The following is a 140027-nucleotide window of genomic DNA, read 5'->3' on the forward strand; positions in this document are numbered from 1 at the left end:
CTTGGAATTTTTCTTGTGACTTGAGCTTTCACCACTTTTCTTGGGCTTGTGGATGGCGGAGAGAGCTTGGGCTCTTGACTTGTTCTTTTTCTTCGCCATCTTCTCTATCCCAACCGCACTCCCTTTAATGAGTGTTTTGTACCCAAGCTCATAGAGCTCATGTACATGCTTGGCAATCTTGCGGTTGTGGTATAGCACGGCCCTTGGGTATTCTTCATCACTTGAACTTGATTCATCATCACTATCTTCGTCATCCTCTTCTTCTTGTTCACTTTCACTTGAGCTTGATGAGTCTTGTCGCCTTGGTTGATGCTTGCATGAGTGTTTGGCGGCGAGACTCTTTTTGCTTGAAGGAGAGGTGGACTCTTGCTCTTTCTTCTTTGTCATCCCCATACTATACTCATGGGCGATGATTTGATTGATGACTTGGTTTGGTGTAAGCTTGACCAAGTCTTCCTTTTGCAAGATCGTGTTGATGATGTTGTAGTCGGGCTTGCGAAGGCTTCGGAGAATCTTGCGGTTAATTTCCCCATCATCAACTTGATTGAGACCTAAGGCATTAATTTCATTGACAAGAGTATTTAATCGTGAGTACATGTCATGAGCATTTTCATTTGGAAGTTTCTTAAAGCTACTTAGCTCCTCGCCGAGAATATGGTATTTTTGATTGGCAACATCCTTTGTGCCCTCATGATTCTCGACAATTTGCTTCCATAGCTTATGAGCATTTTCATTAGCAAATACACGATTAAACACACTATCACATAGAGATGACAATAGAATTGATTTTGCAATGGCATCATATTGTCTCTCGGCCTTATTCTCATTTTTCTTGCCCTCTTCGGTGACACGCCAAACATCAAGCCCCCGGGCTTGAAGATGTGCTTGCATAAGCACTTTCCAACGTGGAAAACCCGTGCCATCGAAAAATGGAGCCCTATCGGCACTCATCCCTTCCCCGGACATATACTCACTCGACGGTTAAGTCGACGGGTCTCCTACGAGCTTTCTCACAAATTTACCAATAGAATTGGCTAATCCTCGTAAGAGGTGTGAGACCAAGCTCTGATACCAATTGTAAGGATCACCGGGGTGTCCGACCCTAGAGGGGGAGGGGGTGAATAGGGTCGCTAATCGCTTTTCTATCCTAGGGCTCAATCTAATTGCATAAGATAAACCTAACACGTCCTACACATGCTAGTTATGACTAAGGTTTATCTATGCTACCCTCTACTTACCCCAAAAGACTTGCAACCTAGCCAATCCTAATCAAACTAACTAGGAAAGTAAAGGTAAGTAAGAAAGAGTAAATGCGGAAACGTAATGCGGTAAGTAAAGCGGTAAGGGAGAGGATATGCAAACTCCCGTGAAGACACCAAGACACACGATTTAACGTGGTTCGGTTAGGACACCAAAGTCCCTCCCTACGTCCACGGCCACTTGCTCACAAAGAACAAGTGGGATGCCGAGTCTCTTCGCTTGATCACCGTCTTGCCACGCCTCCAAGGCTCCCGACAAGCAAAGGCTAAGTGACGCCAAGTCACAAAGACGAGGTCACCGCCACCGTCTATCTCGAAGCGTCACCACGGCACCGTCTTCACTATCTTGGAGCTTTAACACCAAGTAGGGGCCTCCTTCCCCGCACAAAGTGTCGTTGCCACTCCACACCAAGTCGGAGGGTCACACGACGAGTACACAAGTTGCTTGCCGCAGCAAGACTTTCTCTCAAGCTAGTTCTCTCAAGAACTAAGCCTAAACAAGCACTAAGCACTCTCACAAGTGTGCTTAAGCCTATATGATGTACAATGAAGCTCTATGGTGGTTGGAGATGATCTTTAGCTCTTGTATACTTCCTTGAACTCCAGCACACTCAAATGGTGCGGCCTTGGGGGTATATATAGGCAGCACAAGCAAATATAGCCGTTGGAGAAAAGCTGCCAGAAATGTGCTTAACACCGGTTAATCCGATGCTCCCCAAATCGCCATCGTCGGTTTAACCGGTGATACTGAACTGCCCACTGAAAACTAGCCGTTACGTGTACGGGCAATCAACCGACGCTATCGACCGGTGTATGTAATATTAGCGTCGGTTTAACCGGTGAGTGCAACTGTCCTCTGATCCTTGAAAAACAAACTCTCTGGACAACTGCACCGACGCCATTAACCGGTGCATCATCGGTTCATCCGATGTATGCATTTTTCTTGGTCTGCTTCTGCCATTGCACCGACGTATTCAAACTTCCTATCGTCGGTTCATCCGGTGCCAAACCCTAGCCCGCAGGCCATCTCTGTCATTGCACCGATGAGTATATTTTGCCTTACGTCGGTTTAACCGGTGATACTAAAACTCCCAGACGTGCTCAAGTCAATGCACAAACGTGTGTAATTTGCTTTAGCGGAACCCCCGTAGGGGCGGCCCTTCGGGCCTAGCTTCGCCTCTCTTCTCTTTGTCATCACTTGAACCTAAAAGCCTGAGTATATCATCTAAGCAAACACATTAGTTCAAGTGTTGCGTGTGTCATCAATCGCCAAAACATTATATTGAAATATGGCATGAGAGGCCATTTTCGCTACATCGAGCCGTGTTCGTGCTGAGCCAATGGTGTGCGCGTGTGAGCACGCACACACAGCAGGACGGGCCGCGGCTCGAGACCCGACGGTCGCCAGAGCCATGACGACGGCGAGCCGCGCGGCGGCCAGGGGCGGGGCAGCGTGGCCAGGCCGATTCAGCCACTAGCGAGCCCAAAGGGGATGTCCGAGAGGCTCACCGTGCCGCGAGGAAGCTCGTGGCGTGACCAATTTAGGCGGAGGATGGCCGGGTTGGGCGGTGAGATGCGGGGCTTGGCGGTGAGCGGCGGCGGGATGTGGCGGGGGCTCGGAAGGAGGGAGGAGCTGCGCGCGCGAAGGACTTCGGGGTCCTGCGAGTCGTGAGCGACAGCTCATGGGCGACAGAGGGCGCCCGAGCTCTCGCCGCGGCTCACCGGGCTCGCCAGCTCCGAGAAAGAAGGCGGCTGTTACGGGGCAAGCGGAGGGAGAGAGGGAATTGGTGCGGGAGGGGAAGAATTGGCAAGCCACTTGTGCTGCAGTGCTCACCAGAGGGGCTAAAGGCGCTGGGATGAGAGCCGTGGGCGGCCGTGGCGGGACCCGGCGGCGAGCTCCACCTGGACTGGAAACAGAGGGGAGGAGGAAGGGGATGAGGTGGGCGGTCAGCTGGACGGGGAGGAGCAGTTCGTGGATGGCGTGCGACGCTCGAAGTTAGCCGGACATTGAATGTTGTCGATACCCCGGGACCGGGGTACCCCCTCCTACTGCGTCTGGGCAAGGACTCACGTAGTTATCCCAAACTACGCGCTGAAGAGCAGAGCAGCCGGACCCCTGCGGTCCGGTGTCCACCTCGCCGGGCCAGCGGCCCCAGACCTGCTCTCTGCTCGGGGGAGGGTCCGGTAACGCCACGTGTCCTAGAGAAGGCAGCGCCCTGCGCAGATAGCCGGGGGTCCCCGGACCCCCCATGCCATCCAGACCCCCTGGCACGCGGGGAACCAGCATTTCACCCAGGAGGGGTCCGGAGCCGCCATGTGTCCGCGGGCGCGAGCACGAGTCTTCCGCCGGAAGACTCACCCACCCACCGCATTTAATGCGGGAGGCTGAGGCGTGCTCTGTCGCCGCAGAGCACGGGGCAGCCTTTGCCAGACTCCACTATTGGTCGCGTATTGCCAAGGTACATAGTGCAGCCGCAGGCGCCGCGTGCGCGGTGCACGTTAGTCTGCCGCATTCAATGGATGCGACGGCACGGCTCTTTCCATCATGCCGCCTACGCCGCAAGCTGCGCGGCATGAATAGCATGCGTGGCGCAGCCTACCCGGCTAGCTGCAAGCGCCGCACCAACATGACAGGGCAAGACCACGCCGATCAAAGGGTCTGCGCCGGTCAGTACATCCATGCGGACGAGGCAGTGAAATCCCAGAATAAGATCTTCCCCAGGCGTAGCACCATAATAGCGCTAGGCGTTATGTTATTTAAATACATCCATGTTGGGCCCACCTGTCGGGGTCCCAACGGCTATGTACGTGCCTCCCTTTGACTATGAAAGGGGAGCACATGCTAGTCTCAGGACAAGGTGGACTCATACTCTCTCCCTCACACTCTCAGCTCACCAGCTAGAACCACTCTCGAGCAATCTCTTGTGAGCACAGGCAATACAACACACAGTGGATGTAGGGTATTACGCTCCGGCGGCCCGAACCACTCTAAACCTTCTGTGTTCATCGTGTTCTTGCATCTAGATCAGACTAATCCTAGCTACCCCCCGAGTTCATTCTCCCTCAGGGCTTAGCGCGGGTGCATTCTGCCACCCGGCTGGGTTTACCACTCGACAAATGCCCTCGTCCAGCTCGCGTCCTTGCACCCGGGCGGCGTGGTTGGACTGCGCAGCGCTGGCCGTCTCACCGCGGCACAGAGAAAAGGACGAGCCCGAGGCAGCGGAGCACAGAGTGGTGGAGGAGCTATGCTGCGCTGTGCCCCGGGGTGACGAGGCGTGGAGGAGCAATGCCGGGCACTGGCGCGCGCGGCCGTACGCGGGCGGCGCGGGGCACAACGACGGGCGGCGCGGGGGGAAAGAAGACGCCGCCGCATCACTGACGCGCGGGCCCAACGTGCAGGCGACGCAGAGGGAAGGAGGAAGAGCGCGGGCTGGAGTGGGCCGCGCGGCCGGCGGCTGGCGGTCGGCCCAGACGGGGAGGGAAGAAAAAGAAAGGGGGAGAGAAAGGGAGTTGGGCCGGCTGGGGTGGGTTTCGGCCCAGGCCAAGCTGTGCTCTTTGTTTGTTTTTTTTTTCCTTTTGAAATCAAACCAAGGTTCAAATTCAAATAGAATTTATTCAAAAACATGGAGAAGCTTAACAAGATTGGTTTAGCACTTTTAGCATGGTGTTACTTATCTTCTTACTAGCATTTTTTCACAAAAGGATTTTTATACACAAAAACATGAGAAGAGCCAAATAAAAATCAAATCAAACATTGATTTATTTATTTGTCTTAATTTTATTTATATTTGAAATTTGGGATGTTACATTTTCTCACTTGGGATGGCATTTAGATGCAGCAGGCAGTTCAAGAAGGTCCTAGTAAAGTATGGCTTGAAGGCACATAACTACATAAGTCACTAAAATTTGTCAAAGTTGAGAAGACTAAGGTTAGGGCAATTTGTGACCGGCCTGGATGTAATTGGTTGATATATGGGTCAAAGACTAGCAGGTCTGAATGGTTCAAGGTAGTCACTTTTGACAATGTCCATACCTGCCCACCAAGGAGAGACAACAAGCTGGTTACTTCAACTCTAATTGCCAAACACTACTACAATCAGATCAAGGACAACCCTACTTGGAGTGTTGGGCTCATGAAGGCTGCAGTTCTGAAGGATTTATTTGCAGATGTGTCCATTTCAAAGTGCAAGAAAGCTAAGTCTATAGTGTTGCAGAAAGCACTGGATGCTATGAAGGGGGAGTACAGCAGAGTGTATGATTACCAACTAGAGCTGCAGAGGTCAAATCCTGGGACCACAATAGCTGTATGTCTTGACCCAGAGATTGAGGACAAAAAGGTCTTTGAGAAGATGTATGTATGCTTTGATGCTTTGAAGAAAGGTCTACTAGCAGGATGCAGGAAGGTGATAGGATTGGATGGATGCTGGTTCAAAGGTGCAAATAATGGTAATTTACTCTATGCCATTGGAAGAGATGCTAACAATCAGATGTACCCAGTTGCTTGGGCAGCAGTTCCAACAGAGAACTATGATCATTGGTACTAGTTCATTTCTCACCTGCAAAAAGATCTGAACATGAGTAATGGAGGTCATGATTGGGTGCTTATTTCAAACCAGCAAAAGGTGAGTTTGAACCACAATAATTCTAGTTGCCAAATGTGTTCAAATTGATTCTGTGCTAGACTATTTGTTAACTGTTTACTGCAGGGATTATTGAAGGCAATGAAAGAGTTAGTACCCAATGCAGAGCACAGGATGTGTGCAAGGCATATTTATGCCAAATGGAGGAAGAAGTACACAGACAAGAAGCTGCAGAAGAAGTGGTGGAGGTGTGCAAAAGCACCAAGTATGACAATGTTCAACTTGTATAGAGCTTACCTTACTCAAGAGACTCCAGAAGGTGCCCAAGACATGATGAAACCCTCACCAGAACACTGGAGCAGGGTTTTTTCAGGTTAGGCAACAATTGTGACTCAGTTGACAATAACATGTGTGAGAGTTTCAACCACAGTATTATGGAAGAAAGGTTCTATCCAGTGATCTCTATGTGTGAAGCCATAAGGAAAAAGCTAATGGTTTGAATTCAAGAAAATAGGGTCAGAGCTGAGAAGTGGAGTGGACAAATTTGTCCTAATATTTTCAAAAAGCTGAAGATGAACATCTCTTCTAATATCATTTTTTTAACCTTTTCAACTTGTAACCAAAATGCGTAGGCTAAGCTAACTGGAAGGGCAGCTCCTAGGCAGCCAAGTGGCAGTCAAGAACCAAGGCAAGGAAGTGGGACTTCAGCAAGTGCTTCTCAGCCCACTCCAAGTGCAAGGACTGGTGGAAGTCAGCCAAGTGCAAGCCATAGTGGAAGTCAGCCAAGTGCAAGCCTTGGTGCAAGCCAGGCAACAGAAAGCCAGCCAAGACAGAGAAAAAGTGGTCTGGCACATCTGTTGTTTGGAGACAACTACTGAGATCAATATTAGTTTGCACTTCTTTTTTGGATGACTTTTGTCTGTAATATAACAAGCACATGGTACCAGTGATGCTCATGTGGACTGGTTGTGTAAAATATCAGTGATGGTCACATAGGTGACAGTAGCAGTAGAAGTTGTGAAAAATACCAGTGATGGTGCATGGTTTTTGGAATGGTTGTGTAAAATACCCAAATATCTATCTATGAAGTTCAGTTTCATCTTTGGGCAACATACACATAGCAACCAGAGTTTGCAATTAACATTGAACAGAAAGCATGGTTATGTTACATTCAAAAGAAGTTTCATTCATCTGACAACCAACCATCATTCCTAGTTTTCTCTAGCACTACCATTGAACAATTACATGATCCAGAATTCCAGATTGCAACATTCCTAGTTTGTCCTAGCACTGAACAACATGGCAAACAACATGCCCATCACAACCACAATCGACAAACTGCAAAAACTAGTGCATCCTTTATTCATTGCCTTCATCTTCACTTGCAATGCCTCCAACTCCTTCTGCTTCTCTTGCAACTCTCTATCTTTCTTCAGCACCTCCTCATGTTTCTTGGTCAGTTCCTCATCTTTCTTGATCAGTTCCTCATCTTTCTTGATCAGCTGCCTTTGAAAGGAATGATTACAAATGCTGTCCCCTCTCCCTCTTCAACTTGTCCACAACACTCTTCAGGTCCAACAGAAGCTCCTTCATCCAATCCGAAATGGGTGGATCCACCCACCGAAAAAAGGAACAGTCTTGCAGCGTCTGCAATCACAAAATCATTGACACCAATCATCAATAACACCACATTCATCAATTCCCTTTCAGCAAGGAGAAAACATACTTACATTTGCCATATTGCACCTGTAGTACCTACGCCCAGGGTTGTCAATGCTCCAAGAAATCCATCGTGGCGCCTTCATCTTGCAGTGACAATACACAGGGGGGAGGTAATCGAGAGGGCCAATGCGGTACGGCACCGGCGAGCCTCTAACCTCGACGCCGGCGCCACCACCTTGGCTGCTTGAAGCTAACGCCTGAGAAGAGCGCCGGCTTGATGAAGCAATGCCAACACCCCGACACGCCGCTGCTCCACCGCCGGTGCACCTCCGACGAGCTCCCTATGCCCTTGGCCCCAAACCCTATCCTCAACTGGGCGGCGGCGTGGTGTCTGTACGCGGGCGGAGAGTGAGCGAGAGAGACAGAAAGCGATGGGCGCAGGGCGTTTTGCTGCCCATGGGCCGCCTGACCGGTGGGCCTGAACGCCACCGTGGCCGCGGATGCCACACTGGTGGCCCCGTAGGCCAAAACCGCCCTCCAAAACTAGCCAGGGGCTAAATCAGACTGTTTGTCGTAGTTTAAAGTGCAGAATACCTGGTTTTATAGGTTGGGGTGCAGAATATCTGGTTTTGTAGGTTGGGGTGTGAAGTATTCCGGGTCCAATAGGTCCGGGGTTATTTAGATTTTTTTCTGGTTGTGGCCATCCAAACCCAAAAGCAGCTGCGGGTGTCGTGTGTCCTCAGCAGGAAAAGCCTCGTCGGGCGGTCCAGTTTCCCGTCCTATGGGCTGCGGCTTCGGTTTTGCAGTTTTGCGCGTTCGCTGGGCCCAGAATCCTGCCTCTGCCGGCCCGATCTGCCACCCACCCTCGAGCCCACAACACCCCTTCGTCGTCTTGGCCTTTCCCTATCCCATCCTGCCCTGCGGCAGTCCTAGGCGGCGGCGCGGCACTGCGGCAGTGCGCCGTGCGGCACAGCAGGCCGGCACGAGCAGGGGCGGAGCCGCGGAGGGCGGAGGCCGGACCGCCGGAGCCCGGGGGCCGGGGGCCGCGCCGCCGCAGGACGCAGGCGCGCACCCGAGCTACGGCTGCAGCCGGCTGCTCCGCCTGCTGCCCTGCTCGGCCTCGGTAGTCGGCCCTGCTCGGCGGGCGGCGGCCAGGCGCAGGGCGCTGGGCACCAGGGAGCGGCGCTCAAGGTCAGGGCGCTGCGTATTCCACGATTAAGCAAAGAGCAAACGCAAGAAACACCGGGAGCACAGCCTGCGCTCAAGACCACACGGCTCCAGCCTGCGCTCAAGGTCAGGGTGCAAGCATCCACGATTAGGCAAAGGGCAGAGTGATCTTTATGCTGATTGTTTAAACAGAGTGATTGAAGTTATAAAATGATGCATTGATGCTTGCACATAGCTGTCTGTTTAACTAGAGTTTTGTTTTGTTGTTTGCTAGTATCATAAATTGTGTATGTATGCATCCTAAATACAATGCAGATGCAGTATCATAATGAGAAAAATATTTCTGAAACTCGATTGCTTGTATTTATTTCAGATACTTCCAGATCATTTAGTATGTCTATTATTTATATAGTGAACAATTTCAAATTATAAACAATTTGTGTTGTTGGTACTCAATTAATATACAGTACTAATATATACTTTGGGCGGTTATTTTTTTTTCACTACTTGAAAATTTGAATACCCATCTCCCAAATCATGGGCCCGCCCCTGCTCCTCCACCCACCTAGACCCCGCCACTCTGTGGTCAGCGACGACCACCGCCCTGCGCCTTCTAAGGTCGGACACCAGGTACATGCGTCACACTTTGTACTCCGCATCCTTGCATCCCTCTTGTGTGACTTCAGGCTCCTTACGCGGCAGAAGGAGACGGTGATATCCCAGTTTTGTTGTTGATTGAACCGATTACATACCTCTATCTAATTGAAACTTGTACTTTAGCGCGTCAATTTCTTTCAACAAGAATATTGGTGTTCTACCTTCTGCATGTGTTTAGAATTCCGAAATCCGCTCAAAGAATCTTCCAGTATTGATTGCTAATCCGATGTTCAGTGCAGCACGGTAAAAGCTACGGCTTTGTTTCTTATACTAGCTCCGTTGGGCCTTCCCCTCCTGTTTCTGTTACAAGAGGAAATCTTAAAAACGATAGTTTCATTTTTGTGGCTCCACATACAGCTGATTGGCTTCTGTGGTGGTTTTGCATGTCCTGTCTGGACTGGGTAGTGAGTAGGAGGACATATATTACAGATAGTCCAATGGAAGGTAAAGCATAGGTCTGACTACCTTATATATGCTACAATGTGCACAAAGATAGGCTTAAGTTAGCTCTTTTCCTCGCTTAAGTCAGCTCTTTTTCTTAATTTGCGAGCTCTTTTCCCTTTGCTCTGAGTTAGCATCCACGTTTTTCAGGACTCAGGAGCAAGGTGGAACTTTAAATACTGTTAGACACAACTTAGGAATAGGCTAGCTGGTAGATACTTTTGATGAGCCAGGTGTATAGTGTATGTACAAGCTTTTTTATGTCCACACTCCATGTTGCAGTTGATAGTTGACCTAAGAAATGATGCTATTTGGCCAGCAGCCCAAGTTATCAACATTGTTTTTCTAGGATTATAGACCAGGAGCACTGACATAAGTCTATTATAGTAGCATTTCTTTGATTGGTTGGCCAGTTATACTTTACATTGTTGCCTACTTGCTTTACCGCATATGTTGGCCATTTTGTTTTATTTCTAAAAGAAACTCTGCTTCAGTATTGAAAATGACGCAGAGATCCAAGAGGCATGGTGATGATCTCACCAGAAGGTTTGCGAAGGAAAGTAAATCATGCAAGACTGGGTCATTGGTCTCAGGTACGGTAGTTCTTCCTCTTTTCTGCTAGCCCCCTCCTTCTCACTACTCTATTTGAGCATCAAAGTTTACAGTTGCCTTACTGTTTTTTATTCAACTAGGTCACCTCTGTGGGGACTGTGATGAAGATGTTTCTACTGGGCTCTGTGATGGGCTAAAATGTGTTTTGTCAAGAAGTGTTGCCTCAATTACTTTGTGCAATGGTGATTATATATGCTGCTCTAGTCTTCTCAGCTCTCTAACTAGTATATATTGAAACACCACCAGTTGTATATGATTTAAATTGTGTTTTGTAGGAGACACAACCTTATTTTCATTCTCTGGCATAGCTATAGACCGTGAAGGGTGCCTTACAAGGTTTCTGACTTCTGCAAGCTTGGCTAGAATTTACAATGATCTTATGAACAAAGACTATGGTGACTTAAAGGTTGGTGCTGACCATCATCCTTTACTAATCTGTTTAATCTGATCATTGTGTGCTCATTTGTTACCTTGTCATTTTGCAGATTGAAGTGCGCCATGAAGGCAATGAAGTGTACAATGGGTTTTTGGATGAAAGTTATTTAGATCACAACTTTGCAGTTATAAATGTCTTTGCCTACCTCGATGTTCATGATGTAGTTAGATGTGTGCTGGATCTTGTGCCTCATGGTGAGGAATTACTAACTGTAGGACGTGGCAGCTCTGGCCAAATAATGGCAAGGATTATAAATTTCAGTGTTGAATTAAGGGCATCTGAGGAGGAGGATTTGCATGACAAGGTGAACCTTTTGTTCTGTTACTGTTATTATAAGCAAGGAGGCAATACAAGTTATTTTTTTATGTAACTCTTGTTCCATACCACTACATTTTGTTCAAATGTAACCCTTGTTTCCTGTCACCTTTGTTGTAAGGTTTGGGAAGGTGGGCCTCTTTTTTCTTTTGATGGGAAATTTGTTGGTATGAACCATTCTTTGACTACGAGAAGTGTCATGTTCCTACCATGGGGTACAATTTCCAAGCGTCTGATGCATTTTGGGATATCCTCACCAAAGAAGTCGTCTCTTGCGCAGTCAAAGATTTCTAAGGTTAACAGGTATGTCTAATCGATGATGCCCTTAATTACTTCACCTACTCTGTTCTACCACACATCAATGTTCAAAAAAGCGCTAGGCGGTATCTAGGCGGTGACCCACCGCCTAGGGATTAAGCGGGATTAGGCGTTTCAAGGCGTTTTTCTAGGCGGTACAATATAATACGTATACTTCACCATATACTCTAAAAAGAAAAGAAAAAATAAGGAACTAGTGGGCTTTGAATGGAAAAGAAGATCCAAAACAGCCCAAATAGCCCACCAGCCCACCTCCCCCACCTTATCTTCCACCCGTGACCCGTCGTCTCCCCGTCGCCTGGTTCGACGCGACGACACCTCCCCGTCGTCCTCGCCGCTCGCCCTTGCCTCCTCTGCCCCGCCGCCCCTGCTTCCGCCGCCGCCGAGGTTCGTCCCCTGCCTCCTCCTCCACCGCGCACCTGCCTCAACCTCCTCCGCCGCCGCCGCGCCCGTCCCCTGCCTCCTCCTCCGCCGCCGCGCCCGTCCCCTGCCTCCTCCGCCGCTGCGCGACATCCCTGCCTCCTCCGCCGCCGCAGGCCTCCTCCTCCGCGCACCTGCCCCCAACCTCCTCCTCCTCCGGCGCCGCCCATCCTGACCTCCGCCGCCACCATGGGGCGCCTAGGGGACCGCCTACCCCCCTAGGCCAGGCGGGACCCCTCCGCCCAGCGCGTAAGCGCGCTTAGGCGGCCGCGGAATTCCGCCTTTTTGAATTGCCACACATCCCCTTCCTGCTCATGAGCTTATAAGACATTTTAGCGTTTCTAGATACAATCCTTTTACTACGTATCTAGACATTGTGTACATCTAAGTGCATAGCAAAAGCTACGTATCTACAAAAGCCAAAACAGCTTATAATTTGAAATGGAGGGAGTAGCCTTCTGAGTGCTAGAGGCAGGCAGCATATGCATGCAATAATATGAACTGTCCTGTTCGGCAATGTTTCCTTTTAATATTAACTTGTTTCTTTGCCATGTCAACCAAAATATTTTCTATTCTTGGGTAACAGCTGCTCTGTACTAGATTAGTTATATTTCTTGTGCCAATGTTGTGTATGTTTCGTACTGGAATGTGCACACTAGAAGGCAAGGCATTATGGTCATGTTTTCATGAAACATTTATATCCACAGTTTCAGGTCCTCATTTTTCTAGCTTTTTTTCTTTGCCTATGATTCTATCCACGTATGTTTTGGCACTATTTTGTGTATTAACACACTGGTTTTGGGGTTAATAATTGTTATGTTCTTTTGCATGTTTGGAGCAAGACCCATAGGTGAAAAACGTATCAGCCATGCAGAAGGTGAGGACACAGCCATTCCTCGAGACTGCTTAACTTTGTGGTATCATTCAAATTGTTGTAATTTTTAATTGTGATGGTGTGCAAGTTTTTGCTTTTACATTTGTTTATCAACTAGTTTAGCCTTATACTGTTGTGTTGGTAGTGCTTATCAATTAACATATGTACACTACATTCTTGGGTATGTTCATGCGCACGGCAACTTCTAGGTAGTGTTGTTGCTTCACTGGAGTTGTGGCTCTTGTGGATTGGACGCGATCATCCTGCGGATATGGTATAACGTAAAATGTTTTGGTGAATGTATGAGATGGTGTGAGATTTTGTTTGGTTAGGAATGTCACATGAATGGGTTTAATGGTTACCAATATAAGATTATATCCATAGAAGTTAGTTTTTTTATAACTATAGTTAGAAATAAATTACTCTAATTTTAATTTATTGTGTAACTAATAATTCTTAACTTTGATTAATATTCAGTAATCACTATAACTAGCAGAGCTTGACACAACCTGTACAAGGTCGTTTGACCAACTTTTTGGTATATCATCTTCAATAAATATTCCTAGAATTTATATCAGCCTATCCTGGACAAGCTGGTATGATTCAACCAAACAGAAGGATGACAGATTTTCAAGAAGCATCATACATGAATCACCCTGTACAAGTTGGTATTGTGACTTGTTGATTAGGCTATCATCAATATTACTAATTCTACATATGGCGATCATTATGCGCAGAATTCATGTGAATTTACTTTCCTTGTTTAGTATTAATGTATGTGTATGCCACTGATGGGGCACATGATCTCGTTGCACTAGTACACAGAGCTCTTGTCAACCAGGAAAAGCTAGATGTGGACTCCAAGGGTTACCCTAAGCTACCAGCGGCCATGCTGGGTGGTGAGTCAGTTATTCTAAATTTGCTGACCATTTCCATGTTTCCTGTACCATTAACAACTAATCAAATATTTTCCAGCTGGCATGGTTCTGGTTAATACTTTCGAGGAGACATTTGGCGACATGTTTGGTAAAGGTGTCTGGAGCAAACTCAGTGATCAAGCTTTTAAAATAGATCACACTGTTGTTGCACTGGCTTCATTTATTGGTAATTGCGCTGTCCCATGTACTATTTCATCTTTGTTTTGATCTGATCACAACTAGCTGATAACCAGAATCTTGGCACTCAGGAGAAAAGAGGTTTTTTGCATGCACGGGCTTTTTTATTGAATGGAATGGATCTATGATTGTTTTGACATCAGCAAGTTTGGTTAGAAATTCTGGTGATGGGAACGAGGTTGTTGCTGGCTTGCGGGTTGGTGCTACTCATTTTTGTGCCATTGCTTGTCCTTTCAAAGTGCTGCTCAAGTCTCACCACTGTATCATTTGCAGATTGAAGTGGCGCTTCGAGAAAACCGATGCCAAGGGACATTAAAACATTATAATCTGCATTACAACATTGCTCTAGTCAGTGTCGAGGATTGCAGTGATGCTTGTCCAGCAAATACTGTAGTTTATTGGAAGGGTTTTGAAGTAGCAGCTGTGGGGCGTTGCTTTGAATCAGGTGCCTTAATGGCTAAAACTGGGGAGATAGTTTCCTGGTCTGGAGCACTTGATTGTCATTTTCTTGTAACTCCTCATGTAAAATCACCAAGGTAGTCCTGTGTTTGTTCCCTAATTTTTCATTGTGATAGTAAACATATTGTTGCATCAGAATGAGTTGGCTATGTTACCTGTTTTGGAATAGAAATCACAACCTGTCCATGTCACCTTGCTAGGCTGAGATTGGAGGACCCCTTGTTTCTATGGATGGGGATGTTATTGGCATGAACTTCTATGATAGAAAAATAGGAACTCCTTTCCTCTATTGGAAGGATATTCGTGGCATCCTAGCATTGTTTGAAAAGAAAAGGTATTCAACTGCATCGTACATTCATTCTTTTCAACATTTTAAGAAGTTTGTTGTAGCAGGTTGAGTTGAACCTCTTTTTGTTGTGTTTGACAATGACGGAAGGATACTAAGAATTGCTAAAGATGGCAAAGAAACATTAAACATGTAAGTATATTGATGCATGTCTCTATTTTTTTCCTGTATCAATTCATGTGTCAGAAGGGCGGCCCTGGTGCAAGCGGTAGAGCCTTACCGCCTGGACCGGAAGGTCCAGGGTTCGAGCACCAGCCTCCGCACATTGCATAGTGCGCGGGAAAGGCTGTCACTGACACCCTTCCCCAGTGTTAGCAAGGCATTATATAGCATGTATGCATATATTGTGTGGGCTTGCGCCCTGGCTTTCTATAGCCGTCCGGCCTCTGTTTTGGTTAGAGAGATAGCAGGAGATCGGTTGGGCTCTGTTTCTATAAACCCTGATCTTCTCACCCTATATCTGTACATCTATCTCTCAATCAATTCAATTCAATATTCCACGCAATCTCCATTGCTTTCATGGTATCACGAGTCTAAGTCATCTCCTAGGGCTCACCATCCGCACCCTAGCGCGCCTCCACTCGGCGCTGCTCCTGCGCACGCCCTTCCCCGTGCCGCCACACCCATGGCTGCCGTCGATGCCTCCCCTGTCGGCCCGGCGGCTACTGAGGCAGCCCGGCTCGCCGAGGAGAAACGAACTGCGGAAGCCCAGGCCGCCCGCAATGCCGCTCTACTTCACGCCACTGAGGCCGAGCGCGAGGTGGCCGACGCCGCCAAAGAGCTCAACGCGGCTGATGCCCGCGTCCACGCGGCTTTGGATCGAGCGGCTTTGGATCGAGCTGCTCGCGAGCGCGCGCTCGCTGGCGCTAATCACGTCGGCTCAGGCGGCACCGACGGCCCCACCGGCACAGGCTGCCACACTGGCGCAGAGGACACCAATATTGTGTCTGAATGTTCGATCCATCGACGATTCGACTACGGGGGCATGTTAGCAAGGCACTGTATAGCATGTATGCATATATTGTGTGGGCCTGCGCCCTGGCTTTCTATAGCCGGCCGGCCTCTGTTTTGGTTAGAGAGATAGGAGGAGATCGGTTGGGCTCTGTTTCTATAAACCCCGATCTCCTCACCCTATATATCTGTACATCTATCTCTCAGTCAATTGAATCCAATATTCCACGCAATCTCCATTGCTTTCACCTAGACCCCGCACAGTGCGGGAAACCTACGACACTGGATACATCTTTTTTTTACCGATTCACGTCTCTATATTGAGCTTGAGGCATCTCCTTATATGCATCTCTCCTAAGAATTATAGTTGATCTAAACAATTCATTCCTTGCTAATTAGTTTTCATAAATTATTATAGAGGCCTTCTTAATCTTTGTTGTTTGAAAATTGTTAGTTTTACTAGTACTGTCTATGAATGAATATTGCCAGATGGTTTAGTTCTGTGATTTATTATTATGGCAGAAAACATGCTAGTGAACAATTGCTCCCTAATGTGTTATACATGCACAAAAGTCCTAACTATTCAGTATCGTAATGATGTGTGAATGGTTGGTAAAAAATTGTTACGTAATCTGTTGTTTCAAAACGAAGTGAAAAGGATTCCCTTTTTTATGTTCATGAGATATCATCTTACTTTTTTTTCATCAGGAAGCTTATAATTTTTCCTGCTTTATTTCATTGAACTCAACAGGTGGCCTGTGCCCACGCCATGTTGGCGGCACCCCGACTGTTTTGATGAGTATGAATCTGATGACGAGGAAAAGTTTGTTCCCAAATCTGGCAACTTAACCTATTTTCAAGGAAGGAAAATCTTCCTGTATTAGATGCAGTCACCTTGATGGGTCTCAATCTCCAGATTATTGCTGATATGAAGTGGCAGAAGTGACGTGTGGCTACATGTGTTCTGTTTAGCTAAAGTCTGTAATAAGTAATATGCACTGGGTCTATCTTTATGGTGGTAAATGTTGTGTAGCATGCACTAGTAGTTGCTACATGGTCGTATTGTTTAAGACACACTTTAGTGACTAATTAGCCGATGAGCACAAAACAATGTTCCCCTGTTGGAAGTAGACCTGGTTATTTGCTCATCAGTGCTATTTCATCTGAATTGTCCAGCAGCTATTCTAACTAAATAAAAAAGAAGAAAAAACTTTCCAGCTGTTCAAGATCAAATGTTTTGATTATGAAATGTATGTGAACAAATGGTGATGCATGTGAGAGACAAGTTAGTCAGTAGTTGTTCAGGCTATGTTTAGTTCATGAAATTTTTTGGATTTGAGTACTGTAGTACTTTCGTTGTTATTTGATAATTAATGTTCAATTATAAACGTGCGCGATGGTTGAGGCCGCCTGCTACGGCGCCTCCCCGCCCAGGCTCGAAGCCTGGGTGCTGCATGGTCGTGTGCCCCCCCTCCAAAAATATAGTAACCGTGCAGATGGGTCCGCGGCCACCACGAAGCGTGCGCGGGTGAGGTTCTTGCCGGCTATCCAGGTTCGGGGGGTCCCTACCTTAAGGACTATGTCGACGGGACGTCTCTCCCCTTGATCGAGTCTTTATGTTCAATTATAGACTAATTAGCCTTAAAAAAATTCATCTCGTCATTCCCAATTGAACTGCGTTGTTAGTTATTTTTTAATTACATTTAATGCTCCATGCATGTGTCTGAAGATTTGATGTGGCTTGACTCGTCTATTCAAGCATGCATCTGGGACAGCCCGACAAATCTAATCTTTTTTATAGTGCTCAGATCCAAACTCCCCAGGTCTCGACATCAGAAATGTACAGACCTTGAAAGAGCAGCTGTCTGCTGAATTCCAAAACGTGGAATGTTCTTGAATCTTGACTGGTATTTGAATTGTTACTACTACTTATAATGAAGTGAGTTTATAAAAGGATCAGCTGAGTGATTATTGCATTCCAACTTTTCAGTGTTAATTGTATGCCCATAAACTCAGTATGTTAGCCAATTCTGTTGTTCCAAAATTATTACATCAATACCGGGGGTGTTTAGTTGGTGAAAAAGTTTGGGTTTGGGTACTGTCGCACATTTCGTTATTATTTGACAATTAATGTCCAATCATGAATTAATTAGCATCATTAGATTCATCTCGTATGAATCAATTAGATTATGTAATTAGTTATTTTTTCAACTGCATTTAATATTCCATGCATGTGTTCGAAAATTTGATGTGATAAGAACTGCGCAAAAATTTTTTGGAACTAAACGCAAGCATCCCTGACAACTTCTGCTTCACTGTGCAGTGTGCAGCGGACGAGCGCGTAGCGCAGTGGCAGGCCCGCTCGGTGGAGCGCTGCCCGCCCGGGTTCGATTCTCGTCGAGATCGATCCCGGGTGCCGCACCGGGATTAATTTCCCAGAGGGAACGGAGCGTGTCTAATATATATAGTGTGTGTGCGTGCGTTGCTCCGTAGGCGCGTTCCGAGACTTCTCGGACAGTCTCATCTGCGTCTGAGCGCGCGGTCAGCGTAGGTGTCCATACGAGTTCTTACATGATGTGCCAGTGCTCCTGGCGATTTCAAAAAAAAAAAAAAACTGTGCAGTGTGCACTTATCATTCAAGCCAAAAGTTAGCATGGGCCAAGTCTGTGCAACGAGTTGTGATTAGATCCTCGGGCAAGCCTTGCTTTTGTCTTGCTGATCATCAGATCCAATCGGGATTCCCTGACTTGCTAACAATTTTCTCGTGACTTTTGAGCCTCTGTGGGCCGTCCAATCTGAGATGGATGGATATGATCGATCGTTACAGTAACCATGCTACAGTGTTCCTCTTTGTGACTTCGCTTCATGAAGTCAGAGAAGTTGGATCATGAAGTCAGAGAAGTTGGATCGCATCAGATCATGCAATGAAGGCAGCGTTTAGTTGCCGGAAAAGTTTGGCCGAGCTAAAAAGCTGCTGTTGGCATCGCAACCCAAAAAATCTTTCCATCCCAAAAAAATTTGGGTGGTGTTTAGTTCCCAAACTTTTTTTGGCTGCAGCTAGGAATATTCCTGTTCCCTCATTTAATGTTTGCATGCAAAAAACATTCACAGCCCACAAGCACAGCATCCAAATGAACAGTGCAACGGCACAATTTCAAAATTAAATTCCCAGCATCCGAACGCAAAGCATCCAACCATTACTCACACACCGTATAACAAATTCACAGAATGTGAACATTATTAGCATCATTGAACCACAAAAGCACAGTTCTCATCCATACACAGTTCCCTCACAAACAAGGCAGCACAAGACATTTTCCATCTCGCAGTACACACAAGTCGAACAAAACTTTTAATTACGGTTAAACAAAGCAAGCGCAAGGGTATCACGAAACTCATTCATGATGTCCGGTTCATCAGGCACTTCTTCTGTGTCCGGTTGATCCTCCGATGCTTCATCTGGGACATAATTTTCATCACGATCACAGCAGCAGAAGTGTCTATCCCGTATGCCACTATTCCTAATGAAATTATGCAATGCACATGCGGCCTGTATGATTTCGCTCTGCTTATCAGGGGCATAAGCGCGCGGGGTAGCCGGCGAGGCCGTGACCTAAGGTCCACGAACTCGGCGCCCTCGGGTACTCCGTGGAAGCTGCGGCCGCCGGGAAGCCGGAGCCTCCCAAGGTCCACGAACTCGGCGGCCTCGGGTACGCCGTGTATGACGCGGCCGACGGGAACCCGGAGCCCACTGCGAAGGGGGCACCTTGGTTCGGAGCGTCGTCGCCTCCATTGAAAGCCTCGCCATCGGAGCTGTCCATGGGGTCCAGCGGGAACCCGAGCGCGTGGATCTGCACGGGCGGCGCTGGTCTGACGGGGGTGCGATGCGATGGTGGGAAGAGGAGCTAGGGGAGGCGGCGGCTAGGGTTGGCGAGGGCGACGGGCGAATGGAGGCGGGTCAATCGGAGGATCTGCGTGGTGGGGGTGAATCGGACGACGACCGCCGGCGGACGGAGCGAGGGCAAGCAGCGGCGCAAGCGGGTATGGGAGCGGCGCTCCTGCGTGCCTGGGAAGGGGATCGAGGGGCGGCGGTCTAGGGTTGGTGTCAGGGGGCGGGTCGGGATATGGGTTTTGCGTGCTGTTTAGTTTGACACAATCCGCACACCGAAATTTTTTTGGCCCACCCGAATTTTTTCAGGAACTAAACGCGGCCGAAAGGTGATCGATTGTTTGGCGCGCTCCTTGTCAGGCTTTCATAGGGCATGCTAGACAAAACAGTTCTACAGAGCCCGGGCTCGCCTTCCCCTCTCCGATGGATCGCCCGCGCACAGGCGTAGCACGGGGATTGGGTTACATGACCCCGTCTCCAGTACAGCTCAGTCCCGAGCCCTAGTCCCCGGGGCGGCGGCGGCGGCGGCACCATGGCGGCAGCTGTCAGCTGGTACGGGCCGCTGATCGACCTCTCGGCGGCCGCCAGCCATGTCGGCGGATTCGTGCAGCTGCTGGCGGCCGTCCGCCGCGTCCTTCCCCATCAGGTAATCCGCAACCCCACATCCGCATCTGCTACAGTGTGTTTGGGAAGGGTGGACGGTGGAGCAGGATTCGAGTGATGGGTGTCGCTGTACTGGTGCGGTGTGGTTTGTATACATACGAACGCATCCTGAGGGGCGCTCTCGTTTCTCTCCGTTCCTAGGGACTAAACGCTGCAACCGGGAGGACGTACCAGAAGACCATCGTTGAAATCGGCGACGACTCGCGTTCCAGCTTCTGTGTCTCTCTGTGGTCGTCCAAGCAGAGTTCGGGCATAATCGCTGGCGATGTCTTACTAATGCAGAGTAAGGATCATGAATCATGCTCATCTGTTATGCACATTGCCACATTTACATTCAGAGCATTTTCATTTCTTGGGAAAAAGCTTCAATGCATCAATGGAATGCTACTAAGAACACCCTGAGATTGATCCCCTTTTTATTTCAGATTTTAATATGAGCTTTGTGAATTCGTCTACTCTTTGTTCGTGCCAACACCTCTGTGAGTCTCTGCTTCTAATTGTTAACCTCTGATTATCTTGTTTCAGATATTAGGATAGTGGAGTTTAGAAATGGCTTGGAGGGAAGAGCTTCTCAGATATCCGCAGTACAAGTATTGTTCAACTCTAAAGACTTGACGAACCCTGAAGGTATAGAGTTGCAGATGGTTTGGCTCTGCGCTGAAAGTTAGCATAATGTTAATTCATCCAAACTATGGGGTGACTTGATATCAGGCGTTCGCTCTTGTTCTTTTTAAGAGTTCCTCAGCAGATTAATATGCTTAATGAAAAATATCGCCAGCATTCTGGTTTGTAACTTAGCAAATTACTCTTATACAGGAATAGGTGAACTAATAACCAGTTGTAAAGTGGGGGACGCTACAAAATCAAAGCTAAGAAGAGTGGCAGAATGGACCATACGCACTAAACGTGCTCTTGGTGAAAGTCATCAACAGGTAAGATCTGCTGAAACTATCCTCCATTGTAACTGTTGTATGCGATAAGGTGTCAAATTGCACACCCTAATCTTCTTGAAATCTACTCTTCCATTCTGGTATGCGACAAGGTGTCAAATTGCACACCCTAATCTTCTTGAAACCCTAACTGTTGAGTTTCCATCTTCTACATGAACTTGATTATAGATTTGGCAATACTAGTATTTTGCATTTGGTTTTCGTGTTTTACATCATCTCACCTTGTAATTACAATGATCACTAATTAAAAATCCAACCACAACTTCAGGGCATCAATGATTCTTAGTAGACAAGTTCCCAATTGACTATGAACAGAGTTGAATATTATGGTCAATATGTGTACTCAGTACCATACGGCATCAAAGCTACTTACTCATACTTTACTCTTGTGTTATGCTTGCAGTTGCAGGTGATATCGAAGAACTGGAAAGAAGCAAAAGAGAAGGAATCACCAGACTTGTTGTGTATATCAGAACTATTCTCTCAGAGAAAATTATGTTATATGAATGTTTATGCATGTATCTCCAAGATGGTTCTAGCGACTTCGCCGACCTCCCACTTGGGGCACCTGTCAGTTATCGACAAACATTCTTTGAAAGAGCACAGTGAAATTGTCAGAGATTTCATTACTGCTGGCTGCAAGTTATGTGGTTCGCCTCTATATCACAAGTAGGCACCTTATTGTCATGCTGCCATCTTCTTATACAGCAAGAATTATATTGCTCTTCTGTAGTGTAATGAATATCTATGCAGAAACCTTCATGGGGAAAACTCATCTGCTATAGATTGTCCGAATAACCCAAAGTATCTCCATGTTCCTGGTCAGATATACAAACCATTTACGGTAAGACATCCTTCAGCCTGAAATTTTCTTTTCTAGTTGAACAGGTTTCTAAAATTATGTTATGGCCATATGCAGATATATGTCTATGACCAATCTGGACAAGTTCCTTTGCTTGTAAGGAATAAAGCAGCAGAGATCTTATTTGCCAATATCATTGCAGATGATGTATCTGAATGCTACAAGAGCCACATGCTGTTAGAAACCGTTGAGTCAGGTAACTTAAGCGCTCCTGGTATAATAGATAGCGTTGGCAGCAAAGAGATAACAAAAAGGAGAAAAACTGAACAAAAGCCTAATTTCCATCAAATCTGGCTTATTATGATCAAATGTCTATTGAACCAAGGCAGCAATAGTCCATTCTGCTTCCAGATCTTGGTCAACCCTGAGAAGAATGTCGAGGATGGCCGTTTTGAGTTGGTTTCCTTGACAATGCCAATACCATGAGATGGCAATTTTTTCATAAGATATGGTTCAGTTTGGTCTGATTCTTTTTCTTTTTCACCTAGAAAAATATCATGGACCTTTTACCAAGAAAACTTAGAAAAGTTACTTGCTGTTTCAATCGATGATCTCTTGCTGGTTAATTGGTGTGTGCTGTAATATTGTTACTTTGTTAGGCTGGCAGGACATCAGTCTTGGAATCAGCAGGAACATGATTCAATTTGGTTGAAACTGTATCTGGGCTCTGAGCTGTTTAATACTAATGATGGTGCTGGCTCAAACCCATTTCACAAAAAGAAAGGGAAACATGAAGTCAGGAGTTGCATAGAAGTAAAGAGTGATGCAGGATTATGATGGTGAAGATCTGAACCTGGATCAGAAAGTTTTTTTTTTCAGAAACAGAAAGTAGTTTCTTTCGATGGTTTAGCATCTGCAAGAAAATTCTGATTTGCAACTCTCTAAAGAAGGTTGCTCTGATGACATCGTTGTTACTTCAATAGCATCCTGCCCTGAAGTTACCATTGTTAGCTGTAGCCAGCAGCACTATTCTTAAACTGAATAGGCTTCTCCAGCACTGATTAGCAGGTAGATTGTGGTCGTTGAAGAATTTTTTTTAAGCAACTTGAGATGAAGGTTTGTACTCGACCAATAATGGTGATGAGGTGTGTATGTGCTAAATCAACATGTTTATTTATTACTCTGTGCTTACACATCGATGGGGGTTCGAAAAAGAGTTGGCTAGGTCTATTGCTGACTTTTACTGGTTAGCAGGTATACTGTATATTTCATCATTCAACAGCCTCCTATCTTTATTTCAGGCTTGTGCGCACTGTATTCTTCATCTTGCTACAGCTTCCTCAGGCCGCTGCACAGGGGCGTGCTTTCTGATTTGTGGCAACCATCTACCTGCATCTGATATCCTTCAGATATGCATATTTCCATTCGCTCTTTTCCCTTTCTTCCCGTTGACTTTCAACCTCAACCGCATCGGAATTGAATTCTGTTTTGTTTTAGCACTGAAGCAAACCAAAAAAAAAAAACTATGATCCGATAATGGCAGTGGCACGTACAATTACATTCAGACGTACACAAGCAATCGACGCCAGGGCATAGCTCGCCGGGCATGGAGTGATCGGTGATGGATTCATGGAGACGGCTGCTCCTACTCATCCACACATGCAAGAAGGAGAAGCACCACACAGCAAAATAGATCTGTCTGCTCCCTTCACTCACGCTGGCAGCAACACTAATCAGGGAGATCAGAGTGCTTGAAATATCTGTTGACAATCTGACATACATAAAGCTTCTTTTTACTCGATCAATGAGATGGTGAGGAGGTGCTGTATGTGCTCAACTTACATGATTGTTCGTTCCTTAAGCATATCAATTTAACTACCTTGGGGGGGGGGGGGGGGGGGGGGGGGGGGGGTTCAAACTTTATAAGGCAAGTGCTGGTTTTCAACAGCACTTCCATGGATCTCTCACTGCTTTTAGTTCCTCGGAAGGTAGTGTTTTCAGGCTTCTCACAATTACAGAACCATGTGCTTGATGGTAACCATCTACCTGCATCTGGTACCCTCCAGATACGCCTCTTCGTTCACGTCGTACCCTTTCTTACCTTGCTTCAATCACATATTCATGGAATTGTCAATCCTGTTTTTAGATGGCAGTTTCTGAATAAATACAGAAGCAGGCATTCGTTACGGTTAAGATTGACTGAGCATTGATTTTTTAATTGCTAGAGTATTTTGCTCAAGTGCCCATTCCACGCACTACTTCGTGTTTTGGTCACTCTTGAATCTGACTTGCTCACCGTATACTGTTCATAATTGTTATATTTGCTTAAACTTTCCTCTGAAAAATTTTTGTTTTCATTATGATGAATTTTGAACAAGGCTTTTTCAGCTTAAATATTTCTCTGAAAAATCAAGGTTTTCATTTCTGATGATTTTGAAAGGAAACACAACTACTGTATCTTATTATACGAAAAGGGAAAGACCCGGCTGATTTTGAGTCACAATTACTGTAAAGTTTTTGTCGGTGTCCAGACCTGGCGGTCCGGCACCAATGAGTGATGATGCTGCGTGGTCCCTAACCCTAGATGGTTGATACAAGAGGCAACACAGTAACGCACGGTTTTATTCTGGTTTCGGCCACAGGGCCGTACGTCCAGTAAGGGGTGTGCGAGTGCACTGTACTATCTTGCACCGAAGTGCCCGTAGTAGGGGGTACAAGCAAGGCGAGAGAGAGAGGGAAGCTCCCAAGTCTCTGCTAAGTGATTGAGGCAAGTGCCAATATCGAGCTCTGGAGAGCGTGTGTGTGAGCGAATAGTATGCGAGTGAACCGATGAGTGCGTTGATGAGAATGAGATCAGCCCCCTTGGGAAGGAGCCCGCCTCCTTTTATAGACACAAGGAGGGGCGGAGTACATATACAGGGAGATCAGAAGTCGTCGTCTTCTCCCCGAATCGGGGGTGTGCAGTGGTCGATCACTGTTGGAAGTACACGGTGGCGCACTGGAGAGTAAGGTGCCGGGTGTGGCAGTTGTCCTGGGCGGCTCCCTGGTCTTGCGGAGATCGGGCCGGCGTCCTGATCGCTCCTGTGGGCGTCGTGGTGGTCGCTGTGGAGGGTACCGTCCTCCATGCGTGACGTGGCAGCGTGCCGAGGGTCCTGTGGGCGGGGGTCTTGCTCCGGTCAAGGCCCGGGCCGCGTTCGAGGGTCGCGCCCATGCCGGTCGAGGGTTCTGCAGCAGAGAAAGTACGAGGAGTAGGTAGCACAGTGGCGGGAGCAGTGCTGGGCACGTCTGCATAGGGCGTCGCAAGTTCCCACAGTGTCGCCACAGTGCCGGGATGGCGGAGCAGTGACCGGAGTTGGCGGACGGGACCCCGGTCACAGCTGTTGTGCGGCATGGTGGCCCGACGCCGTCTGACTCCGCACTCCGCGGTGGAGTGGTTGGCAGTTAATGCTTTTTGTCAGACGGGCCGGTGAGCAGATGGGTTGCTAATTCCAACTACCGAGGGGTAGCCTCGAGCGAGGCGGAGTTTCCCCCTGAGCCGAGGCCCTGCGGAGTTGGCCTGCTCTTCCGAGGGTAGGTCCGCTACCCTCGAGCGAGGCGGAGATGTGGTGCGCTATCGAGAGTCTCGGCGGAGAGGTCTCGAGTGAAGCGGAGATTGCTCTGCAGGTTCGAGGGGGGCTCGGATGGGCCATACCGCAGAGCGGGGCTGTGGGTCAAGTACGAATTGGGCCTTTTGGGGATCTGGAGAGGATCGGGGTGCTATGAACGAGTTGGAGGAACTCCATGGTATCCGGGTGCAGAGCGATGACAGAGTTGTCGTTCTTGGTGGCTTCTTCCTCTCCAGGATCGCCGTCGAGTAGTCCTTCTCTCCCTTCGGATCGGAGAAAGACTATTGGCCTTGGTTTGTTGTGACTGTAGAGTCTGACAAGGCGGTAGGCACTTGTGGGCCCGGTTGTCTAATTGTGTTTTGTGTTTCGAGGACGATTTAGTCTCTGAATTAGGGTGCCCTTAATTGTGGTACCCGACAGTTTTGTTCAACCTCATCTTTACAAGTAACCAACCTGTCAAGGTTGCTATATCTTCGTACTCTGTACCAATCAATGGTGACGTCCTCCTTTTATTTACTGCTATACAGGCCTCACAGAATCATAGATTTCGCGGCAAGAACTACGCAGAAGACAGCAACAGAAGCAGATTGCCCCAAGCAACAACCTTGTTAGATAACCACAAGAGAGTATAGCTTCGACGTAGAAGAAACCTTGAGGTTGTTCCTTTAAATCCCATGGCCGGGCTGATGAGTTCTTCTGTTACTTCCGGAGGCTTGGCACCTCACACCTCTAAGGTTTCTCCTCGCCGCCTCGGGAATCCAGCGATCTCCTCCGCTTCGTGCCATCACCGCCGAGGCCTTATCGGCTTGACGATGAATTCTTCAGGCCTTTTCAAGCCTGACACAAATGACACACACAGACAAGGATCAATGGCATTATATTTGGGGATCATCAAAGTATACATCCAAGAGTTTTTACAATCACCTTTACAAGGACTTCCATCCACCAAAGCCTTTTCTTTGGATATGGAAGTCAAGATGCTGCAACAAACTAAGGGTCTTCTCATGGCTTCTTCTAATGGACAGACTAAACACTAGAAGTCTTTTAAAAAGGAAAAAATTCAAGATTGATGGCAATAACTACAGCTGTATCCTATGTACAACTCAAAGAGAAGAAACTGCCTTCCACCTCTTTTTCACTTGCCCTTTTGCAACCTCATGCTGGCAGCAGATTGGAATTCAATGGCAACATGGAAATCCTTTCTTCCAAATGCTAGAAATAGCTAAGCAGAGCCTCAACTGCAACTTCTTTATGGAAATTTTCATAATCGCAACTTGGCACATTTGGAAAATGAGGAATGGACATATCTTTGAGAACTGCCCAACAACCCTCAGCCTGTGGAAAAGAAATTTCAAAAGTGAATGTCTTATACAAGCTCATCGGATGAAAGACTCTCTGAAGACACCCTTCTTAGTTTGGTTCAATAGCTTGACTTAGTCCCTTTAGTCTGTATAGCTCGTAGATAGCTCTTAAGTTTCTGTCTAGTTGTTGCTCCCTTTTGCTTCTTCTTTCACTTGTACAGGCTTATTGTTTTCCTAACTTTTGGTGTTCCTTTTTTTATATAAATAAAATTTTACAGCGGAGGCCTCCCTCGCTGTTTTCAATTAAAAAAAATGAATTCTTCAGGCATGAACAATGCCTTCCCGTTCAAAGGAACGACTACACGGTAAGCGCATCTCTCGTGACTCAAGTTAAAGCTTCTCTTTTCCAACCTTTACGTTTTAGTAGTAGCTTGTATCTTGGCATGCACATCAAGTTTCATGCAGCTACTGCACAAAGGCTCTGTGTATAAAGCTTCACCTATTTTGGTTCAGAATTGCAGCAGTTGGACCTGGCCCAGCAAATCCGTCAGGAGGAAATCTCCCAATACCCAACATGCCTCCATGGTGAGTGAAGATCAGACACATGCCTTGCTCGTTCATCTTTCTGATCTTTTCAAACTTGTTTGATCAATTTCCTTCTCGCTTTCAAAACCTACTATCCGCTTCTCGGGGCCAAGTGGGTGGTTGGTGCTGTCATAGTTGCGATACCAATTTACAGAAGGTTCAGAACAGTGGAAGGTACATCGAGACCGCACTTCATTTGTGAAAATCGTCTTGTCATGCAACTCGTTTTGATTGCAACTTCTGCCGGCGACAGATAAGATAGAGAAGACGGTGGAGGCGGTCGAGGTGGTCGACACGGTGGCGGAGGCGACGGAGAAGGTCGCCGGCGAGGTCGCGGACGCGTTCCCCGGCAACGAAAACCTCAAGGAGGCGGCCTCGAGGATTAAGAGGGTCACGGATGCGATCGAGGAAGATGCCGAGAAAGCCGAGGCCCTGATCCACAAGGTTAGTTTAATTACGCAACCTCTATTGCTACGTGAACGCTAGGCTTGGACTACGGCAGCTGGTGATGTTGCTACTTGCTAGACGACTTAAAGCTCATGTTACAGTCTTGCAAGTTATCACTACCTGCTGTTCTTTGCTATGTTCGGTAGCTGGAGATAGAGAAACGTGCTGACTTGTAGGTGCTAGTCTGCCTAGCAACGTGACAGTAGTGACGTGCACGTGTGTTTAAGCTCCGGGTTCTTAACTTCTTATGAAGGTTCATTAAAAGGGGGGAAATGAGGCGCTTGGCTATGACACATTTGCGAGGCAAGTGGAATGGGTTTGCACGATAAGCTCATCTTAATTTGTATAAGAGCAAATTAAATTGTTTCTATGCTGAATTGAATAGTGCGTAAGGCATGTGTCCAGCCTATCACCAATTCTTTGTCTCGCCGAACTTTTCGTAGTCCTTTTTTTTTGAAAACAACTTAAGCTATGACGACGAAAATTTGCTTCCCAGAAGGTGTTACTTACCACCCTTTACCAATGTGAGGTGTAGTAAAGTGTGGTCGTCAACTAAATAGGCCATTAGCACACGTCCTTCCTATTACAGCAAGTACTGCTGATGTTGCTATTGCCATGATGCTCATCGTACAATCTTGCAAGTTAGTACTACCTGCTGTTCTATGATGTATTTGGTATATATGTATCGTAGCTGGAGATACTACTTGCTGATGTGTACTATATATAGCTGCATAGCATTGTGATAGTGACTTGCATCTATTATCTTATTATTTGGCCAACAAACAGAGCCTCCACGTTTACTCTCAGGGTTTAGAAATTCCCACATTAATAGGAGAAAAATAGAAAAATAAAAATTACTCACCACTGCCATTATAATAAAAATTAGCAAAAAATACTCATGTGCCTAATTAAAAATCACCCACCAATGCCATTATGAAAAATTAAATATAAAATATCATTTAGCTATGTATCAGTTACAAACATATACTATTAATAAAAACTAAAGTTAACAACAATCAATCGAAATAAAACAAAAATAAAAATAATTATATGCGTAATATTATTAAAGCTCAACGAATCAAATTGTTATTATAGGTAGATCATATTTGAATTATTTTAACCAATAATAAGACATAATTTACGCTAATGAACAGGGTGATATATGGTAAAAAAATAGTAGAATCTTTAAGTAAGGATACAACGACATGCAAATTTTTGAATTTTCAATACTAGCCGCGCAAATGCGCGGGCTATACGCCTAGTTTTAATTAAAGCGCTAGCTAGCTAGTTGCGGATTGTGATGGACAAGTGGAATATAAAACAGTAAACTCATTCTATGCATCACGCAGGTTGCAAATGGTGATGTTAACTATTTACCTCGCTTGCATTGGGCAGGTTGATGAGATAAAGAAAGAGGTGGACTCAATAGTCGGTCCTATAATCGACAAGGTCGTCAAGGAGGAGGAGGCGGAGAGAAATAAATAAGTCGGCATGAAAATAAAGAAGCGCACACACTTTTCCTTGTTTATTTTGCTTCTTTCGTTTCAAAAAAGAAGCAAATATATACACATACACTAGTTTGGCGGTAACCAGAAGAACGCTAGGGAGGCAAAATGACGCGCCCCCACATGTCATCGCCCGTCCACTTACCTCATTCGGGTTTCTACTTTTCTAGCCATGTGCTTGTACAGTCGCTGACTCTATCTACGAACCACAAGAAGGCAAAGTTTGGCCACCACTTTATGAACTTTCTCGACAAGTAGTTATTGCATGTGCTATCATTAAAGTGAAATGGTAAATTGGTAAAAAAAGAAGAAGTTTAAATTACACACTCGAACTATTGCAGAAGTTCGATTTTCAACATTCAACTACAAAATTGAATAACATAGGCCATCCAATTGTTAAAGCCGGGAAAAATTGACCCCTGGGGTGATTTTCAAAGTGGTTTTGTATTTTTTTTAAATAAAAAATCTAATTACCTTTAAAAAATCAAAACTAATTCATTTTCAATCAAAAAAATATGAAACTAGTACCAATTTTTTTCGGAAACTGTAACCTATTTATTATTGCTCTATTTGAATCGTAGTTATTTAAAAACAATAGACATATCTACAAGCAACTAAATATTATGAAAATAAAAAATGGATCTGTATAACTGAAAAGTATCATACCAATAGATATGTTATATTTTTTAGAAAACTTTTATACCTATTTTGAAAATTTTTTATTTAAAATGAATTACTTATGAATTTTTAGCTTAAATTTTAATATTTTAATTCTCACAAAATAGAAAACCACCTAAAGGGTCAAATTTGCCTGTTTTTAATAATTGGATAGTCTTTGTTATTCGATTTTGTAATTAAAGATTGAAAATCGAACTTTGTGATAGTTCAAAAGTGTAAAGCAGACTTTTCCTTAAGAAAAATAATGTTCACTCTTGCATGATGCCCTGAACCTCACAATTCACAAATGGATCATATGTTGTTGGCCCTCCGCACTACCAAGTCTTTTGTTGTTCCTCGCAAAAAAAAAAAAAGTCTTTTGTTGTTGGGCCAAACTTCGGCTCCGCTTATTTCGACATCACGAACCAAATTTGAATCCTGAAGGCCCCCGAGCACAAGTAAAAACGACGCGGCCCCACATGTCATCGCCCGGCCACTTACCTCATTCGGGTTTCTACTTTCTAGCCATGTGCTTGTACAGTCGCTGACTCTATCTACGAACCACAAGAAAGCAAAGTTTTTTTTTGAGACAGGGTGTTTGATTCAATACTCATAAACATTATTACAATAAGACACAAAGTGTCTCGGAACAAAATGGTGGGGCTATAGACCGCCACTGACCCACCATACTCGCACTAAAACACCTATATGACCAGCTCAAGAGCCACAATTACGTCTAGTTACACCCATTGACATAGCAGAAAATCAGAAAAAGCTTCAAACTCAACCCCAACATATATGAAGATTGGAATAGGAGGTCGCAAAGGCAAACGCTCAGCAAGCTGGCCGAGAAATTGTGCCCACAGAACAACGACCAACATTCCTGCATGCGGGATCGAACTGAAACTTCCTCATCCTTCCTGCTCCACGAAAGGACCCATCCGAAAACGAATCGAATGGTCCAGACATTCCACCCTGCCTCGCCACCAACAGCAGCAAGCAGCAAAAGGAAAAGAAGCCGCATAGGATTCATTGTCACCTCCTCCATTCGACCAAAATCAAACGGAAAAAGTAACAAGAATCCCCCGGCACAAAATCTGCCGCCAGTGAACAACTCACCGACGCGGAAGAAGAAGCCCCAGGAGGAGCACAACCCCCGCCTAGAATCTTTAGCCGAGGCGATGCCGTCGCCGCCACCGTCGCCGTTGAAGACCAGGGGAAACAAAAGCTTCACGCCGCCGTCATAAGCACCACCTACGACGCCGGGGAAGAAGACTGTCCGCCTGTCGGAGGTTATTCGCCGTCGGAGCCGCTCTGCAGCTGCCGCTCCCGGCACCACCAGCTCCGCTATCGATGACAATGGCGAGCACCCAAACTACCTTAGATGTACACCTACCTAGGAAGTATAGACAGCCGGCGGTCGATTCCCCGCCCTCCTCCTTCTCCGGTGCCAGAGAGGATACCGGAGAGGAAGGAGGGCGCCGAAATCGGCCCCGGAGGCGTCGTCGCCCTCTCTTTCGTCTCGGTCTACTGTAGCACTCGAGAAAGAAGGAAAAGTAACGAGAGGATCCTCCACAAGAAAGCAAAGTTTGGTCGCCACTTTATGAACTTTCTCGACAAGTAGTTATTGCATGTGCTGTCATTAAAGTGAAAGGGTAAATTAGTAAAAGATGATGGTCACTTTTCCCTCCTTGCATGATGCCCTGACCCTCACAATTCACAAATGCATTATGTACGGATCAATTGGGCCCTCCACACTACCAAGTCTTTTGTTGTTGGGCCAAACATGGGCTCCGCTAGCTTATTTTGGCGTCACGAACCAAACGGGAGCCAGCAGCACACAAGTCCAGAACTCGCGCTGAGCGAGCGACGGCCCCCGAGCATGAGTGAATACTGAATCCTGAAGGCCGAAGGAGAAAGCAGAGGGCCATGATTAGTTCGTGAAATTTTTTAGATTTTAGTACGTATTTAATAATTAATATTCAATTATGAATTAATTATATTTAAAAATTTATCTCGTTATTTACAGTTAAACTGTATAATTAGTTATTTTATTCAACTGTATTTAATGCTCTATGCATTGTTCGAAGATTCGATGTAATAGATATTGTAGAATTTTTTTGAAAACTAAACACAGCCTCGTCTGATGCTAGTACCACTGTACCAGTGCATGTGACATTTTACTCCTCATCTGGGTGCTGCAAGTCTTGACGGTGTCCCCCTGCTCCTCACCAGGCATGCCAGTCATGTGACGTTGATTTAATGCTTATCTTTTTTTTTTTGAAAGCACCTTAATGCTTATCTTTGGTTCTCCGTTTCACCACGGATTGTTGGCTGACCTGCGTGCGTGGTGAACATTCAACAGAAAATAAACAACACAAAGCATGACGCAAAAGCTCAGATGTTTCTTGCAATCACACACAAGCAACAGGTCTTTTTTTCCCGTCCAAACGTATCACAGCGGCAGAGATCTGATCCATTCGAGGAAGCCGATGGATTCAGAGCTGCTAGAGTCGAGCCTATTCACCACACCGCTCGTGTACAAGGCGAATCTATAATACCTATAAAGTTAGTCTCCACTAAGAGTCATTAATTCTATTTCTCTCAACATACAAGCTATCCACATCATCATCCACTATGACCTTCTATTTATAGCTTGTACCGATTTTCTATGCACAACCGCAAGTGACTATTGTAAGCCATCAATTCTAGCGCAAATAATTCCTCCACCACAACAAACACACCTGAAAGGAGTTGAAGAAAACCAAAGGCCGTCACTGCAATACGAAGAAATCCAAAGATCGTCCTTGCAATCGAGTTTAAATAAGGGAAAATTGATCTCATAGCACTGAAAGATCGCGACTTCCGTAAAATACCACCGAAAGCGCGAGGCCCCGTAAAATACCACTGAAAGTTGCATCCGTTACCCAAATTTAACATTCTGTTAGATTTCAGGTCTGGATCTGTTAACTTGGACATATATACCCCCAAACCGTTTTTTCACAGAAAAACAGGCACAGCACATGAGAAAAAAGCATAGAGCTAATACTTGCACCATTTCAACAAAAGAACATTATCAATGGCAACATATGCATTGAAATTAAACCATAACTAGTACCAAATCCTCGGCATTACTGACCACAGGTTGCTGCTCATTTCCTTCAAACTGACCATCATCATTTATCACTAGGTTTTGATCCTCCATTTGAGTCATATTCTGACCATGTTCACATCTATCAATAGTCATAATGAACTTCACAAGTTTTGAAGCCCGCAACAAGGCTATAAGCTGCTGATCAGTTGCAAGTCGACTTGTTTGACCATTCTGATCCTCAAACCAAAAATTTGCCTCTTGATTAATTGACCAATGGAAGTGTTCTGCAACATCATTCTCCATATCAATGATGGAGTACTTCTCTGAATCTACCCACCATTCCAATTGTCTGCCCTTCTGGTACACAGATCGACCATCCTCAATTGTTGAGAAGGAGCAGACATCAACCACAACTCTACAAGCATCAATCTCATCGATCCTGAAATAGTAACAGTGCACAAATCAACAACATTTCTTACCTTACCTACCTATCTGTCTTATTTGTTGCAATTTCCAGTGAATCACTACTGACCATATCCAATGCATACCACAATCGGTCCGAATCTGACCAACAAATCCGTTTCCATCTACTATCAACTTGAGGATCCCTAACCCTAGATGAACCATGTGCAGTAACAGAGAGGGAGGGATGGGAGAATATGATGCTTACCATTCGGGGATCTCTGGTGGATGCATCCCTGCTGGAGGGCGTGTGGGTGGCGCCCCTGCTTGGCGCGCACCGGCCTGGAGGGCACACGCGCGCCCTTTCGCCGGCCTGGAGGGCACCCCCGCCTGGGATGCTCGGGCGCGGCCCCTTCCGTCAGAGCGGGCGGGGGCAAGGCGGCGCCCAGTGCCGGGAGGGGGCGCGGCGGTGCCCAGATGCGGGAGGGACGGGGCGGTGGCAGCCCGGGAGATCGACCAGGGAGGGGGCGAAGCGGCGCACGGTGCAGGAGGGGCGGCGTCGGTCTGGAGACCGAGACCGACCAGGGGGGAGTCGAACCAGAGGATAAGATTTCTATGGGCTAAGGGCATATGGGTCATTTTATGTCCAGCTCTTGTTCTGAAAATGGATGATTGGAACCGTTTTGTGAAGGAAAACTGACGGAATGCTAAATTTGGGTAACGTCTGCATCTTTCAGTGGTATTTTACGGGAGCTCACGCTTTCGGTGGTATTTTACGGAAGTCGCGATCTTTCAGTGCTACAGAACCAATTTTCCCTTTAAATAACTCCACTCCACCTCCGGCTTGCACTGAACTCGACACGACTGTAGCTAAGGGCACCGTTGACTTCATCTTTGGTAACGCCGCTGCCGTGCTGCAGGGTTGCAACCTCCGTGCCCGCCGTCCGCTCCCCAACTAGAGCAGCATCTAGGAAAAAGGAGATAACAGGTCTTTGGTACTGTTTACGCTGATCTTCAAGGTGTTTGGTTTTCAATCTTTTTTTATGATTTTCTAATAATATAATAATAAGAATACAAGGATAAGAATTAAAGGGAGAAAAAGAAAAAGAAGAAGAAAAGAAGGGAGAAAAGGAAAAGGTAGAGAAAATAAACAGGAAAAAATAAAATGAGAGAGAAAATGGAAAAAGTATAAAGAAATAAAAAGAAAAAATTGTCTCGTACTTTACTAGTGTTATTTTGTCGTTAATTTTTTATTTAACTAAAATAATCTTCCTTCTATGTTTCAAGACCCGCAGCAACGCGCGGGGAATCACCTACTATAATAATAGGGGATAGTGCGATCACGAACGGAACAGTCGATCGGACGCAACCAACGTACGATGGAATCGCTCGCGGTCGCGGTCCAGAAGAGTGGACCCCACACATGAACGGACAAGAGGGTCCGGCGGCGGCCAGTAGTCATCTGCGCGCGTCTACGTGCCCGCACGCACGTAGGAGTACCCGTTACGATCCAAGAGGCGGTGGAGGAGATTCGTTCCGGTCCGTCGCCGTCGTAGGAGGTCATTCTTCCCCCAAATTCCGAACCGGGGTCGCCCGCTTTTTCTATTTATCGCGCGCGCGATTTCTAGTCTTGCTATCGCAGAAACGCGCCGCGACACCTGTTCATCTTCTCCGCTGAGCTCCGGCCGGGTTAGGGCTCTTCGGGTTCGGGTTGCTGGTCCCGTGGCCTCCGGCGGCCTTAGAAGAGGAACGGAGGGGGGCAGGGAAGCCCGGCGGCAGAGGCGGGTTGTGGGCGGCGGCGGTCGGCGGCGGGGAGACGTGCGGTGGGCCAGGCACTGGGCGGGGGAGCGTGGATCCGAGCAGATTAGCGTCGGCGGCGGTGGAGGGCGGCGGCGGAGGCGCTGACTGCAGCGCCGGAGCCGGGAGAGGCGGGGGAAGGCGGGGGCGTGGCATCTGCGATGTGTCAACCACAAATCGCACAATGCGATGAATAGAAGCCCCCGGGTTGCCGGGGCGGCGGGCGCGCGCGCATCAGGTGTCGAGCGGCTGCCGCCCGCCACCAGCGCCGCGCCATTTCCTCGCTCCCCTCCTCCAGGCCACGTGACGCACACTGCTGCAATAATACGGCACAAGATAGTACGAGAGGACCGGGCCGGCCGGCACGGCCCAACACAAGTCCCACACCTCGACCGTCCGGTGACAGATAAGGTGGAGAAGACGGCGGAGGCGGGGATCGAGGTGGTCGACAAGGTGGCGGAGAAGATCCCCGACACTAGCGGTTTTAATTGGTGACTCTTAAGTGCACCTTCAATTCTTTATAGTTCAAAGTTTTGTATTATTTTTTCAAATTGAGTTCTCAATTTGAAAAATTAGTGCAAAACTTTGATCTAAAGTGGAGGTGCACTTAATGACCACCAATTTGCACCTTTGGACGAGACGTTCCAAGGCAATGAGATGATTAAGGAGGCGGCCTCGAAGATTAAGGCAGTCGTGCTGGAGATCGAGGAAGATGCCGACAGAGTTGATCGAGGTTCTGATTGAGAAGCTTAGAGCATCTCTAACAGATTAGTTATCTTTCTGCCTAATACTAAAAAAATAATATTTTGGTGATGAAGGTGCTTCAGCAGATTATCAATCCAATTCTCATTAATTATAAGTTTTTCGTAATCACCAAAACTGTTAGATATCTAGGCAATTTTCGGTATATTTTAATTCCAAATATTAATATCAATTTCATGGTATAGATGAGTGATAATGTGTATACAAGATATGTGCATGTGTTCATGTTATTCTCACTAATAAGCATGAATAAAGAATTAAACCAGAGTAGGTTTAGTAAGTACCCCAAGGCGGGACCAGTGCCGGAGGCACTGGTTGCGCCGTTACCAGCTGGAATAGACATGCTATTCGACTGGTCTTGCTCGAAGTAGCCGAACTATGTCGATGCAGGAAGATGTTCGCAGTGCAGTCCCACGAACGGTTACGCCGGGAAGTAGACGAAGGAGTCGTTCAGGGAGCGAGCAGTCGCGTCAAGACGCTTCCCAAAAACCTAATTGCCCGCGTCCCGTGCAGGACCTTCAGCGAGCAGAGGTTCCGGAGGCCCTGCTCTCGCTAGACCTGTGCACGCAGTGCTAGCGGTGGGGAAGGCAGAAAGCAGCTGAGGGAGAAGGGAGAGGTCTCCTGAAGAGGAGTACCTGAATGAGTGCTTGAGATGAGTGAGGATGAGAGGAGAGGGTGCTGGTTTATATAGGCACGATATGCCTCAGGTTCAACGAACCTGGACATCATGAATGGCTTTGATGAGCGGCAGTTAATGTGCCTCAGGTTCATCGAACCTGGACGTCGTAAAGGGCCTTCAATGTCCGGTCATTAGTGACGACATTAACCCTCTGTTTTAATACTCTTTACTGCAAAACATCCTTCTCATCTCAGCACATCACGTCGCACCGCACCGCACCGCACCGCACCGCACCAGCACCTGCACGTCACGTCCGGCCGCGCACGCGCATGCGCACGCGCACCGCACCGCCCATCCGGCTGGCCGGCCGCGCCGCGCCTCGCCGCGCCTCGCCTCGTCTCGCCTCGCCTCGTCTCGCCTCGTCTCGGCCTCGGCCACGGCCACGGCCCGGCCCGGCGCGGCGAGGCGAGCGAGCGCGCGCGCGTGTGGTTCACCGTCCTCCTCTTACCGGCTTCACAAGTGGTGTACACGAAGTCCACCTTTTAAGTCGGTTGAGATTCTCATCAATTCCCGGTACGGAATTAAGCATTGATTCCCTAGTATTAATAGTGGGCTTTAAATTCTTTTAATGCTTTAGAAGTAATGGGCCAAGCCCATTACTCCAACAATCCCCACCAAGAAATTCAAGCCACACTAGAAATACCCTCATTCCCTCATTGATATACCAGTATTCGACAGAGACTGTTAAGTTGAACTTACATCTAGGACAAAGGCTACACTTATTCACAACTGTGCAATGGACTATGCCTTGAATTGCCAGTTTTGTGCAAACAAGTTTGACCAGAGCCCTACACTGGTACTAGGCTGCAAAAGCATCCCCGCGGTTTGGAGCTTATAAGTCATACTCCAGGCCCTTCATGAGTTTCTAGAGAATACCCAATTCTCATAGACCATGACCAGTGGTCAAACTCATATAGGTGTGTTCCTTTCAGATGTTCTGTTGGACAACATCTTTGTTTCAAGAAAACAACTCATTTGTTTAAAAGAAATCACCTGGCACACATTAAGGTATAGACCAACCTGCCATACAGATTAGAAGAGAAATGCACCTTATACACGGAATGAGCCCTTTTCACAAAGGTTCTCTTCTCACAGTCAGACTTTAGTTTGTTTCACCATCCTAATTCACGGGATCTCCGATCACATAGGACAGGTTTCCACTATAGAATGACTCACGTGGGTCTCAAGCCCAATTCCATAGATGCATTGTCTATCACATTTCGTGAAAGACCCTTTGTAAACTGATCTGCCAGATTTTTAGCCGTCTGAACATAGTCCAGGGCTATAACTCCGGAGTTTCTCAATTTTCTGACAGATTTCAACTGCCTTTTCACATGTCTAGATGACTTCATGTTATCCTTTGAACTATTCACCTTGACAATTACCGTTTGATTGTCACAGTTCATTAGGATTGCCGGTAACGGTTTTTCAACTATCGACAAGTCCATAAGGAGCTCACGAAGCCACTCAGCCTCAACAGTGGCGGTATCTAATGCTGTGAGTTCTGCTTCCATAGTTGACCTCGTTAAGATGGTCTGCTTGCAAGACTTCCAGGAAACAGCTCCACCACCAAGTGTAAACACATATCCACTTGTGGCCTTTATCTCATCAGCATCAGAAATCCAATTTGAATCACTATACCCTTCTAGTACCCTTGGGTGCCCGGTGTAGTGAATTCCATAGTTCATTGTCCCCTTCAGATAGCGTATTACTCTTTCAAGAGCCTTCCAATGATCATCTCCCGGGTTTGAAACAAACCGGCTCAGTTTGCTTACAGCAAACGAGATGTCAGGTCTTGTAGCGCTCGCTAAATACATTAATGAACCAATGATCTGAGAATATCTCAGCTGATCTCGCATTATCCTTTTGTTCTTTCTAAGAATTAAACTGGCATCATATGGTGTTGAGACAGGTTTATAGTCGCTATAACCAAAGCGACTTAACACCTTCTCCACATAGTGAGACTGTGTAAGAATCACCCCACCATTGATCTCTTTTACCAGTTTTATATTAAGGATAACATCAGCTTCTCCCAGATCCTTCATCTCAAAATTTTGAGATAAAAACTCTTTGACTTCCTTAATCACATTAAGGCTAGTGCCAAAGATCAGTATGTCATCCACATACAAGCACAAAATCACTCCTTCAGCCCCACCATAGCGATAGTACACACATCTGTCAGCTTCGTTCACAACAAAGCCGGCAGAGGTCAAAGTTCTATCAAACTTTTCATGCCACTGCTTAGGCGCTTGCTTGAGACCATATAAAGGTTTTAACAACTTACAAACCATTCCTTCTTGACCCTTTGATACAAACACATCCGGCTGATCCATATAGATCTCCTCTTCTAACTCTCCATTGAGGAAAGCCGTCTTAACGTCCATCTGATGAACGAGAAGACCATACGAGGCTGCCAGGGAAAGTAACACTCGAATTGTGGTCAATCGGGCAACTGGTGAATAAGTGTCAAAGAAATCTTCTCCTTCTTTTTGGGTATAACCCTTGGCCACAAGCCTAGCCTTGTACTTTTCAATAGTACCATCTGGCCTAAGCTTTTTCTTGAACACCCACTTGCATCCAACCGGTTTACATCCATAAGGACGTTCAACGACCTCCCAGGTTCCATTAGACATAATAGAATCCATCTCACTCCTTACTGCTTCCTTCCAATAGTCAGCATCAGGAGATGAATATGCCTCTTCAATGGTTCTGGGTGTATCATCTATGAGGTATACAATGAAATCATCACCAAAAGACTTTACAGTCCTTTGTCTCTTGCTCTTTCTCGGAGCATCATTGTTATCCTCCTCAGGATTTTCTACAAGTGTATGTTCATTGTGTTCTATCGGCTCAGCAGAGCCATCATCCTCGATGAACTCTTGCCTAGATGAACTTGTTTCATCTCTCATGGGAAAAATGTTTTCAAAAAATGTAGCATCTCTGGACTCCATTATAGTACCAACATGCATGTCAGGTACTCCAGATTTCACTATTAAAAATCAATATCCAACGCTGTGAATAGCATAACCTAGAAAGATACAATCCACAGTTTTAGGTCCAAGCTTACGTTTCTTGGTTATTGGCACACTCACTTTTGCCAAACAACCCCATGTACGTAAGTATGACAGTGTTGGCCTTTTCTTCTCCCATTTCTCGAATGGAGTTATCTCTTTATTCTTTGTAGGAACACGGTTTAGGACATGACATGCAGTCAATATAGCCTCATCCCACCATTCCTTGGAAAGTCCCGCTGTATCTAACATGGCGTTAACCAAATCCGTTAGAGTGCGGTTCTTTCTTTCGGCAACCCCATTTGACTGAGGTGAATAGGGAGGCGTCCTTTCATGAATAATACAATGTTCCTCGCAGAATAAAGTAAATAAATTTGAGAAATACTCGCCACCACAATCTGACCTAACTCTTTTGATCTTTCTCTCAAGTTGGTTTTCTACTTCAGCTTTATAGATTTTAAAGTAGTGTAAAGCTTCATCTTTTGACTTCAACAAATAGATGTAACAAAATCTAGTACTATCATCAATCAAAGTCATGAAATATTTTTTACCACCTTTTGTCAACACTCCATTCATTTCGCACAAATCGGAATGAATTAATTCTAAGGGTGCCAAGCTCCTTGCCTCCGCGGTCTTATGAGGCTTACGAGTTTGTTTTGATTCAACACATACATGACACTTAGAATTTTTGATAAAAGTGAACTTTGGAATTAAGCTCAAATTAGCTAAGCACATCATACAACCAAAATTAACGTGACAAAACCTCGAATGCCAAACATTTGTTTCATCAACGTTAATAACATTGTATGCAATTTTATTACAAACATCTGACAAAGAAAGACGGAACAAGCCTCCGCTTTCATAACCTTTTCCAACAAAAGTACCAAACTTAGACAAGATACATTTATTGGACTCAAAGACTAATTTGAAACCATCTCTACACAGTAGAGAGCCACTGACTAAATTCTTCTTGATGGTGGGGACATGCTGCACGTTCTTCAGCTGCACGGTCTTCCCCGAAGTAAACTTCAGATTTACCGTACCAACACCAAGAACACGCGCATGTGATCCGTTCCCCATCAGCAAGGAGGAAGTCCCGCCGGTTACGCCGGGAAGTAGACGAAGGAGTCGTTCAGGGAGCGAGCAGTCGCGTCAAGACGCTTCCCAAAAACCTAATTGCCCGCGTCCCGTGCAGGACCTTCAGCGAGCAGAGGTTCCGGAGGCCCTGCTCTCGCTAGACCTGTGCGCGCAGTGCTAGCGGTGGGGAAGGCAGAAAGCAGCTGAGGGAGAAGGGAGAGGTCTCCTGAAGAGGAGTACCTGAATGAGTGCTTGAGATGAGTGAGGATGAGAGGAGAGGGTGCTGGTTTATATAGGCACGATATGCCTCAGGTTCAACGAACCTGGACATCATGAATGGCTTTGATGAGCGGCAGTTAATGTGCCTCAGGTTCAACGAACCTGGACGTCGTAAAGAGCCTTCAATGTCCGGTCATTAGTGACGACATTAACCCTCTGTTTTAATACTCTTTACTGTAAAACATCCTTCTCATCTCAGCACATCACGTCGCACCGCACCGGCACCTGCACGTCACGTCCGGCCGCGCACGCGCACCGCACGTACGGCCGCGCCTCGCCTCGCCTCGCCTCGCCACGGCCCGGCCCGGCCCGGCGAGCGAGCGCGCGCGCGTGTGGTTCACCGTCCTCCTCTTACCGGCTTCACAAGTGGTGTACACGAAGTCCACCTTTTAAGTCGGTTGAGATCCTCCTCAATTCCCGGTACGGAATTAAGCATTGATTCCCTAGCATTAATAGTGGGCTTTAAATTCTTTTAATGCTTTAGAAGTAATGGGCCAAGCCCATTACTCCAACAAAAACATCAATCCCTCTCCCCTAAATGTAGGGACCAACTATTATCTAAAACACAAAAATAGTTATTAGTAATGGTGAGAGAATATGTTTTGGATACGTGATATGAGTAATCTGTTGGAGATACTCTTAGCTATTTGACTAAGCAATAATGTACCACTACTGTGCTACATGATGAGTACGTTAGGCTTCTATTCTTTGTTGGCTAGCTAAACTTTTTTACTTACTGCCATATAAGCATGTTTGATCTAACCTGTGGCGAACAATTTCCTTGCTATAATAAAAGGTGTTCCTAGCCACGATTTGCTGCATCTCACGTTGCCAAAGTGTCACAGTCGAGTAATTAAGCAGGCCCTCACCGTCGATTACAGTTGTGGCTGATGTTGCTGTTATTTAAAGCTCTTATAGTCTTGAAAGATACTAGCTACCTGCTTTTCTTTGCTGATTTCAGTAGCTGGAGATGCGTGCTATGATTTATATTGTTGTGTTCCTAGAATTTTGATTTTTTTTTGAAATGATTGGGATAGCGATTTGCATGTTGCCACTAGCTATAGGTTGCAACTGGTGAAGAAGAAGGGGAATAAACCACACTTTTGCAAATACACATGAGGTTAATCATTTCTCTCGCTTATTGCATTATTGACCATTATTTTTGGCAGCTGTTCGTTCATCCCCTGTTTTCTATTGTTTCTACCACGGGATGGGAAATTCGTTCGCCACTTATTGTGAACTCTGCCAAAAATAGTTTGTACCTAGGGGTGTTAATTCGCCACTTATTGTGAACTCTTCTTCAAAATCAAATTTTGTTTTAAAAAATTAGTACAAAATTTTAAACTAAAGAAAGTTGTAGGTGCACCTAAAAATCACCAATTTACACTCCTATATATACATACCCATGTGCTGCTACGGTGCCACAAGAGTGGAATGATAAATTGGGAAAGAAAATTTGGAGATCTTGGCCTGTTGTGAACTACAAATGTGATTTATTCCCCTCCCTCCTCTTTTTTTTCTCAACTCTTTTAACTCTGCATTTCTACCCCCTCCCTTTTCAAACTGAGCCATCGTAGTTTCATCAAAAAAAAAACTGAGCCATCGTAGGCAAAATGTTGTTGACTCGGTTAGTTGGAGTCACATCAAACAATTTTAAAAATAAAAATAAAAAAGATGATCGGAGCAATTGGTAAAGATAGAACTACCCCTAACCTTATCCACGCCTAACACGGTTTCTCCCTCCTGTTTGAATTTTTGTATGGCTGGAGCCAAGATCCATCATCTCCTTGCGGTTGATTGATGCTTTAATGCTTGGACGGGAGAAGTGGAGAGAGAAATAAACGTGTGGCTGGACCCGCGTGCAATAAATACTTAGATGAAAAGAAAATGAAGCACACACATGCATCTTGTCTTAATGGAAATGGATGAGCCTCGTGTCTAAAAGAATTATGTCTTATTGTAGGTTACCATACATCACCATGTTCATTATCATAAATTATGTCTTATTGTAGGTTAAAACAATTCAAATATGATCTACTTGTAATAATAATTTGATTTGTTGAGTTTTAATAATATTATGCATATAATTATTCTTATTTTCGTTTTATTTTGATTGATTGTTGTTAGCTTTAGTTTTTATTAATAGTATATATTTGTAACTGATACAGAGCTAATTGGTATTTTATATTTAATTTTTCATAATGATATTGGTGGATGATTTTTAATTAGGCACAGGGGTATTTTAGGCTGATTTTTATCATAATGACAGTGATGGGTAATTTTTATTTTTCTATTTTTCTTCGATTAATGTGGAAATTTCTAGACCTTGAGAGCGGACGTGGAGGCTCCGTTTGTTGGCCAAATAATAAGATAATAGATTACACGCAGGGTCCGGCCCCTTTTTTCGAATACACACAGGAGAGCTGCACATCATTATATTAAAAAGGAAAATTTTTTGAGAAATACAACCACGCACGGCAAGCTGTGCCCACCGGCGTGCTAGGACGCCAAACCGATTCTAAGAGCTATATTACATAAAGCAAAACAACCTAGGAGGGAGAGACCCAAGGCTACTCCTCGCAAAAGAGACGACTGAGGTTCTTGACTCCAGCCGCAATCCAGTTCTCTCCCTCGAGCTGGATGAGCCGAAGGACCATGGACGGCTGTAGGGCAACGCCACGGAAGGTCCGTGCATTGCGCTTCTTCCACAGCTGCCAAGCGATCAAGACAAAGAGAGAGTCAAAACCTTTCCGCTTGTCCTTCCGAAGCTGTAGGGGGGAAAACAGGCTCGATGCCAATTATATGATGTGAGGATCCAATTATTTACCGGCCGTCTTCACTCCTATGATGTGAAGGGTGCAAGTATCATGTTCGACATGTTCTATACGGCCAAACCTCACGAATCGGACCCATAGAGACGCCAAGCTGCAGCAGCAGGCTGCTCGGATCTTGCGTCCCCACTCCCCAACCCAGCTGACGCGCGTTCAAACGGAAGCCAGAGCTCGCGCTCGCGCCATGAGCAAGAGCAAGCAACCGCGCGGCCGGCGGCCCTGATCCTGATGATCAGCGTCGCCGTCCAACGACCCACACCACACACATGGACATGGGTCTGCTGCGAGCTAGGGCATCGCCATCGCCGCCGAAGCAGGTCATGCAGCGCACCCTACCGGCACGTGCGTGCGTGATGACTGCGTACGATCTGATACCGCACGAGAGGACCAAGGACAGCGCGAGGGACCCCTAGCTAGTTAGTGTTCATCAATCGTCAGGCCTACCCCCTTGCCACGACCACGAGAGTCACGCCGTTCCAGTTTGGCGGCTACATAAAGCTGGTGCAGGGCCTAGATTTTATGCCCAGGCATACCAAGTTTTAGAAGAAAGCAGCAGAAGCAAATTGCCCCCGAGGCCCCGAGGCCCGAGCAATAAGCTAAGCTTGCCTGACATTCACGAGAGAGCAGTAGCAGCTCCAGCGACGTAGAGGAAACCTGCAATCTTTTAGATCCTCCCATGGCCGCGCTCAGTTCCTCTGCTCCTTCCAAAACTTTGGCACTTCATGCCTCGGTGGTCGTCGTTTCTCCTTGCCGCTGCGGGAACAAACCGGCGATCGCCGCATCGGTCCCTCGACGACGGCGAGGTCTTGGCGGCTTAACGACGAACTCTTCAGGCATGAACAGCGCCCGCTTCCCGCCGATCAAAGGATCAGCGACACGGTAAGGCGCATCTTTGTCTCTTCAGACTTGATCATAGGAACATGTTATGGCCTATGGGCCTCGGCACGTGCTGGTTCCATTCAGCTACAATTTCTTTTTATAAAAATAAAAAGCTACAAAGGCTGCGTGCCAATTTCACCTGTTTTTCGTTTCAGAATTTCTGCGGCTGACCCTGGAAGTACTCCCAGCCCAGTTCCGTCAGGCGGAAACCTCCCCATTCCCGGCATTCCTCCATGGTGAGGGAAGATCTGTTAGTTCAGGTGTTCTGGATCTGTGTCATGATCAACAGCTTTCTCACGTCCGAAACCCTCTGCTTCTCAGGGCCCAGTGGTTGGTTGGTGCAATCGTGTTCGCGGTGCCTCTTTACAGACAGTTCAGAGCGATGGAAGGTATGCCCGAGATCATACATCTTCAGCGCCTTCTGGAATCATCTCGAGTTCTCGACAGCATGAGTTGACTTTTGTTGCAATTATAATCTGCTGGCGATAGATAAGATAGAGAAGACGGCGGAGGTGGCGATCGAGGTGATCGACAAGGTGGCAGAGGAGACGGAGAAGATCGCCGACGAGGTTGCCGACAGGTTCCCCGGCAATGAAACGCTCAAGAAGGCAGCATCGAAGATTAAGGCGGTCGCGGAGGAGATCGAGGAAGATGCTGATAAAGCCGAGGCCCTGATCGAGAAGGTTAGTTTAACTGCGCAATCTATTGCTATGTGATGAGTATGTGAGGCTTCGACTACGCCCGCTGCTTTTCTTAAGCAACCGGGTAAGGGATCTGTTGATTATACTGAAAAGAGAATAATCAATGAAAACAAACAACTAAACTGCTACAATAAGAGCATCTTCCTCGATTAATCTTTCTCAATAACCATCATGGGTTGTCCCAATAATGTTTTCATGGTTATTGGAAGAGTTGCTTCTACAACTGTTCTTTTTTTACTAGAGAACACATTAAGGTGTCTGCATACATGCGATGGGTACAGAGAGAAAAGAAAAAGGATGATTGATATCAGTACATACATGCATATGTAAGGAGGAGAAAGAGAGCAAATAGGCGTGTGCATGCACACAATTTAAAAAAAAACGTACTTTCAAAATTGAGCGTTCAAATCAAAATCCAGTGACACAATTGCGCTCATTTCAGTAAGAACTTCAAAACAAGATCCCACACCACTATATTTTAAATATATCTTTTCATGTGAGAGAGTGCTTTTTAGGTATTCTAATTTGCTATGAATTTTGCAAAAAAATTGTTTCTCTCTTTAAAAATGTTGCTCGACTCGTCTGAATTTAGTTAAGTGGACATTGGTGACATTTGGACGATGTGATTAGTGGATGATGCAAAGAATTATGTTGGGGTAGGTGGGTATTTATTGCATAATTAGTGATAGGAAACTTCAGCAAGTCAATTGTTCATTTTTACCTATTTATCTTGATATTTTTTAATCCACGTAAATAATTTATGTGTCTTTGAAAAATATTGTCGAAACATATGCAAGTGGCTTATTTTGAGTCCTTTTGAAAGAAATATGTTGTGTACAGAATTTAAACTTGATGACCGGGTCAAGAACTATAATTTTAAAATTGCTTGTATGTGCTGCCGTGGCAGATAAAAATTCTCCACTCCTGTTGAATAGCTATCGATGAAGAATTTAATGCGCTATACTATAGGGAGAATGAGATAATCTGATGATTCCACGTGGTGTGTCTAGTCTACCTTATTGAGATAATCTATGCAAAGGCTGTGTAAGTACGGGTAAGATTACGACCAGCTGCAGTGAAGTTATTACCTCATTAGTTTGTCCTAATAACTATTGGAAAAATCAGAAAGACAAGAGGAATCTGCTGGAGCACAATTTTTACACTAATATGGTAGTTGGATTGGAGAATGATGATCCGGTGGAGATACGCTGAGCCAATACATTGACATCAAACAACTTAAATAAACAACATATATCACACAGTAATGTCTCGTCATTACTAAACATCTTTGTCCAATGCCACTCCACAATCCCACACCACGGACAGCCGGTTGACACGTTGGCACACTGCACACCACCACCGAGAGACAAAACCGTCAAGTGACAAGTCGGTATGCCATTGTCATCATCACCACTCGTGTTGTCATTTATGCCTTCCAGATCACCACTCGTACTGAACTAGCCCCTGCATGCAGCGCTAGCTAGCCACAATCAAGCCGCAAAATCCGTCTCCACTGTGATCTAGCCGCCGCGTTAAAGATAGTAGTGCGCCCATGGAGGGCGATCACTTCTGCTGATTTTGATTTAGCCTCCACCATTGGTCTGCACTCACTTCACGCCGACTCCATCTTGGAGGCTCCTCCAACGGGTTCGACCGTCACGTACGACACATGATCCATGTGATGCTGGTCACGCAGAATAAGACGTACCGTTGTGATTCGTGAACATTGAGGAGTGGAATAATTGTTCTTCCATATGTTCGATTTACTACTAATTCTCTAGCTAACCACATTTTCATAGCCCCTGCTGGTAACACTAACCATTTTATTTACGCTGTGGGCAGGGGCGGAGCTAGAAATTTGTTTTTTTATTATTAGGGAGGGCCAACCATACTAATTTATATAAAAATTTAATCAAAATTCAAATTTCCAATGTAAATTTGGGAGCTATACGGGGGGCCTGGCCCTGCCTGTGGGGAAGAGTTTGCTTGCATATAAATTGCGCGGCATTATTAGCACACCTTCCAATATATACGAACTAGATGTAACCATTTCTCTCACTTTGTTGAGCAGGTTGATGAGATAATGGAAGAGATGGATTCCATAGTTGATTCAATAATCGACAAGGACAAGAAGAAGAAGAAGTAAGAACTGTATAGATATATACGGAGCTCAAGGAGAGGAGAGAAATAAGAGAGAACCAGCGAGCGATTGTCTCCATTCGCATGTTTATCGAAGCTCGTCGCGTCGTTTCTTGTCATGTGCTTGTACACGGTCGCCGAAAGGAACCACGCCATCGAAGCCAAATAAACCAATCAAGGATTTTGTCAATAAATACTAGTATATATTTTTGTTCATGTGCTGTCACTGTAGTGAAACGATAAAAGAACGGTTTGGAAGAGTTTCTTCAGAAACAGGCTTCATCGGTGAACTTAAAAAACGGATTCTAATTTGGTATAAAGGGCATCCTTGGTTGGATGCCAAAATATTTTTTTGAAACAGTAATTTTTTTTGGGGAAACGGGTTGGATGCCAAAATATTGGCATGCCAAAATGTGGGTATGTTAAAATGTGGGCATGCCAATTTTTTTTATCAAAACCTTAGCAAGTTTAGAATAACATTTGTCTAAATACGCTGTGTTTTTTGCCTTCAACCAAATAAGTGCCAAAATTTATGAACTTACCCATATTTTAACATCCCAATATTTGGAAGTAAACCAAATAAAATCCCGTTGTTTGTCATTAGACCGTTTGACATATGGTGAACCGTACAAGTGGCCAGGGATGGAGCAGCAGTTCAGACGCGGCGGCGGCGGCCCACGCGGCGCGAGCGCTGCGGCGAGCGGCGGCGGCGGCGAGGCGGGCCGCGGTGGCGCGCGCGGCGATGAGGAGGGCCACGGTGGCGTCCTCTCTCCCTCCAAGCGGCGGTGTGGGCGGTAGTGGCGGGGGCGGGGGGGGCGACATGGCGGAGGTGAGCCGCCGCGTGGCAAGCTCGAGGTCGGCGGCAAGTCTCGCGGCTGGAGCTCCAGCCGCTGCGGCCCTCCACTGCTCCGCTGCCGAGGCCGGCGCTCGCGGTGAGCAGGAGCTCCAGCTTCGCCCCGCGGTCTCCACCCGGCCGGACTCCGCCCGCCGGGGCCCGGTCCGCGCTGCTGCCGGCCGAGCCGAGCGGAGCAGAGGGGGAGAGAGATTGAGGGGGGTGCCGGCGAGGAGGCGCAGAGCGGAGCTGCGGAGGCATGCTCGGGAGAGAGGAGGAAGGGCGCGGGGTAAAAAAATAAACAGAGTATGATGTGTGGGCCCCACGTTCGGGTAGTTGATATAGAGGATGGATGGGTGCGGAGAAACTGAATATAAAGAAGAGAATCATGCTGATTAAGATGGAATATTTTTTTAGAAGAGAAAAATAGAGGCCCTGAGATCTTCGCGTCCCCAGCGGACGCGCGACACATGGCACTCAAACGGAAGCCAGAGCTCGCGCTCGCGCCAACCAAGCAATGCAAGGCAACGGCCCTGATCCGCGCGGCGCGTCCGGCGCCGCAGCGCAGCCCCACATGGCCACATGGGCGTTGCTGGGAGGTCATGGCGCGCCGTCGCCGCAGCGGCAGCGACGCCGGCAGCGCGTCCTACGGGCACGTGCGCTCGGGCGAAGGAGCCGGGAACCCAACCCAGCCCCGCAGGCGCGCACATGCGAGCACGCCCCTCTCCGGCTCTCCGCCGGCCTCTCGCTCCACCGTCAAATCAAGCGCCCCAGCTGTCACCTGATCGGGCCGGCCAGCCTGGGCGTGCCGCGGCCCTACCTACCACGACGCATCGCAGCAGCCCGCGAGCGTAGGAGTTTTTTCCCCCTTCCTGTAGCTCAGGGGCCGGCCGGCGGCGGCTCGGGGGCCCGGGGCTACTTGGCTCGTCGTCGCTGCCGTCCGGCGGGTCGTGGCCGGGTCAGGGGACCGCCGGCCAGCTCACGAGATAGGGGGACGGGACGGGACAGGGCTACAGGAGTGTGGGACAGCCTGGTCTGGTGGGCGATCCGCGCCGCACACAGTGAAGCAGACTGTACGACGTGCTAGGGGCGATGGACCAGGCCCTCGAGCACATGTGCGGATGTGCATGGATTTCTTTTCCATGATCTGATCATTTTCGAGCCAAGTTAAGCTCATGGACTCGAGCGAACGCGCAGTTGCCATGCCGATCGCCATTTCGTGCGGATTTGTATTTGACAAAGCAACAAGCTGATCCATGCATCCCCTCCCCTACCAGGATCTAGTCCTCGCTATAACGATCTGTCTATGGTAGAGGCAGGCCAGTGAATGTGAACAGTGTTTCCGTTCTCCTGGCCCGTCCGAACCGGATCCAGCGGTCTGTAGTGCGACCGATCAAGTTCTCTGGAATCAGCAGGTGCCACATTCATGTGAAAACCAGGTCTCGCACGACACGAGGCCGCGAGTTTGGACGTTGGCATGCTCTGAATCTTCAGAGGGACTTCAGTACCATTGGTAATTTGACAGTGGGCGACCTTGATGCAAGTAAAGTCATTGCTACTGGTTCTTTTTTTTCGAAAACAAAAAAAATCAGTACTACTAATTCATATGGCACTGGGCTATCTCGATCCTATGTCTAAATGCAAATCCCATGCCTATATTTCATAGCCCAAGTCAAGCACCACGCCAAGAGTCTTTGCTTTCTTATAAGCTCACTAGAATCTCTTGCTCTGAAACTGCCTAGCTAGTCCAGGAAGCAAAAACCAAATGTTAAAGCTTATGGAAGTACACCATGCTAAGAATGAGAATGGAGAATGGATAAATTAAATCAATGATCATAATTACAACAGCTCATACGAGGAAGATACACCAATTGTGAGGACGGTAAACAAACAGAAGCAAGAAGACAGCGAGAGATCAAGGAAACATAGGAGAGGATGGGGAGTTGGGGACCCCTGGATCATCTAGAAGGCGTAGACGGCCGCGGCGACGGCGACGGCGGCGAAGGCGAAGGCGGGGCGGAGGCCGGCTGCTGCGCCGGTGGACGTGCCGGGCTCGGCGGAGGGCGAGGGGGTCGCGGCGTCGGGGGTGGGCGCCGGAGGGGAGGAGACGGGGGCCTCGGGCGCCGGCGCGGCCGCGGACGGCGTGGGCGCGTCGACCGCGGGGGCCGGGGCCGGGGCCGCCGTGGGCGGGGCGACGACCGGCGCGGGGGCCGGCGGCGGGGTGGCCGGGGTCGGTGGGGCCGCCTTGGGCGCCGCGGCGGGAGCGCCGCTGGGCGCCTGCGCCGTGGCGGCCACTGCGAGGAGGGCGAGCACGGAGAGCACGGCGAGGTGAGAAGCGGCCATCGTGACGGGAGGCGCGCTTCTCGCCTGCCTGGTGTGCTCGTGAGTGTGTGTGCGCGCGGGGAGAGGACGTGCAGAGGCGTGGGGCTTATAAAGGTGGCAGCTTTTGCGCGAGCCCGCCGAGGCTGGCTGTGCGGCGGCCGCTGCGCAGGACAGCGCCGATGCAGCTGCCTCTGCCTTCGCCTGCCTGCCTGCCTGCATGATTGCCTTTGCGGTGCCTCGCACCGTCGCACGTCTCAACCTCCATTCCATTATTGGGAGGTTTTCGCGGTTGGAATTACGCTCAGGAGCCGGAAATTATGAGTAATTAGCACTAATGGATCCGCGATGATTGATGAGCTTTCTAACCACAGATTCCATTCTGCTTCATTTCTTCAAACAAAAAAAAAATCCATTCTGCTTCGTGGGCACATACTACATATGAACACAAGGGCCAAGGGTCTCTGGAATGTGGGCCGTCGGGTGTCGTGAGCCCGCGTGTCAGCTGACCGTTCCGTTGCTGTTTTTTTTTTTTGAAACGAAACCGTTCCGTGTTGTTATCCTTCAAAGTTCAAACGAGAAGTTTGTTCAAAAAAAAAAGTTCAAACGAGAAGTTGCAACCGCACTGTTGACTGAATCTGAATGTCTGAAAGATCTTTTTTTTTACCTCGGAGAACAAACGAACAATGGTGCCGCACGCAGCAATCACCGATCTGTCTTAACGACAGGTGAAGGAGTAATGTAAACTACAAGCCGCTCACGGTTTCACTTTTCACCTGGTGATGACAGTTTATCACCGGTGCTGGCCACATGCCAGGTGGACCCTGTGTGCTCGCGGCGCCACTGGGGGCATGTGCGTGAGTTGGGCCGAGCGAGGGTGGGGGTGGGGTTCGTTGTGATAAAGAGAATACTGTCATCTCAAAAGATGCTTCAATGCCTCACGGCCTCACCTGTCTCTGCCCTGCCGCCAACAATAAAAAGATCGGCAAAGAGAGGAGACAGTCAGACAGAGACAGCTAGGGGGAATGGGGGGAGGGAGAGAAAGATCAGATTCTCCACCCTTTTCTCTGTTCTCTGTCAAATGAGGAATTGTGCTATGAAGGTAAAGCAGATTAAGTTTAGTTCAGGCACGAAACTAAAACGACCACACTGTGAAAATAGCATCACATACTACTCCTTGGTGCAGAGTGGTGGTTCTCAGATTTTAGCTGATCGATAATGGAGTGCTGCCATGAGACAGACGGTTTGCGGCAGCCTACTGACGACGAGATGCTGAAAACCGAGAAGAGGCAGGCCAAACGTACTTGAATAGTACATGGCATGCTGGTGTTACTCTGCACAAAAAAGGAAAAAGAAAAAGGAAATCGGTCCATTTGTGTTCATTTTATGCAACGGTATAGTGAAGTGATGAAGTCGATGCCCTGAGGTGGCTGGCTGTGTCTGATTGTTTATTTTGTTATGAGCCGGCTCATTTGTTCTCCAAGCAATCATAAGAATACAGCTCCCCGTGGATCTGTCTGCCAATACCTTCCTGACAGCTTCCTTTTGGCTGTATACCACTTGAGCAGGCCAAATGGCCAAGCACAATCATACAACCAAAATGTACGGAAATGCCAGGAAGAGGAACTGATGCCATCCAAGCGTGGCAAGTGGAAATACCAAGCTTAATAGCAGATAGTGTAAAATTGTCAGCCTTCCAGCAGGTTAGCAGATAGGCTGCTGGTACCAGGTTAGCCGATAGTCATCTATAATTTTCGACCTCTCCCCAGATGTCAATACGATTACTTTGCCATACGGGCAGTTCAGGCGGCCGACAACAAATACGGCACCAGCCTGAAACCGTCAGGAGGTTGTACCTGATAACAACTACTGCAAACACCAAAGGTAACATCTACTTCTTTTTCCTGAGAGGATAACCTCTATCGGGCACACTAGGATATGTTTGTTGCTTGCATGAGCTCTATTTACACCTGTGGATCACAAAAGAAAAACGTGTTTTGTTGTTTGTATGAATGGATGCAAAAATATACACTAATGCTCATTCGATGGATACGCTCGACTTGACTGTCTCTGCTCATATAAACTTGATGAATATATTGCATCTGATTCGAGCCTACTTGTCAGTCTCACATGCGAGACCTATACAACTATCCAAATATCATTGTAAGAATTGTGATATCTGTCTATACATTAAACCAAACATCTTTCTTTTCAGTCCCTGCATCACCATCCTTAGTTATCTTCCTTGTGTATGGCAATGGTACCTAAAATCTGATGAGATTTTATTCCATTAGAGCATAGGTTTGAATCAACTTTTAGACCCGTAGATTTGTTAATGGGTACAAAGTTGAAAGTCCTACCCGTTGGGTTTATGAGCACGGATTTATTCTTACAATACCCAAAACCGTAAACCTATGAGTTGTTTAAACCGGATCCAACATAGTGCAACTGTTATTTTATTTATAGTTTTTTTAACAAACTTAACATCCTTTCTCGACCTTTTATTTTTTTGCAATTTAGCCCTTTTTACGAAATAATTTCACATTTGTGCTCTTTTTGTAACTTTTTGCAGAAATAGACCCCGGGGGTCGGCGCTGTAATATGTGGCGCCGAGATAACACGTCTTGGCGCCACAGATCACGGCACCGAGGTGCCACGCACGCACAGGCAATATAGTGAATCTTTGAACTTGCCTTTAATATTTTCGGACATTTTCAGGAGACTAGAATACTGTGAACCACACATCAAATATAACGGTAAGAATTAAGAACTAAAAACTGCATTACACAATGTAAACCATATGAATTACATCATAATACAACGTTAATGAAACACACATCAGACATGCAGTGGCATGGCAGAACCCGTTGCAACTACGGTAAACAGATTCTGAACTAAGCTAACATGCCTTAGGTAATTTAGAAAAACACAACAAACACAACGATACAGCATGTGACTAGCACTAGGTAGTCCTAGTAGCCGTACCCCCACGTAGCAAACTGCGTTGAGCCTTCTCCGCAGTATCCACCCATTGCAGGTGGTGCAGGCGGTGGTGCCGGAGGGGCAGTGCTCTTCTTCTTGTGACAAGGGCAGTTGTAGTAAGGAATAGTGCATGGTTCATCATGTGAAGCGACAGCATTACTGGTATCATCATCTTTGTCGTCTTTGTTACCCTCGTTCAATTCCTCGTAATGGTTTACCTTGCATTTTAGATCAAAGATCTTTATCTGGAGGTACTCGATGAACTCTTGAACTGAATCAATCTTTATCTGGATTTTTAGTAAGGCAAATGAGGGGGTGAGGGACAGCCAACACCTTATATAGGGGTAGGGGCCGGCCGCCCCGCTGCCGGGCGGCCCGTGCCCAAGGACCTGTCTGCAATTTTTTGTCGTCTTTTTTTTGCGGATAAGCCCCTGCCGCCCGGCTGCGGGGCGGCCGGGGTATATTTCTGTAATTTTCCAAATCGAAAATATATTTTTGTAAAAAACAGAAATAAAAATATAAAAATAAAAAACCGCCTTATTCGGCTCGGCTGGGCGCAGTGGTAGACTAAAAATCTTAGCAGGTCGGCACGGAGGTCCTCTTTCTCACCCTGGCTGGCTGCACTCTGGGCCCTCATTGGGCTCTTCAATCACACGGCCGCACGGCGGCACCTCGTTCCGTGGCAAAACCAGGGTTTCATTTCCCGATCGGTCGGACCTAACCACCGGCATCCGGTTCTGGTTTACCGGACCGGTTTGACTGGTTACCGGTAGAAACCGGTCAAATTCAAATTTGAATTTCAAAAAACTCAGTTCAACCGGTTCGTACCGGTATACCGACCGGTTTGACCGGTTTACCGGCCGGTTTGACCGGTTTGCATTCAAATCCAAATTTAAAATCGCATGTTAGACCGGATTACCGGCCGGTTAGACCGGATTACCGGCCGGTTTGACCGATTTACCGGCCGGTTTGACCGGTTTACCAAGTGGGCTTTAATGGGCCGTCTCATTTTTTCCTTTTCTTTTTTTGTTTTAACTTTAAATGCCCGAGAAGTATGTTAAACAAACGAATTTTTGAGAAAATTTGACACCATTAGATTCGTCGCAACTTGAAGTATTTTTAGGAATTTTTTGAGAATTTTTCATTTTTTTAAATTTAAATTTAAATTTTGAATTTAGACGGTTTCATACCGGAATCGGGCCGGACCGGTTACCCACGGTTTGGTGAACTTGGGCAAAACACGCCTCTCCTGTACGTACATGGAATCTCCACCGTACACGGCGTCCCCCTATTCGACACCCCCACTAATCGAACACACTAATCTATTATCCCCGTCCTCCAGGTCTGAGCCAATGAGAGAGCGAGTTTCACCAGCCACGATCCGTGCCGCAGCAAAACCGCCAGTGCGGGGCGTCCGATCGCGCGGAGCAAGCACAAAAGCGCCCGATCCCTGCCGTCCGTTTGAACCACGGCCATGGCCCGTCCCCATATATAATCCCCCACGGCCCCACCTCACTCAACCGCCGCCTCTAATCGCCCGTTCTTAATCTCAGTTTGGGGAAAAAAGCCTCGCGGGTCGCAAACCACTCTCCGCTGATTTGGGAGGCGCTCGAGGTAATCATGCTCTCTCTCGATCCCGAATTTCGAATTTCCGATTCCTGTGGTGGAGTATTCGCTGGTCTCGCTTTGGTGATTAGAAAAGGGCGGGGGACGCCGCGAATTCGATTAGGGTTTGGCGATTAGGATTGTTTGGAGGGATTTCTGGTTCGCTCATCCTGATTTGTTTACCTGTGGTCGCCTGTGCTAATTTAGTGTGGATTATTCTGTTATCAAGCAATTACCGATCTATGTAGCTGGGAATCTTGTTTCGTAACCGGCTTGGGCATCGATAGTTCGCTGCAAGTATTTAATTCCACGTACCTGTAGCAGTACCGATAATGGAATAATTTCCGTGCATCCAACATTTGGTTTATATATGTGTTCGTCATTTGAATAATTTCTGGAACTGAGATTCGACTGATTACCTTCTGCTGATGATTTTACCCATCTACTCATCTATCCTTAAATGATGAAGTAATGTTTCTAATAATGTTGGATACACTTAAACTAGCGTTAATATTTAATTGAAATGTGATTTGAACAGCTGTTTATTATTGAATGAATCATCCTGACGCTGATGCACTCTGTTAATTGTTTTGCTGAATCCACGGCTTGACCCCATGCCACCTGTTAATTTGACATATATGAAATTTAGTAATGATATAGAGCTTCTGGTGTGGCTCCAATTAGGTTATTAAAAAGAACCATCAGTTTATTAATGCTCATATTTTGCAGTGAAGACCTGAAGATGAGTAGGTTTTTGTATTTGTGGTATGGGATAGCAGTCTGGCTACATTGTCTGTCTAATTTGATTGAGATTTTTTTGTGCCTGCCATGTTCTACTTGGAGATCATTATATTTTGGGGGTATTGGCCTTTTTTCATTGATAGTTGTAAAATGAATGATCATGTCTAGATATATATAATAAGCATATCAACATTGTCTGAATAATTCTATGGGTTTATGGGATTTAAAGTGAATTTACTGATTCGCCATGAGCAATCTAGAGTTTGTCTGACAATTTACTGATTACATTTTTCCCCCTGTTTTCATGTAAACCAGACCTTAGTGACACATGGCTCGTACTAAGCAGACCGCTCGCAAGTCCACTGGAGGAAAGGCTCCTAGGAAGCAACTAGCCACCAAGGTTTGTATATTCAGTCTTATGCCAATCTTTTTTGTTACTATGTTCATTAATGCTGCACAATGACTTTACTTTATCATTGATATGGAAAGAAAATGATCTTTGGCTACTCTGTTTTAGGGTTCCCTGTTGGATAATTATAGAAATCTGAATTTAATGCATTCGTTCTGTTAGTTTTATTTGCAAAATGGTTATTTACTATGTGACTTTGTTCTTTGACAGGCTGCCCGTAAGTCTGCGCCCACAACTGGGGGAGTGAAGAAGCCTCACCGTTACCGCCCTGGAACTGTTGCTCTTCGGTGTGTGAAATACTAAAATATTATTCATTTGACTTAGTATTGTGCTTACTGAAATGATTTTCTGCCAAATTGGCAAATTCTCAATTTATTCATGATTCTGCAGTGAAATCCGCAAGTACCAGAAGAGCACTGACCTGCTCATTAGGAAGCTTCCATTCCAGAGGCTTGTTAGGGAGATTGCCCAGGATTTCAAGGTGAGATTTGTATTCAAACTGCTAAATTGTGATCAGTCATGAGATGCCACAGTTCTGAAGTATATTAACCTCTTGCTGTGTATTTGTGCAGACTGATCTGCGTTTCCAGAGCCATGCGGTGCTTGCCCTGCAGGAGGCTGCGGAAGCATACCTGGTGGGTCTGTTCGAGGACACCAACCTGTGTGCCATCCACGCCAAGCGCGTGACGATCATGCCCAAGGACATTCAGCTGGCTAGGAGGATTCGCGGCGAGAGGGCTTAGTTTCACTGCTCTGGTGTGCATCTGTTTGATGCAGCTGCCTTTGCGATGTGGGTGCTTAACATCTGTCAGTGTTTTTCAGTGTTTTGAACTCTGAATAGTAATAGTGTTCGTTCGTGGTGCTAGGTTAGGTGCTGCTGCAATCTTACTATGTTTTAGAGTTTAATCATTTGGTACCTAATACATCTTAAGTGCTGGTTTCATCCATCCACCTGATGTGTGTGGTGTATCTAGGCTCTATCTGAATTTTGAACCTTTAAGCAAGTTATGAACTTGGTTCTATTGTGTCAGCTCTGATTTCATTATGTTGTGCTGAGGTTTTTGAGTTTCTGTATATTGTGGCCTGCTGTGGTGTCGATGTGCCCTTCTCTTGGCGGCATTGAAATCAACACTCATAAACAGCCCTGCAAAGCTGGCTTGTTCCATGCCTCCGCAGATCAGGCCAATTCAGGGTGTGTTTAGAGCATTTTGCCTTTTTGAAGGGGAATTTTCAATATTTGAAGTATTAAATGTAGACTAATCACAAAACTAATTACAGATTTTGTTTGTAAACTACGAAACGAATCTAATGAGCCTAATTAATCCATTATTATAGCATGTTACTGTAGCATTACTGTAGCGATTTAGGCCCTCCTTAGTGGGAGTGTCATCGACACAGTTATCAAGACTGGAAATTTGAGAACTGTACCAGTGGAGTGTTATGGTGATGACACTCCTCTCACATTTTATGACACTCTTCTTTTTTCTCCTCATATTATTGGTACATGTTAGTAAATTTAATGTCCATGACACTCCTATGACACTCCCACTGAGATTGGTCTTAGTGTCTAATCACATCATAATTAGGCTCATTAGATTTGTCTCGCGATTTACAGTCCATTTGTGTAATGCGATTTATTTTTTGACTACATTTAGTACACTATACAAGTAATTTATAAAAATTTTGTATTTTGCATTTTGGGATCTAAACAAGATCTCAGACTGACTTCAACAATCATATGCAAATGCATATATGCCTCCGCGAGTGCACTGTGCATGGCCGATCGGAGGTCCAATAGGCGACGCATTTTGCTTCGCGAGGAGAGAGTTGAGGTAAAAATGAATCACCTCTCTCCTCGAAGGCAAACGAGCCCGCGGGCCAGGCGAGCCGCGGTCGCCGCCGACCCCTCCTCGGCGTCGCCCCATCCTTGCTGTAGCCGCGGTCGCCGCCGCCCCCCTCCCTTCCTCTCTGCGCTGGCCCCCTGGAGCTCGAGCAACGGAGGCCCATGGCGGCCGCGAGCTCGCATCCTCGGGTCCTCCGCCGCCGGCCCGTCCTCCGGGGCGGGTGGATCCGGGGGCGGCGCGTCGATCCTGGGGCTGCCGGCGCGGGAGCCCGTGCTGCCGTCGCCGCCCGTGTCCGCTGACGCCGCGGCGGTGCTGCTCGCGGCTGGCGTGCCGCCCGCGGACCTCCGGCACGCGGCGGGGATGTGCCCGGAGTTGCTGTCCGTGCCCGCGGAGACCATCGCGGCCGCGCTCCGGTTCCTGACGGAAGAGGTGGGCGTCCCGGAGGCCGACCTCCCGCACGTGCTCCGCCGCCGGCCGCGCCTGCTCGTGTCCCCTGTGCACAGAGCCCACTGGCCTCCTCGCCCAGCACCGCGCACTCCACCTCCGCCCGCGAAGCTCCTCCAGCGGGGTGGCGGGATCCGGAAGGCTAGCGGGCGGGGCACGAACGGCGAAGGGGCGCGTAGTGGCGGCACGCTCGGCGTCAAGCTCCGCGGAGGGGCGAGCGGCGGCGGCACGCTCGGCGAAGCGACGGGGAAATGCGCTTGCTGTTGGAGACATCGCGATTTGAAGGAAACGCAAAACACTGTGTATACTAGGCAAATGTGGATTTGGCTCTACAAAATGGCTCTCCTTGTTGGAGTCAGTCTCACTGTCCTCATGTGAAGCTTGTAGCTGTGCGGCAGCCCATTACCGACAGGACAGCATTGGCGGCCGGCAGGCCGGCAAGCCGCTGAGTCGCAGCATCGCGGGGAGCAGAGCGGGAAGGCTGCCGTCGCGTTTAAAAAGACCCGAAAGCGTCGTCCTTTTGGCACGCGCCACGACCAATTTTACCCATACACTGACCGGCTGCCGGTCTTCCATTCCAATTGCTTCCGCGTGCCGGACCAACCCGCCAGGCTGACTGATCTGACCATTTCCTCTTTATCCATCGTTCCCGTGTTTTGAGTTCCAGACCCGGGTGGCCGGGTGGGGGTGGACCGCTCCTCTGATATTCTCAGCTTCCTTGCTCTGCCATGAGCCCTTAATCCCTTCTGTGTTCACTGCTTAGCCCCCTTCTGGACTTCTTTGAGATTCTGACTGAAGTTTTGTGGCCTCCACCTGCACCACCGGCCGTCATCCTGGGGGACAAGTTCCCGCCAGCCCAGATATTCAAGCTCGTTTAATTTCAATATATATATATATATATATATATATATATATATATATATATATATATATATATATATATATATATGTTCAAGCTCATTGCGCGTGTTCTATGGTTAGGTCAGACCTGTGACTTGTGAGCCTGACCGTTTCGAGTTTCAGACCATGAATTGTGCACCCAGTATCATTCTCAGGGACATGGACGGCACCACTAACATCCCGAGCGTCACACGCTCATCCTGACCTCTTGTATGCCTTGGCTGCGGCTCCAAGTCGAACCCAAGGGCACTCAGGCCTGCCGCCCTGGCAATGGTAGTGGCGCCAGCGCTCCGTGCTCCCAATGTGCTGTCTGATAGTAAATGAGAATGGTAAATCCGAGTCCGACCAACCCGCGGCCTCTGCTTCCACTTCCACTTCCACAGATCACAATTAACAGACGATCAACGTGGCAGAAACCGCTCGGAGCCCGTTGGTCAGCGCACTGTTCAGTTCAAATGCGATCAAAATTTTTATCGTGTGTTCGGTTGGTCACGCGCTGCTCCTCGGTTGGTCAAATTTTTTTACTCGAGGTCTCGACGGAGGCGCGCTCAGGTAAACTAGAACAAAAACAAAACTGGCACCCAGGGAGCCTTCAGCATGTATCAACAGCATTTGCTCCTAGGCGACCTCACTGCCTTTAAATTGCTTGGAAACGCCGTACCCGGCGATTTTCAAGAAACGACGTAAAGGTGTTCGGCACAATGCCCGTCAGTGGCAGCATCGCGTATTCTCCACAGTCCCCCCCCCCCCCCCCCCGCATTCTTGAGTCATGATTCATGGTTCCCCATTCACTGGAAGTGCTTTTCTTGCAAGGCTTTCAGTCTCGCCAGGCCTGGACGGCTAGTTGAAAGTACAATCGAGTCTTTAGGGAACGGGGCACAGGATCATGAGCGACGCAGTGTGCATGCCTGCTTTCAAGTCTTCCTCATCGCAGCATCCTTTTGAGTTGTTGGAGAAAGAATGGCCAGCAGTGAGTTCAACCGTGCAACTTTGTTTGCGATTACAGGCGCCGATCACCTGCCGACAGCCGAATTATCGATGGATCATTGAGTCGAAGCCATCACCGAAAGTGATTCATCTTTACTTGTTTCCGTAGCACCGATCAAAGGGGCACAAAGCTTAACTCGCTCGGTTTACGTCAGGAGCCATGCGCCGTGATTTGAGCTCGACCACCATTCAAGCAGAAGCGAGCGCGTCGTCTTTTCGCAACTGTGGGAACGATCAAAAATGCCTTTTCTGGATGAAATGCTAAGAAAACCCTGGTGGCTGGTGAGCATGCCTGATCTGTCGAAGCATGGAGCAAGACTAAATGGCATGCTCTCTTTTCTGCCTGCTCAATAGTGATGTTGATAGGCGGATGGGTTTCGAAAAAAACCAAACAATCCACAATGCTAGCAACAGGTTATCCCGGTCCATTCCGTTTCGAACCCTTGTATTTGTGTATATAGTTAACCGGAATTTGTGTGACGTTTTCACTGAAAAAGACGTTGGATCAAATTTTGTTTGGATCCATGAAACTCGGCTGAAGTTAGAGGTTGCTTTCTGTACTGAAAGGACTGCTGGCGAAGATTCAAAGCATGCCACTTTCAAAAATTTACATTGCTAGATTCCAAAAGGAATACCATATCATGTGAGTAGTTCAACGTCGAGAGTAGTTCCGAAAATTATAGTGTAACTATACCACTCAACTGAGAAAATTCAGGGAGAACACTGGATATGAAACTGTCGTTAGGGTTTAGGCACAATATTATGTCCTAATTAACATCTGAACAGACAAATGGCGGCCTTCGGCAAAATTTGACTTGCTTATGCCTTCGTGGTTCTAGAAACCGAATTGTCAAAAAAGTTGACACTAAAAGTCCGAAAACGCAAGCGTATCCAAAGTCGTGACTTCTTCCTATTCTTGTTACATCACCTTCATAGTCGACCTTTTTCAGTCATTGTGTCAGCCATTGAGCCACATAACTATAAACTTTTTTTTTACTTTCAGCAGAAAAAAATGAAGATACCAGCGGTTTTTGAAGCCATTGAAATTTCAGCAGAAAAGGCACGCAATCTGATCAAATAATCTTTCATTTCTGGGGTATTCAGACGAACAGAACAGAGCTACAAGCATTAACATTGAAAAAATTTTAGAGTGTGTGTACTGGCGCCAAATTCGGCTTGTAGAAGCTTTTCCTCCTGAACAAATCGCCGAACTTGCGGAATATCGGCCTCTTCTTCTTGTGCTTCATGGAATCCTCCATGTCAGCGTAGTGGCTCTCGTCGATGTGATCGAACTCGTCGTCGAAGCCTTCCATGGCCGCGTCGGCCGCGGACTTGAGGTCGGCAATGTTGCTCAGCGACGCGAACACCCGTTCCTTGGGGTTCAGGCTCCCCATCCGCGCCGACTGCGAGAAGCCGCCCTTCAGCTTGCCCGGCTCGCCGATCGAGTACCTCCGGCTGCTGGGCGTCCTCGGCTTGTCCGCCATCCACCGCTGCGACGCCGACTGCGGCGTCCCGTTCTTGCTGCCGTGGTCCGGCGCGGCGGCGGTCTTGGTGGACGCGGGCGTGCTGCACGCCGTGGTCGTCGCGGCGAGGAGGCTGTTGAGCTCCTTGAGGCTGCCCTGCGCGGCGGCCTCGCTGACCTTGACGCACTCGTACTCCTGGCGGAGGCTCTGCAGCGCGCCGTCCTTGTCGGCGACGGCATCGTTGAGGCGCGCGTTCTCGGCCCTGGCGAGCTCGAGCGAGTCCTTGACGACGTTGGCCTCGGCGACGGCCTGCTTGAGGATGTCCCGCAGGCGCGCGTTCTCGTCGCGGATGACGCGCTGCGACTCGACGAGCTTGGTGTTCTCCTGGCGCGCGCGGTTGACCTCCTCCTCGGAGGCGCGCACGCAGTCGAGCAGGACGCGCTCCTTGTCGCCCCACGCGGCGGCGCACTCCTCGGCCTCGAGCCTGCACCGCTCGTGCTCGGCGGACACGGCGCGCAGCCTGGCCTCGACGGCGGCCAGCGCCCCGCGCAGCCGCTCGGCCTCGGCGCCGGCGGCCTCGAGCTCGGCCTGCGCCTCGGAGAGCCAGACCTTGACCTGCTTGGCCTCCATGGTGACGTCGGAGAGAGCGACGGAGAGGTCGTCCGCGGCCTTCCGGCTGCGCTCCTCGCCCTGCATCGCCGTCCGGAGCTCGCTGCGCAGGACCCTGATCTCCTCGTCCGCGCCGCCGAACATGAGGTCCCTGACGCTCCGCTGCTCCGCGGCGCCGCCGCGCCGGGCCGCCGCCTCGAGGCCCTTGTTGGCCTGCCGCAGCGCGGCGATCTCCAGCTTGGCCTCCTCGAGCGAGATCTTGGCCTGCTCCAGCTGCTTGGTCTGGTATATCAGCGACTCGAGCATCTTGCGCTCCGACTCCTTGGACTTGTCCACCTCCCGCTCCAGCAGCTGCACCTTCTCCGCGGCGCCCTTGGCCCCGCTCTCGCCGTCCCTCCTGACCTCCTCAAGCTCACGCAGCGCCCGCACCTTCTCCTCGCGCTCCCTCCGGAGCTCCTCCTCCAGCTGCGCCATCCGCTGCTGCTGCATCGCGCCCGCGCCCGCGCCCGCGCCCGCGCCGGCGCCGCCGACGCCGCGCCGCCTCTGCCCAACAGCACACCGCCAATGCAAGAGCCGCCGTTAGAAACAACAACCTACTAATCACCTGCCCCTACTCGATGAGTGATCGCGCCATTCAGAATTCCCAAAGCCGTCAGCTTTGGGCGTAACGTAAGATAACGTAACGTGAGAAATCGAGGCACAGAAAGGCCGGTGCACACTACTTTACCTCCGGGGACGGGGACGCCTTGGAGGGCCTGCCGGCGGACGAGCGGCTGCGGTGGAGACGAGGGGACGACGGCTGCTTGTGCTGCTCCCTGGAGGAGGCGGACGAATTTGCCGTGGCAGCGGCGGCGGCCCTGAGCCCGGCCTCGAAGGAGCCGGATCTGCGCGGCGAATCCCAGCTCATCAGATACCGAATCGCCTCCCGGGCTAAATAGTCAAACAATAAAAGAACGAGGCTCCACGCCGCACGCCGCGAGCGGGAATGGAACAGCCGAACAGGGAGGGAGAGAGATCCCCGAGCCGAGTCGGGAAAGAAGGATCTATAGCGACCGAGGGAAGGAAGGCAAGGCGCAGGCGCGTGCGCGTGCGCGGGCGGGCGGGGCAGCCAGGTGCCCAGGTCCTCGAGTCTCACCTCGGCCTGGCGGACAGCATCTCGGGCACGCGGGGGGGGGGGGGGGGGGGGGGGGGTGATGGGGGCGGCGCGGACTCCGAGGCCGGGAAAAGAAATCCGTGCCAGTCAGAGTGGAACGGAATAGAAGGAGGCGCGCAACATGGCGCAATTAATACCACCGGGCCACCGCCGACGCCGAGCGCGGAGGAGGGAGGGACGGGTGGGGAGGAGGAAGGAGGAAACGGAGGAGGAGCGGGTAAGTGGGGTTCAGGTTCAGCGACGCCGCGGGAGTGGAGACGTGGGGATTAACAGACGGAGAGGGCCGGGGGAGCCGGCTTTGGATTTGTTTACCTGTCCGGGCGCGCCTCGTCGCGCGCGAGGGCCGCACATGGCGGGTCGTGGACTCGCGGGGAGGAGGAGGAGGAGGCGAGGGCGCGGGAGGAGGGTCGCGCTCGTGCGTCTGGATCCCAGCGAAGCGACGAGCCCGGGCGGCGTGCGGGAGGGGGTCAACGCCGGTGGGGTTTGGCTCGGTCCCTGCGGGGGGGTTTTGGCTGGTGTTTTTTTTTTCTCTCTTTTCGATCGGGCACCGCCACTGGCTGTGCATGGGCCATGGGGGGTTTGCCTGCCGGCTGCCCGACCGGCGCGTGGAGAGCGCCGGGTTTTAAACGGCCGGGGGAGGGGCGCGGTGGTTCGGCGTCCAGCGCGCGCCGGGGACGGACGGGGACGACTCGACTCGTGCGTGGATTTGGTGGGGCTGCGGGAAAACTTGCGTGGAAGAAGCTGCGCCCCCGTTTCAGGTGCGGGTTGATGGAACGCGCCGCGGTGAACCGGTAATGGGCGGCCGGCGGCGAGCTTGACTGCGGATCGTTGAACGGGGTAGGCGGGTCCAAGCTCTTCAGTGGAATCGTTGCTGATAACACTAACACGGAGTGTTTCGACGACAGGCCACAGCCCGGTGAACCGGTCAGCGGGATGTGATGGATGGTGATTCTGCTATTAACTTCGTAAATGTTTTTTTGCACGTTAACATCTAATCGCAGTAGACCTAAAGAAAAAGAAGTCCTCCACTCCACCTTCCTCTTCGGAGGGGAAAAACAAGACAGAGAGGAATTCCTCTGCTCTGAAGAGTGTGCTCCTGTTTGAGACAAGGCGAGCTCCGATTGCCAGACCCGATTCGCGTTGAAATCGTGGAGTTCGAGGCCGGCCCGGACGGGGGCGACAACCGACGGCATCAAGCTCGGGGCGCGACCGGGGGTAAATGAGCAGGCCAAGTCATTGCGCCTTTTTAGGTGTGCAAGGAAGAAGGATTAGCACAGGCGGAGCGTCAGCCATGATGAGCTGATGGCCGGGTGCCCGGATGGTAAATCGGGGGAAGAAGAGGGTTTCGAAGAACCAAACGTGCTGATGGCCTCGTTATTGCAGAAGATACCAAGGCGAACCAAATCGAAACCGACATGTCGTAACGCCCGCAATTATAGGCCGATGATCGAGCTAGTGCCGGCCGGGTTTGGCAGCACATGGGCGCCATCCACCTGCATTTTCCATTCAGACACTGGCAATGTTATTGGGCTTGGTCGACTGTTCTTTTGGTGCTCTCTTCGAGGAGGGTCACAACTACAGCTACTCCACACACATCTTGTCCACGAGCGTGGAGCTAAAACCTGACGCAACGCAACACATGCTGTTGCCGCGAGGCCAGCGTAACCTCTTCTCGCTATTACGTACAAAATGGGCATTGTCGTGCAACGGTAATGTTCGAAGATGTGTTGACTTGAGAAAACAAAAGTGGCCCTACCCATGTGATCAAGCTTTTAAATAGCGGGCTAACAAAAGTGGCCCTACCCATGTGATCAAGCTTTTAAATAGCGGGCTAAGGGGTTTAGCGGCTAGACTCTGAAAACAGCTAATAGCAGGCTAAATGAGGCTATAGCGGGCTATAGCGGCTAAATTACACGTGAGTTCAAATAGCAGCACCATGCATAAACAGCTATAACGGTCTATAGCGGAAGCTATAGCAGGAGATTTAAAACTTTTGCATGTGATTTTACTTAGACAAAGCTGCAATTGAATACTCTTTGCTTCCACTGTGAATGAAGTAAACGGAGACCGTCTCTGTTTTGCTCAGGATCACATGCCTCGTTGTGCGCGAGGAAAACACAAGGCCACGTTTTTCTTTACCGATGTTCATACGACGTTCTTAAGCAACAGCGCAACTCGTCGAAAAGTGTATGCAAAGGTAGATGTAAAAAAGAAGTACAGTAAATTGGCAAACATTTTTGCCAGGTATCTCGCCCTCCTACTATGTCATGATAATTTTTCCCGGGCTGCAGCAAGCTGCGATCGCCGCACGACGACTGGTCGACGGCGACGGAATACCAGCGCGGTGGCCAGCACCGCCGCACAATTTTCCTTCTCCGAGAAAGCAACCAACGGAGCCGACCGCATGCTGGCTCAAGCTTCCAGTTCGGCCAGGTGCTCACCACCAGTCCACCACCGCCCCCGTGCAGCTCTCCGCTCTTGTCAGCTGTTGCTTCCTAGGCCGGCAACGCAACGCACATGAGTGGCAGCCCGGGAATGCGTCGCCTCGCAGAAACCGAGCGGAGGGAGGACCAGTCGGGCAGTCGCGCGGTGCGGAGCTGCAGATGGAGTAGGAGGTTGGCAGGTTGGGCCCGGAATCACGCTCGTGGCGTGTGCTCTGCTCTGCGAATTCGTCTTCCGGTCCCAAACCGGTCGTCACGGACAGAGAATCACCGGCTCACACTGTCACACACACACACACACACACACACACACACACACACACACACACACACACACACACACACACACACACACACACACACACACACACACACACACACACACACACACACACACACACACACTGCGTGAGGTTGGATTGGACTTTGGACCTGGAATCCAGCGTGGCAATGCGCTGCCGACGTGTCTCAGAAATGGTTCACGCTCTAGTTTTGAACGAGTGCTAAAGATTTGCATGTTCCTAATAGCTACGCACAGTTTGAATGTTCTCCTGAGGCTGCAGGTTCCAGATTTCGAAGTAACGGCACTAGAATGCTCGTTAAGCCCAAAACAATCCTTTTGATCCCTCGTTGCAGCCCGTCTGGCCCAAGCCCAGCTCGAGAAAATTTTCATCCAAGGTTTTTGGAAATCTAAGCCCAGAACTGCATATTCCCTCGTCGAGGCCCAAGCCCAACCCCTGCCTCGTTCTCCCTTTATTTATTTGCTTTCCTTGCCCTTTCCCCCATTTCTTCGTGATTTTTGCTTGCACAAAAACCCGAGAATTTCGAAGCGGAAACCGAATCAAACCGAGCGCGAGGCCGCGAGAGGCGGGAGCGGCAGCAATGGAGGCGCTGCTGGAGCTCGAGAGGGTGCAGAGGGTGCTCTCCCTCATGAGTTCGCGCGGCCTCTGCAGCACCGGCTCCGGCGGCGGCGGCGACGGCGGCGGCGGCGCCGACCGCTTCCTCGCCCAGTTCCTCCTCTTCATGGTGCGTTGCCCCCCACTCCCCCGCCCCAACGCCCCTCGCCCTCCGTCTCCGCGGACTCAACCGACTCGGATGTGTCTGCTGTGTGCGCTCGTGTTGCCTGTCTAGCGAACGTCCGTACAGGTGTGCTGTGTGCTGGTGGCCTTGCGGAGGGTTTTGGTTAGGTTAGGACAAGGGTTTATGCGCGTATAAACTTTTCGTTTTGGATTTTGATGGGGTGATACGATGAGGACGATTTTGGTTGTGTTTCTTCCTGCGGAGTCCGTTGTAGTGTGAGCCACGATCGATTTGATATGATGATCGATGCTGTGCTTAAGTAACTGCTGGTGATTGGTGATGCTTGCTCTTGCCCGGTCTGATTTTTTTTCCTTTTTTGGCAAGCAACATCTGTACTTGTACTCGTGTGGAGTGCGTTTACAGCCAGTATAGGCATAGTCCGTCGAAATTTGTAAATTGACAGCAACTGGAGATTTAATTTTGCTGATGATTGATTTGCCCCAATGTTCATGAGCAGTTCAGGTGCTTTACATAATTTATCGCATGTTGATGTGCCTTATTGTTACCTGACATTTTCAGAATTATCAGTTAACTTTGGTAACACACTTCAGCTATTTCGCTATCTTTGTTTTTTTGATCTGATTCATCACATTAGCTTGCTTACTTTTCCGCCTTGTTGCTCTGAATTCAGTTTCCCCTGCTGACCTGTCAAGTGTTCCTGTGATTTTTGAAATGGGACATTAAGTGCATTTAGAACCTCAAAATTATTTTGATGATCGTAGACTCTTTTGTGTAGGTGCAACCATTTGATTCTCTCAGCATGGAGAAGAAGTTCCTATTGGTCTCTGAGATGTTAGGAAAGGTAATCTTACTGACGTTTTCCCATTTCCGTATTCATTATTCTTACATCTATAATTTTGCTATGCATAAAATTATATTTGAGACCTTTTTTATTAGGTTACTCCTGATACTATGGAAGAAGTGCAGCATCTATCCCGTCTGGAAGGTAGTAACTGCATAGATGGTATGCCTTTTACCTTATGAGTTTATCTGGAAAACTTCTTGTTGATTGGACCTACAATCTAATAAGACATTAGGACCCTTTCAAATGCAGCTGATCCAGATATATCTTCTGGAGCTTTACTACAGCCAAATAAGAAGTTCAAGATGCAGGCTGACAAATCAACCATTCAGGCTGCGCCTATGGTTGGTTTTGATGCTATGACAAGAGCCAAGTCTACGCTTGAAGACTTTGTATGTATTTTTTGGTCGTTATTAGCCTAAAATGCATAATTGCAAATTTGCAACACTTCCATACTGCCTTTCATTTGAGATACTGGAATGTATGTTTAATAAAACAACTGAAACTGCTTAGAGGAAATAGGTTCATGTCAAAACTATGCAAATGGTCATGAAATATATTTTCCTGCTTCTTTACAAGTCATACAGAAACTGGGTCATGTAGTGTTGTAAATTTTTAATTTTCAAGGATGTATTCATTCTTTCCGTCTTGGTTATGAATCTATCCTGGGGAAGTTCTGGTAATGTTATTATTTTTTCTTGAAAAAAACAGTGCAGATCGTACTTCATGTTTCATGGACTGGACGTTAACAACCCACAATCTGTTTTCAAGTATCTACCTATTCTTTCTTTCACAGAGAGCTATATATATCAGGTTTTACTTCTCAAATTTGCTATAACCTTTCTTCTTACGGCTTCCATTTCTCATTGAGTAAACTCTAACAATTTCTTGTTTCAGTTAGATGCTTCAAATGAGGACTCTTTGGATCTGGTCTCAGACGACAGCAGTTCTTCAAAAGTAAGACTTGGACATTTGATTTGTTATCTACTTAAATAAGATATAGAAGATACTTGTGTTGAATCTGATCTACATAATGACTACATTATTTACCATACAGGCGTTGGAAAGGAAGAAAAAAGTCTTTGATGAAACATCCTTGTCTCAAATGATTGAACCCCTTAATGGTCTTCTTCGGTGTCAGGGGTTAATGACAGATCGGTTGGAACTATCTCCTCTATGTACTTTTGCATACATAAAATATCAACAAATATTTGATGTAATTTACTCACTTTATTTTCTCCTTTTTTTAGATTGCGGACCGAACTCGAATCAGGCATTCAGTACTGGTCTTTAGAGCGGAAGCTCTGCCAAGCATTATCAAGAAATGAGAAGGTATGTAGAGGCATTTCTTGTGCTGCATGCTATTTGCTGTAATTTAAAACCAAGTATCCAATAATATCGATTTGTAGTATGTTAGATCATCTTTTGAATTTCATCAGATCTGCTGGATCCATCAATTTATTTTCTTGGCAAAGTTGTACACTGTTGACTTCAAGGAGCAACTGATGGATGCTAAATAACAGTCTCTTAGAACATAAACTAAAACCGAACCCCCAATTTTTGAACTTATGAAAAATGGGTATATATTATTGTTTTTGTTTCATAGAAAAATACTTCCCTCCCTTATTGGCAAACTCAAATGTGGTGCTCAATATATATTTTTTTCTTATCTAGATCTCAATCGATGATGTGATGAAAGCAATCCATGTCAAATCATTTGATTATCGAGTTCTTAATCTCTTGATGTATCAGCTAACTGGTCAGCAGGTAGGTGCCGTTTTATTCATTACTTATACTCCTACAGTCCTATTTGTGTTGTTAGAACCTGGATCCTTTTTTTTGTTGTTGACTTTTTAGGTCAATGAATTGCATATGGACTTCTTGTCAGTTTCAGAATTTTTGGTTGAGATATCTGATGACCTGTGAGTATGCTCTGAATCTTACTCATACATGCATAATGGCAGATTCTACACAGAATGGTATGAACTGCATTTGTTCTTAATCTGTTATGTCTGAAAACATGTCATTGGCGATTTGCTGATTTTTAAATTCTGTAGGTAATGTATGGGTTTAAGTAAATGGAGGTAGAGTTTGTGTCTCATTTTTTTCGATATGATACAATGATGTTATAGCTAACTAGGAACGATGGTTCTGTTACTAACAAAATTCTGCTTTACTTATCATGAATCCTCCCCCCTGTTAAATAACAAAAGAAATTAGAATCAAATTACATTGAAACTTTGTATCTCCTTTTTGTACTTAAAAATCTTTGTTTTATTTTACAAGTTATGACATCAATGACTTGTTTTGAATATCTTGCAGGTATGATTATGAGGTAAGTTGTGCTACTTATGTTGTCACTCAAGCTTTGTTGTACTAATGTAAGCCTATCTATTTAAGTAGTTAAGTTTTGTTTTGTTTTGTAGGATGATGTGATGAACAATACTTTCAATATCCTCCGCATGTATGCTGCGATATATGGACCTTCAGAGGCACCAAATATGCTGGTGAGCAACAAGCACTCTTTATCTTTGATTAATTGAGTTATTTTGCTCTTGTCTCCTGATAACATCACTCACATATTCCTAATTTCATATGTGACTCTGAACTATTAAAAATTGTATCCTTAGTATATCCTGTAAAGTGAAAGTCGGGTCCAAATGTCCAACCATGGAGAACACTTATTTTTGAATTAAAGTTAGTACCATAGATTTTGAGCCATACAGAATTTCCAATGTTGCTATAACATTCAGTGTATATGTTTTTACCCCAGAACTTTTGCCATCTGCTCGATTTGATGCATCCTGTTTGTTCCTCGATAATAACGCGTGGATTTGCTTTATGCATTATATCATTAACTGAGCCAAAAGCAGTCATTTATGGATATGAATAGTGGACTGATCTCAAGTGAATTTTGAGGAGGTTTACAAATCCAGTGAGGAAATAAGCGCTTACAAATAGGAATAGCTTTCCATTTTCGTACTACAGTAATAGATATTGTCATATTGGTGAGTGAAAAAGTTACTAGATTTGCTGCTGAATCAAATCTAAAAGTTTTGTTGTTGTGTGTGCTGCGGAGGAAGTATGAGTGGGAGGGTGGAGGACGCGGCGAGGGCTCTCGCCGGGAACGAGCTCGCGACGCCGTTCTGTTGACCGGCGTCGCGACGGGAGGGAAGGGGTGTGAGCGTGGGGCGCCAGGGAACGAGAGAGATAAACTCTATCTCTGGCCAATCCTTTCATTCCTTGAGAGAGGTTTCTTATACATAATATCTTAACAAACTCTTGATCCTAACAAACCGGAAACCATCCTAGAATCTAGGAACCGAAACACAAGCCGGCCCAGCGCGCGCCGATCCTCAGCCACGAACATTGCGGCGTCTTCTCTGGTAGACTTGGCCGACCATAACATCTCTCCCTCCGTTGACAAACAGCTCGTCCTCGAGCTGGAACGTAGGGTGCGCCTCACGGAACACGTCCATAGGCTCCCAAGTAGCTTCAGCCGACGGAAGACCCATCCACTGAACGAGAATGTACCACGAGCCGCGGCGTAGCTGGGAACGGAGCACCTTCAGCGGAGCCTGGAGAGGGCGCCCATGCTGCATGGGCGGAGGAGCCGGCGTAGACGAAGGCGGCGTCCCATGGAACGGCTTGAGGACGCCCACATGGAAGACGTCGTGAATGCGTGCGCCCTCCGGGAGACGAAGGCGGTAGGCGACGTCGCCCACGCGTTCTTGCACCTGGTACGGGCCCGCGTAATGGGGGCTCAGCTTGCTGCGGCGATCTGGCAGCAGGGACTGAGCTGGGTGGTGGAGCAACCGGAGCCACACCCAGTCCCCGACGTCGAAGGTTAGGTCGCGATGATGGGCGTCGTAGTAGCGCTTGGCGTAGTCGTAGTAGCGCTTGGCGTAGTTCTGTGCTTGCTGTAGACGTTCCCGGACGTCGGCGAGGAACGCGTCGCGGTCCTGGAGTAGCGTGTCCACCGTCGAGGTCTGTGCGGTGGAGGCCGTGTACTGAAGGAGCGCCGGTGGAGGCCTGCCGTAGACGACCTAGAACGGAGTGGTGCACAGGGCCGAGTGGGAACGCCGTGTTGTAGCAGTACTCGGCCCATGGCAGCCAGTCGAGCCAGGCGCGGGGGTGGTCGCCGGTGATGCAGCGTAGGTACATGGCGATGGTCTTGTTCACAGCCTCCGATTGGCCATCCGTTTGCGGATGAAAGGCCGTGCTCATCCGCAGCTGAACTCCCGCGCACTTGAACAAGTCGCGCCAGACATGGCCAGTGAACACCGGGCCGCGGTCACTGACGATCGAGGACGGGAAGCCATGGAGACGCACCACCTCCGAGAAGAAGGCCCGCGCCACTGAAGCAGCCGTGTACGGGTGGCCCAAGGGAATGAAGTGGGCATACTTGGATAGGCGATCCACGACGGTGAGGATGACATTCTTCCCGTGCACCTTGGGTAGGCCCTCGACGAAATCGATGGAGATGTCCGACCAGACCTGCGCCGGAACGTCGAGCGGCTGAAGGAGGCCCGCCGGGTGCAAGGACTCCGTCTTGTTGCGCTGACAGCGCACGCGCGGACATAGTCTTGGACAAGACGCTAGTCGCCGTCGACGATGAAGTGCGCGCGGAGTCGATGCAGGGTCTTCTGGACGCCCTCGTGCCCGGTGGTGTAGGAGAGCTGGAGCACGGTGGGGAGCGCTGTCGACGTCGCCGGGATGAAGACTCGTGTGCCGCACAGGATGAGCCCATCCTCGACACGCCATGGGGCTCCGCGCGCCGCAGTGATGGTGTCCCAGAGGCGTCGCAGGTCGGCGTCGTCCTGCAACTCGGCGCGGAGGTTGGTGAAGAAGCTGAACGACGGCCCGGAGATAGCCGCAGCTGAGGGTGATCGACTTCCATGCGGGACAGGGCGTCGGCCACCGTATTGAGACGCCTCGGTCGGTACTCGACCGAGAAGTCGAAACCAAAGAGCTTGCTAATCCACTGGTGTTGGGGTAGTGTGGACAAGCGCTGGTCAAGCATGAACTTGAGGGCGTAGTGGTCGGTGTGCACGACGAACGGCCGACCCCACAGGCCACAAGTAGGGTCGCCAATGGCGGACTGCTTGGACGAGGCCGATTAGTTCGCGCTCGTACGCCGCGATCTTGAGGTGGCGAGGCGCGAACGGCTTGCTGAAGAACGCTAGAGGCCCGGCGCATTGATGTAGGACCGCGCCGAACCCCGTCCCGGAGGCGTCACAGTCCACCATGAATGGCTTGTCGAAATCCGGCATGTGCAGCACCGACGCCGTGGTGAGAGCGCGCTTGAGGCCCTCGAACACGGTCGTGGCGGCCTCAGACCAGAGGAACGCTTCCTTTTTGAGGAGCTGCGTCAGTGGAGCCGCCAAGTTGCCGAAGTCCTTGATAAAGCGCCGGTAGTAACCGGCCAAACCAAGGAACCCGCGCAGGGAGCGCACGGACCGCGGCTGTGGCCAGGCGGTCACCGCGGCCACCTTGTCGCCGTCCATGGCGACGCCGTCAGCGGAGATCACGTGGCCAAGATCACGTAGCAAAGGTGCACTTGGAGCGCTTCACTTTGAGGTGGTGCGCCCGCAGCGTGTCGAAGACAGCGCGGAGGTGCTGCGATGCTCACTCCAAGAACGACTATATATTAGAATGTCGTCGAAAAAGACTAGGACGCACCTCCAGAGAAAGGGTTGAAGCACGGCGTTCATGAGGCGCTTGAACGTTACCGGGGCATTGGACAAGCCGAATGACATAACCAGGAACTCAAAATGGCCTTGGTGCGTTCGGAAGGCCGTCTTCTCGATGTCGGCCGGATGCACGCGTACTTGGTGATAGCCCGCGCGGAGATCCAACTTCGTGAAGAAGCGAGCGCCATGGAGTTCATCAATGAGCTCCTCGACGACCGGAATGGGAAACTTGTCCTTGACAGTACGGTCGTTGAGGGCCTGATAATCGACGCAGAAGCGCCAAGACCTGTCCTGCTTCTTGACGAGGAGAACTGGAGCCGAGAACAGAGAGGAGCTAGGCCGGATGATCCCCTGCGCCAGCATGGTGGCGCACTGCTTCTCCAACTCATCCTTCTGGAGTTGGGGGGTACCGGTAGGGCCGCACAGACACCGGAGGAGTGCCAGGCACAAGGTGGATCCGGTGGTCGCATTGGCGCGGCGGCAGCAGGCCGGTCGGCTCGTCGAAGATGTCGCCGTAGTCGTCCAGCAGCAGGGCCAAGAGATCCGGCTCGGTTGCGCGGACGCCGTGAAGACGGCCGGCGGGGGCTGTGGGCGACCAGGACGAGTTCAGGTCGTGCCAGACGACGCGCCGGCCACGGCGCTAGAACGCCAAGCACAGGTCGTCAAAGTCCCATAGGATGGGTCCCAGGGTACGCAGCCAGCGAACACCAAGGACCATGTCGTAGCAGTTCAACGGGATGGTGTAGCAGTCGATGGAGAAGTGCTGGTCGACGATTCGGATGTCCACGTCGCGAGCTAGGCCGGCGCACGGAACGCGGTCGCCGTTGGCCACGATCACGTTCATGCCCGCACTGTCGCCAAAGCGAAGGCCCGCCCGCGCAGCCGCGGCGGGGCTGATGAAGTTGTGCGTCGAACCGGAGTCGAGGAGCGCCGTCATCACGTAGTTGCCCACCGAAACATGCACGCGCATTGTGTTCGCGGTGCGGATCCTGGCAATGGCGTGCAACGAGATCAGGGGCTCCTCTGGCGCGTTCTGGTTGGCGTCCGGCGGCGGCTCATCGTCGTCGATGAAGTCCGAGACTTCGAGGTAGAAGAGGCGCAGGCACTTGTGGCCACGCGTGTACTGCTCGTCACAGTTATAGCACAGTCCTTGACGCCGGCGGTCTGCCATCTCTGCCGGCGTGAGGCGACGGAACGGCCGGGGAGGGGGCGACAGCAAGGCCGCCGGAGTCGTGGTAGAAGCAGTTGTTGGTGACGGGTCGGAACGCGCGGAGGTCGAGCCGCCGGGACGGTGGCCGCGGCCGCGGCACGGCGATCATATGCGCGCGCCAGGCACATGGCGCGCTGGAGATCGGTCGGCATCTGCAGCTCCACGTCGACCCTGATGTGGTCGGGTAGGCCCCCGGAGAAGAGCTGCACCTGTTGTTCCTGGGTGAGGAACCCGGCGTGCGCCAGGCGCTGCTGGAACGCGTCGATGAAGTTGTCGACGGTGCCCGGGAACGGCAGTCGCGCCAGGTCGGAGAGGTGGTTCGTGCCCAGGGCCGGACCAAAGCGCTGCTGGCAGAGAGCGCGAAAGGTCGGCCACGGGATGTTGTGGACACCGCCCGCGTCGCGCTCAAGCATGTCGTTCCACTGTTGGGCGCCGTCCGTCAGATGGAACGAGGCAAGCCAAACCTTGGTGTTCTCACGAGTTTGCTGCCCGCGGAAGAATTGCTCACACTTGTTCAGCCATCCCAAGGGATCGGTCTTGCCGTCGAACGTTGGGAACGTGAGCTTGTGGAAGCGCGGGACCTCCAGATAATTGGCGGCGTCCATGTCTTCGAAGGGCGGCAGCGAGGACGCCGGCCTGTTCATGTTCGGGATCGGCGACGGCGAGTGTGGGAAGTTGATCTGGTGGATGGGCAGTGGGTGGGAGGCGGCGGTGGTATGCACGATGGTGGACGTCGTAGAGGGCACTGGCGGCGGTGGCGGCGCGCCGTAGCCGAGCATCCTGAACGGCGAGGACTGAGGCGCGAACGAGGACCCGGCAGCAGATGGGGACCCGCGGCCCTCCATGGACGACAGGCGTGTCGCGAAGGACCCCATCTGGCGCTGGAGGCCGTAGATGGCCGTCGTCAAGGTGTCGAGGGCGCTCGGCTCCGCGGCCGTAGTCGCAGGAGTGGGCGCGGTGGAAACGGCAGTGGTTGGCGTGGCGGTGGAAGACGGCGCGGTGGACATGGGCATGGAAGGCGCGGCGGAGACACCAGGAACGTTATCCGACATTCCTGATACTAGAGTGTTGTGTGTGCTGCGGAGGAAGAATGAGTGGGAGGGTGGAGGACGCGGCGAGGGCTCTCGCCGGGAACGAGCTCGCGACGCCGTTCTGTTGACCGGCGTCGCGACGGGAGGGAAGGGGTGTGAGCGTGGGGTGCCAGGGAGCGAGAGAGATAAACTCTATCTCTGGCTGATCCTTTCATTCCTTGAGAGAGGTTTCTTATACATAATATCTTAACAAACTCTTGATCCTAACAAACCGGAAACCATCCTAGAATCTAGGAACCGAAATACAAGCCGGCCCAGCGCGCCGATCCTCAGCCACGAACATCGCGGCATCTTCTCTGGTAGACTTGGCCGACCATAACATTTGTGGTGGTATGTGCCGTGGTTGGCTGTTGTAGGCCAAGTGTATAGGGGAGGCTGAAGAGAAGTATGAGAGTTTCTCAAAGAAATTGGACCCTGGTCTCTCAGGTAGTTACTGGAGAAGATGTGAGGAAGCTACAAAGGAAGGTTTGTCATCTCTGTTCTTGTAGAACTGGATCGTTTCTTCGTCTGATTCGTTTTTAATTTTGGAGCCACTGTCATGTTTGGCACCCTATTGCAGGTGGAAAAATATCAGGTCATGCTTATGGAACATGGAATATACCTCCTGTGGTAAGCGATGAAGAATCGTTCCGATGTGAAAGATCGAGCAAACATGATTGTCGTAGTGTTGCAAACCACGGCCGGGTGGCGGAAGGCACCCGCCCTAGCCCAGAGGGTGTGTACTCAGGGGGTAGCTAGTCTTAGATCGATCTCCCTCCAGAACACAAGAAACACAGTAGGATTTAGAGTGGTTCGGGCCGCCGGAGCGTAATACCCTACATCCACTGTGTGCTGTATTGCCTTCCCACAAGCGTGAGGAGGTGCGAGAGCTTGAGTCTGTATGGATATGTCCTGTGCACAGCGAGCGCCTCCCTTTTATATCTCAAGGGGGCGCGTACACAGTCGTTGGATCCCCGACAGGTGGGTCCAACGATGTAGTATAACCTAACGCACTGTTCATGCATTATGGCGTCGCAGGCAAAGGAGATCTTTCTCTTGGATTCCCTCGCCTGCTCCCGGAGCCCTTCGTCCATCATGTCCTAGCGTCGTCTTGTCAGGTCGGGCTCGTCGCAGCTAGTGACACCGCCCGTCACATTGCTTAAGCGGGCGGTGTAGCTTGCGGCGTAGGCGGCATGATGGAAAAGTGCCGTGCTGTCGTATCCGTTTAATGCTACAGGTGGGCTCTGCGCGGGCGCGGCTCAGACGGCTGCACTGTGCTCCTTGGTAATACGCGGCGCGCAGCGGGGCCTGACAAAAGGCTGTCTTGTGTACCACAGCGGCAGAGCACGCCTTGTCTATCGCATTAAATGCGGTAGGTGGGCGAGTCTTCCTCCGGAAGGCTCGCGCACGATCCCACGCCTCCGGGACACGTGGCGGCTTCGGACCCCTACACGGTGAGGGGAGTCCGGACGGGCGTAGGAGGTCCCGGACCCCTCTGGGGGTCCGAGGCTTCGGCGGTCAGCTTGGAGCTTCCCTTCCATGGAGACACGTGGCGCCACCGGACCCATCCTCAGGCGGGGAACGGTCCGGGGCCGTTGGCCTGGTGAGGGAAAAGCCTGGCCTGTGGGGCCTGGCTACTCCGTCTCTCCCGCGCAGCTACGGATAACTACGCGGGTCCTGCTTTGCTGCAGTAAGAGTGGGTATCCCTGTTGCAGGGTACCGACAGTGGCCCCCGGGCCCACCTTGGGGGAGGTACGAGCCCACAGGTGGGGCCACTCCTGCGATTTGGCACTATATAGCTTGAAGCTCCTTTCTGCAGGTCTTGACCGGCTTTGACTACCCATTGGGTTGGTTGCTGCCTCATCACGTCGCAACGGATTACTGACTAAGGGCCCCACGATAAGCGGTTCACTTAGTCACACGCGCGACGTTCGGCATTGTTGCGGCCGGAGTAAACGGATCATTTACCACCGGCGCAGCTCCCGAAAAGCTCGGCCACGCCTATGATTAATGCGCGCACGTCAGCTCGGCTTCCGCCTTGCTTCACGCGCGCGGGCGACGGTTCGGATCCCGCCTTTTCGCACCCCCGTTGATTACCCACCCTCCCTGACAGGTGGGCCTGGGCCCCCCACGTCATGGACTGGGCGGCTAACTCCTGGTGCGAGCGTCGCTTGAGTTCCGGCGACGGTTCCGGGGCGCGCCGGTTGAGACAGGCTTTATAACGGGGCATACCGTATCCTACGGTTGCTTTCCCGCATTCGTCTTCTTCCTCCAGCCTTTGCGCCCCTTTGCCTCCGAGCCTTCCTTGACCTTCTCTCCCCCCTACACAGGCTCCTTCCTCGCCCGTCAGGAGATGGCATCCCTTGTTCATCCCCGTCGCTTCCAGACCGAGGGAGAGCTGAACACAGTGCGCCGCCTGCTTGGGTGGAGCGCTCAGGAGACCGGCTGGGGGGTGCGAGCAGGCTCGGTTCCCCTTGGCAACCTCCGCGCCGGGGAGTTCGTGCTATTTACCTCGCACATCTCCGCCGGCGTGGGGCTGCCGATTTCTTCATTCTTGCTGCTGCTGCTGGAAGACTTCGGCCTCCAGCTTCAGCATCTGACGCCCCACTCCCTCCTCCTGGCGTCCATCTTTGTGCATTTATGCGAGATGTTCGTGGGAGTGCGTCCCTGCGTCATCCTCTTCCGCTACTTCTTCATCCTGGTGAGGTCCGGAAGGAGCAAGGACGAAGTGGGAGGGTACTACTTCCAGATAAGGAGCGACCTGCCGACTCCTTACATTCCGGGCCTTGCTGGCGGAAGGTGGGAGGAGTGGCGCAGGGATTGGGTGGTTGCCACCACCGAAGCCAACGAGCGCCTTGTCCTGCCGACCGCGGGGCCCGCCTCCGACAAAGCATCCTGGAGGGCCAAGCCATCGCTGCAGCCGGAGTTCGACTCCGTGCTGGATAAGATCAGGTCACTGGCAGGGAGCGGCCTCACCTCGTGGCACGTGCTCGGCGACTTCGTGAAGCGCCGGATCGCCCCCCTGAAGCAGCGGCCGCGACCGGCGTGGAGCTTCACCGGCCTCAACGATTGCAGCAGGACCCATCGCGGGGAGGGAAGCGACCTGACCCAGGAGGCCTTGGAGGTCCTGGTGCGGAACGTGACGGGAGACACCTTCATCGCAGAGAATCTGATCCTCCCGCAGAGCATAGTCCCCCTCTGCGAGGACCCAGCGAGGGTGGCGGTGCTGGCCACCCTGCCAACCCTGGACGACGGGGGACTGGCCCCGCGGCAGACCGGGGGTGACCCGAACCGTGGGCTCCGGATCCCTGGCTCGTCCGGGGATCAGGCTACGCTAAGCGCTGCGGGGTCCGGTGCCACTACGAAGGGGAAACAGGCCGCGGCTAGCAGCGCGGCTGCGGCCGGCTCCAGCCGGGCCCAGAGCAGCTCCGGTGCGTCGTCAGGGGACGTAGGCCGGCGGAGGCTACTCCGGGGCGACGGGACCCTGGTGTCGGAGCCCGCCGCGAAGCGCCAGAGGTCTTCCGAGGGCGCAGGCCAGGGTAGCTCCCGGGCTGCTGGCCCCCACGGGTCCTCTGGCGTAACTGGACCACCACCATCGCCGCCGAGGAATTCATCGCGCCGGCAGCAAGAGCGGCCGCAGCAGGAGCAGCTGCAGGAGCAGCGGCAGCAGGCACGCGGACGGCAGCAGCAGCAACAGGAGCGACCCCGGGCTGCACCCATGCCGCAGTCGCAGGTACAGCAGCAACGGGCGCAGGCCCGGGTTACGCCTGTATCGCAGCTGCAGGGGCAACAACAGCAACAGCAACAGCAGCAGCCGCAAGAGAAGAGGCCCGGGCTCCGGGGACGCTGGGTCCCCGGTTCTGCTGGGTTAGTGTCATCTTGCTCTCCTCCCTTGCGCCGGTGTTCTGTTTTTTTTTTGTGTTGACGGCTTTTCTGCTTTGCTACCAGGGCTTCCCGCCCCAGCGGTTCTTCTACCACCGTTGGCACATCAGCAGGTGCCCGGGCGGCAGCGACCTCGGCATCGACAGCGACGGTGGCAGTAGGTGCGGGACCCTCAGGTACGGCGTCCTGTTGCTAACTCCGTGACACATGATGCGATGCTGACTGTCATGCCATTTCCAGACTCTGCAGGGCTCTGTGCAACAGCGGCAGCGGCGGTGGCGCCGGTGCTGGGTGCAGCCGCTTCCTGACGTATTGGTGGCGGGGGCACTCGATGCGGCCGCGTCTGCCACAACAGCGGCAGCGGGAGCACCGAAGTTAGGCTCGTCCTGCGTCCCGACTTGACCGGCAGCGGGGGCACCAGAGCTGGGTCCGCGGCCGCGCCCGACTCGGCGGCAGCGGAGGCGCCGGAGCTGAGTCCGACGGCGCCGCGACTCGGCGGCAGCGGGGGCGCCGGAGCTGGGCCCCGGCCGCGCCCGACTCGGCGGCAGCGGCGGGCGCCGTAGAGCTGGGCCCCGGCCGGCGCCCCGACTCGGCGGCACGGGAGGCGGACCGGAGCTGGGCCCCGGCCGCGCCCGACTCAGCGGCAGCGGAAGCGCCGGAGCTGGGCCCGGCTGCGCCCGACTCGGCGGCAGCGGAGTGCGCCGGAGCTGTGGGCCCGGCCCGCGCCCGACTCGGCGGCAGCGGAGGCCGCCGGAGCTGGGCCCGGCCGCGCCCGACTCGGCGGCAGCGGAGTGCGCCGGAGCTGGGCCCGGCCGCGCCCGACTCGGCGGCAGCGGAGCGCCGGAGCTGGGCCCGGCCGCGCCCGACTCGGCGGCAGCGGAGGCGCCGGAGCTGGGCCCGGCCGCGCCCGACTCGGCGGCAGCGGAGGCGCCGGAGCTGGGCCCGGCCGCGCCCGACTCGGCGGCAGCGGAAGCGCCGGAGACAAGTGCCGCAGCGGAAGCCCCTACCTCCAGCTCCGGTCCTGCTGCGGAGGAAGAGTTGGAGGTGGTGTTTGGCAGGCGGCTCCTGCAGCTCCAATCCCCGGAGGAGGATGCGACTCCGCTTCCTCAGGTGCTGCTGCGAGTTCGGCGTTCGATTGAAGAGGCAACCTCCTCCGCCGAGGTGGCCTTCCGGCGGGAGTGGTCTGCGCTGGAGAGCGAGCGTCAGCGCCTCTCCGACTGGCACACCCGCCTGGAGGCGCATACGAAGGCGGAAGCCTCCCGCGCTGCGGAAGCTCGGTCGAAGCTCAAGTCGGACCAAGAGGCCTACCGAGCCAGCCTTAAGAAGGTGTTTGACCGAGAGCTCGCAGTGTCGAACCGGGAGAAATCCTTGGCGCAGCGGGAGCAGGACTTCACCCTGGAGGTTGTTGGGTTTGCTGCTCAGCGGTCCGGCCTCGAGGCTCACCTCGCAGCCCAGCAGTCAGAGCTGGAGACTCGCAGCGAGGACCTCGAGGTCCGGAGGCAGGAGCTCGACGTCTTCTCCGCGACTCTGCAGGGATGGCGTGAACAACTGCAGGAGAGGGCCCGCCAGCTGACTGCCGACGAGGCGGACTTGGAAGAGGACCGGAAGTCTCTTGCCAAGCGGGAAGCTCACGCCACCGCCATAGAGAAGGAGCTTGGGCGCCAGCGAGAGTCGCTCAAGAAGCGGAAGGTATACGCGGAGCAGAAGGAGACCAAGCTGGAGGAGCGGTCCCGCGGACTCGAGGAGAGATCCCGCGAGCTGGAGGAGAGGTCCCGCGAGGTGGAGGTGGCCAAGGCGGCCTTGGACACCCGGGTGCAGGAGGCTGTCCGGGAGGCGGTCCAGAAGCACCAGGAAGACCAGCGCGCTGGAGCTCAGCGGATCGCTGACTGGGCGGCCGAAGCGAGCCTCGCACTGGTGCCATTTGGAATGAGCCCGATCCAGGTGGCGGAGCCGCCAGCTTCGATAGCTGACGCCCTCCCAGTGTTGAGCTCTGCTTCGGATAGGCTCCAGCGCCTGGGGCCGGTCCTTACTGGACAGCTTGAAACCGAGGGCCGCGAGCTGATCCGGATGGTGGCGGAGCACATCCTGACCTGCCTCCGGAGCCACGACCCGGCCATCTCGCTGGCGCCCGTGGTCGATGGCCCTGTAGCAGAGACGGAGGCCGCCGCTCGGGACAGCGTGCGGGAGGTCGTTGACTTCGTCGCCGCCTACTTCAAGCGAGAGCCTGCGGACCCTTAGGCTGGGGATTGTATCTTTTTTCTTTTGCATTATGTAACAAACATTGTATTAGTTGAAAGTTTTTGAAATAGAAGAAACTTCAACTTAGCTGTTTGGCGGTTGTTGATTTGCGGTATGCGGCACCCCGGCGCCCTGGCCCCCTGGCGGATAGGTTCAGTTGTTTGGACCTGTCTGCCACCTTGGGCATAGGTGTCACATAGCCTGCAAGGCGAGCAAGCGCCTTGTTCCCTGCGTAGTATACAGGAGTACAGAGAGAAGAATCAAATTTGCTTATATGGTAGCAATGATACTGCAACTTAGCTATTTGACGCATGCAGAATCCATCCATGATGTGTGGGACAAAGCGGATGCCTGGGCCCCCTGGGAGAGAGACTCAGCTGCTGTGAGTCTGTCTACCACCGAGATTGGCTCTTATCCTGCATGAAAGCTTTGAAGCAGATACTCGGCCCCCCTGGTAGATAGGCTCAATGGTTTGAGACTGTCTACCACTGGCCAGGTTTGAACCTGTGTACCACCTCAAAGTTATAGCTTAGAGCAGACCCGCGGGGCTCATTCCTGACCAATCCCAGGCTTGGTACCAGGTTTAGGACTCTAGATGCGCAGGTCCAGGTAGCTCTGTGCTTGTTACAGAGTGGGGGAGTGCGTAGGCTTAGGGTCGGAACCAGGCTAAGGCGCTACGCAGGGCTCCGGACCACTCCAGGAAACAGTACGATCTTTCCGGACCTGGCTTCTTCGTCCTAGACCCTTCGCAGCAGTGGGTGAGGTCACTTTGCTGTGCTCGATCCTTTGAGATATAGTGCTGGACACGCCGTGTTGGACTTAGGAAGCCAGCTCTTGAGCTGGGTCGAGGTCCGGGCCCCCAATTACCTGGCTTCAGGTACTAGAGTACTCGTTACAGGGTGGTGGAGAGTGCAGGCTTTTGGGTACGGAACCAGCTAAGCGACTACACTGTACTCCGAACCACCCCAGGAAACAAGTACCCGCTCCCCAGAGTAGGTCCCTAGGGGTCCGGACCCCTCTCCTGCAGCAAGAGGGTCCGGACCTGTACGGTAGTCCAGCAGCTCAATGCAGATCTTAGTTGCAGCAACAAGAGTAGAGGTCCCGCGGGGGTTAGAAAAAAGCGAAAATTACGAGAATCGAAATGCGTAATTTAACTTTGACACAAAGACAGAATTAGGAAAAAATCTTTCCTTTGCAATCTCGATGTACATGGCTTGCGCGATGGATGTCAGAGGCCGGGTTTATGAGGTCGGACCTCTACCGCTCTGAGCCGCGCGTTAGCCGCTAGTGCGATGGATGCCAGAGGTCGGGTTTACGAGGGTGGCCCTCAACCGCTCCGGGCCGCACGCTAACTCTATCTTATTACAAAGGAAAGGTTATTTCCCTGCTCTGCCTAGGTGTAAAACTTACGCAGATGCTCTATGTTCCACGGGTTGGGCAGCGGTACTCCGTCTTCTGTGGCGAGGCGAACACATCCGGGCCGGCATACCTCTGTAACCTTGAAAGGCCCCTCCCAGCTGGGGGAGAGTTTGTGGAGCCCCGCTCGGTTCAGGATCCGTCTGAGGACGAGGTCGCCAGCCCGGAGCTCCCTACTGTGCACGAACCGTTGACGGTAACGCCGGAGCGCCTGGTTGTAGCGTGCATTTCGGATCGCTGCTCGCCACCTTCGCTCGTCAACGAAGTCCACGTCGTCGCACCGCAGCTGCTCCTGCATGGATTCGTCAAAGGCCTGGACCCGTGGTGAGCCCAGGTGAATTTCTGGGGGAAGGCATGCTTCAGCCCCGTAGACCAGGAAGAACGGAGTCTCCCCGGTGGCTCGGCTGGGTGTGGTCCGGTTGCCCCATAGTACACATGGAAGCTCGTCAACCCATTTGGCACCATGCTTTTTCAAGCAGTTGTAGGTGCGGGTCTTGAGTCCCCTGAGGATCTCTGCATTCGCTCTCTCAACCTGTCCATTGCTGCGGGGATGTGCCACGGACGCAAAGCATAGCTGGATGCCAATGTCCTCACAGTACTCTTGGAAAAGTCTGCTTTTGAATTGGGTCCCGTTGTCCGCGATGATGCGGTTTGGGACGCCAAATCTGCACACAATGGACCTGAGGAATGCGACTGCTGATTTCTTAGTAATATTCACCACAGGAGTAACCTCCGGCCACTTAGTGAACTTGTCGATGGCAACATAGAGGAACCGGTACCCGCCGACAGCCCGGGGGAAAGGCCCCAGGATATCCACACCCCACACAGCAAATGGCCATGAGGGCGGGATCATCTGTAGAGCTTGAGCTGGGGTGTGTATTTGCTTTGCATGGAACTGGCATGCTTTGCAGGACCTTACCAGCTCAGCCGCATCCTGGAGTGCTGTTGGCCAGTAGAAGCCGTGCCGAAAGGCCTTGCCAACAAGCGTGCGAGAGGAGGAATGACTTCCGCACTCGCCTCCATGGATCTCCGCAAGCAGTTCGCGGCCCTCTCCCTGGGAAATGCATCGCATGAGGACTCCGTTGGCGCCACGGCGGTAGAGATCCCCTTCTACCACCGCGTAGCGTTTAGCCAATCGGACTATGCGCTCAGCGGACACATCGTCATCAGGGAGGATGTTATCTTTCAGGTAGTCCCGGATCTCGGAGATCCATGCATCGGGAGCTCCCAAAGCAGACAGGGGTGGTTCTGTGAGGACAACAGGCTCCTCAACAGAACACACAGCCCTAGTTGGGCACCATAGGTGGAATACTGCCGGGACCGCTAGCTTCGAGGTGCCAGCTTGATCCCCGTCACCCGGCTCGGCAGGCTGGGCGGTAGGTTTCAGCAGCCGTCTTTCAAAGACACCCTCAGGCACAGAAGCCCAGGTAGATGCTCTCGCAGAGAGATCATCTGCTGCTGAGTTGTGCTCGCGGGGAACGTGTTGTAGTTCCAAAGCGTCGAAGTCCTTCTCGAGCTTCCTCACGTGTATGAGGTATGCCGCGAGCTGGGGATTATTGCAGTTGCAATCCCCTCGGACCTGCTTAATGATTAGCTGGGAGTCCCCCTTCACCAGAAGCTGCCGGACCCCCAATGAGAGGGCTTGGGTCAGGCCGAAGATCAGAGCCTCGTATTCCGCCATGTTGTTGGTGGCCTTGAACTCAAGGTGCACCATGTACTTCAGCTGATCTTCGTTTGGGTCGATGAGGACCACACCAGCTCCGGCCCACTTCTCGCGGGCGGACCCATCAAAGAAGAGTGTCCAGTGAGGCTCGGTGAAGACTGGTGTCCTGATTTCCGGCTCCGGGGGTCCAACATTTATGGCCGGACCTCCAGGGTTGCTTGGGGAAGGAGTCCACTCCGCTATGAAATCAGCCAGGATCTGGCTTTTGACCGCATGGCGTGGCTGGAATTCCAGTTGGAACTCTGCCAGCTCTGCTGCCCACTTGGCGATATTGCCTGTGGCGTTGGAATTGTGTAGAATCGCTCTTAATGGGTAAGAGGTCACTACAACAACTCGGTGTGCTTGAAAGTAGTGGCGCAGTTTCCTGGACGCAATAAGTATTGCATAGATAAGCTTATGCGTCTCAAGATACCTGGCCTTTGCCTCGTGGAGGACTTCACTGACGTAGTAGACTGGCTTTTGGACGGTCCGGACCCTAGTTCCTGGGTCCGGTTCGCCCTTGTCCACCGCATCTGTCCCTTGGGCCCCCAGTGGTTCTGGGCTCCCAATGGGATGAGGCTCCTCCGGGCCTGCCTGTGCGGGGCCCGGACCTTCAAGCTGGGGTGAGGCTGACGGGCCCCCGAGTCCGGGGTCCGGCTCACCATCCTTGGCCAAGAGGACCTTAGTGCTCCCCTGGCGGGTTTGCTCCATCCTTTCGGCGACCAGCACCATGCTGACCGCCTCCGCAGATGCAGCAAGATACAGAAACAACGGCTCACCGGGTTCTGGTGCCACCAATACTGGCAGTGAGGTGAGGTGCTGCTTCAGCTCCTGGAAGGCCTGTTCAGCCTCTTCGGTCCATGAAAATGGACCGGACCTCCTCAACAGCTTGAAGAAGGGAAGGGCCCTCTCAGCCAGCCTCGATATGAAGCGGCTAAGAGCAGCGAGAGATCCAGTAAGCTTCTGGACGTCCTTGATGCGGCCAGGAGGCCTCATTGCTTCGATCGCCTTGATCTTGGCTGGGTTTGCCTCGATGCCTCGATGCGAGACCAGGAAACCCAGCAGCTTCCCTGCTGAGACGCCGAAGATGCACTTCTCTGGGTTCAGCTTCGTGCGGGTGGCGCGAAGACGGTCGAAGACGAGGGACAGGTCCTCCACTAGTGTTGATCCTACCCTAGTCTTGACCACAATGTCATCGACATAAACCTCAACAATATCTCTAATTAGATTACAGAAGGTTTTGTTCATAGCTCGCACAAACGTGGGTAAGGCATTCCTTAGACCATACGGCATGACAATGTAGCAATAAAGCCCATCTACTGTTACAAAGGCAGTATGCTTCCTATCCTCTCTAGACATCTGAATCTGGTGGAAACCAGAGTATGCATCTAGGAAAGACAAAAGATCACACCCGGAGGTGGAGTCCACGATCTGATCGATACGCGGAAGAGGGTAGGGGTCTCTTGGACATGCCTTGTTGAGGCTGGTGTAGTCGATGCACATCCGGAGCTTCCCGTTGGCCTTTGGGACGACGACCGGATTGGCCAACCACTCGGGATGGTGGACCTCCTCGATGAAGCCAGCGTGTAGGAGCTTGTGGACTTCTTCGCGGATGAAGTTCTGCCGCTCCACAGACTGCTTCCGAGGTTTTTGGCGCACCGGCGTGGCGTCGGGGTAGATCCTCAGATTGTGCTCGATCACTTCCCTGGGGATCCCGGGCATCTGTGACGGTTCCCAGGCGAACACGTCGACATTTGCCCGGAGGAAAGCGATGAGCGCGTCTTCCTATTTCTCCTCCAGGTTCCCCGCGATGCGGGTGGTCCTGGTGGTGTCTGCCCCAATCTGTACCGACTTCACGGGAACTTGGTCCGGATCAGCTGGTTGGACCTTGGGAGCCTTTGCAGGCGCCCTGGGTTGCGAGGTGGACGGATCCTCCTCGGAGCGTGCAGCCTCTGCCGCCAGAGTGTGCAGTCTCTCAACTGCAGCAACGGCAGCGGTGCGGTCGCCCTGCACGGTGAGGACTCCGGCAGGGGAAGGCATCTTCAAGACCAAATACCCATAGTGGGCAATGGCCATGAAGCGGTAGAGTGCCGGTCGGCCAATGATAGCGTTGAACGGGAGGTTCACCTCCGCAACATCGAACATGACGCTTTCTGTGCGGAAGTTCTCCTCGGTCCCGAACGTGACCGGCAATGTGATGCTCCCCAGAGGGAACACCGGATGTGGGCCCACTCCGGAGAATGGGCGAGAGGGAGTCAGCTTGGACTCTGGGATCTGCAGCTGCTTAAATGCTGCATAACTGATGACGTTGAGGCCAGCCCCACCGTCAATCAGCACGTGGTAGAGCCTCACGTTGGATATGACAGGAGCAGTGACTAAAGGTAGCACACCAGCTCCAGCCATATTCTCCGGGCAGTCGGACGGCCCGAAAGAGATGGTGGTGTTCATCCACCTCTGGTGCGGCGCCGCCCTGGGGACCCCCGGCTTCACCGAAAGGACCTCCCGGCGAAGGGTCTTCACGTCCCGCCGGGAGACAAGCTCCCAGCTCCCGCCATACATCACGTACAGCTTCTTGCGGCGGTCGCCGTTGTCGGAATCGGAGTCGTCGTTGTGATAGACGCCCTTCAGCTCTCGAGCGGGGGATTGATACCCCAGCTCCTTCTCCCCGGCTGCGGCCCTGCTGTCAGAGGCCTTCTCCTTGCCGGCCCGCTGGCGAGGAGGGGGTGAGTCATCCTTAGAGGACTGCTCCCGCCGCCCACTGACCCGTTTCGCGAGCTTTTGGATCTCGCGGCAGTCAGCAGCGCTGTGGCGAGCGGTGGGATGCACTGGGCATGAACCTCCGCTTCCACCTTGCGGGCGAGGGCGTTTGCCGTGTGTATTCTGGCCCCCAGCCGCTGCCGCCGCAGCCGGCGCCGCTGGTGGCGCTGCTGCTGCAACGACTGGTCCGCCAGAATGCGGCTCCCCACGACCCCGGTTCTTCTTCTTCTTCTTGCCACCGCCCTGAGCGGTAGCGCTGGAGCCACCAGCCTTGGTGTCTCCGTCTTGGGGAGCTGAGTGCCATGCACGGCCCTCGGCGGCCCTGGCACACTTGTCTGCCAGGGAGAAAAGCGTAGTGACGCTTTCCACCTCGTGCGTCGCCAGCTTCTCGAGCATCTTCTCATCACGCACCCCCTGACGGAAAGCAGTAATAATAGATGCATCTGAGATACGAGGAATGGTACCCCGTACCTTAGTGAAGCGCGAGATGAAAGCCCGAAGCGTTTCCCCGGGTTTTTGCCTCACGGCGTGAAGGTGTGCCTCCACACCATGCTGCTGGTAGGCGCTGGCGAAGTTCGCTGTGAACCTTGCACAGAGCTCTTCCCAGGACTGGATCGTCCCAGGTGTGAGGTTCATGAGCCAGGTCCGGGCTGGCCCAGACAAGGCTACATGAAAGTAGCTTGCCATGACGGCGCCGTTGCCACCAGCTGCTGTGATGGCGGTAACGTACACCTGCAGGAATTCCGACGGGTTAGTAGTACCGTCGTACTTTTCCGGCAAGTGGGGGCGGAACTTGGGTGGCCACGCCACGGCGCGGAGGTGCTCCGCAAGCGCAGCACAGCCCACCCCGGCCACCGGTGCCCCTGGCTGAATCCGGGCGTTCACCGGAGGCCTGGGTGCCGCCGCGTCCAGATCGACATTGAGGTTGCGTCCCTCAATGTTGAGACGGCGCTCTCGCGCCCTCTCGACAGCGATGCGGGCATCCTCCCCCGCGCGCCGGCGGTTGAGCTCCGCCCGCAAGTCTTCTGTTCGTGCACCCCTCACGGTGGGGGAGCGCACAGATGCCGACGCACCGCCCTGACGCTGGTGGTAAGGTACCACCGCGTTGCCAGGCGGAGGTCGTTGCCCAGTCTTTGCAGAACTGGGGGAGGCCTGAGCCAGGTGGAGGAGACGGTCGACGTCGTCTCGCCACTGCCTCAGGGCGTCTGGCGAGGCTGCCTCAGCCGGAGGGTTGCGAAGCAACTCCCTAGCCGCGGCTAGAGCTCCGCCGCTCGCAGTCTGTGAGGGGGCCCTTGATGGGCGCCCTGACTCTTGCCGGCGGGCGGCTCGCGCCGCCGCCAACGGTGGCTGCTCCACCGGCACGGTTGCCCCTGGAGCAGGAACGCGAGGGGCGTGTGGCGTGGAGGACGCCACCCCCTCCGTCATCTCCACGTCGTCCACACGAACCATGGGGACGAAGAGGATGATGAAATGCGACCAGCTGGAGCCCCTACCTGGCGCGCCAAATGTCGTAGTGTTGCAAACCACGGCCGGGTGGCGGAAGGCACCCGCCCTAGCCCAGAGGGTGTGTACTCAGGGGGTAGCTAGTCTTAGATCGATCTCCCTCCAGAACACAAGAAACACAGTAGGATTTAGAGTGGTTCGGGCCGCCGGAGCGTAATACCCTACATCCACTGTGTGCTGTATTGCCTTCCCACAAGCGTGAGGAGGTGCGAGAGCTTGAGTCTGTATGGATATGTCCTGTGCACAGCGAGCGCCTCCCTTTTATATCTCAAGGGGGCGCGTACACAGTCGTTGGATCCCCGACAGGTGGGTCCAACGATGTAGTATAACCTAACGCACTGTTCATGCATTATGGCGTCGCAGGCAAAGGAGATCTTTCTCTTGGATTCCCTCGCCTGCTCCCGGAGCCCTTCGTCCATCATGTCCTAGCGTCGTCTTGTCAGGTCGGGCTCGTCGCAGCTAGTGACACCGCCCGTCACATTGCTTAAGCGGGCGGTGTAGCTTGCGGCGTAGGCGGCATGATGGAAAAGTGCCGTGCTGTCGTATCCGTTTAATGCTACAGGTGGGCTCTGCGCGGGCGCGGCTCAGACGGCTGCACTGTGCTCCTTGGTAATACGCGGCGCGCAGCGGGGCCTGACAAAAGGCTGTCTTGTGTACCACAGCGGCAGAGCACGCCTTGTCTATCGCATTAAATGCGGTAGGTGGGCGAGTCTTCCTCCGGAAGGCTCGCGCACGATCCCACGCCTCCGGGACACGTGGCGGCTTCGGACCCCTACACGGTGAGGGGAGTCCGGACGGGCGTAGGAGGTCCCGGACCCCTCTGGGGGTCCGAGGCTTCGGCGGTCAGCTTGGAGCTTCCCTTCCATGGAGACACGTGGCGCCACCGGACCCATCCTCAGGCGGGGAACGGTCCGGGGCCGTTGGCCTGGTGAGGGAAAAGCCTGGCCTGTGGGGCCTGGCTACTCCGTCTCTCCCGCGCAGCTACGGATAACTACGCGGGTCCTGCTTTGCTGCAGTAAGAGTGGGTATCCCTGTTGCAGGGTACCGACAATGATGCTTCTGCTGCGACCATTTGACGACAATTTTCATGTTCCAAGCAAGCTCAGTATAGACTGCTAGTAAGTGTCCTACCCGTATACATATTTCCGTTCTTGTCAGGTGAAATGCAGATTGCAGGATGGCCTGCAATACGTGAGGTGCTAGGGTGTGTTCAGTGTGGAACTTGTTGAGGTTACAGTCGTCCTTGGCCTTACCTTCTGTCCCTTAGTTGCCATAGGCATGCCCACTTCTAATTCAAATTTCTGTTCAACCATTTAGTTGACTTGCTCTCCCTTTTCCTAACATCCTCCATTTTCTTTCCTCTTTACGCTCAAACCCTAAGTTCCTCTCTTCTGTGGTCTGCCATACAACACTAGATTCTGACCAAATTCTTTTGTTCCTTTTCCCGATGGTTCATCCATTCAGTGCCAATGATGATGTCGAATGGCCCTTTCATAGTAACTCATTACACAATGACCGTCATTCCCATAAGCATATTAGTTTGGTGCTGAGCAATGCTTCGGCCATTTTCTATGCTCTGAGTGAACTTAGGCACAATCAAAACAATATCTTCTTTGTGGCACGCACAACCACCATAAAGCATCCCCCAAATGAGAAAGGAGGTAAATTTCTCGGGGAGCGGCATTTTCTTGTTCTTCTGCAAGGTTGTAGATGAGCATGGCGGTTCTGGTTGATGTGAATTGGACGGCAGAAATAGTTCAGAGTCACATACAGATCTTGACAAAACTCGGATGCTGAATCCAATCGTTTCTTCTCGAGATTTGTTTGTTGGTTGGTTCTGCTGCTTTCCGTGAATGATTACGTTGGGTGTGCCCACCGTCGTCATGTGGCCAAGTGATCGATGTGTCCGTGCGTCGTGACACTACTCCCTGGCTTTGAATTCGCATACGGCCGCTGTCAATCTATATATTATATATAGATTATATAGATGCAACACACTAAGTGTCATAATTGTATTTCTCTCAATCCTCATGTTGCTATGTCATCAATCCACTAAGTGCCATGTTGCTATGTCATCAACCCACTAAGTGTCATAATTTCTATTTCTCTCGATCATATTTTTCACTATGTTGCGGTTCATCAAAAGTATATAAATAAAAAAGAAGCCCAACAGCCAAATTTTTTATTACTCTATGCAACACACATATGTTAAATCCCCTCCCTTTATTTTCTTTTATTATTGTCTCATGAAAGTTATTTTCATTTATCAATTAAATATTAGTCTATCTAATATTAATAAATAAATCCACGTTTGTTTCAAAAAGAAAAATAATTAGTCTCCTATGGTATCTCTATCTTCTAAGATTGATGCATCCCACTTATTTATATTTCTCTCAATCCCCATTGAGCCACCAACAATGGAAAAATCACTCATTCATCCACCTTACTCTATCTCTTCATTTCTCTAGTGTTTGTAACTTGATCATCCAAGCTGTCGTTTCCTTAAGTCTCTCTAACAATACACTATCACCATCACCCCTTCCACTTCTCATGATCTGTAGAACCCAACGCTCTATATATTTTGTTTAGTCGAAGCCATCGTAGTGTTACACACACTCTCGACTCCATTATTCCATTCGGTTCTGGTAGCTCCTTGCCTTCCCCAGCTTTTTTGCTACTCTTAAATTTTGTCTTGCATCACTATGGCATGCAGGAAGGGCACCGTGAAGATTGTTCCAGGTCTCTTCTCTTCAATGTTACATATTCATTCATTATGTTCTGATATTGACACTATGTTTGTTTCCTCCTTAATATTTTACTGTTTGATACAACTATATTTCCAATTATCAACATTTCACACGCAACTGCATTCCTCACATTTCATTTTAAAAAAAATATTTGCATAAATTTCGCTTAGCCAAAGAGTCGATACAAAGGTGAATCACTTCACAAAATGATGCAGACTTTTTCATTTTCTCCTAAAATAAAATTAAAACGATCTTACCATACCAATTATGGTTCCTCTTTTTATCAGTTTCATCAACTTGAACTTTTTATATGTACTTCAATTTTAGTATTTAAGCATATCTTATATACAACCATGCCATATATCTCCAATGCTAAAATTGCCTACAGCTTCATATGTCCATCTTTTCAATATACTCAACTTTAATATTTTTGTCCACAAATCCCGCAGCAACGCGCGGGGTATTCAACTAGTACAGACAGATAGTGGTGGTCCATTGTCGTTTATGGCCTTTAGAGTCCACATGCGTAAAGTGCTTGCTGTCATACGTCATACATCTCATCCACGCTATCTAGATTCCGCGCAAAATAGAAATTTTAGAAAGAATATGTACAATGCAAAATCACTATATTTGCAAAATCACGGCTAGCCTACGCTCCACTATATTTGATAATATTGTTTTAGATCATTTCTATTTTGTTCTTAGAGCATTTTTTATCAACATTGCAAAAAGTTTCTTGGAGCATATTTTTATTCTAGAACAATTGTTCTTTCTTCGCAATCTAAGACAAGGGATCTGGTAGTGTGGGCCATGGGCTGAGAAAGCAGCAGATGGTCGGGCAGAGACAATGGGAAGTGCTCTCTGCGACACGATCATCGCAGTCACGCGCTGCGTTCCTGTCCAACGTCCTTGTCTGGTTTTTTTTTTTTTTGAGAGGAAGAGTACTCTATTACTCTTCTGTCACAGCTGAATCGCTGGACGCCACACCCTCAATCGATTGAGGTACAGAGTCCCAGGTGGCGGAAGTACCACCGGGTAGCTTACAACCCATAGCAGCAAGTTCGTGCGCTAGCTTATTACATATACGGGGACAGTACAAAAATTCACAGGACACAAACTCCAGAGCCTTTAGGATTTTTATCTCTGTGATTATACCACCCATAGATGAAAGTTTGTAGTCTTCTCCTTCAATTGCAGCCTTCACCATTGTTGCATCCGTCTCCAGACTCACCCTGGGCATCCCCAAATTGGCTGCGATCCTGAGCCCCTCTATGCAGGCGATCAGCTCTGCGTGGAAAGCACTTTGTAGAGCTTCTTCACTGCCAACACCTGCAGCTCGAACCACCCCATATTCATCTCTAATGACAAAACCCCAGCCACCTGTACCGATTTCCTGTGAAAAAGCACCATCGACATTAATTTTCAGTGTTCCTTCAGTCGGCTTGATCCATTTTTTCACATGACTAACAGCCGCCCCATGGCTTAGTTCTGCAGACTTCTTCAAACTGTCAGCACGCGCAGCTACTGCATATGCTAAGATCCGGCCTGATCTCCTTTGTTTCTCTTCTCTCCATCTGTTCCGTTCATTCCACCAGAGCCACAGGAGTGTAACCACAGTGATTTGTTTTTCTACTGGTAGATCCATAATCTTTGTCATCATTTGTATAGGTGAGCATTCTTTTATCAATTCAAGCCGAATGCCCTCCAGATGAAGCTCGCACCATAGTTCTTTTACCTCCTTACATTTCAACATCAAATGTGCACCGTCCTCCTCCTGCCTCCCACACATGCAGCAACGTGAATCTATTTTCATTCCCCTTCGTTTCAGTACAGCCCTCACCGCCAATGTATTATGACACATCCTCCATAGAAAATGTTTGATCTTTGGATAACAGTCAATCTTCCATAGCTTTCTCCAAAAAGGATCATCACCTCGGCTTGTACTTGCTCCACCTGGTTTGCTTCCTGCTTGTGCCCGCAGAATTGCATCTCTATGAACCCTGTATGCCGATTTAACTGAAAACCTCCCCTTCTTGTCAAAATGCCAAGCAATCATATCTCCCATCTCTACATGGATTGGTATAGACTTGATAATTTTAACATCCTCTTCCCAAAAAGTCTGATTCAGCAGTTGGTCATCCCATTTATCAGAGACTGGGTCAATCAGATCTGCAACTTTCCTCAATAGAGTTCGGCCTTTTGGAGTGATCGGCCTGCGGGTTACTTCTCTTGGGAGCCAGGGATCCTCCCATATATCTATGCCTTGTCCATTGCCTACTCGCCATATAATACCTTCCTTCAGAACATCAACTGCATGGACGCAGATTGGATTGGATTCATGATGCAAGGATAACTGGACAAGCAGCAAGCGGGTGAGCACGGGCCACGTACGCCCGTTCTGCGTTTCTAGCCGGTAGCCGCATTCATGGTGATCGTGTTTCATCGCTTGATCTGATTGACTGCTGTACCGGACCTCAAGAACTCTGGGGGTTATTGAGTTCTGGCCTGTTGAAATCCAATTATAGTTTTACCCTCGTCTTTTGCTCCCTTTGTGATTTTACCCCTATGTTTGCCACAAATGGTGTATCTTTTTCCCCAGATGACCAGATGTGAAGGGAAAGTTCATCCTCTAGCGTTGCTCTCCGCCATCGCTCGCTGTTTCAATCTGTATCGCTAGCACCATCTCGCTGTTCCCCAGATGCGAAGGGGACGTCTATTATCCTACTGGCCGGCGACAGTGTGTTTATGCATGCAGTTAGGGGGGGGGGGGGTTGAATCTTTTAACTTCGGGCGTAGGTCACCCTGTACATGGTCTGGTCTCAACCCGAGCAACCCGTGTAACCGACTCATGTTAAACCGCTTCCGGAGATCATGCACGGGCCGGTTTGAGTCTGGTTTGAACCGCTTAACCCGTTCAAAGCTCAAGTAGCACTAGTAGCTTGTACACAACAATCTGCCTTCGCGAGTTTGTCTCCATGCATACGGCGCTTTGTAAACACCATATTCAAGTAGCATTATATGCATGTGGCGCTTTGTAAACACCAGTAACCTCACGCCACGCACTTGCGCCGCGTCATCATCAAAAGATTCGTTCCCCAGTGCAACGGCTGGTGCCGCCTCGCTGCCCCTAGCAGCTATTTTGCTCGTGTAATTATGTTTTCTGCAATTAGCGGCGGGTTAAATTGGTAACCGTCCAACCCACCGGTTCCTAGACCGCCAACTGCGCTCCCTCATGGTCTGGGTTGGGTTTTAACCAAAAGCCGGTGAAACCGGACCATGTACAGGGTGGGGCGTACGCGTCGCACACCCGCGTGCGCCTGTCGGACGATTCTTGTGGCTGGACGAGCCAGTACCTGCATTTATCTCAGCTAATCGCCTACGCTCCTACTACTACTGTCCATGATCCTATCCGTCTGGCTCATCGCACCAATAGGCTGAGTACTTGAAATGAGCAGCACAGCACAGCTTAGCAGCCATAGAGATACCATGAAAAATGTACTTTGTTAAACCACTGTTCCACTAATAGCAAACTTTTCTGACAAGGCTAGAGTATTTCAGAGCAATCCACTCCGTACGTCTGGTTGATGAGAAGGTCGTGCCCCCCTGATATATGCTCATTTTAATGAGTAAATACATCGTTGACCCTCAAACTTAGCTCAAACTGTCATGCCGGATTACCGGTCCTCGAATTACAAAAATACACATTTAGATCCACTATAGCACCCAATATTGCGTTTTAGAAGAGCCTCTGCTAAGTTCCATAGCCAGCAATTTTGTACATTGATTTCATACAGGTCCAAATCATAGTTATTTATGTTAAATTACATTATGTGGCTACTGAAAGGGTATTGAGATGATGGACCTTACATGTCAGGCCCACCTATATTCTCTCTATCTTCTCCCCTCCTCACCTCCGTCTTCTCTCTCTTTCTCACTAAGGCTGCCGTCGCCAACTGTCACTCTGCTGCTGCGGGAGTGCTGCACCGCCTCCCCACCCTCTCGTGAGCCGCTGTGCGGGCGAGCTCTCTGTTCTGCCCCTGCGGACGAGTGGGAGCCACATTGTCGGCAAATGAAATGAGATAGAGCGCGCGAAGGGGGAGAAGAGGGACAGGCTAACATGCGGGTCCCACATGTTAGGTCCACATCATCGCCTAATAAGCCTGCCACTTAAACACATTTAATAGAAATTATAAAGATTTGGACTTCACATGTGACAATTAACAAGGGGTTGTTTGTTTCCACAGGGCTAAAGTTTGTTCTCTTTGATGTGATAGGCCTAAAGTTTGATGTGATGAATCTAAAACTTTTTTTGTAATTAGACTTTATTTAACACTTCTAAATATTAAGATCCTCTGTGATATGAAAGGGCTAAAGTTTAGCACTCTGGAAACGAACAACCCCCAAGTTTTGGGATCTTTGTGTGCATTTTGGAAGTTTAGGGACAGTATGATACTACGAGCTAAGTTGAAGGCTGCTGGCGCATTTTACTTTTTCTTTAATTGGTTAATATAAATATGTGATCATCATCTTTATTTGTCCAGAGTAAGAGTAAGATTTAGCTCCTGCCAAGTGACAGGGAGGATATGAGATTGTTCATGCATATACCAAAAAAGAAGGAAACTTAAAAAATACCTAAGATATGGTTGGTAAAAAGGATGCACCTCTGGATCATTAATCACAACCTGACCGCTTTGCAAAGATTGAATATACAATGCAAATATCTGAAAGATAATGAACCTTGGTTTTACATCTTTGGCTAAGGCGTTTAGTGGTAGTACTGCTGTTACGACATTTAGCGGGCTATAACCGGTTTTAGCAGATTAAATGACATAGCGGCTGCCCTTCCTTGCAGCTATAGCAATCTATAGTGGCAGCTATAGCTGTTTATTTAAAACCTTGCAATGAACAAGTTGCTAGTAGCTCTATGCTCTATAAATATCAGTTCATGTTGGCGACTCTCTTCTTATACAGCCATACAAGCACACAGCAACCAGAACAAGTTAGTGCCGTTTACACTTGCACAATAAGCGCCCGACGAGATGGGCTCCATCGCCGCCGATGCCGGCAAGCCACACGCCGTGCTGGTGCCGTTCGCGGCGCAGGGCCACGTCACGCCGATGCTGAAGCTGGGCAAGATCCTCCACTTCTGGGGCTTCCACGTCACCTTCGTGAACACGGATTACAACCACCGCCGCCTCCTCCGCTCCCGCGGCGCCGGCGCGCTCGGCGGCCTCCCGGGCTTCCGTTTCGCCACCATCCCGGATGGCCTGCCGCAGTCCGAGGCGGACGTCACCCAGGACGTGCCCTCGCTCTGCCGCTCCACGGCGGAGACCTGCCTCCCGCACTTCAGGAGCCTCCTCGCGGAGCTCAACGCCTCCCCGGACGCGCCGCCGGTCACCTGCGTCGTCGGCGACAACGTCATGAGCTTCACCCTGGATGCCGCCAGGGAGATCGGCGTGCCGTGCGCGCTGCTCTGGACGTCCAGCACCTGCGGCTACGTGGGCTACCGGTACTCCCGCACCCTCATCGACGAGGGCGTCTTCCCTCTCAAAGGTGACAAGTTACCAACACCTCTCGCACGGCGCACGGCCGGGCAAGGTCAGGTGCTCAGTGCTCACTGCTCACACGTATTTTTTTGGTGAGATGCAGAGGAGCAGCTGACGAACGGGTTCTTGGACACGCCGGTGGACAACGCGCCTGGGTTGAGCAAGTACACCCGGTTCAAGGACCTCCCAAGTTTCATCCGCTCGACGGACCCCGACGAGTTCATGCTCCACTTCGCTCTCAAGGTAACAGAGCAGATAGCCGGCGCGGACGCTGTCATCCTCAACACCTTGTACGAGCTCGAGCAGGAGGCGGTGGACGGCATGCGCGCCATGATCCCGCCTGCCGCGTCCATCCACGCCGTCGGCCCGCTCGCCTTGCTCGCCGAGCAGATCGTGCCCCATGGAGGCCAGCTCGACGCGCTGGGCTCCAACCTCTGGAAGGAGGACGTCTCCTGCCTCGCCTGGCTGGAGGGCCGGAGCGCCGGGTCCGTGGTGTTCGTCAACTACGGCAGCACCACGGTTATGACCAACGCGGAGCTGCTGGAGTTCGCGTGGGGGCTGGCCAACAGCGGCCACGACTTTGTGTGGGTCATCCGGCCTGACCTCGTGAGCGGCGACGCCGCCGTGCTGCCGCCGGAGTTCCTGGAGGCGATCGAGGGGCGCGGCCTGCTGGCGGGCTGGTGCCCGCAGGATGCCGTGCTGCGGCACGAGGCGGTGGGCGTGTTCCTGACGCACTGTGGGTGGAACTCGACGCTGGAGAGCCTGTGCGCCGGGGTGCCGATGCTGTGCTGGCCCTTCTTCGCGGAGCAGCAGACCAACTGCCGGTACACGTGCGCGGAGTGGGGCGTGGGCATGGAGATCGGCCAGGACGTTCGGCGGGAGGCCGTGGAGGGGAAGATACGGGAGGCCATGGACGGGGAGAAAGGGAAGGAGATGCGGCGCCGCGCGGCGGAGTGGCGGGAGGCCGCCGTGCGCGCGACGCGGCCCGGCGGGGGCTCGTACGCCAGCCTCGAGAAGCTGGTGAACGACGTGCTCCTGTCGGGCGGCAAGGGCTCTTGATTGCAACCTGCTACTATTAGGATCGGATGCGTGTATGCTGCTGTGTCCTCTTGGCGGTACTACTGTATCTTCAGTGCCCGTACTGGAATAAGCTAAGATGGAGACGAGTTGATAAATACGTATGTATGGGAGTAGGTGGGTGGCCTGGATCCATACATAGCTATTGATTCCCATCACTCTCTCGATCAAAACCATAAGCACAAAAACTAAATGAAAAGTTGATCGTTCCATGTATCCAATTTTTTTCTGTTCATTGTATGCATGAGATCTCTATTGTTATGATTATTCCGTGTTATTACGTGTATACATTGATTAAAAATAGCCATACCTCCATCACTATACGTCTATACCTGTCTTTTCCGGTCAGATTTTGTCAGGTGGCATCCGGAGCAATTGGGGAGATTAAAACACTAAATACTCACTCTTTTTACTGTATAAAAATAAACTCATTGTAGATCTTCTGATCAACCATTTTTACCTCAAACTATCAATGTGCAGAGAACCTTCCTCCATTCAAATATACTCCTTTATTTTCTACATATTTTACCGTAGGAGAGAGAGAGAGATAGTCAATAAAATTACCATTTTGTCCGATGTGGCAAGACATCATATTACTGCACCACCATGGATCGTCCTCGCCAAACAGCGAAAGGACGATGTTGCTCATTGAAGATAGGAATAAGAGGTTGTCCTACTCTATCATTGTACGTCACAATTAGTGGCATCAATAGTTTTCACAAATAATGCAGTTGTTGTTTCAGGTTCAATAATGACAGATTTGGTACTTTTATCTAAAATGTTATGTATGAGGAAAATAGTAATATGTAACATGGGGCTCGTTTTCCCCTCCTATTATAGCTAGCCTTAGCTTGTGCAAAGACTAACCTTTCGCATTGAGCAATCCTTTTCTCTTCTTCGTCTAAGAGTAGCCGTTGAATACAGGTGTCCTTAACCAGCAGGTGATGGGGCCGCTGTGTGTCATAGAGGCATCACCCACCACTTCACGGATCGGTTAATGCCTTAAGGCACGTACAATAGTTAGACAACAAGTTTGTATGAGTCCACATATGCAAAATGAGCTGGCGAGATTATTATTCAATAAAGAAAGAGTGTGTTATTGTTTATTATCTCATCTAGTGCTCCTAGGCAAAACTACACCAAAGAAGACATTAAATTATCTAAACTGTTCTACATACCTTATAGCTTAGTACTCTTGGCATCGGCCCCTACCGTCTTTGTGTTTTTCACCGACGAGGCAATAACCTTACAACTACTGATCTGTTCTGATTCTTCCCGCATCAATGCGTATTCGTAGGGGACAATAATGGACCAGACCACTGAAAGCAGCCTGAAACGCCTTGGGCCACGTTTGTTCCTGTTGGATCTACAGGGCCCGGTCGTACGTCCCCGCTGCTCCCCTGATCGGTTCACGTTCTCGTTCCCGTGTGTGGCTCCCCGTTGCCGATCGGCTTGAGTTGAGGTGGTGCCGTGGTGGTCAGTGATCACAGCCTCACGGCGGGTAGTGACACTGGCCTAATCGATGCTTGGCTTGCTTGCTTTTATTCTGATCGGATCTGCGTGCCTGCATGCTCCGGCCCCTCACCACTGGACACTACTGGTGCTTTGGATTTATCCGCTTGCCTTGCTTACTTGAGTTTAGGGAGTTTTGAGTCGATGCTATGACTCGAATGTCCTATTGCAGTTTTGCGTCGCTGCAAATGACTCGAAAATATATCCTATTGCACACTAAGCTTCGATTATATTTTCTGTGGGTTTCTTTGTTTTTTAAGATAGAGTGAGATTGAGGGCAATTCCAACCCAAAACACTACTAGTAGTTTCTATACTTGCTATATTATATAGACACTGTGTATAGAAACTACATCTCCAATGGGTAGTTTATTCAAAATAAATTGTGCTGACGCAAATCTTGTCAACACACGAAAGCGTTAGCACGCACGGATCGCAAACGATCATCACCAGCGAGGGCTTGCGCAGGCCAGTCAGACCGGTTCTGCAGATCGGTCAGACCGATTGGAACATAGACACCACAAATATCTACATCCACGAGCTCGAGAGGGACCCGTTAGAGCTAATGGAGTTAGGGTTGCTCTAAGTTCGGCAGGCCACTCAGGACGCCTTCAAACACCGTAGAGGCGAAGGAAGAACAGCATGGGGTTGAAAAAGTTAGGGTTTAGAGGTAAAAAGTAAATGGTAATTATCAGCGTAATGGGAACGGGGTCCCCATAACCCCGGGCTAATGCGTGATTATGGAGCAAGGGGCCCACTAGTGGGCGTCAGCCGGATGTGGGCCCTCGCCCAGAACAACTGCCCACAGAGGTGGGCGCCCACATGGAGCGGGCCGGGCCCGACCCGGCATGTGAAAGCCGGGAAGGCCGTTTCCTTCCCCACGAAGACACCCGCCTAGTAAAAAAATATTTACCAGGCGGAAAATCCCGGAGGTTACGGCGCCCGGCCGTCGGGTTCGGTGCAGAGCCCGAGGGGGTGCGCGGCTTCCCCGTAAAAACATCATGATTACGGGGATGCTGTGTGCCCAGACGATAAGAAGATAGGCGGCATATAGCTTATCCCTGAGCTACCCGTCCCATCAACTTGAAGATGGACGATGGTCGGGGCCCACCACCATTTACCACGTCTCCGTTGCGGTAAAACCAGGGCAGCCCCGGCCATCTCCCCGGGATTGACCAGAGTCACCCCGGACCAGGAGGGTCTGCGGGGCGACCCCGGAACCACCACGCTGCCGCCTTGGAGACCCCGGATCACCCCGAGACGTTGGGGTCCACCTGCCAGTGTCTACGGCCACACCGGGACACCCTAGGATGCCTCAAGGCCGCCCCGGAGTGCCCCTGACACCAGTGGGCCGCCCAAGGCCTGCTACAGCAGACCCGACAAGCTGCCTGCCCGCCTGACAAAGGCAGGGCAGCCTGGAAGACGGTGCCCACCATGCAAAGGGGCGTTCACATGAGTTTGAGAGAAGCAGAGAAGGCAGTTGTAGCCTATAAATAGAAAGATTTCAGGACATGTAAAGGAAAAGCGGCGACCGTGACTGGGATGGCCCAGGCGGGGCCAGCTTAGGCTTCCAGGAGCCACAGCACGCGGTCGCTACCATCTTTGGCAGGGCGAGTGCACCACTGCCCCGGAGGAGGCCAAGCTCCTCTGGAGGGAGGTCTGCGTAGTGTCCCCATAACCTGGGGGCTCCCGGCCTCTGAAGTGGTCAAGCACCCCGGTCATGTTCGACCGGAGTGACCACCCCTCCAACACGGCGAGCGTGGGTCTCCTTTCGGTCGTCGTGACACCCACCATCTGCAACAACAGGGTCGGCAGGACCCTGGTGGAAGGCGGAGCGGGCCTCAACCTGCTATCGCCAGAGGTGTTCCACCAGATGCAGATAGGGGAGCGCAACCTCGCCCCATCTGCCCCTTTCTGTGGCGTGACCGACGAGAAAACTCCCCCGTTGGGGCAGATCGAGCTTCCTGTTACGTTCGGCGGGAGGGACAACTCCCGCACGGAGAACATCATGTTCGACGTGGCACACTTTGACCTCCCCTAGAATGCCATACTTTGGCGCCCTATGCTCGCCAAGTTCATGGCCGCGGTCCACTACACCTACAACACCCTCACAAGATCTCGGGTCCGGCCGGGGTCATCTCCATCAAGGTGGACGTGAAGGGCTCGGTGCACCGCGCCGAACGACTCTACGAGGCGGTGGCGACCACGTCCTCTGATGGCGTGGAATGCCGCGAGTCGTCGGCTCATCCGTCGACGAAGCAACGCCTTTATCTCGACAGCTCCGCCCTCACCAAAACGGTCCACCTCGGGGACGATCCCGAGAAAACCGTAACCATAGGGGCCGAGCTAGGGGAGAAATAGGAAAACACACTCATCGCCTTCCTCTGGGAAAACACTGACTTGTTTGCGTGGAAACCGTTAGACATGCCCGGGGTCCCCAGGGAGGTGATCAAGCATCATCTCGCTGTGCACCCCGGTGCGTGGCCTGTTCAACAGAAGATCCGGCGTCAAGCCCCAGAGAGGAACGAATTCATCCGCGACCAGGTGTGGAAGATGCTGGAGGTCGGTTTCATCCGGGAGGTCATCCACCCCAAGTGGTTGGCTAACCCGGTCGTCGTCCCCAAGGCCAACAGCGAACTCTGCATGTGCGTCGACTACATCGACCTCATCAAGGCCTGCCCAAAAGATCCATTTCCACTACCCTGCATCGACCAAGTAGTTGACTCCACAACGGGGTGCGACCTCCTTTGCTTTCTGGACGTGTACTCTAGGTACCTCCAGATTAGCATGGCAAAGGAGGACGAGTAGAAAATATCGTTCACCACTCCGGTGGGAACATACTGCTACGTCCGCAAGCCCTTCGGGCTCAAGAACGCTGGTCCGACTTTCCAGCGAACCATGCAGATCGCATTGCAGGACTTGTAGTCCCGCAATGTCAAGGCTTACGTCGATGACATTGTGGTCAACACCCAGTAGCAGGAAACCTTCTCGCGGGATCTTTCGGAAGCCTTCGATAGTCTACGCACCACCCGGCTCAAGCTGAACCCCGAAAATAGTGTTTTCAGAGTACCAGCAGGGAAGCTCCCGGGCTTCTTGGTGTCGAGCTGAGGCATTGAAGTGAACCCGACAAAGGTGGAAGCAATTTACCGCATGCAACCCCAACACACCTGAAGGAGGCGCAGCGCCTCACGGGGTGCATGGCGGCATTGGGGAGGTTCATCTCCAAGCTCGAGGAGCATGGCCTCCCCCTCTTCAAGCTGATCAAGAAAATCGGACGCTTCAGCTGGACGGATGTAAGCATCTAGGCCCTCTAAGTATGTTTCGGTGATTAATGACAACTATTATTGTGACTAATGAGTTTGTGCCGCTTAATGAATTATTATCGCTCATTGGATCATATGTTAAAGAGGCCCCACAATTTCATTATTCAAAAAGGCGATCTCGGTATTCAACTCAAGTATATAACAAGACTAAGGATCTTTCTAGTCCTAAGTATCGCAAGGTTGAGAAGGACACTTAGGTTAGTATAGGTTTTATAGTTTTGTAGAGGTCGCACTATTAAGAGGGGTTAAGGACAAGTAACTTGAGCATGGGCATGGTCAATCAAAAATGGATGCACACTATGGTCACTCAGGTTCTTAGAAGTTCAAATAAGTGGTTTTCAACATATATCTCAAGAATATTTGGATTTCATTCAAGACTCAAATCAGAAAAGACAAAATCAGAAAAAGTCTATACACCGGTTTAACCGACGACTCCAATTTTCTATACGTCGGTTAAACGTAGTTATCAGAGTCTGGACAAGTACATACACCGGTTAAACCGACAATATTTGAAATCAACGTCGGTGCAGTTGTCTAGAACGTTGGTTTTCCAGGGTGTTTCAAGGTTATATTCACCGGTTAAACAGACGATATTTGAAATTAACGTCGGTGCAATTGTCCAGAGAGTTGGTTTTTCCAGTGATTTCTAAGGTTACACTCACTGCTTAAACCGACGATGGATTTGAGTTAGCGTTGGTGCAGTTGTCCAGTGAGTTGGTTTTTCAGTTGATCAGAGGACAACTACACTCACCGGTTAAACCGATGATACGTCGGTTAAATTGCCCGAGTTGTAACGGCTAGTTTTCCAAGTGGGCAGTTTACATTCATCGGTTAAATCGACGATGACTTTTGGTGGACCGTCGAATTAACCGGCGTTGCGTACTTTTCTTGCAGCTTTTCTCCAACGGCTCTATTCGTGTGAGCTGTCTATATATACCCGTCCAATGGGTCATTTTGAGGTCTATTGACACCAGGCAATATTCATACACTCATACTATTGTTGAGAGCCACCTTGAGCTTCATATTCCACACATTTGATCATTCAATCATTCAGGAAGCAAGACTAAGGACTTGAGTAGAGAGAAGCTTGTGTGCATCCATTCTTGGTGATCAGTTCTTGCTCAAGTGAAGGCCCTAGCTTGTTACTCTTGGTGATTGGCAGCACCTAGGCGATCTTGGTGATTGAGATGTTTCTTCCGGAGCTTGCCAAGTTGATTGTGGGAGCCCGAAGAAGTTTGTACGTGGCTTGAGCTCCACCACGCCGGGATGGTGAACGGAGACTCTTAGTGAGCGCCCTCGTCTCAGTGACATGGGAGGTGACAAGACTCTTAGTGAGTGTCACAACGTGGATTAGGGGTGTGTGCCAACACATCGACACCACGGGAAAAAATCCGGTTGTCTCTTGCCCACTCTTTATTTTCAATCACTTACTTTCATGCAATTATTCATGTGCTTGACCTTAGAGATCATAACTTAGCTCTACCTTGCTTAGTTTCATATCTTGTTGTTTTCTTTATAGCTTGTGTAGTTTGTTTAGTTAGCCGGTTGGTGAATTGAGCCTTACTAGCATTGCATAGGTTAAGGTTGCTTTAATTTATTTTAGAAATTTGAAAAAGGCCCAATTCAGCCCTCCTCTTGGTCCATCGATCCTTACAATTGGTATCAGAGCCTCGTTGCTCATTTGAATCATTAGGTTTCACCGCCTAGAGCTATGGCCAAGATGGGTGGTTCGTCTCCTCACTTCGAGGGCAAGAACTTTGCTTCTTGGAAAGTTCGCATGGCCGCATATCTTGATGCAATTGCCCCCGAAGTGTGGCTAGCGACTAAGACTGGGTTCACCAGAAATCCCACCCCCGAATAATTAAAGTGGAATGCTAAGGCTAGAAATGCAATTTTGGAAGCTATTAGTGAGGAAGTCACTAGAGTTAATGGCATGGACTTGACAAGTTATATTTGGAAAGAGCTCATTGAAATTCATGAAGGCTCCACAAAAGTTCGTGAGCAAAAATATCACTTGTTTAGAGCTAAGTATGATTCTTTTAAAATGCTAGCTCATGAAAATTGCAATGATATGTATTCTCGCTTGAATGTTATTGTCAAGGACATTAATGCACTTGAAATATCTAAAATTGACAGTGGCTCCATCAACCGCAATATTCTCATGCTCCTTCCGAAGCCCAAGTACAATATCATCAATGTTATGCTTCAAAAGGAGAATCTTGATACGATGGAAGTGGGAGAGCTTGTGGGCGAAATTCGCGCTCATGAAATGGGTATTATTGGTATGTCCGAAGAGCCAACTACAAGCAAATCAATCGCTCTCAAAACCAAGGCCAACAAGCCCCGCAAGCTTAAGATGATCAAGTAAGAATCAAGCTCAAGCAATGAAGAAGATGATCATCATGAAAGCTCATCCGATGATGAAGATGATGAAGAACTTGCTCTCATGATGAGAAAGTTCACACGCTTGAGTGACAAAATCAACAAGAAGGGTTACAACTTTGACCCTAAAAGAAGAATGTTCCGGCCAAGGGAAGATGTCAAGAACAAAACATGTACAATTGTGGAGAAAAAAGTCACATCTCTCCCGATTGCCCCAAGCCGGACAAAATAAAGAAGGTCAACAAGAGCATGCATCGCCATGATTCAAGCGATGATGATGAATATGAAAAGAAGAATAAGAACAAGAAACTTGGGAAGAAGAAGAGCCATGACAAGAAGACCAAACTCTTCCCAAAGAAGAAAGGCCACACCAAGAGAAGCTTCTTGGTGGAAAAACAAGAATGGGTGACCGATGTTTCATCAAGTAAAGAATCAAGTGATGAAGAAGACATCGTCGCCATTGCTCTCATCAATGAAGAACCATCGTTACCTCTACCTTCCATGTGCCTCATGGCAAAAGGTAACACAAAGGTATGTGAGGAAGATAGCGATAGTGATAGTGATGATGAGCTTGATCCTAATGAATTTGCTAACCTCATCAATGAGTATACATCCGTCATCAAGAGGGAAAAGGGCAAGGTCAAGCTTCTTGAGAGCACTCATGCCAAGCTAGAGCTAGCTCATTCCGATTTGCTTGGCAAGTACAATGACTTGCTCAAAAAGCACCATGAGTCACTTGCACTTGCTAAGCAAGTTGAAGAGAGTCACAAAAAGCTCAAGCAAGAGCATAGGGAGTTAGCTCACAAATATCAAGAGCTTGAGTTTGCCTATGAAGCAATTGACCCAAGTCTTGAGAACTCTTTCAATGAAAATATTGAAAAGGTCAATGCTTCTACTTCATGTGATGACATACTCAATGATGCATGTGCTACTAATGTTGTGCCCGAGCTTGCTCGTTCTAGGGAAAAAGAATTGATGGATCAAGTGGCAAGCCTCAAGAGTAGTGTGGAGAAGCTCTCACGAGGAGAATACACCCACAAGGAAATTATCTTCAACAATGCTCGTGACTATGGCAAGAGAGGTCTTGGTTCATTTCCGGAGCCAAATCAAGGCACTACTCCTTCTCCGGAGATCAAGACTAGCTTCATAAAAGAAGTTGGATCATATTGCCAATATTGCCAAGTCACCGGGCACCACACTAGGGAGTGTCCCTTGCCATCACGTCATTTCCCTACTTTACCTAAGAATTACTCATCTATGCATCAAAATAACCATTTTCTTTTGAGTAAGGTAAAGGGCAAGGTGAAGGCCAAATTCATTGGCAAAATCACGAAGGAAGCAAAGAAGAAGCTCCCCAAGCAACTTTGGGTCCCCAAAGCTCTTGTCACACATGTGCAAGGCCCAAAGCTCGCTTGGGTTCCAAAAACTCAAAATTGATTCTCATGTGTGTAGGTGAACTACAAAGCCGGTGGAAAACATTGGGTACTTGATAGCGGTTGCTCTGAACACATGACCGGCAATGATAGCACGTTCACCTCTATTGAAGACCCCGGCGATCATGAACATGTCACCTATGGTGATAACTCAAGGGGGAAAGTCTTAGGTTTGGGTAGAATAGCAATTTCTAAAGATTTATCTATTTCTAATATCTTGTTTGTAGAATCACTTATTTTTAATCTTATTTCAATTGCTCAATTATGTGATCTTGGACTAACGTGTACCTTTGACAAGAATGGTGTTGTAGTAACCTTTGAAGAAGACAAGTCATTGGTATGCACGGGGTTTAGGCATGGCAACATTTACTTGGTGGATTTCTCTTCAAAGCAAACAAGCTCCATGACATGCCTCTTCACCAAGTCGTCTCTTGGGTGGTTTTGGCATAGAAGAATTGCTCATATTGGCATGAGCAACCTCAAGAAAGCCCACAAGAGAGCGATGATCACCGGTTTGAAGGATGTCACCTTTGACAAGAACAAACTATGTAAAGCATGTCAAGCCGGAAAGCAAGTTGCAACACATCATCCCATCAAGACGATGTTATCTACCTCCAAGCCGCTCGAGCTACTACAGATGGATCTTTTTAGTCCAACAACATACAAGAGCATTGGTGGTAACCTCTATTGCCTAGTAATCGTTGATGATTTTTCACGTTATACTTGGGTCATGTTTCTAGGCGATAAGAGTGAAACTCCGGAAGTCTTCAAGACATTTGCAAGAAGAGCTCAAAGGGAGTACAACTCCCCAATTGTGAAGATCCGGAGTGACAACGGCACCGAGTTCAAGAATATGAAGATTGAAGAATGGTGCGATGAAGAGGGCATCAAGCATGAGTTCTCCGCCACCTACACGCCTCAACAAAATGGAGTGGTGGAAAGAAAGAACAAAACACTAATCACTCTATCAAGAGCAATGTTGGATGATTATGGCACGTCCGAGAAGTTTTGGGCGGAAGCAATCAATACGGCATGCCATGCATCCAACCGAGTGTATCCCCACCGACTCCTCAAGAAAACGCCATATGAACTCATCACCGGGAAGAAACCAAACATATCCTACTTTCGAGTCTTTGGTTGCAAATGCTTCATTTATAAGAAGAAAAGGCTCGGTAAGTTTGAAAGTACATGTGATGAAGGATTCTTTCTTGATTATGCATCAAACTCCAAAACATATAGAGTATTCAATCAAACCTCCGGGTTAGTTGAAGAAACATGTGATGTGGAGTTTGATGAATCTAATTGCTCCCAAGAGGAGGTTATTGGCTATGACAATGTAGGTGATGAGGAGATTGATGAAGCGTTGAAGAAAATGTCCATTGGGGATATCAAGCCGGAAGAGGTGCATGAAGACAATGATCAAGGGGGAGGACCTTCCTCGTTTACACCAAGCACCTCCATGGCACCCCAAGTGGATGAAGATAAAGAAAAAGATGATCCACATTCTCAAGAAAATGTTCCAACGCCAACTCCCCAAGTCCAAGAACAAGAAGAGCAAAATGTTCCACCACAAGCACAAGTCATCCATGATCCACCCCAACAAACATCCACGCATGTATCGCTTGTGAAGCATGGTCGTATCTCCAAGGATCATTCAATTGATCAAATCATTGGTAGTCCTTCCAAGGGAGCAAGAACTCATTCTAAGCATGCTTCATTTTGCGAACATTACTCGTTTGTTTCTTGTATTGAACCCACTAGCATAGAGGAAGCGCTTGAGGACTCGGATTGGGTGATGGCCATGCAAGAAGAATTGAACAACTTCACCCGCAATGAAGTTTGGGTCCTTGAAGCTCCTCCGAAAGACAAGAACATCATCTATACTAAGTGGGTCTTCCGAAAAAAGCAAGATGAATATGGGGTGGTGGTACGCAATAAAGCAAGACTGGTGGACCGCCGCTCGATCCACGTGCTGTCCGCCTGCACGCCGTCGGCCCGAGCCGAGACGCCGCGCCTCGCACCACTGCACGCCATCCTCGCCGCCCGCGCTCTGCTCACGCACACAGAAACGCCCGCGCTCCGCAGTCTGCGCCCGCGTCGCTCTGTTCGCGCGCCGCCTGTGCGCCGCAGTCGCCGTGCATCTCCGCGCCGCCACCACGCACACAGAAACGCCACTACCGCACCTCACGCCACCCATGCAGCAGCACGCCGTTCACTTTGCGCCGCAGTCCACTCACTCGCTCAGAGCTCGCAAGGTGTTCGACAGTTTGCCTGAATCGAGATGGGTCGCGAGAAAAGGAAGGGGAAGGAGGTCGTGGTCGAGAAGCCGGTCCGCAAGCGGACTCGTGCAGAGAGGGAGGCCGAGAGGGCCGAGATGGTGGCCAAGGCCGCCGAGGAGCAGGCGTCAGGCCGTGCTCGTCCGTTCGCGATTCGGGAGCAGCCCGGCAGAGGCAGAAGTATGGGCAGGGTCCGAGGTGCCAGGGCCACCAGGGCCACGTCTGAGGCAGCAGCAGAGTTAGATCGCTCAGATTCAGATGCAAATTCAGATGCAGCGCAGTCAGAGCAGTCTCAGGGGCAGAGTAAACAGGGGTCACCGACTCCACGACGTTCTGGACGCACTCGGCAGACGTTCCCTGCAGCAGAGTCTTCGCCAGCGGCCGAGCATCACACTGGACCAAGGACGCAAGGAGGTCACCAGCCACAGGAGCCTCGCAGGTCCACAGCTGCAGCAGCAGCAGCTCGCAGAGCCGAGGCCCTAGATGCCGAGCGCGCAGTGTTCAGGATGGATACTGTTGTGCGTCTGGAGCCAGGAGTGCTACTCCAGAACTTGACCAAGGCCAATGCGGCGAAGGTCAAGAGGCTTAGGTGGAGTGTGACAAAGGAGGACTGGTTCCCCATGACCCATGACAGCAGGGTTAAACGTAGGTTTTGGATGCTCCTTCAGGCCAGTTTCTACGAGACCTATCAGAGGCGGGGACATCGGATCTTTCCGCACAGAGTGCTCGACTGGGTTTCACTGAGGACAGCCGCAGGGGGAGCGGACGTTAGAGGGCACTTTGCACACATCAGAGGTCTGCCCAGGCTACTTGAGATGGAGCAGAATAGATATATTGAGGACTGGGTCAAAGTGTTCTATGCCACAGCCTGGATTGCTCCCGAGCGCAGAGCCGTGCACTTCATGTTTGGAGGCCAGGTCTTTGGTTTGTCCAGGGCGACGATTGCAGGGATCCTTGGAGTCGACTTGGTCGATGTCTCCCTGCACGAGAGAGTATACGGAGATGCAGATCCACCTCGCAGGGCGATGATTGGCGGGATTGAACCTTCTCACGAGGCGATCTCTCAGTGCTTCCGCCAGCCATTTCCAGCATCGTATGCCAGAGTTCCCAGCTTGCTGACCCCAGAGGCGTACGTAGTTCACATGGCACTCCGGAGGACCTTGTTACCGAGGAGTGGCTACAGGGGTTCACAGGTCTGCAGCAGTTAATGCTTCTACACATCCTCACTCACGAGCCATTTGACATAGTGGGTTTTATTCTGGCTGAGATAGAGGATGTGATCACTGACGGGATGAGTGTCGTGAGGCAGTTTCCTTATGCACACTGGATCAGTTACATTTGTTCTATGATCGTGCCCGCTGACTCGTCGATCAGTGCAGTTTACCGTCAGGATGAGGCCCCCAGGTTCCCAGGCTACCATCCCACTGCACCACAGGACCGGAGGAGGGGCAGACAGGCAGACAGAGCTGCTATGGCACGGCTGTCAGTTGAGGTGCAGGCCTGAGTGGCAGAGGAGGACGAGGCACTTCTAGCAGCAGAGGCACAGCTTCCCGGGGGAGATGATGAGATTAACTAGTCTGAGCTTGAGTCAGACTCCTCCGAGGACGATGAGTACTTTCCTACAGCACCAGCCAGTCACGACCACGAGGCAGGAGGGTCCAGAGAACCACCTCCATCGTCACCAGCAGCTGCTACTATCACAGAGCCCCAGGTGACTCAGCCGTCCGAGCTCACCTCTCTCCTTCAGCAGCTTGTCGCTCAGCAGAGAGAGGATCGGATTGCACAGGAGGAGGCCAGGAGAGCCCAGGAGGCTCAGCTTGCAGCTATTCAGAGGGAGGCTGCCCGAGAGCGTGCTGTAGCCGAGGAGCGTTTTGTCGGGCTCATTGACCGAGTATCTCAGAGGACAGACTCTCAGTTCCAGCAGATGCAGCAGGGCATGATGGCGATGTTCGGGATGATCACACAGCTTTACACTCACACTGGACTCGCCCCGCAGGAGCCAGGACTTCAGGGTGTTGGAGCACCTCAGCTTGCAGTCACTCCAGCTCCAGCCCCTACTGCAGCTCCAGCTTTTTCGACGACACCGAAGACCACGTTCTCGATGTCTGCACTTCTTGGGTCTACCGGTCGTCCGCTCTTCTCACCACTGCCAGTGACTACGCTCTTTCAGGACTCACCGTCAGCGGTTCAGTCAGTCACCCTCCCTGTCGTACCACAGGCACCACTTCCAGGGGGAGTAGAAGGAGAGGAGTCTATACTTCCGCAGTCGACACAGCCAGCAGCTTCAGTAGTCATGACTTCAGATGTTGACACTTCTTCTGCTGACCCGGTTACCACTTCTACGGACCCTCTCCCAGGCAGTGTGTAACACCCGGTTTATAAAAGGACATAAACCGAGCAATCATATATGTGCCAGGATCAAGTCACACGTATATACAACAGAATGAACAATATATCACAGCACATATCACGTAAAAAGATATAATAAAGCGAGTATGAATGTTATTTATTACATAAATGACAAAATGTATGATACAGCGGAAGCGAAGTACAAAATACGATAAAAACTCTCCGAAGCTGAGCAGGGCGCCACAGGGACGTGGACTGGGAGACGAAACGCCTAGAAGTCCTCGTAGTCCTGATAGCGCTGAGCGAACTCCCTCGCTTCAGCAGGAACTGAGCAGCAGTAGAGTATCCCCAAGAGGAAAAAGAATAGAGTAGGCAAGAGTGAGTACACAACTTGTACTCAACAAGTATAACACAAACTATGAGGCTCTAGGTTGGCTGACTGACTGCATTAGCTTTTAAGTCTTGGCAAAATTTTATTAAAGTTATTTACTACAAGTTGATGAACTACCATAAACCCAGTTACATAGTAATTAATCAAAGTTAATCATGTTACTACTGAGAACCAAACCGAAACCACCAAGGTAACCCCGAGAGGCACCCCCCACGTCGGAAGGAGATAACCCCACTAATCAAAAGGAGGATCTGGGCCGCTCATGACCATGAGCACGGCTAGTATACCAGTTTTACACTCTGCAGAGGTTACACATCTTTACCCACAAGTCGTGAGATACGCTAGTTGTTCATCACACTTCGTTAGGTGAGATGACTAGCAAACTCACTACGAGGCCGTTACAAAGGATCACGTTGGTAAGGTATAACCGCTAAGGAATCAGGCTCCGCAATGATGGTAACCACCTCAAGGGGTACGCAGACCAAGCCTCGTAGCCTGGGCACCATTGAAGCTCACCACCCCCATGCCCCGTCGGTAAGTTACTCCCGAACCAAAATGACCTAATTAGTAAGCCAAGACCGTCCCATTCCAGTCTTGTGGTAGCGCTGTTGTCCCAGGTTGTAGCTCTATGAACCGGTCCTTATGGAGAGTGGCCAACCCAGCAGTAAGAACCGTGCTGGCCCCCTAAACCATATTTCTAACAAAACCAAATTTTAACGAGACGTGAGCCACTCAAGCCACACAGAGGGACACTCTCAGAATTAAGTTGCATATACCATTAATCAAATTAATTAAAAAGGACCAAGTGTGTTATAGCGCGGCACCTAGCACAACTAACCAAAATGCAACCCAAAGGATATATATAAAGGATATAAAGTGGCTAGGAAAGTCCTTATAGGCATACATTATTAAAATGCAGTATGAAAATGTATTCAAAAGTGATAGGTTGTTCATGTTATACTTGCCTTCCTCGTACTGCTCCTGCTGCTGCTCAAAGTGGTCGGAAGACGGCTGCTCCGGGTACTGGTACTGGGGCTCCTCAACAGGATCAGCGTCTACTCACGAACACATGGCCAAAACAAGGCACAACAATAAGCATACAAGCAAACACTAACAAAATCTAAGAAACAGTACATCAATACATAAAAACAGAGTTCCAGGGGGTTTCTGGGCAAAACCGAGGACTAAAACATAATTACCGGGTAGATCTACGGTCTAACTCGCAAAACTGCGCTGACTGGACTGCGGGTCCTATTTCTAGGAAGCTCAGGGGGGTCCTTGTAAAGTTTTGGGCCCATCTATAATTACTTTTGAACACAGCTGGACTGCGGGTTGATTCTAGGAAAGATGGGGGGGTCTTTAGCAAAAGAACCAGGACGAAAGGGTACGGGTGGATCTCAGCCGTTGGTTCACAATCCGGTGGCTCAAATCTGATCAGCTCACATTCTAATCATGGGCATTGCTTCCAGATCGGGCGGCCAGGGGTAAAGGGCGCGTGGGGCGGCGGCGGCAGGCCGCCGGCGACGGCTTCCCGCGGCGGAGCAGCGCCGGAGAAAGCCAATCCGGCGCTCCAGTTGTCCGTTCGGGCTGCCGCTTGGCCGTGGATGGAGTGCGCGGCATGCTTAATCCACCTGGGGGGTTATTTGGATTCGGGAATGCTCGGAGCTATGCTCGCGTGGGCGGCGGCGGCTCTGCGGGTCGTGACCTCTGGTGAGCGGCGTTCGTGCCGTGCGGGTGCTGGATGGTGTGCGCCGCGGGTGGAAATAACTAGCGCAAAGGGGGTTTGGGGGCTTGGGGGTGCTTACCGAGGGTCAAGACCGGTGAAGCTGTAGCGCGGAGTCACCGGCATCGATGGCGAGCGGCGGCGTGCGGTGCGGTGCCCGTGGACAGGACCGAAGGAAGGCGTCCCAGGCTTCTGGACCTCACTGATCGACGCGTGGTGCTCCTGCGGCGGCGGTGGGGGTGTCAGCGTGGCCGAAGCGGCACCGGCGGCGAGCAATTGCTCGGATCAGAGTTACCTGCGGCGGCGGAATCCGGGGAAAATCCGGCGCAGGCAAAGGTTGAGGTTGGGGTTGGTGGCCACAGTGCTGCTCCTGGTGCTCGGGCGAAGCTCCTGCAAGGTTAGCCGGGGTTGTGGCACGGCGGAGCGGCGAGTCCGCGGTGGCGCAGGGGCGGAGCTGAGGCGGGCGAGCGGCTAGGGTTTGGAGCAGCGGCTGCGGTGGAGGTGAGGTGCAGGGGGTGCGGCTGCAGGCTAAAAAAGAAGGGGGCCCGAGATCTGGGCGTGCGGGATGGGCAGGGGAATCACGGCGAGGATCACGGCCGTGATTCGGGAGGCCGTTGAGCGCGGGCGCGTCGGGGAAGGAGGACCTGGCAAGCGGGCCCGGATGGTCAGCGAGTGCTGGCGTGGGCGCGCTACTGCGGCTGACTAGCGGGGGCCACTAGGCAAAGAGGGGAAAAGGTGTGCGGGGCGCTCGGGTCGGGCTGAAGGCGGGCGCTGCAGGTGGAGCCATGCAGCAGGAGTTGTGGCGACGCGCGAGCGGCGTGCAGGTGGAGCCGCTGACGCTGACGTGTCGGCCGTCCATGTCAGTGTAAAGGCGCGCGCGCGGGCGGTGAACGGAAGCGCTGGGGCAGGTTGCGGGAGCGGCTAATTGCTGGGCCAAGCTGGGCCGGGCGGTCTGCTGGGCTGGGTGAGCGGGGCGGGCCACGGGAAAGAGAGGGAGAGAGGGGTGCGGGTTGGGCTGCGGAGAGGGTTTGGGCTGGGTTTTGGGTTCACTGTTTTCCCTATTTCCAAACCTCTTTTCCTTTTCAAACCAACTCAAATCTATTTGAATTCAAATGAATTTGAATTCAAACTCCTATGCATTCAACAAAATAAAACCATGCACCAGCATGAATGCAACAACGAAAATAAACCTAGCAAAATTTTAATTACTTGTGAAACAAAATTAGATTAAATGCAAGTCTAAACATAATAAACCTTAGAAAAATTAAATGAAGCCAATTAAATTTATTATTAAATGCTGAAATTTAAATTAGGGTGTTACAGACCCTACCCCCTTAAAGAAATCTCGTCTCCGAGATTTAGCTGGGCTGACTAGCAAAGAGATCTGGATATGTCTTCTTCAGCTCATCTTCTCGCTCCCATGTAGCCTCAGCTTCACTGTGGTGACTCCACTGAACTCTGCACATCTTGATGCGCTTGTTCCGAGTAACCCTTTCTGATGTCTCCAGAATCTTCAACGGATGCTCAGTATAAGTCAGATCCTCCTGCACATCTACTCCATCCATTGGTGCCAGCTCCTCGGGTACTCGCAGACACTTCTTCAGCTGAGATATATGGAAGACATCATGAACTCCTGAGAGGCTGGTGGGCAACTCCAGGCGATAAGAAACTTTGCCTTTCCTCTCTAGCACCTTGAAAGGACCAACATGCCGAGGTGCTAACTTCCCCTTGACATTAAACCTGCGGATTCCTCTCATCGGAGACACCTTCAGGTACACATAATCACCAACACTGAAGGTCAGGTCTCTCCGTTTGCCATCTGCATAGCTCTTTTGCCTGCTCTGTGGAGTCCTCAGATTTTCCCGCACAACCTGAACCATCTACTCTGCATCTTCTATGATATCAGGGCCAAAGAGCTGCTTCTCACCAATTTGATCCCAATAGAGAGGAGTCCTGCATTTTCTGCCATACAATGCCTCAAAGGGGGACTTCTTCAAACTGGCCTAGTAGCTATTGTTATAGGAGAACTCAGCATACGACAGGCACTTATCCCAACTAGTACCATACTGAATAGCACAAGCTCTCAGCATATCCTCCAACACTTGGTTGGTTCTCTCTGTCTGCCCATCTGTCTGAGGGTGATAAGCCGTACTGAAATGCAGCTTCGTATCCAACGAATCATGGAGCTGCTCCCAGAATCGTGAAGTGAACTGAGACCCTCTGTCAGATATGATCTTCTTGGGCACACCATGCAAACAGACAATCCGAGAGATGTACAACTCTGCAAGTCTAGCACCGGAGTAAGTAGTGTTCACTGGAATGAAGTGAGCAACCTTCGTCAGACGATCCACTACTACCCATATGGAGTTGTACCCTTTCTGAGTACGAGGCAATCCAACAATGAAGTCCATAGTTATTTCCTCCCATTTCCACTCTGGAATCTTTAACGGCTATAACAGACCTGCTGGCCTCTGATGCTCAGCCTTGACACACTGACAGGTGTCACAAATAGCCATGTACTCTGCTACTGAATGCTTCATCCCATACCACCAGAAACGTTCCTTCAGATCATAGTACATCTTCGTGCTGCCCGGATGAATAGAATAAGTTGTATCATGAGCCTCGCTTAGAATCAACTTCCGGAGATCCTTCACATCTGGCACACAGATCCGATTCTTGTACCACAAGGTACCCTGATCATCCTCTCTGAAATGAGGAGCCTTGCCCTTCTTGAGCAACTCATGGATCTCCTGCAGCTTATCATCTTCTTTCTGATGCTGCCGGATCTCTGCCTCTAGAGTGGGTACTGCCTCGAATGCTGCGCTCGAAGTATGATGCAAGAAGCCCAGACTCAACTGCTCAAACTCCTCACATAACTCTGGAGGCATCTGGAAAGCAACGACCATGTCGACATAGCTTCTTCTGCTCAGAGCATCTGCCACAACATTGGCCTTACCCGGATGATAGTGAATCTCTAGGTCATAATCCTTGACCAACTCTAACCGTCTCCTCTGCCGCATGTTCAGCTCATTCTGCGTGAAAATATACTTGAGGCTCTTGTGATCAGTGTAGATATCACACTGCTGCCCGTACAAGTAATGCCTCCAAATCTTCAGAGCATGCACAACTGCGGCTAACTCAAGGTCATGAGTGGGATAGTTTAGCTCATGCCAGCGTAGCTGCCGTGAAGCATAAGCAATCACTCTGCCCTCCTGCATCAGAACACACCCAAGACCATCCTTCGAAGCATCACAATATACCGTGAACCTCTTGGTCCGGTCTGGCAGAGTAAGGACTGGCGTCGTAGTCAACCTCTTCTTCAGCTCATCAAAGGACATCTGACGCTCATCAGTCCATATGAATGCTGCATTCTTCTCTAGCAAGGAAGTCAAGGGCTTTGTGATCTTGGAGAAATTCTCAATGAACCTCCGATAGTATCCTGCTAAGCCCAAGAATGACCGGACTTCCTTCACCGTCTGCGGTGTCTCCCACTCGAGCACATCCTTCACCTTGCTCGGATCAACTGCAATACGTCCCTTGGAGATGATATGACCGAGGAATGGAACCTCGTCAATCCAGAACCCGCACTTGCTGAACTTAGCATACAGCTGATGCTCTCTCAATCTCTGCAACACGAGCCTCAGATGCTCTTCATGCTCTTCCTCTGTCTTGGAGAAGATCAGAATATCATCAATGAAGATCACCACGAAGACATCCAGATAATCCATGAATACCAGGTTCATCAGATGCATGAAGAAAGCCGGGGCATTAGTCAAGCCGAAGGACATGACCGTGTACTCATACATCCCATACTTGCAGGTGAATGCCGTCTTCGAAATATCCTCAGGACGGATCCCCAGCTGAAAATAACCCGAACACAGATCAATCTTCGAGAATATGCGAGCACCTCGAAGCAGATCAAAGAGATCCTCAATACGGGGCAGTGGATGCTTGTTCTTGATGGTAACTGCATTCAGCTCTCGATAATCGACACACATTCTCTTCGAGCCATCCTTCTTATCTACTTGCAACAATGGAAAAGCCCAAGGAGAGAAGCTGCGACGGATATAGCCCTTGGCTAGCAACTCATCAATAGTCTTCTTAACTTCCTCATGCTCTATAGGTGCCATGCGGTAGGGCCGCTTTGCAATAGGAGCAGTGCCAGACAAGAGATCAATAGAAAACTCGATGTCGCGTTCAGGCGGCATACCTGGCAAATCATCCGGAAAGACATCCGGGAATTCAGACACCACGCGAATACCGTCCGTGGGTCTAGCCTCCATCTGATGAAGAAATCCCGAGGGCACTGAAGCACTGACTGTCACCTCTTGGCCATCAGATGCTGTCAAGTGAACTGCCCGATGAGCACAATCAATTCTGACTCCCCACTTGGCAAGAGTATCCATTCCCAGAATCACATCAATGCCCTTGGTGTCTAGCACCCTCAGATCTGCACTAAATTTTACCCCCCTTATGGCTATACTGACTCGAGGGCTAACAATGTGGGATCTCAACTCCCCTCCCGGTGAAGAGACTAGCAGATACTTCTTTAATGGAGTGGTAAAGAAACTATGCTGCTCAACATATGACTTGGTGATGAATGAATGAGTAGCACCAGTATCGAAAAGCACTGTAGCTGGATGGGAGTTGACCATGAACGTACCAATAACCACATTAGGAGCCTCGGCCGCTGACTCGGCCGTCACGTGGTTCACTCTGCCCTGAAGTGGCGCCCTGGGCTGAGCTGGGCGCCCCTGCTGTCCCGCCTGCGCCTTCCGGGGGCAAGAGTTGGCGTAGTGCCCCGGCTAGCCGCAGTGAAAGCACGCGCGAGGAGGTACCTGCTGTCCGGCAGAAGGAGCTGCCTGCCATGGAGCCTGAGGTGCTGGCGGAGCTGGTGGAGCAGCACGAGCCGGAGGTGCCGGTAACCTCGGGCCCTGACCTGCCTGCTGCTGCTGTCGAGGCGGGTACTGCTGCGGCCTCTGCTGGTACTGCTGGGGAGGCTAGTACTGCTGCTGCTGGTACTGTTGAGGCGGCTGGAGGCGAGGACGGGTGTTGCTGCCGGAAGCAACGGGGACAATCTTCCTCTTCTTGTCCTCCATCTCCAGGTACTTGCGCTCCGTGTTGAGCGCGCTGTCAACCAGATGGTTGAAGTCGTCAAAGCGGAGGTTGAGCAGCGCGTACTGGAGGTAGTCCTCAAGACCCTCCATGAAGTGCTCCTGCTTCTTGCGGTCATCCGCAACCTCGGCAGGGGCGTAGCAAGCAAGCTGCAGAAAACGATCACGATACTCCGTGACCGTCATAGTCCCCTGAAGTGAAAAAGACAGATATATATATATCGAAGGATTAATTTATGGTTCAGACGGATAGAACAAGGTGGTATTAGCTCAAAAGGGAAATGCAGAATGATTATATCTGAGATTACCTGCTTCAGTGCAAGGAACTCCTTCTGCTTCATCTTCATAACGCCCGCGGGGACGTTGTGGCTACGGAACCGCTCCCGGAACTGGATCCAGGTGAAAGCCTCGTGGTCCTGAACTGGGTGGGACTCCCACCAGTCCAAAGCTGCCCCTCGCAGCTATCCTGCTGCGTACAAGACTCGCTCCCGATCATCGCACTGGGCGATGTCCAGCTGGCGCTCCACTGCACGGAGCCAGTCTTCTGCCTGAAGTGGGTCAGACGTGTGAGAGAACATCGGCGGGTGGCCCCTCAGAAACTCCGCACGCCTGTCGCGGGTCTGCGGAGGTGGAGGAGGCGGCGGCTGAGCGTGGATCTGCTGCAGTGCCTGAACAGTGTTGTTCAGGGTGGCCATCATCTGCATCTGGAGCTGAAAGAACTGCTCCGGAGTCAAGGGTGGAGGCATCGGCATCTCGGTACCCTGGTTGTTCTTACCCTGCTGCTGGCTAGAACCGGAACTGGTGCTCCTGGTGTTCACCATCTGATTTGAACAAAAGATGTATGAGCAAAGATATTGCAGGAATAATTTAGACGGATATGATATCTTTCTGCAAGGAAGACTTAGGCATGATAAAGTAGACAGGATAGAGTGGACGGTTTTACCCCCAACGATCTAACTCATTTATTAATTAGTTAATTTTAACATAAGAGTGATTTTCTTTAAACAAATTTAAACTACTAAGCTATGCAATCATTCAAAAATCCAAATCAAACATGTAGCATAATAACAAGCAGACAATTTTCATGACTTAGCCGAGTTTAGCACACGACTCGACTAACACAACGCGTCGCATAACATGCTATCGTATTATTATAAAGGGGTCATCTAGCTTACACCTATGATGGTCAGACGACTTACTCCAGGCCAGAATCTACAGAGACTATTCTATAGAGAGAATTCAAGGCAAGACGAGTAAGAATCTTGGAATTCAAGGAGTATAATAGCAAAATAGTTTCAGCAGACAAGGCTGAGAGAGAAGAAGTCATAAAACTCGACCAGTTATATCTAGGCTTTCGTCCTACAGTTGATATGGCTCTGATACCACTCTGTAACACCCGATTTATAAAAGGACATAAACCGAGCAATCATATACGTGCCAGGATCAAGTCACACGTATATACAACAGAATGAACAATATATCACAGCACATATCACATAAAAAGATATAATAAAGCGAGTACGAATGTTATTTATTACATAAATGACAAAATGTCTGATACAGTGGGAGTGAAGTACAAAATACGATAAAACTCTCTGAAGCTGAGCAGGGCGCCTGTAACACCCTAATTTAAATTTCAGTATTTATTAATAAATTAATTGGCTTTAGTTAATATTTTCTAAGGTTTATTGTGTTTAGTTGGCATTTAATCTAATTTTTGTTCCTTAATTAATTAAAATTTATCATAGGTTTAAATTTTTTTGTTGCATTCATGCTGGTGCATAATTCTTACTTGAGTGTGGTTTGAATTCAAATTCAAATTTGAATCCAAACTTTGTTTGAATTAGAAATTAGAAAGGAAAAGATATAGAATAGAAAATAGAAAGAAAACCCAAAACAAAACCCAAACCCAGCCCAAACCACTTTCCCAAGCCCAGCCCAGCACTCGGCCGGCCCACTCCCTCTTCCCCCTCTCCCTTCCCGGGCGGCCCAGCCCGCACGCCACTCCGGCCTGCCTTTGCGCTCGGCCCAGCCCGCGCCCTCTCCCCCACTGGCCCAGCCTCTCTCCCCCGCCTCACTCCGCTGGCCCAGCCGGCCTCTCCGCGGGCTCAACGCGCGCGCCCGTTCTCAGCCCAGCCCGCTCCCCGGCCTGGCTCACCGCGAGCGGCCCAACCGCTCCCCACTCTCTCACCCGCTCGTCAGCGCCCGGCCCGCATCGCGCGCGCCTCGCCCGCCCGACCTGCCGGTCCCACCCGCCAGCGGCACCCCGCTCGCGCTCGCCCCGTCTCGCTGCGCCGGGACCCCACCGGTCAGCCCCGTCGCCTTCCTCCCGCAACGCCCGCCCGCGACTCCCGCCGGGGATCTCGCCGGTTTCCCAACCCCGGGCGCGCACGCCCAGGTTGGCCGCCGCCCTACAAAAGGGGCCCAAGGCACCCCCCTCGCACCCCATCCGCAGCCGCCTCCCCTCACACCCTAGCGCCGCCGCCTCCGCGCTGCTCTGTTTCGCCGCGCCCCTGCTCCGCCGTGAGCCCACCGCTCCGCTGCACCGCGAACCTCCGCAAGCCCCGAAGTAGACTCGCCGTAGCCCCGGGGAGCTTCCCAAGCTCTCTGCCCCGAAGCCAGGCCCCACCCCGCCGGAATTTCACCCGAAGTCATCCCCGCGGGTGAGTGGCCCGCAGCCCGAATTCCTCGCCGCCGGCGACTCCTGAACCTCCCCTGACCCGTGGCACCTTTGCAGCATCCCCCGGAGTCATCCTGTGGGACCAGGACGCAGGAAACCGCCCGTCTTCGACCGCATCACCACCCCCGACCGGCCGGCTCCGCTCGACCTCGCCGGCGACCCCCTCTTCCACGACGCCCCGCTGTCCCAAGACCCGGTAAGAATACCTCCGGCCACGCTTCTTTTTTTTTGGCCTGTTAGTGTAGTCTGTAGCCCCTCTAGCGGCCCGAACCCCGTGCTCCGGCGTTCCCCGCCGTCTAGATCCGCCATGACCGCCGAACTCAGTGCTCTGAGCCTCCCCGGGCCCAAATAACCCCCCAGGTGGACAACGCACATCGCGTACACCCCCACGATCAAACCGCAGGCCTAATCGTGCCCCGTAGCGGCCAATTTGGCCGATTCCGGCGATCCCCCGCCGCGGAGAACGCCGCCGGCGAGCAGCGCCGCCACCCCGCACCCCTGACCGCCCGATCCGCTTTGGACGCCCAGGATTAGAAGCGCGTACCCTTTCGATCTGATCCATCAGATCGTGATCCAGCGGCCCATATCCTTAGATAACGGTTCGGCCTGGCAATCTTTCTAAAGAACCCCCCAACTTTCCAGAAATAAACCCGCCGTCCCTGGTAGTTCAAAAACAATTAGATCCAGGTCCGGTTTTTAGCACTTAACACCCTGAACTTCCTGGTTTTCAAACCCGCCGTCCAGAGCCGTTGGTTTTGCACGTTAGCCCTTAGATTTAATGTTTATTTACGTTTTAGTCCTCGGTTTTAGCAGAAAACCCCCTGGAACTCTGTTTTTCTTACAAATAAGCCCCTAGAACTTGTTTTTAGCCTAGAAAACGCGTTTTAGCTCCGTTTTTAGCGTTCTTTATATCCACGCGATCGTTGTAACGCGTAGAATAGTTCTAGAGTAGTTCTGTGCGCTGTTTTTATGTATTGATGTACTGTTTCTTAGTTTTTGTTAGTATTTGCTTGTATGCTTATTGTTGTGCATTGTTTTGGCCATGTGTTCGTGAGTAGACGCTGAGCTACCTGAGGAGCCCCAGTACCAGTACCCGGAGCAGCAGCCTTCTGAGCACTTCGAGCAGCAGCAGGAGCAGTACGAGGAAGGCAAGTATAACATGAACAACCTATCATCTTTAAATACAATTTCATACTGCATTTTAATACTGTATGCCTTTAAGGATTTCCTAGCCAGTTTATATCCTTTATATACCTTTGGGTTGCATTTTGGTTAGTTGTGCTAGGTTGCTGCGCTATAACACACTCTGGTCCTTTTAATTTAAATTGATTAATGTTTTACTTGAACTTAATTCTGAGAGTGGCACTCTGTGTGGCTTGAGTGGCTCACTTCTCGTTAAAAGATGTTTTTTTAGAAACATGGTTTAGGGGGCCAGCACGGTGCTTACTGCCTGGTTGGCCACTCTCCATAAGGACCGGTTCATAGAGCGACAACCTGGGACAACAGCGCTACCACAAGGCTAGAATGGGATAGACTTGGCGTAATAACTAGATCTTTTTGGTTTGGAGTAACTTACCTGCGGGGCAAGAGTAGTAAGCTTCAATGGTCCCTGCTCCTCCGGCTTGGTCTGTGCTTGGATTGCGCTCCTGTGCTTGTACCCCCGGAGGTGGGCCCCATCGTCGCCGACCTAACTCTCGCGGTTACGCCTTACCAACGAGATTCTTTTTAAAGGCCTCGTAGTGAGTCGCTGGCCATCTCACCTAAGGAAGTGTGATGAACAACTGGCGTAGCTCACGACTTGTGGGTAAAGATGTGCAACCTCTGCAGAGTGTAAAACTGGTATACTAGCCGTGCTCACGGTTATGAGCGGCCCAGATCCTCCTTTTGATTAGTGAAGTTATCTCCTTCCGACGAGGGAGGTGCTTCTCGGGGTTTACCTTGGTGGCTTGGTTTTGGTTTGGTTTCTCAGTAGTTACATGATTAAACTTGACTAATTACTATGTAACTGGGTTAATGGTAATTCATCAACTCGTAGTAAATAGCTTTAATAAAATTTTGCCAACACTTAAAAGCTAATGCAGTTGAGTCAGCCAGCCTAGAGCCTCATAGTTTGTGTTATACTTGTTGAGTACAAGTTGTGTACTCACCCTTGCCTCTTCTCTACTTTTTCCTCTTGGCTACGCTACTGCTGCTCAGTTCCTGCCGACACGAGGGAGTTCGTCCAGCGCTACCAGGATTACGAGGACTTCTAGGTGCTTCGTCTCCCAGTCGACGTCCCTGTGGCGCCCTGCTTCAGCTTCGGAGAGCTTTTATCGTATTTTGTACTTCGCTTCCGCTGTATCAGACATTTTTGTCATTATTGTAATAAATAACATTCGTATTCGCTTTATTATGTCTTTTTACGTGATATGTGCTATGATATACTGTTCATTCTGTTGTATATACGTGTGACTTGATCCTGGCACGTATATGATTGCTCGGTTTATGTTCTTCTATAAACCGGGTGTTACAGAGTGGTATCAGAGCCGTATCGACTGTAGGACGAAGCCTGGATAGAACTGGTCGAGTTTTAGGACTTCTTCTCACCAATCCTTGACTGCTGAAACTATTTTACTATTATACCCCTTGACTTCTTTGACTTTTTACCCTTCTTGCCTTGATTTCTCTCTCTGAAGAATAGTTTCGTAGATTTTGGCCTGAATCAGTCATCTGACCACCATGAGCATAGCTAGGTGACCTTTTTATAATAACACGATAGCACGTTCTGCGACGCGTTGTGTTAGTCGAGTCTTTTGCTAAACTCGGCTAAGTCGTGAAAATTGTCTGCTTGTTATTATGCTACATGCTTGATTTGGATTTTTGACTGATTGCATAGCTTAGTAGTTTAAATTTGTTTAAAGAAAATCACTCAGATGCTAAAGTTAACTAATTAATAAAATGAGTTAGATCGTTGGGGGTAAAACAGTCAACTCTATCCTGTCTACTTTATCATGGCTGAGTCTTTTTCCGCAAAGAGTTATCATATCCATCTGAATTTATTCCTACAATATCCTTACTCGTGAAATCTTTTGGTCAAATCAGATGGTGAACACCAGGAGCACCGGTTCAGGTTCTGGCCAGCAGCAGGGTCAGAACAACCAGGGTACTGGGATCCCGATGCCGCCGCCTTTGACTCCGGAGCAGTACTTCCAGCTCCAGATGCAGATGATGGCCACCCTGAACAACACTGTTCAGGCTCTTCAGCACGCTCACACTCAGCCTCCGCCTCCTCCACCGCCGCAGCCTCGCGACAGGCGTGCTGAGTTCCTGAGGGGTCACCCGCCGACGTTTTCTCACACGTCCGACCCTCTTCAGGCTGACGACTGGCTCCGTGCAGTGGAGCGTCAGCTGGACATCGCCCAGTGCGATGACCGTGAGCGCGTCTTGTACGCAGCAGGACAGCTGCGAGGGGCAGCTTTGGACTGGTGGGAGTCACACCCGGTCCATGACCGCGAGTCTCTCACCTGGCTCCAGTTCAGGGAGCGTTTCCGCAGCCACAACGTCCCCGCGGGCGTTATGAAAATGAAGCAGAAGGAGTTCCTTGCACTGAAGCAGGTAATCTTAAGTATAATCATTCAGCGGTTTCTTTTGAGCTAATGCCCCTTGTTCTATCCTTATGAATCTTGAGTTAATCTTCCGATATCTATCTGTCTTTGTGAATTCAGGGGACTATGTCGGTCACGGAGTATCGTGATCGCTTTCTTCAGCTGGCTCGCTACGCCCCTGCCGAGGTTGCGGATGACCGCAAGAAGCAGGAGCACTTCATGGAGGGTCTTGAGGACTACCTCCAGTACGCGCTGCTCAACCTCCGCTTCGACGACTTCAACCATCTGGTTGACAGTGCGCTCAACACTGAGCGTAAGCACTTGGAGATGGAGGACAAGAAGAGGAAGGTTGTCCCCGTTGCTTCCGGCAGCAACACTCGTCCACGACTCCAGCAGCCCCAGCAGTACCAGCCTCAGTACCGGCCTCCTCAGCAGTACCAGCAGAGGCCACCGCAGCAGTACCCGCCTCGACAGCAGCAGGCAGGTCAGGGCCCGAGGTTACCGGCACCTCCGGCTCGTGCTCCACCGGCTCCACCGGCACCGCAGGCTCCACGTCCGGCAGCTCCTACCGGACAGCAGGCTCAGGGACCTCCTCGCACCTGCTTTCACTGCGGCCAGCCGGGGCACTACGCCAACGCTTGCCCCCGGAAGGCGCAGGCGGGACAGCAGGGGCGCCCAGCTCAGCCCAGGGCGCCAGCACAGGGCAGGGTGAACCACGTGACGGCCGAGTCAGCGGCCGAGGCTCCCAACGTGGTCATTGGTACGTTCATGGTTAATTCATATCCAGCTACAGTGCTTTTTGATACTGGTGCTACGCATTCCTTCATTACTCAGTCTTTTGTCGAGCATCATGGTATTCATACTAGCACATTAAAGAGGTGCCTGTTAGTATCTTCCCCGGGAGGACAGTTGAGGTCTCACACTTACTGCCCGAGAGTCAGTGTTTCTTTGAGGGGAGTAGAGTTCTGTACTGATCTGATGGTGCTAGACACCAAGGGCATTGATGTCATTCTGGGAATGGAGACTCTGGCCAAGTGGGGAGTTCGAATAGATTGTGCTCAGAGGACAGTCTTGCTATCAGCTTCCAGTGGCCAAGAGGTTGTCATCAGTGCAGTAGAGCCTTCTGGATTTCTTCATCAGATGGAGGCTAGACCCACGGACGGTATTCGCGTGGTGTCTGAATTCCCGGATGTCTTTCCGGATGATCTGCCAGGTATGCCGCCTGAACGCGCCATTGAGTTTTGTATTGATCTCTTGCCTGGCACAGCTCCTATTGCAAAGCGGCCCTACCGTATGGCACCTATAGAGCATGAAGAAGTTAAGAAGACTATTGATGAGTTGCTAGCCAAGGGCTATATCCGTCGCAGCTTCTCTCCTTGGGCTTTTCCATTATTGCTGGTAGATAAGAAGGATGGCTCGAAGAGGATGTGTGTCGATTATCGGGAGCTGAATGCAGTTACTATCAAGAACAAGCATCCACTGCCCCGTATTGAGGATCTCTTCGATCTGCTTCGAGGTGCTCGTATATTCTCGAAGATTGATCTTCGTTCGGGTTACTTTCAGCTGAGGATCCGTCCTGGGGATATTCCGAAGACGGCATTCACCTGCAAGTACGGGCTATATGAGTATACAGTCATGTCCTTCGGCTTGACTAATGCCCCGGCTTTCTTCATGCATCTGATGAACATGGTCTTCATGGATTATCTGGATGTCTTCGTGGTGATTTTCATTGATGATATTCTGATCTTCTCCAAGACAGAAGAAGAGCATGAGGAGCATTTGAGGCTCGTGTTGCAGAGATTGAGAGAGCATCAGCTGTACGCCAAGTTCAGCAAGTGCGAGTTCTGGATTGACGAGGTGCCATTCCTCGGTCATGTTATCTCTCAGGGAGGCATTGCTGTTGATCCGAGCAAGGTGAAAGATGTGCTCGAGTGGGAGACACCGCAGACAGTGAAGGAAGTCAGGTCTTTCTTGGGCTTAGCTGGATATTATCGGAGGTTCATTGAGAATTTCTCCAAGATCGCGAAGCCTTTGACTTCTTTGCTGGAGAAGAATGTGGCTTTTGTATGGACTGATGAGCGTCAGATGGCCTTTGATGAGTTGAAGAAGAGGTTGACTACGGCGCCAGTCTTGACTCTGCCAGACCAGACGAAGAGGTTCACGGTGTATTGTGATGCTTCGAAGGATGGTCTTGGGTGTGTTCTGATGCAGGAGGGCAGAGTGATAGCTTATGCTTCACGACAGCTACGCCGGCATGAGCTGAATTATCCTACTCATGATCTTGAGTTAGCCGCAGTTGTGCATGCTCTGAAAATTTGGAGGCATTACTTGTATGGGCAGCGGTGTGATATCTACACTGATCACAAGAGCCTCAAGTACATTTTCACGCAGAATGAGCTGAACATGCGGCAGAGAAGATGGCTAGAGTTGGTCAAGGACTATGATCTGGAGATTCACTATCATCCGGGCAAGGCCAATGTTGTAGCAGATGCTTTGAGCAGAAGAAGTTATGTCAACATGGCCGTGGCTTTCCAGATGCCTCTAGAGTTATGCGAGGAGTTCGAGCAGTTGAGTCTGGGTTTCTTGCATCATACTTCGAGTGCAGCATTTGAGGCAGTACCGACTCTAGAGGCAGAGATCAGGCAGCATCAGAAAGATGATGAGAAGCTGCAGGAGATTCGTGAGTTGCTCAAGAAGGGCAAGGCTCCTCATTTCAGAGAGGATGATCAGGGTACCTTGTGGTACAAGAACCGGATCTGCGTGCCTGATGTGCATGATCTTCGGAAGTTGATTCTGAGTGAGGCCCATGATACAGCTTACTCTATTCATCCGGGCAGCACGAAGATGTACTATGATCTGAAGGAACGTTTCTGGTGGTATGGGATGAAGCGTTCAGTGGCAGAGTACGTGGCTATTTGTGACACCTGTCAGCGTGTCAAGGCTGAGCATCAGAGGCCAGCAGGTCTATTGCAGCCTTTGAAGATTCCAGAGTGGAAATGGGAAGAAATCACTATGGACTTCATTGTTGGATTGCCTCGTACTCAGAAAGGGTACAACTCTATTTGGGTGGTAGTGGATCGTCTGACGAAGGTTGCTCACTTCATTCCAGTGAACACTACTTACTCCGGTGCTAGACTTGCAGAGTTGTACATCTCTCGGATTGTCTGCTTGCATGGTGTGCCGAAGAAGATTATATCTGACAGAGGGTCTCAGTTCACTTCTCGGTTCTGGGAGCAGCTCCATGATTCGTTGGATACGAAGCTGCGATTCAGTACGGCTTATCACCCTCAGACAGATGGGCAGACAGAGAGAACCAACCAAGTGTTGGAGGATATGCTGAGAGCTTGTGCTATTCAGTATGGTACTAGTTGGGATAAGTGCCTGTCATTTGCTGAGTTCTCATATAACAACAGCTATCAGGCCAGTCTGAAGAAGTCTCCCTTTGAGGCATTGTATGGCAGAAAGTGCAGGACTCCTCTCTATTGGGATCAGATCGGTGAGAAGCAGCTCTTTGGCCCTGAGATCATAGATGATGCAGAGCAGATGGTTCAGGCTGTGCGAGAAAATCTGAGGATTGCACAGAGCAGGCAGAAGAGCTATGCTGATGGCAAACGGAGAGACCTGACTTTCAGTGTCGGTGATTATGTGTACCTGAAGGTGTCTCCGATGAGAGGAATCCGCAGATTTAATGTCAAAGGGAAGTTATCACCTCGTTATGTGGGGCCATTCAAGGTGCTAGAGCGGAAAGGCGAAGTTGCTTATCGCCTGGAGTTACCTCTCAGTCTCTCGGGAGTTCATGATGTCTTCCATATATCTCAGCTGAAGAGGTGTCTGCGAGTACCCGAGGAGCAGGCACCCCTGGATGGAGTAGATGTCCAGGAGGACCTGACTTATACCGAGCATCCGGTGAAGATTCTGGAGACATCAGAGAGGGTTACTCGGAACAAGCGCATCAAGATGTGCAGAGTTCAGTGGAGTCACCACAGTGAAGCTGAGGCTACATGGGAGCGAGAAGATGAGTTGAAGAAGGCGTATCCAGATCTCTTTGCTAGCCAGCCCAGCTAAATCTCGGGGACGAGATTTCTTTAAGGGGGTAGGGTCTGTAACACCCTAATTTAAATTTCAGTATTTATTAATAAATTAATTGGCTTTAGTTAATATTTTCTAAGGTTTATTGTGTTTAGTTGGCATTTAATCTAATTTTTGTTCCTTAATTAATTAAAATTTATCATAGGTTTAAATTTTTTTGTTGCATTCATGCTGGTGCATAATTCTTACTTGAGTGTGGTTTGAATTCAAATTCAAATTTGAATCCAAACTTTGTTTGAATTAGAAATTAGAAAGGAAAAGATATAGAATAGAAAATAGAAAGAAAACCCAAAACAAAACCCAAACCCAGCCCAAACCACTTTCCCAAGCCCAGCCCAGCACTCGGCCGGCCCACTCCCTCTTCCCCCTCTCCCTTCCCGGGCGGCCCAGCCCGCACGCCACTCCGGCCTGCCTTTGCGCTCGGCCCAGCCCGCGCCCTCTCCCCCACTGGCCCAGCCTCTCTCCCCCGCCTCACTCCGCTGGCCCAGCCGGCCTCTCCGCGGGCTCAACGCGCGCGCCCGTTCTCAGCCCAGCCCGCTCCCCGGCCTGGCTCACCGCGAGCGGCCCAACCGCTCCCCACTCTCTCACCCGCTCGTCAGCGCCCGGCCCGCATCGCGCGCGCCTCGCCCGCCCGACCTGCCGGTCCCACCCGCCAGCGGCACCCCGCTCGCGCTCGCCCCGTCTCGCTGCGCCGGGACCCCACCGGTCAGCCCCGTCGCCTTCCTCCCGCAACGCCCGCCCGCGACTCCCGCCGGGGATCTCGCCGGTTTCCCAACCCCGGGCGCGCACGCCCAGGTTGGCCGCCGCCCTACAAAAGGGGCCCAAGGCACCCCCCTCGCACCCCATCCGCAGCCGCCTCCCCTCAAACCCTAGCGCCGCCGCCTCCGCGCTGCTCTGTTTCGCCGCGCCCCTGCTCCGCCGTGAGCCCACCGCTCCGCTGCACCGCGAACCTCCGCAAGCCCCGAAGTAGACTCGCCGTAGCCCCGGGGAGCTTCCCAAGCTCTCTGCCCCGAAGCCAGGCCCCACCCCGCCGGAATTTCACCCGAAGTCATCCCCGCGGGTGAGTGGCCCGCAGCCCGAATTCCTCGCCGCCGGCGACTCCTGAACCTCCCCTGACCCGTGGCACCTTTGCAGCATCCCCCGGAGTCATCCTGTGGGACCAGGACGCAGGAAACCGCCCGTCTTCGACCGCATCACCACCCCCGACCGGCCGGCTCCGCTCGACCTCGCCGGCGACCCCCTCTTCCACGACGCCCCGCTGTCCCAAGACCCGGTAAGAATACCTCCGGCCGCGCTTCTTTTTTTTTGGCCTGTTAGTGTAGTCTGTAGCCCCTCTAGCGGCCCGAACCCCGTGCTCCGGCGTTCCCCGCCGTCTAGATCCGCCATGACCGCCGAACTCAGTGCTCTGAGCCTCCCCGGGCCCAAATAACCCCCCAGGTGGACAACGCACATCGCGTACACCCCCACGATCAAACCGCAGGCCTAATCGTGCCCCGTAGCGGCCAATTTGGCCGATTCCGGCGATCCCCCGCCGCGGAGAACGCCGCCGGCGAGCAGCGCCGCCACCCCGCACCCCTGACCGCCCGATCCGCTTTGGACGCCCAGGATTAGAAGCGCGTACCCTTTCGATCTGATCCATCAGATCGTGATCCAGCGGCCCATATCCTTAGATAACGGTTCGGCCTGGCAATCTTTCTAAAGAACCCCCAACTTTCCAGAAATAAACCCGCCGTCCCTGGTAGTTCAAAAACAATTAGATCCAGGTCCGGTTTTTAGCACTTAACACCCTGAACTTCCTGGTTTTCAAACCCGCCGTCCAGAGCCGTTGGTTTTGCACGTTAGCCCTTAGATTTAATGTTTATTTACGTTTTAGTCCTCGGTTTTAGCAGAAAACCCCCTGGAACTCTGTTTTTCTTACAAATAAGCCCCTAGAACTTGTTTTTAGCCTAGAAAACGCGTTTTAGCTCCGTTTTTAGCGTTCTTTATATCCACGCGATCGTTGTAACGCGTAGAATAGTTCTAGAGTAGTTCTGTGCGCTGTTTTTATGTATTGATGTACTGTTTCTTAGTTTTTGTTAGTATTTGCTTGTATGCTTATTGTTGTGCATTGTTTTGGCCATGTGTTCGTGAGTAGACGCTGAGCTACCTGAGGAGCCCCAGTACCAGTACCCGGAGCAGCAGCCTTCTGAGCACTTCGAGCAGCAGCAGGAGCAGTACGAGGAAGGCAAGTATAACATGAACAACCTATCATCTTTAAATACAATTTCATACTGCATTTTAATACTGTATGCCTTTAAGGATTTCCTAGCCAGTTTATATCCTTTATATACCTTTGGGTTGCATTTTGGTTAGTTGTGCTAGGTTGCTGCGCTATAACACACTCTGGTCCTTTTAATTTAAATTGATTAATGTTTTACTTGAACTTAATTCTGAGAGTGGCACTCTGTGTGGCTTGAGTGGCTCACTTCTCGTTAAAAGATGTTTTTTTAGAAACATGGTTTAGGGGGCCAGCACGGTGCTTACTGCCTGGTTGGCCACTCTCCATAAGGACCGGTTCATAGAGCGACAACCTGGGACAACAGCGCTACCACAAGGCTAGAATGGGATAGACTTGGCGTAATAACTAGATCTTTTTGGTTTGGAGTAACTTACCTGCGGGGCAAGAGTAGTAAGCTTCAATGGTCCCTGCTCCTCCGGCTTGGTCTGTGCTTGGATTGCGCTCCTGTGCTTGTACCCCCGGAGGTGGGCCCCATCGTCGCCGACCTAACTCTCGCGGTTACGCCTTACCAACGAGATTCTTTTTAAAGGCCTCGTAGTGAGTCGCTGGCCATCTCACCTAAGGAAGTGTGATGAACAACTGGCGTAGCTCACGACTTGTGGGTAAAGATGTGCAACCTCTGCAGAGTGTAAAACTGGTATACTAGCCGTGCTCACGGTTATGAGCGGCCCAGATCCTCCTTTTGATTAGTGAAGTTATCTCCTTCCGACGAGGGAGGTGCTTCTCGGGGTTTACCTTGGTGGCTTGGTTTTGGTTTGGTTTCTCAGTAGTTACATGATTAAACTTGACTAATTACTATGTAACTGGGTTAATGGTAATTCATCAACTCGTAGTAAATAGCTTTAATAAAATTTTGCCAACACTTAAAAGCTAATGCAGTTGAGTCAGCCAGCCTAGAGCCTCATAGTTTGTGTTATACTTGTTGAGTACAAGTTGTGTACTCACCCTTGCCTCTTCTCTACTTTTTCCTCTTGGCTACGCTACTGCTGCTCAGTTCCTGCCGACACGAGGGAGTTCGTCCAGCGCTACCAGGATTACGAGGACTTCTAGGTGCTTCGTCTCCCAGTCGACGTCCCTGTGGCGCCCTGCTTCAGCTTCGGAGAGCTTTTATCGTATTTTGTACTTCGCTTCCGCTGTATCAGACATTTTTGTCATTATTGTAATAAATAACATTCGTATTCGCTTTATTATGTCTTTTTACGTGATATGTGCTATGATATACTGTTCATTCTGTTGTATATACGTGTGACTTGATCCTGGCACGTATATGATTGCTCGGTTTATGTTCTTCTATAAACCGGGTGTTACAGAGCCACAGGGACGTGGACTGGGAGACGAAACGCCTAGAAGTCCTCGTAGTCCTGGTAGCGCTGAGCGAACTCCCTCGCTTCAGCAGGAACTGAGCAGCAGTAGAGTATCCCCAAGAGGAAAAAGAATAGAGTAGGCAAGAGTGAGTACACAACTTGTACTCAACAAGTATAACACAAACTATGAGGCTCTAGGTTGGCTGACTGACTGCATTAGCTTTTAAGTCTTGGCAAAATTTTATTAAAGTTATTTACTACAAGTTGATGAATTATCATAAACCCAGTTACATAGTAATTAATCAAAGTTAATCATGTTACTACTGAGAACCAAACCGAAACCACCAAAGTAACCCCGAGAGGCACCCCCCTCGTCGGAAGGAGATAACCCCACTAATCAAAAGGAGGATCTGGGCCGCTCATGACCGTGAGCACGGCTAGTATACCAGTTTTACACTCTGCAGAGGTTGCACATCTTTACCCACAGGTCGTGAGCTACGCTAGTTGTTCATCACACTTCCTTAGGTGAGATGACTAGCAAACTCACTACGAGACCATTACAAAGGATCATGTTGGTAATGTATAACCGCTAAGGAATCAGGCTCCGCAATGATGGTAACCACCTCGAGGGGTACGCAGACCAAGCCTCGTAGCCTGGGCACCATTGAAGCTCACCACCCCCCTATGCCCCGTCGGTAAGTTACTCCCCAACCAAAATGACCTAATTAGTAAGCCAAGACCGTCCCATTCCAGTCTTGTGGTAGCGCTGTTGTCCCAGGTTGTCGCTCTATGAACCGGTCCTTATGCAGAGTGGCCAACCCAGCAGTAAGCACCGTGCTGGCCCCCTAAACCATATTTCTAACAAAACCAAATTTTAACGAGACGTGAGCCACTCAAGCCACACAGAGGGCCACTCTCAGAATTAAGTTGCATATACCATTAATCAAATTAATTAAAAAGGACCAAGTGTGTTATAGCGCGGCACCTAGCACAACTAACCAAAATGCAACCCAAAGGATATATATAAAGGATATAAAGTGGCTAGGAAAGTCCTTATAGGCATACATTATTAAAATGCAGTATGAAAATGTATTCAAAAGTGATAGGTTGTTCATGTTATACTTGCCTTCCTCGTACTGCTCCTGCTGCTGCTCAAAGTGGTCGGAAGACGGCTGCTCCGGGTACTGGTACTGGGGCTCCTCAACAGGATCAGCGTCTACTCACGAACACATGGCCAAAACAAGGCACAACAATAAGCATACAAGCAAACACTAACAAAATCTAAGAAACAGTACATCAATACATAAAAACAGAGTTCCAGGGGGGTTTCTGGGCAAAACCGAGGACTAAAACATAATTATCGGGTAGATCTAGAGTCTAACTCGCAAAATTGCGCTGACTGGACTGCGGGTCCTATTTCTAGGAAGCTCAGGGGGGTCCTTGTAAAGTTTTGGGCCCATCTGTAATTACTTTTGAATACAGCTGGACCGCGGGTTGATTCTAGGAAAGATGGGGGGTTTTAACAAAAGAACCAGGGCGAAAGGGTACGGGTGGATCTAAGCCGTTGGATCACAATCTGGTGGCTCAGATCTGATCAGCTCACGTTCTAATCCTGGGCGTTGCTTCCAGATCGGGCGGCCAGGGGTAAAGGGCGCGCGGGGCGGCTGCGGAAGGCCGCCGGCGACGGCTTCCCGCGGTGGAGCAGCGCCGGAGAAAGCCAATCCGGCGCTCCAGGGGTCCGTTCGGGCTGCCGCTTGGCCGTGGATGGAGTGCGCGGCATGCTTAATCCACCTCGGGGGTTATTTGGATTCGGGAAGGCTCGGAGTTGCACTCGCGTGGGCGGCGGCGGCTCTGCGGGTCGTGACCTCTGGTGAGTGTTTGTGCCGTGCGGGTGCTGGATGGTGTGCGCCGCGGGTGGAAATAACTAGCGCAAAGGGGGTTTAGGGGCTTGGGGGTGCTTACCGAGGGTCAAGACCGGTGAAGCTGTAGCGCGGAGTCACCGGCGTCGATGGCGAGCGGCGGCGCGCGGTGCGGTGCCCGTGGACAGGACCGAAGGAAGGCGTCCCGGGCTTCTGGACCTCACTGATCGACGCGTGGTGCTCCTGCGGCGGCGGTGGGGGGGTCAGCGTGGCCGGAGCGGCACCGGTGGCGAGTAATTGCTCGGATCAGAGTTACCTGCGGCGGCAGAATCTGGGGAAAATCCGGCGCAGGCAAAGGTCGAGGTTGGGGTTGGTGGCCGCAGTGCTGCTCCTGGTGCTCGGGCGAAGCTCCTGCAAGGTTGGCCGGGGTTGTGGCACGGCGGAGCGGCGAGTCCGCGGCGGCGCAGGGGCGGAGCTGAGGCGGGCGAGCGGCTAGGGTTTGGAGCGGTGGCTGCGGTGGAGGTGAGGTGCAGGGGGTGCGGCTGCGGGCTAAAAAGAAGGGGGACCCGATATCAGGGCGTGCGGGATGGGCAGGGGAATCACGGCGAGGATCACGGCCGTGATTCGGGAGGCCGTTGAGCGCGGGCGCGTCGGGGAAGGAGGACCTGGCAAGCGGGCCCGGATGGTCAGCGGGTGCTGGCGTGGGCGCGCTACTGAGGCTGACTAGCAGGGGCCACTAGGCAGAGAGGGGAAAGGGTGTGCAGGGCGCTCGGGTCGGGCTGAAGGCGGGCGCTGCAGTTGGGGCCACGCAGCAGGATTTGTGGCGACGCGCGAGCAGCGTACAGGTGGAGCCGTTGACGCTGACGTGTTGGCCATCCATGTCTGTGTAAAGGCGCGTGCGCGGGCGGTGAACGGAAGCACTGGGGCAGGTTGCGGGAGCGGCTAATTGCTGGGCCAAGCTGGGCCAGGCGGTCTGCTGGGCTGGGTGAGCGGGGCGGGCCACGGGAAAGAGAGGGAGAGATTGGTGCGGGTTGGGCTGCGGAGAGGGTTTGGGCTGGGTTTTGGGTTCACTGTTTTCCCTATTTCCAAACCTCTTTTCCTTTTCAAACCAACTCAAATCTATTTGAATTCAAATGAATTTGAATTCAAACTCCTATGCATTCAACAAAATAAAACCATGCACCAGCATGAATGCAACAACGAAAATAAACCTAGCAAATTTTTAATTACTTGTGAAACAAAATTAGATTAAATGCAAGTCTAAACATAATAAACCTTAGAAAAATTAAATGAAGCCAATTAAATTTATTATTAAATGCTGAAATTTAAATTAGGGTGTTACACAGTGCCAGCACGAGAGCCTCCACGACAGCTACACCTCCAGTCAATTCAGACCCGCAGCTCCCATCCGTCACCGAGGGTTCTCCGTCCGACGATGACGACCTGGACCGTTTCCTCGCCGTGCCGCGACAGCAAGACCCGTAGCTCGCCTTTTTGGTGCTTTGATGCCAAAGGGGGAGAGAGTTAGGGGGAGTTGGAGTCAGGGGGAGGGTAGAGCTAGAGAGAGCTCGTAGTTACAGGACTTTGATGTTTTATATCTCATTTGATGTTAGTTCATGGATATGTACATTTGACTCTTGCGTATGCTGTGTTTTGAGACATATCTATGGATTCCGTTTGAGCCGTTGAGCTCTTTGGTTCTCTTTCGAGTTTGCTTGAGTTTCTCCTGTTTATCTTTCTCACTCTCTCATTATTTTTTTATGTTTGTGTTGTCGTCAATCACCAAAAAGGGGGAGATTATAATCATCTAGGCCCTCTAGGTGTGTTTCGGTGATTAATGACAACCATTATTGGGACTAATGAGTTTGTGCAGCTTAATGAATTATTGTGACTAAGAGGCCCCTCAATTTCATTATTCAAAAAGGCGATCTCGGTATTCAACTCAAGTATATAACAATACTAAGGATCTTTCTAGTCCTAAGTGTCGCAAGGTTGAGAAGGACACTTAGGTTAGTATAGGTTTTATAGTTTTGTAGAGGTCGCACTATTAAGAGGGGTTAAGGCCAAGTAACTTGAGCATGGACATGGTCAATCAAAAATGGATGCACACTATGGTCACTCAGGTTCTTAGAAGTTCAAATAAGTGGTTTTTAATTTATATCTCAAGAATATTTGGATTTCATTCAAGAATCAAATCAGAAAAGTCAAAATCAGAAAAAGTCTATACACCGGTTTAACAGACGACTCCAATTTTCTATACGTCGGTTAAACGCAATTATCAGAGTCTGGACAAGTACATACACCGGTTAAACCAACGATATTTGAAATCAACGTCGGTGCAGTTGTCCAGAACGTTGGTTTTCTAGGGTGTTTTAAGGTTATATTCACCGGTTAAACCGACGATATTTGAAATTAATGTTGGTGCAATTGTCCAAAGAGTTGGTTTTTCCAGGGATTTCTAAGGTTACACTCACCGGTTAAACCGACGATGGATTTGAGTTAGCGTCGGTGCAGTTGTCCAGAGAGTTGGTTTTTCAGTTGATCAGAGGACAACTACACTCACCGATTAAACCGATGATATGTCGGTTAAATTGCCCGAGTTGTAACGGCTAGTTTTCCAAGTGGGCAGTTTACATTCATCGGTTAAATCGACGATGACTTTTGGTGGACCGTCGGATTAACCGGCGTTGCGTACTTTTATTGCAGCTTTTCTCCAACGGCTCTATTCGTGTGAGCTGTCTATATATACCCCTCCAATGGGTCATTTTGAGGTCTATTGACACCAGGCAACATTCATACACTCATACTATTGTTAAGAGCTACCTTGAGCTTCATATTCCACACATTTGATCATTCAATCATTCAGGAAGCAAGACTAAGGACTTGAGTAGAGAGAAGCTTGTGTGCATCCGTTCTTGGTGATCAGTTCTTGCTCAAGTGAAGGCCCTAGCTTGTTACTCTTGGTGATTAGCAGCACCTAGGCGATCTTGGTGATTGAGGTATTTCTTCCGGAGCTTGCCAAGTTGATTGTGGGAGCCCGAAGAAGTTTGTACGTGGCTTGAGCTTCACAACGCCGGGATGGTGAACGGAGACTCTTAGTGAGCGATCTCGTCTCGGTGACATGGGAGGTGACAAGACTCTTAGTGAGTGTCACAATGTGGATTAGGGGTGTGTGCCAACACATCGACACCACGGGAAAAAATCTGGTTGCCTCTTGCCAACTCTTTACTTTCAAGCACTTACTTTCATGCAATTATTCATGTGCTTGACCTTAGAGATCATAACTTAGCTCTACCTTGCTTAGTTTCATATCTTGTTGTTTTCTTTATAGCTTGTGTAGTTTGCTTAGTTAGCCGGTTGGTGAATTGAGGCTTACTAGCATTGCATAGGTTAAGGTTGCTTTAATTTGTTTTAGAAATTTGAAAAAGGCCCAATTCACCCCCCCCTCTTGGTCCATCGATCTTTACAACAGAAGAAGTTGACGTCGCGTTCCGGGAACTCAAGAGGTACCTCCTTTTCCCTCCAGTCCTGGTGGCACCCCGGGACGAGGAGGAACTCCTCCTGTACATTTTGGCCACCCCGCAAGTTGTAAGCACGGTGTTGGTGGCAGAAAGAGAAGAAGTGCAGGACGCCGCCGCCTTAGTCCCGCCTGGGGAGCACCTCGGATCTACTACACCATATCCCGGCACCGACACCCCGGACCCTGGGGCCATCACCCCGGATCTCAGAGTGGTCACCCCGGGTCCTGGGACAGATGCGCGGGGCACCGATATAGCCACCGGACCCCGGGGCGACGCCGGGGGCTACGCCAACAAAATCACGCCGGGTGCAGTGCCCGGTGTACTTTGTCAGTGAGGTGCTCCGGGATGCTAAGGAGTGCTACCCCAAGTGCAGAAGATGGTGTATGCCGTTCTCATGGTGTCTCGCAAGCTGCGCCACTACATCTAAGCACACAAGATCACCATCGTCACGTCGTACCCCCTCCGCCAAATCCTCCAGAACAGGGAGGGTATCGGGCGCACGGTCAAGTGGGCCATCGAGCTGGCCGAGTTTGGGCTGCGGTTTGCACCTCGGCACGCCATCAAGAGCCAGGCACTCGCCGACTTCATCGCGGAATGGACTCCAGTCCCGGATGTAGAGCCAATGGAGGAGACTGCCATCCCGACGTCCGACGGCAACAAACCCTGGACCTTGGAGTACTGGTGCATGAACTTTGACGGATCGTTAACCCTCTAAGGGGCCGGCGCCGTGTGGTCCTGACCTCCTCGGACGGCACACCATCAAGTACGCCGTTCAGTTGGGCTTCCGAGCCACGAAAAACATTGCCGAATACGAGGGTCATCTAGCTGGGTTGTGGGCCGCCGTTGGGTTGGGTCAGCCGCCTGCTTGTATAGAGAAACTCCCAACTTGTCATAAACCAGGTCTCCAAGGAGTACCAATGCATCGATCCTCCGATGGGTGCTTACGTAGCCGAGGTCCGACGCATGGAACGACACTTTGACGGACTGGAGCTGCAATACGTTCCCAAAAAAGAGAACCCTGAGGCCGATGGGTGCTTCCGCATGAGCTCCATTACCACCTGGGGTGTTCGAAGAAAAGTTATGCCGACCTAC

At 50.4% G+C, this 140027-nt stretch overlaps 8 protein-coding genes and 1 pseudogene across 22 annotated transcripts; 7 read left to right on the forward strand and 2 right to left on the reverse strand.

Moving 5' to 3' along the window:
* Positions 1-8385: 8385 nt before the first annotated feature.
* LOC120682166 lies at positions 8386-16838 on the forward strand (annotated as a pseudogene).
* Positions 16839-18762: 1924 nt separating this feature from the next.
* LOC120682767 lies at positions 18763-23480 on the forward strand. Of its 3 annotated transcripts, XR_005678600.1 has the most exons (9): positions 18764-20147; positions 20306-20447; positions 20690-20791; positions 20981-21096; positions 21518-21783; positions 21868-21958; positions 22034-22172; positions 22576-23061; positions 23218-23480. XR_005678600.1 is itself a non-coding variant. In XM_039964779.1 (8 exons), exons 1-8 carry the CDS (start codon positions 20034-20036, stop codon positions 22626-22628), a joined length of 1023 nt encoding a protein of 340 aa, XP_039820713.1. In that variant the 5' UTR covers positions 18764-20033; the 3' UTR covers positions 22629-23111. The 3 variants fall into 3 exon arrangements, 2 of the variants coding, with proteins under 2 accessions (XP_039820712.1, XP_039820713.1); XM_039964779.1 differs by lacking the exon at positions 23218-23480 and having other exon boundaries at positions 22576-23111; XM_039964778.1 differs by lacking the exons at positions 22576-23061; positions 23218-23480 and having other exon boundaries at positions 18763-20147; positions 22034-22542.
* A 2710-nt stretch (positions 23481-26190) lies between these two features.
* On the forward strand, positions 26191-29616 carry LOC120680475. The gene is made up of 6 exons (XM_039961967.1): positions 26191-26346; positions 27148-27187; positions 27336-27407; positions 27514-27581; positions 27661-27851; positions 29250-29616. The coding sequence occupies exons 1-6, from the start codon at positions 26196-26198 to the stop codon at positions 29337-29339; spliced, it is 612 nt and encodes a 203-aa protein (XP_039817901.1). The 5' UTR covers positions 26191-26195; the 3' UTR covers positions 29340-29616.
* A 14841-nt stretch (positions 29617-44457) lies between these two features.
* LOC120682727 lies at positions 44458-47940 on the forward strand. The gene is made up of 5 exons (XM_039964726.1): positions 44458-44827; positions 44983-45063; positions 45149-45216; positions 45317-45510; positions 47600-47940. Exons 1-5 carry the CDS (start codon positions 44625-44627, stop codon positions 47672-47674), a joined length of 621 nt encoding a protein of 206 aa, XP_039820660.1. The 5' UTR covers positions 44458-44624; the 3' UTR covers positions 47675-47940.
* Positions 47941-50461: 2521 nt separating this feature from the next.
* On the reverse strand, positions 50462-50842 carry LOC120681160 (arabinogalactan protein 1-like). Its single transcript, XM_039962688.1, has one exon. It carries the CDS (start codon positions 50840-50842, stop codon positions 50462-50464), a length of 381 nt encoding a protein of 126 aa, XP_039818622.1.
* Positions 50843-55257: 4415 nt separating this feature from the next.
* On the forward strand, positions 55258-57597 carry LOC120682165 (histone H3.3-like). The gene is made up of 5 exons (XM_039963933.1): positions 55258-55414; positions 56462-56546; positions 56766-56842; positions 56946-57036; positions 57128-57597. The coding sequence occupies exons 2-5, from the start codon at positions 56475-56477 to the stop codon at positions 57296-57298; spliced, it is 411 nt and encodes a 136-aa protein (XP_039819867.1). The 5' UTR covers positions 55258-55414; positions 56462-56474; the 3' UTR covers positions 57299-57597.
* A 4203-nt stretch (positions 57598-61800) lies between these two features.
* Positions 61801-63977, reverse strand: LOC120683777 (WEB family protein At4g27595, chloroplastic-like). 2 transcript variants are annotated; one of them, XM_039965859.1, is made up of 3 exons: positions 63938-63977; positions 63530-63686; positions 61801-63345 (listed from the first exon to the last, which is right to left on the reverse strand). In XM_039965859.1, exons 1-3 carry the CDS (start codon positions 63955-63957, stop codon positions 61876-61878), a joined length of 1647 nt encoding a protein of 548 aa, XP_039821793.1. In that variant the 5' UTR covers positions 63958-63977; the 3' UTR covers positions 61801-61875. The 2 variants fall into 2 exon arrangements, with proteins under 2 accessions (XP_039821793.1, XP_039821792.1); XM_039965858.1 differs by having other exon boundaries at positions 63530-63938.
* Positions 63978-67178: 3201 nt separating this feature from the next.
* On the forward strand, positions 67179-97601 carry LOC120680828. 11 transcript variants are annotated; one of them, XM_039962388.1, is made up of 16 exons: positions 67179-67422; positions 68213-68278; positions 68374-68440; positions 68531-68670; positions 68990-69091; positions 69176-69235; positions 69336-69436; positions 69529-69610; positions 69953-70045; positions 70136-70200; positions 70601-70613; positions 70705-70785; positions 76629-76737; positions 76832-76924; positions 90800-90867; positions 97468-97601. In XM_039962388.1, the coding sequence occupies exons 1-15, from the start codon at positions 67279-67281 to the stop codon at positions 90823-90825; spliced, it is 1242 nt and encodes a 413-aa protein (XP_039818322.1). In that variant the 5' UTR covers positions 67179-67278; the 3' UTR covers positions 90826-90867; positions 97468-97601. The 11 variants fall into 11 exon arrangements, 8 of the variants coding, with proteins under 8 accessions (XP_039818322.1, XP_039818323.1, XP_039818321.1 ...); XM_039962389.1 differs by lacking the exon at positions 97468-97601 and adding an exon at positions 94821-95056; XM_039962387.1 differs by lacking the exon at positions 97468-97601 and adding an exon at positions 92463-92613.
* Positions 97468-99359, forward strand: LOC120680827 ((R)-mandelonitrile beta-glucosyltransferase-like). Of its 2 annotated transcripts, XM_039962386.1 has the most exons (3): positions 97503-97689; positions 97726-98049; positions 98146-99359. In XM_039962386.1, exons 1-3 carry the CDS (start codon positions 97536-97538, stop codon positions 99099-99101), a joined length of 1434 nt encoding a protein of 477 aa, XP_039818320.1. In that variant the 5' UTR covers positions 97503-97535; the 3' UTR covers positions 99102-99359. The 2 variants fall into 2 exon arrangements, with proteins under 2 accessions (XP_039818319.1, XP_039818320.1); XM_039962385.1 differs by having other exon boundaries at positions 97468-98049.
* The last annotated feature ends 40668 nt before the right edge of the window (positions 99360-140027 follow it).

Source organism: Panicum virgatum, chromosome 7N, assembly GCF_016808335.1.
Source record: "Panicum virgatum strain AP13 chromosome 7N, P.virgatum_v5, whole genome shotgun sequence".
NCBI lineage: Eukaryota > Viridiplantae > Streptophyta > Magnoliopsida > Poales > Poaceae > Panicum > Panicum virgatum.

Bases quoted from the DNA above. Each gene is read 5' to 3' on its own strand.
- LOC120682767 (XM_039964778.1), top strand. From the start codon at position 20,034: ATGGCGGCAGCTGTCAGCTGGTACGGGCCGCTGATCGACCTCTCGGCG. The intron at 21,784-21,867 runs GTAGGCACCTTA...ATATCTATGCAG, and splicing joins GGTTCGCCTCTATATCACAA to AAACCTTCATGGGGAAAACT. The intron at 21,959-22,033 runs GTAAGACATCCT...GGCCATATGCAG, and splicing joins AGATATACAAACCATTTACG to ATATATGTCTATGACCAATC.
- LOC120680475 (XM_039961967.1), top strand. From the start codon at position 26,196: ATGGCCGGGCTGATGAGTTCTTCTGTTACTTCCGGAGGCTTGGCACCT. The intron at 27,188-27,335 runs GTAAGCGCATCT...ATTTTGGTTCAG, and splicing joins TTCAAAGGAACGACTACACG to AATTGCAGCAGTTGGACCTG. The intron at 27,852-29,249 runs GTTAGTTTAATT...TGCATTGGGCAG, and splicing joins CCGAGGCCCTGATCCACAAG to GTTGATGAGATAAAGAAAGA.
- LOC120682727 (XM_039964726.1), top strand. From the start codon at position 44,625: ATGGCCGCGCTCAGTTCCTCTGCTCCTTCCAAAACTTTGGCACTTCAT. The intron at 45,064-45,148 runs GTGAGGGAAGAT...TCTGCTTCTCAG, and splicing joins ATTCCCGGCATTCCTCCATG to GGCCCAGTGGTTGGTTGGTG. The intron at 45,217-45,316 runs GTATGCCCGAGA...TGCTGGCGATAG, and splicing joins ACAGTTCAGAGCGATGGAAG to ATAAGATAGAGAAGACGGCG.
- LOC120681160 (XM_039962688.1), bottom strand. From the start codon at position 50,842: ATGGCCGCTTCTCACCTCGCCGTGCTCTCCGTGCTCGCCCTCCTCGCA.
- LOC120682165 (XM_039963933.1), top strand. From the start codon at position 56,475: ATGGCTCGTACTAAGCAGACCGCTCGCAAGTCCACTGGAGGAAAGGCT. The intron at 56,547-56,765 runs GTTTGTATATTC...GTTCTTTGACAG, and splicing joins GGAAGCAACTAGCCACCAAG to GCTGCCCGTAAGTCTGCGCC. The intron at 56,843-56,945 runs GTGTGTGAAATA...ATGATTCTGCAG, and splicing joins CCTGGAACTGTTGCTCTTCG to TGAAATCCGCAAGTACCAGA.
- LOC120683777 (XM_039965858.1), bottom strand. From the start codon at position 63,709: ATGAGCTGGGATTCGCCGCGCAGATCCGGCTCCTTCGAGGCCGGGCTC. The intron at 63,346-63,529 runs GTAAAGTAGTGT...GCTGTTGGGCAG, and splicing joins AGGCGTCCCCGTCCCCGGAG to AGGCGGCGCGGCGTCGGCGG.
- LOC120680828 (XM_039962388.1), top strand. From the start codon at position 67,279: ATGGAGGCGCTGCTGGAGCTCGAGAGGGTGCAGAGGGTGCTCTCCCTC. The intron at 68,279-68,373 runs GTAATCTTACTG...CTTTTTTATTAG, and splicing joins TCTCTGAGATGTTAGGAAAG to GTTACTCCTGATACTATGGA. The intron at 76,738-76,831 runs GTTTGTCATCTC...ACCCTATTGCAG, and splicing joins TGAGGAAGCTACAAAGGAAG to GTGGAAAAATATCAGGTCAT.
- LOC120680827 (XM_039962385.1), top strand. From the start codon at position 97,536: ATGGGCTCCATCGCCGCCGATGCCGGCAAGCCACACGCCGTGCTGGTG. The intron at 98,050-98,145 runs GTGACAAGTTAC...GGTGAGATGCAG, and splicing joins GGGCGTCTTCCCTCTCAAAG to AGGAGCAGCTGACGAACGGG.